Here is a 142968-nt window from a genome sequence, read left to right as displayed (position 1 = left end):
TATACCTCATTCTTCACACAGCAGAAACCATAAAACTCTTAAACACTGTTTTAAAGATGAAATGCACTTTGCTTCTCTGGGACAACTTTATTGTTTCTTATTGTCCCTGCAAGATAAGATAAGCACAATGTGATGGCCGGAATTTCAAATGAGGTTTAATAGCAGAAACATTAGCTCAGATATGTAAAACTGTGGTTTTCAAATATACATATAAGATATATTTAACTGTAGACCTGAGCTTGAATGAATAAACAGTCTTATTGACAGCAGGGCGGACTGAGGGGAAGCTTTTTTATTAAGACATGGTCTATAGTTGGCAACGCTAGTTTAATATTTTGTTTTCCCGCCGACCTCTTGGCGACCCATTAAAAATTTCCCATGACCCGAGGGTGGCTCTCAACGTAGACTTTGAAAACAGCGCTCTAAAACATCCGTGTGAGGCTAAATATAAGGTTTCAGTCTTTGAGAATGAAAGAGTAAAGGACGTCTTGTCTCGGTTAACTGTTTTACACTTTGATCACAACGAGTCAGGAATTCATCCTAGAGTCAGTTTTTTTTCAAAGACAGACCAATAGACCAGAATGCATTGTGGCTCCAGGCTTTGTTTTTTACTGAGTGGGAAAAACCCCTCACTCTCTTGCTATGTTAATGCTATTGTTGTCCCTCTCAGCAGCTCACAGCTTGAATGAATCTGTTTCACAAACTCTCACTAGAGACACAAACTGTCTCACAAGGGAAATGTGGGGAAATTCACTAAACTACTAACTGATAACAAGGAGATGATGCAGGTTGAGTAAAAGTTTCTGCACCAAAGAATGAAATCACCTCATTTTACAACACTTTCACACTTCCAGAGATAAATTCACAGATCCATTATATATAAACTGTTAAATGTTATATCCTCACATGGTTTTCCTTCTAAAGAAAAAGCTAGAATAGAAAAATATATTTGGGTGTGAATGGCTGCAGATGGAGCAGAAAAAATGGAAATGAATTTCTGTTTAGCTGAAGCTGTTTCACGTCCTCCACACAGCTCAGATTGCGCCTCCCTCCCCCTACTCCCTCCCAGCCTCACCCCTCCCTCTCGTCCTCTCTGCTGCAGCTCTTAGAGTTGCGGCGGGAAGTGCAGTCACAGGCCTCGTTGGCGCAGTAGGCAGCGCGTCAGTCTCATAATCTGAAGGTCGTGAGTTCGAGCCTCACACGGGGCAGATTGTTTTGTTCTGCCGCTTGCCGGCGACAGCAGCAGATGGTCTGGCAGATATGCTGTGTCACTGCTGCATGGCTGCATGCTTTGAACACACGTTTGTCTCAGGAGCAGCTCTACATTTATAGTTGTGTAAGATATCTTTACATTAAAAGAATTTGACGTCATTTGTGTTTTTAGACTAACTGTATTTCACATTTACCTTTTGTTACCTTTTATTTATATATCATTATTTTTACCTTGTGCAAAAATTACATGTCTGTAATGCAACTTATCCGGAGTTCTTAACCAAAGTTGCCTCCAAAAATAAGTTGCAGTGTTATTTGTGATGGATTATCATTTGGTTTGGATAAATTTGTAATATCATTATAAAATACAGAGTATCAGCCTGTGTCAGGGATAAAACTGAAATTCTGCACTTATTTTCACTGTCGTCTTTGGTGTTTTCACAGTTCAGCAACACCGAAAGTCCAAGGCTCGTTTTATTCATCCTTTAAACCCTGGAAATTTCAGTGCTCCCATCCTAATTAACCAATAGCAAATACATACCCAGAAGACAAAACCTTAAAAACATAGATAAAACCATCATCAACAACAAAACTATATTCCATAACAAAACCTCCTTTGTAAATGGGGGTAGGAGTAAAAGAATCATTCAAATAATCTAGTAAAAACTAGATAAACGATATAATAATCACCTTGATGGTAAAAAGGTTTGACACCTTAATAAAAGTTAAGAGTAGATCAGTCAGTAATATCTTTAAAGAAAAAGCTTTAACAGAGCAGTTAAAAAGGAAAATTGAGCTTCATCTGAATATGAAGTTGGGACAGATTCTGTCTGCTGTGACTAATTCTCTTGTTCTCCTCAGATGTTATTCCTCTTTGCTCTTATTGTTCCTCACAGACTGAGAAGAGGCAGCGTGGAGAGAATAGAGGACAATGGGAGATGGTTGATAAAAGTGAAAGAGGGACCGTTTATTTTATGAAAGGGTAGAAAGTTGATTACTCTCTGACGTTAAGTGAGGCGCTACATTTTACCTTATTCCTGTTATGTCTCTCTCTCTCTCCGTGTCTCTACTGCTTTTATCTATTTTTCTAAGCTCTCACTTCTTCTCTCTGTTCCCCTGCTCTCTATTTGTGAAAAGAAAGCAGGTCAGGTGAATTATCTTTGTGTGTTTGAGTGAAAGAACATAAATTCTCAATTCTTTTCCAAAGCCTGCCAAAACAATTGGTGATTAATAAGTCCTAACACCAAGGTTTTCGTAATCTCTTTTATGATAGGTCTCTTTTGCTGTTATTATGCTTTAATTACACAGTAACAAAATGCAACATGTGTCGAATGTTAGCTGATGAGCACATATGATTAGCTTGCATTGAATCAAAATAGCTATTTGGCAATCTGTATCAGTTGTTGTTCTTGACTTTTTAACCAAATGCCATAATCCTTCTAAATTAGGTATATTATAGGTATTATAGGGAATATTCACCCCGGAATCTGTAAAAGGTAAATAAGCTTGTGGCATCTACTTATGTTATTAACAGGTTTGGTCCTACAGTGTAATGATAATGATTTAAAAGTCATCACACAGTGCAAATAGTTTCACATACAGAAATGCAGCCAATTCTCACATAAGCAAGAACCACCAAGTTTGCTGGATAAACGACTGAAATAATTACTAAATTATCAACATTTTTGCAGATGTATTTTCTGTCAGTCAGCTAATCAGTCAATAGACTGATAGACTGACTGTTTCAGTGGCTGAAAACATTCTGTTTTTGTCACGCAATAATTACCCTTGTTTTACTAACAGGGTTGTGGTTTAATAACTAACGTAAATGTCCTCTTCCTCTTCTTTTCTCCAGTTCTCTAAAGAGACTCTAGCTAATATGTATTCAGCGTACATTGACAACTTTCTCAACGCCAAAGATGCTGTGAGGATTGCCAAGGAGGCCAAGCCAGCGTTTCACAAGTTTCTGGAGGTGAGTGTTGGACTGAGTCACAGGATGTCCTCTTTTGTCTGAGCCTGGAACACATAGAAATGAAATGTCCTCAGAGGAGTTTTTATGTTAGTGTGTGTGTGTGTGTGTGTGTGTGTGTGTGCGCGCGCTTCCTGTCTTGTCCATACAAATATTCCCATGAGTTTTTGTCTCTGGAAGAGAGACACTTGATTTTTCTTGCCTTGTAGTTACAGGACTTCAGGATCAATCTAATGAATCGAGAACTGTGTGTTTAGTTATGACTCTTTAAGTGATTTTACACACTTGATTAAAATTAATATGCACCTATCTGTCACTGACTTCAGACAAAATGTTTTGACATTATGGCTGAAACCTTCCTCTGCTCAGGAGATCTTGAGGATCTAAAACGCCCCATATAACTGTAATTGATTTTCTGTTTCAATACATGTATTATTCATCTTGCAGGGTCACTTCTTTTTCTGGAACTGATAGTAAGGAAAAATTATTGTCCGTGAAATACTCTACACACAGTCTCATTAATGCAGTGCAACTGGATAACCTGGGAATATTTTAGCAATGTGTCCAGTTAGATTTGGTAGAGCACTGTTGTTCACTTTCACACTGTGGTTTGCCATCAGAAATAAATTTATGGGAAAAACGGCACAACTGGCTGCTCAGATGCAAAAATAATCAGGAACCACAAAAACCTGTCATGTCCTCATTCTGCTCTCAGTTTTCAACCACATAGAGCTTCTTACTGGACGGGGTTGTTACAATGGAACGCCTTCGCCATCTTGTGGTGGAGACGTGAAGTGCAACACTGACATGATTTTCGAGTCATGTTACTTGGAGTTTTCTTTTCCTGAATCCGTTCTTTTCTCCCCTCTCTTTTATCCGCTGTCTCTGTCCTCCTCCCTCCTTCCTCTGTCCTCCTCCAACAGCAAAACATGCGCGAGAACAAGGAGAAACAGGCTCTGGGTGATCTGATGATTAAACCAGTCCAGAGGATTCCTCGATATGAGCTGCTGGTTAAGGTGAATTATTTCAAAATATAGCAGCTCGCTTTCTGCATGCGGCACAGTGGCCTCATCCTGTGTTATAAGGAGCTCAAGTAAATGAACATATTTGTGTTATTTGTTGAAGGACCTGCTCAAACACACCTCAGAGGATCACCCGGACCACTCGTACTTACTGGACGCGCAGAGGGACATCAAGCGATTGGCTGAAAAGATCAATAAGGGCCGTCGGTCTGCTGAGGAGGCAGAGAGGGAGGCCAGGGTCATCCAGGAGATTGAGGCGCACATAGAAGGCATTGAACATGTGAGATATTCATCACTATAAGGATAAACCTGTGTTCACAGCTGACATTTAGCCTCGTTTAATCATCTATTTGATTCCATCTTGAAAGAGTGAGACGACAGTTTACAGTTATTTTTTATGGTATGAAGTGATGATCACCTCTCTCTGTATGTGTGCGTTAGATTCTGAATCCCCAAAGGAAGTTCTTGAGACAGGAAATGGTCATGGAGGCGGTAAGAAGGCACTTCTAAATTGTAAAATAAGTCAAAGTAATAATAAATACGCAAACTGTACTATAATATATGTAATTGTTATATGGATGACTCATAAGTTAAGCTTGTCCTGTCCCCCTCTTCTCTCTGTAGAAGACAGTCGGTGGGAAGAAAGACCGTTCGCTCTTCCTCTTCAGTGATCTGATCATCTGCACCACACTCAAGAGGAAGTCTGGCTCATTAAGACGCAGCTCCATGAGCCTGTACGCAGCCCCCACACACACACACATGAACACAAACTCACACAAAAACAATGATAGAGGAAAACACACACACACACACACACTACCATAATACTGTTTCCAAACCACACTGCCCCCTGGTGTTGAACAACAGACATACAGACGATTTCTACAAGGTTTCTCTTAATATCTTCCTCTTCCTCTCCATCTTCCTTCTTGCCTCTCTTTCTGTCCGTCCTCTGCTGCTGTCTCATTTTCAGATACTCCGCTGCGAGTGTGATCGACACTTCCAGTAAATACAAGTTCCTGTGGAAGCTTCCCCTGGAGGAGGTGGAGGTGGTGAAAAGTAAGGCTCCATCTTTACATCACGTGCTGCTGGTGGCGTGAAACACACAGGCAGCTGCCATCCTGTCATGTTTGTCAGTTCTTCATGTGACTCCACTGTTGTTGTCGATGTTTAGTGTTTAGCATGATGGCAGTTCTTTACCTGAAAATGTCTTCATCAGGCTCCACTCAGGCAACAAACAAGGAGAGCATCCAGAAGATGATTAGTCGATTAGACGAGGATCTCAGCACTCTGGGCCAGATCAGCAAACTGTCTGAGACCCTCAGCTTCCCACACCAGGTACTGGGGACCAACACACACACACACACACACAAAGAGCAGCCACATGTTTTACACCATTAAGCACTTTGAATTGTCTCATGTCTGTATGGTGTGATACAAATTAACTTGGCTTGGTTTCTGTCTCTCACAGTCCCTCGATGAGGTAATAAAGGATCTGATGGCATCGGTGCACAGGGAGCTGTCAGAGAAGCAGTCTCTGGCCTTCAGTATGACCTTCCTGCCCACAAAGCTGGAGTTTACCACAGCCTCCGCCGAGAGCAGCTTCGTCTTCGAGTTCACCTCGCCTGACGCTCGTTCCAACTTTGAACAGGCCTTTGAAGAAGCCAAGAAGAAGCTCGGTCAGTGTCAAAGCCAAACACTGTTGACTGCAGTGTAGCTTGTTAGATACAGTTAATATTGTAAAATGGGGTTTTATTGAATTTTAATACTGTGATTCTAATGTTGTCATTAATTTTTCTGATTAGGATTCATTAGGCCTAGAACTGCTTTATGTAAGTGGCCTAATTGTCAATGTGTCATTGTGTTTAGCCATGAATAAGGACCAGTGGGACCCAGAGTTTCTAAAGGCCATTCCTATTATGAAGACACGAAGTGGAATGCAGGTGTGTGTGTGTGCGCATTTATTTAAATCAGTTGAGTTCATGTACAAACTCAAAAAGTAACCTCCACTCATATATTGTTTTTTTTTCTCCAGTTTTCATGTGCGTCTCCCAGCCACAGCTGTCCTGACAGTGGCTGTGAGGTGTGGGTGTGTAACAGTGATGGATATGTTGGACAGGTGAGAAGATAAAGTTAAAGTGCACTTTTGGTGACAACAAACTAAATTACAGAGGCGATCATAACTGTAAGGCTCATTATTCCACATGCTTTCTGGTGGACTTTCTGGTTTTCTCTCTCCAGGTGTGTCTGCTGAACATCAAAGATGAGCCCACAGTGGAGGCCTGTATCGCAGTCTGCTCAGCGAGGATCATATGTATTGCTGCTGTACCAGGACTCAAGGGAAGGTCAGTGCACACACATGAAGTTGCATGAACACCCTGAAATATGAACTTCATGAAAGGATAAAAGACAGTTAAGGCACAAAAGGTAAATGACCTCTTTCAGTTGTTGTTCAAAAGGCCTTTTTCATGCAAGATATTTTGACTTACCATAGCAGGAAGACATGAAATACATATAGTCAACGATGACTCATTTCCATCAAGTGACCCAGTGAGCCGTTTTCATCTGAGATCACTAAAAGCAACTCTAATGAGAGAGGAATGTAATGTGCTGGATATGAGATTTCAGCACATTCCCAACTTATGTATATTCTGTATCATTAACCAATCACTCTCTACCTCTTAGGGAGCGTGGATCAGAGCCCACACATGTCCCGTCCTCCGGGCCGCCTGGTCACACCCAGCAGCAGCTCCACATATCCATCTCTCATTCATCTCTGGAGCTGACGGAACAACCTACAGGTCAGTCCATAAAGGTTTTACAACACCGAAAGCAACAAGAGCTCCTGCTTTTAGACAATCTGGGTTGTAGCTGACAAACAGTGAGCTAATGTATGGTATGGTTTAGTATAATCCTATCCTGTCTAATTATTAGCCTTTATGCATTGCATTGACCTGTATTCACCTGTATATACTGCAATTTATGGTAAATATATATATGATCAACTGACCCTCTGATTGTTAACAGGACCAGGGGCAGAGCTTGTTCCTTTTGACAGTGATGACACTGATGACGAGGATTCACCCAGCCCTTCGTCCACCCTACAGAGTCAGGCCAGTCACTCTACCATATCGTCCAGCTATGGCAGTGAGTAAAAACACTCATATGCACACCAGTGGCATACATATTTATGCACTCTATATGCTTAAATACTCTTTCATTTCCTCCTCTAAGATGATGAGGGTCCAGGCTCCAAGGACATGGCCACAGAGACCACCAGCAGTGAGGAGGAGCAGGAGTTCCCAGTGGCAAGCTCATACGGAGCTCCGGGGATGTTGGGGCTTGGCGGAGGAGGCCGCACGCACACAGAGAGCCCCATGGACGGCCGCGCCATGCGCCGCTCCTCCCGGGGCTCATTCACCAGGGCAAGTCTGGAGGATCTGCTCAGTATCGACCCAGAGGCCTACCAAAGCTCAGTGTGGCTGGGCACTGAGGATGGATGGTGTGTGATGCACACACGCACACGCAGAAACAGGCAAACACATCATAAACCGAGGTTTTGAGACATAAAATGATTTGACCAGTGGCTCATGTCAGTATGGATATGAATTAACTATTCATTTTCTGTTTTCACATAGAAATAGCTGCTTTGCTTCTTGGTGTACTGATACCATCACCTAATACCCTATAATGCTTCTGTTTCCGTTAGCATCCACGTGTACCAGTCCTCGGACAACATCCGGAACCGTAAAAACAGCATGAAGATGCAACACTCAGCTTCCATACTCTGTGTGCTGTGAGTTTCCCTCTTGGCCCCTACTTTGTCTTTAAAAACAAAAACAATACTGGAATTTATGCTGTATTTGGCAACTAAAAAATGTGGAGTGATGGGAAATTGGTAGGAAAAAGGGATGAAAGTCATTTGATGCAGCTTGTTTTGTCTGTCTCAATTTTTGCAAAAATATATATTTTTGTATTATTAGTATTGTTTTCTTTTTCCTTGTATGCTTTACTTGTAAATTCTAATCTTCTTATTTTTCGGTTTGACATCCTTCCTCTTTCTGTGCTCCCTACAGGTATTTGGACAACAAAGTATTTGTGTCTTTGGCCAATGGAGAGGTGATGGTTTATCAGAGAGAAGCAGGTGAGATGAGGGTTGAACCACAGTGTTTTTATTCTATGCAAGATGCTCAGTTAGTCTGCACCTATTCAGAGTGAAGGTTCCTCAAATACTGATGACTTAAATTTCTCTTGCCTTTGTATAATCCCTCCTTAATCTCAATCTGCAGGTAGTTTCTGGGACCCTCAGTCCTCCCAGATGTTAGTTCTGGGCACGCCCAGTAGCCCTGTCACCAAAATGGTTCCCGTGGGAGGAAAGCTGTGGTGTGGCTCACAGAACAGAGTCCTTATTATCAACACAACTACTCTGGTACAGGAGGTAGGTGTAAGGATGCACGGATGTGTGTACAGGTGAGAAAATGACGAGGCTGACGGACCAATCAGTTGTGTAACACTCCTTCCCGCCTTGTCTCTTCCTCCTTCAGCACTGTTTCCAGGTGGGCACAGACAGCAGTCGGTGTGTGACGTGCATGGTGGCATACGGTCAGGGTGTGTGGTTGGCGTTACAGGGCAGTGCACATGTCAAACTGTACCACGCTCAGACCTTGGAAAACCTGACAGAGGTGGACGTGGCGCCTGCTGTGCATAAGATGCTTGCAGGTAAACAAACCTACATACTCCTTATTCTGCAGCTCAGATGCAGGAGCTTTTTCCTTAATTTCTTTCTCTAGAATCCACATTTTTGTATAACTCAATACCCTGTCCTCTCTATGCTTCCTAAATTTTTATCCCCGCTTAACTCCATCTCTCTCTCCACCACTGTTTCTCCCCTGACCTCTGTCCCATTTGCTCTTTTCTTTCTCTCCATTCAGGTGCGGATGCAATCATCAGACAGCACAAGGCCGCCTGTCTGAGAATCACAGCTTTGCTGGCCTGTAAGGATCTGCTGTGGATTGGCACCAGTGCAGGTAAAAACACACTTTTTAGTCTAAGATATCTCAAATACATTAACCTGATATTTAAATCGAATCTTGTTAAGCTAAATACATCACATGCATTACAAATGTTGTATGGTATATGTGATACTTTATGTTTAGTTCTGCTCAGGACATTGACGTTTTTATTTTGAATATTAAAAATTGGTGAAAGTATAAAATTGCCTTAAATCGCTTACTTTTGAAAATATCAGAGATGTTTTTTGTTAAAATTGTTTAAAAAAACAAAAATGACAAGACTTTCATATATTGCCTTGTTGGCAGCAATTGTGTACATTGCCTGTAAGAAAGTAACTCAGTAAAACTTCATGAAGCACCTGTGGTTACAGGTAGTAAAAAAGAAAAGCATACAGCAAAAAACATTCAGAAATACATACAAACTCGATGCCTATGTGAACACTGAAGGCGTCCAGCAACCAGGCATCACCCAGAACGCATCCTTTAAATTATAGAAAAGCCATCCTATAAAAAACAGACTCAGCTGATCTAATCAGAGGGGGGAGGTTGGCCCAAAGTCTGGGTGCAAGAACAGCAAAGGAGCAGTAAACTCTGGCATGCAGATTAGCCAACAGGTTTTGGTAGGATGACCTATGGTAAGTGACCACTCAGTAGTGTAAGGACTTAGTAGCTCAGAAATGCAGGCAGGAGCTAATCCATGTAGTGACTTACAAGTGATTAAAAGAATCTTCAGCTTAAGCCTGAACCGTAGTTGCAGAGCAGCTAGAATAGGAGTGATGTGAGATCTATGGCCAGTCCCGGTTAAAAGCCCAACTGTTAATTTTATACAAGCTGAAGAAGCACCAAGGCAGCTTGACTAAGGCAAGTAAGAAAGGCATTGCAGATATCAAAATGGGAAAAAATGTGTGAATGATGTGTTCTGAGTCAAAAAGCACTAAGAATGGCCTGATTTTTGTGTCTCTGATTTGAAAAAAAGACATGACAGTTGAAACCTGTGCGTTGACCTGATATTTGAGAGTGAGCTACGAACCTGGGAGTTGTCCTTGTAACAATTGGTACAAGGGAAGCATATAAAGAGAGAAAAGAATTGGACCAAGAATTGACCCCTGGGGCACCCCATAGAACAGTGGTGTTCTCCAGCATTAGCCAGCACAAGGATGTCATTAACAAGGTTTTAGTACTGTGCTTTTGTTAAATATAGTATTCCCTTCAACAACCTGAAGGAGCTTTGTAGTTACACGTTTACTTTGGAAGTGAACAGTAATTTAGAACTAAGTCTAAAATTGTGGAGTCTGAACTGGAATGTAACATAGATCATTTTTCATTGGATTGAAAAAGAGCACATTTTAAGCTAGTGTTCCTCTACAGGGGTGGTCCTTACACTGGTGATCCCAGCCGTGAGCTCAGGAACTGTGGCAGGGACGCTGAAACCCCCCATGGCACCGATGGGCTCAGCTCACGGACACACGGGCCACGTTCGTTTCCTGACATCAATCGAGCTACCAGAAGGCTTTGACATGAACTTCCCTCCCACAGCGACTGACTCCACAGGTAGTTATTGTTTTTCATGCGCACTCTTGTCTACTTCTGAAGAAGCAGAGAAAGTTAAATGTTACACCTGAATTGAATCAACTACGTTTCATCTCGTAAGTTTTAGCTTCACTTGTGCTTTCCTTCAAGCTCTGATAGTTTCCTTCTGTCTTCTAGGCAACCAATCGCAGAGCGGCAGCACAGTTGACGGAAACCTCCAAAGGCGTGACTCCGTACGCCGCAGAGCTTCTGCCCACATCCCTCCAAAAACCAACCATCTAGTAATTTCAGGTGGCGATGGCTATGAGGACTTTAGGCTGACCAATAGCAGTGAAACAGTTGGACGAGATGACAGTACCAACCATCTTTTGCTTTGGAGGGTCTGAGACAATTGACCCCGGTTTGAACAACTCAGCCCAAAACCCCTCTAGCTGAGAACGACACTCGTGTCCTTTTCCACTTTTTGGTGTTGTTGTTTCGGTCTTCTGCTCAGTCCACTAGTCTCTATGTGCATAAAATGGCTGTCAGCTCCCTCCTGGACTTACTAATGAATATGATCACTTCAAGCCCAGTTTTCTTGTGTTAATGTTTCTGATGGTGTGCGTTGGTCCACATTGATTGGTGTCTGTGCGTGTGCATTTCGTTTTTTTGGCACCTGCGAGTATTACCCTCACACATGGATGTGTGTTTAAACTGAGAACAAGTGAAGAAGTAAGACGTAAGAGGACCTGGACTCTGCAGGATGTCATCACACGGGAGGTTGATATTTAAGTGAAATAAGACATAAGTCAAGCATGTCCTTTGACATTTTGTCTGTTTTGTGAACTTGGACATCAACCCCCTTTACTCCATCATCACTTCATCTTAGCCTGAACTGTCAGACAAAATGCCTCCTGCTGATCAGAGGTAAATGTCATGTAAAAAAATATGGATATCAATGAGTGGAAACTAAGTAAAGCATACTCTCACAGGCTGTAGTTTGATGGATATTCTGAATTCGGCGTTTGCGTCGATTCCCACAGTGAGAGTTCAAGCTTAGCAGAATGGTTCATTTCACGTCTGTGAGCTTTTAAAGGAGAGAAAAAGTATTTAGCTCCTTATAAACGTGATTTGCCAGATCTGGACAACAACACCTAATTGCAGAGCTGAAATCGGTTATTTCTGGTCATAGTAGAGTTATAGGTGTGAGACTGCTAAAATCATCTTTTCTCCTGTACAGGGAGAGTGAAAAAGAGTATCATTTAAGTGCAATATGAGGCAAGAGTATCTAACAAGACACATTCACACGGTAACACACACATTAATGCACAGCCTTCACTCACTGAATCTGAAGATTTTGTGAAAAACATGAATGTGTGTTTTCCACAGATAATCACCTTGTATCTGATTTTCATATTTCATTTTTGCTGCCAGTTTAAGATGAGATGAACGTAGATGATGCCCACTACTGGAGTTGAACAGTAAAATAGTGCATTGGAGACATTCCTCTGACTATGCTAAAGCCTTGTATGTGTTAAGTTTTGACATTAAGGGATCTGAAAAGATTTCTTTTGCCATGAAATTTCGGTTTGTTGAGCGGAAATCAGGGGCGGATGTTGCTGATTTCTATAGCGGACTCTTTGAAGATGTCGCTAAGCTGTGGTAGCAGATAACAATAGTTATGTACAGTATTTATGGTTTTGATTTTAGCGCCTTCTTTTAAAGCACTTAATTTATAGAAGATGTAGCTTTCACTTTTTCTTTTTTAAGTTGAAGAACAAGGAGTTCCTGGCTTGATTACCGGAGTAGATTAACACAGTTGGGTTGAGGCAGACGGACGCACACAGTGGTGGTGTAACAATACAGTCCACTCATGGTTTCTTAGTTCATGTTTGGGAGTTGTATGACTCGGACCCAGAGAGGAGAGATTTTGGAAATCTTTTTTTTGTCTCTGCTCATCTATTAACCGTTAGTGGCCAAAACACCCAGACTGCAAGTCAGTCCCAAAATTCAAATCACATTCTATCCGAACACAGTCACTCTTGTTATGTCACCTGTTTGGGTGCCAAATGCGAATATCTGCATAATATTTTAATTTTTCATCTCCACAGCACACACTGTGGCATTTTTGTTACAGGAAGTGTAGTGCTAAGATGTATCATTGCACCCCTAATGCACAAGCCCACACAAACAATGATTCCAGTATTGATTATTGGACAACAACATGCATGTGGTTTGTTAGTGAGTCAAGAGAGCGCACAGACTCTGAGTGGGTCAGAGGGACAAATGCTGAGCACCTGCACGTGCCTTCAGAAGGCTAAAAGTTAAGCCATTAAACACACTCGCAGATATACACACACACACACACTCTCACATATATACACACACACACACACAGTGAAAGGTCGGCTCTCCCTCGTCCTGCAGCAGATATCTGGGGAAGTGAAGGTTAACAATGACGTGTCCTTACACACACACACACACACACACACACGTTAGCCTCAGGCTTTGGGGTTAAGAAGTGATTGTCCTTAAACCCTCCAAGCTTAGAAAACCTCATTGCACTTTGCCGGCCATCTGGGCACTTCACCTCAGATTTCCCACTTCACGCATTCACATTAGGTGAACTCTCTCACTGTGAGAGCGGCTAACAGTTAAGAGGATTGGTTGGTGATTGTGATAGCTGCTAAGTAGTTAGTGAGCTCTTTGCCTCTGTAACTGTAAAAACTGTGTGTATGTGCGTCCCCCACAAGTGCTGTTATTCAGTTAAACGTAAAAAAGGAGCTTGTTTGTCACTTTGAGGCAAAGTACCTGTCGGCATCAGAGTGGGACAGATGGTTTGACATTTTGTGAAATAATCGTATTCGATGTCTTGTTGAGAGTCACGTAGTTTAGCTTAGCATAAAGACTGAAAACAGGGGGAAACAGCTAGCCTAGCTCTGTCCAAAGGTACAAAAATGAAAATCTGCATAACGAATAACCTCACCAATCAACACATTTCATCTCATTTGTTTATTTTTTACAAAAGCTGATGGTAAAGTGAGTTATAATGTCTCGTCTGCTGGTAGGTGAATATTTTGTTTTTACCATGCTAGCTGTTTCCAGTCTTTGTGCTAAGCTAACCTAACCAACTGCTGGTTGTAGCTTCACATTTAAAGAACAAAGGTGAGAGTGGTATTAATCTGCTATCTAACCAAAAGCAAAAAAAAGTGACTATTTGCCCAAAATGTTCAATTATTCCTTTAATGTCCTCTTAATGTTATGGTAGCAGATGTGTTTTCTATGGTCTGTATGATTCACAACAAAATTAATATTTGTGCTCTCAGTGCCAAGTTACCAATGAAAATGCTGTATATCTATAATGGCTGTAGAGCAGCGGAGAGCTCCCTGCAGGATGGAGTCAGTAGATATTTCCCATGAACAGTGACAAGTTGTGGGTTTTTAGAGGAACATCTATGTGTAATATCTCTGCTGGTACCAGCGCTTTTGGCGTTCCTAAAACTGTGAGTTAGGCACCAAAAAAAGGGGTCACTTGATGGTAGGTCCCCAGCTCATTGAGTTTTTATTAGTGTGTTTCCCACCTCTGGGGATTCTGGGTAAAACATAATTACTTAACGTCCTGTGCTGAAAACAGTTCTACAATTTCATTTGATGGCTCTTCTTCATGGTTGGAGAACTTTCACTGAAAAATATTTGCCTTAAGAATATACTTTTTTTTAAAATGGTAGTCACATATATATTAATGACTGAACAATCATACTTTCAGCAGTTGCATTTTAGGTTTTGAACCCAGTGTGTTGACTTAGACTCTCCTTATTTTACAGACATACAAGCACACAAGCACAAACACGGCTTAGACATGAAGTAAAAGTCAATGATCAGGATTGCGAGAGTGAAGTATGTTGTGTGCCAGTTAAAGAAACAAAAGATTTACACTTAATCTTTCACCATCACATCAGACTCATCCTGTCATCACTGTAACTCTCAACAACTTGTAAGTAACCTCCTCATGCCCGTATGTGAAAGACGTCTTTATTGTTGTAAATATTGGTATATAATGCCTTTTTTTCTGTAAATAGTGCACCCACGGTCCTCAATTGTTGATATGAATCTAATGGCATATTTTTATATATTTGTGTAAGGTTTGTTTTTGTTTGTATTTTTTTCCCTTCCTCTCTGGCATGCGCTGTCAGTGACGTTTAAATTATGACTGTCGTAGATCTTTCCAAAAGAAGACAAGATGGCCTCTGTTGTTGCCAGGGTGACTGAAAGATAAAGTTTTGGCATTGATGTTTTCATGTTGGCTCCGAGGCGTGTGTCGGCGGACGTCGACAGGAAGGAGAACAACCTGCTCATGACTCTGTTGATCTCTGGCTCTGGTTGACATCTTGCAGTTGTCACGGTTACCGTCTATCGGAGTTACCTCTTGTATGTAGCTGTTCTTGTTTTGTCACTGTGGGTTCTTCTTTGTAATTAAATCAGTTCACTGGTGCCAGTTTGTGCTTGTTCTTCCTTCAGGTGTGGCTGTCCTAACATTCACAACATGTAAAGACAGTTTACACGCACATCAGTGGCACGGGGGTCAGTCTTATCCTGTTCTGATCACATTTTCAGTCAACATAACCTGAAGACAAGATCAGTAACATAGATAAGGCGTTTACATGCCACTACATTCAGGAGGCATATTCAGGTTTCTCTAAACTGGGACACCACGGCCTATCTGGCTTTCCCCAGAGTACGATGTTTATATTTATGTGCACCTCAAATGCTCACTTTCACTTAGAGCTGAAAATATTAGTCAAATCATCAACAGAAAATGAATCTGGAATTCATCGGAAGCTTGTTTCACTATTTTCTAAATAGCCAATTGACTCCTGATGAGCTGTTGCAGGCAGTGACACCAGTTCTGTGAACATTTTCATTAAACTGGTAGCAGGAAATCAAAGTAAGACACAAGGTTTTGTAATCAGTAATTTACACAATCTTGGAGGAAAAAAATTCCTCAGACTGACTAACACACAAGTCAGCACTGTAGTTTAAACCAGCACGCTTCAGTGTCACTCCACTATTCATTTTGCTTTAACCCACTGACCCACAATGAAGTGTATTGTGATATGATAGCCCTGCAGTATATAGAGGGAAAACTGTATGAATGCAGGCCATTCAGGACACACGCACAAGTACAAATGTTCGTCCTGTCTCCCCCCATGAACACACACACACACACACACGAGTTGTAGCCCACTTCCATCGACACACAGTATTCAAATGATGCAGTAAACAGTGAGGATCTGTGGGATGAATGAAAGGGGCAGTAAAGACAGCAGCACAGAGATTCATCTATGACTGACATGAATGACTGATTGATATTGTGAGCCATTGACTCACACTGACTCACTGGTAGAACCCGGTGAAAGAATGAGGGAATGGAAATCTTCGACATTCACTGGCATCAGATTTACAATACTGTGCTTGGAAATGCTCTTTTTTTAAAATTAAAATCTTGCATAGTACTGTAAGTGTCAAACACATGACCCCAGGCTGCTCTTGAAGGTCCCCGAGTATAAGAATATAAATATTCCTCTAAAAACAATGAAGTTCACACATCTTATCTGCATTAAAGGAACCACTTTTGCCTTCAGCACTATGACAGAGGTCCTCACTCAATTTAACTACTAAAATAAAAGTTTTTTACTAATAGAACCTCACAAAAACAACATTTAAAAACCATATTATTAGAAATAATGGATAAATGCAACCAAATAATCACCTGACAGCTTGGAATACACAACTTAGAGACACAAAGCGAAAGGGTTTAGCCCAAAACCTGGTATATGGGAGCACGGGGACAGATTATTCCGGTCATATTGTACAGCTAAATGTTAACAATTAAATGTACATTAGAGATGACAAGTGTACATCAATAAACAAAATTAACTAACCACAGGACAGAACCGTTTTCAGGTTGGAAAAGCAATGAATGAATGATGGCTGCATTTAGCTGCCTCAGTTTCAGCATCCTGGTAGTGTACATGCAGCCTCACTGTCACACCGTCACGACTTACTGAGACACCTGAATGGAGCAGAGTTAATGTACTTTTTACCACTATGACAAAATGCAGTGTACTGGTAGGCAACTTGTGCCATTAAATGACAATATTTATTACCATGATTGTTAAAAGAGCCATTGAAGATTTTAGAAATACCTTCAAAACAGTGGATAGATCTGCAAAAGATAGCAGGAGGAAATAAAACGTGTGTAAATTGGAGGAAATTGATCTGGAAAAGGGGACTTTTGGAATAAAAACTGCTGGAATTTTTCAAAATGATCAGCAATTAAAGAAGCTGGCTGAAATATTGAGCCGATAATGCCATTTATTTTGTGTTTATGTTGAAATATGTTCTCTTTTTTCACCTCTTTATAGTCATCAGCTTGTTTGTTAGTTTCATTTTGAACACCCTAAGTCTCCAAATATTGCGTCCTTACGGTGGCTCTCCAGAAAAGGAGACCTACTGTGGTCATTCCAACCTTCAGCCGCCAGGTTGTGAGGACGTGAAAATACACCGACAGACAGAGAGGGTTTTACGCACTACACACACACACACACACACACACACACACACACACACACACACACACACACACACACACACACACACACACACACACACACTGATGGGGGTTTCAGCTTGCAGCGGTGACGCACTGTGAGCTCACGGAGCCAGCTCAGTGTTTATGTCCGTTTTTTCACACACACAGACACACACACACACACACACACTGGAGCCAGAGAGAGGGGGAACCTCGCTTACCGGCTTTGCGGTTTTCATCTGTTCTCCAGCGTCTTTTTTTTTATCACACCAACCAACTCTGTCCACTACTGCTGATGATGCTCGTGTCTGAACATTGATTTCAACTCCATTTATTCACCAAACCGGTAGGTCCGACAACTTTTTTTTTTTTTACCCTGGAGTAACAGTGTGATTGGCTGCCGAAGCCGGTAGTTTAGTTTTGTCTGTGTGGAGCTTTTCTCGCCGCAAAGTCTGTCCGACCGTCATGACCACTTTTACGCACGACGGTAATATGACATATTCAGACTGTGTGATCACACCACTGCGTTTCACGGCACTTATTGATACACATTTAATATACTTCAGGGTGAATTAACTCCCGTCTGCTTGTTTCAGCAGGTTTAAGGCTGAAGACAGCGAATATTTTAAACGAACAAACTGAGTTAGTCGTCTACATCTGCGCTTTGTGGCTGTTTATTGTATCTGCTTGCAGGTTTCCAAGCATAAAGTTAACATTTTTGATTGAATGATTGAATCTATGGATAGTTTACCAGCTCCTGGTTTTGGTAATTCATCAGATTGTTGTGGATGTTCTCTTATAAGGCAGATGAATACCTGTACCTGGTAGTTAATTTAATATAATAACTAAAAGAGCTTCAGTGTGTGTTTCTAATGACAATGAGTGAGGCATGCTTGACGCACTGTCATGGGTACGTGATGACCTCACTGGTAGTACGATCCTCCTCCTCTCGTTTTAATGAAGTGAAAAGTCCCGGATCTGCTTTGTTTCCATATTACATATGTCTATATGGGGATTTTATCATATGGATGAGACATGTAAAGTCATCTGACAAAGTATTAGTAAACAGTAATGATATTGACATGACTCTCTCACACACTTTTCTCTGTTACACTGTGTGTTTGCTCATTTAAACTTGTGTCTTATCACCATGGTTGTGGTTGAATGTACTGCTGCGTAATGATCCCACCGCACTGTGCAATGAGGGCAGCCATCCTAGATACACACACTTACACAAGAGTCGATTTGGGTCTAGGGCTCCTTTTGTCTGAGACCAAATTCCTGCATGCTTGTATCAATAAGAGGCTTCGACTCACACACACTCACACACACACACTTCCACAAGAGGGCCTGTGCAGCTTCACTGGCTCGTCCCTAATATTACTATGACGCAGGCATGTTAAGGAAGGATCTTGCTGGATAGGTGCCACTTTTTAAATATTTGATATTGACTACGAGAGGCGAGAGACAAGCTTCCTGTTTCCTGTTTCCTGTCAAGGCTTTTCTCCCCTTTTTGTGGGAAAAAGAGCATGTGTGGAGATGTTAAAATGTATTGGAGCCCAGGGCTTCTCTTGGTTTGGCCAAAGCATGTTTTTATCACGATATATCATAAAAGTTGGAGTTGGAGTGGAGAAGAGAGGAGGTGGTTTGACCCGAAAGTCTTTCCAAGCTCACACACTCACTTTAAAAAATGCAGAGTGAACCCTTTAACATGGCTGCCATCTGTTGGACCAGGCTTCAGGCAGAAAATATGTTTTTTTTTCGAAGATTATAGTTTATTCTTTTTAAGCAACAGTAAAACAGTGCAGTGCTATCATTATAGTCACAAAAGTATATTGGTCTTACTTGAAAATAACTACATAGGTCAGATTACATGATTCCACAGATTTGTATGAGAACAACAATGTGTTAGAAGCCACTTTAAGAAGAAATATTTTGACTATTGTACACTTTCTCCAACATCAACTTGATTTTAACCAGCTACAAAATGCTTTTGAACACATCTTTTCCTTCTTTGATAGCAGCATAGACTGACTGAATGGAATAAGACATCATTGTATATTAATTTTAAATGCGTAGACACACAGATGATAATCCGTGTGTTGCACAAGTGTGCACTGTAGATGTGTGTCTTTCTGGCAGAAAGTCACATTTTGTCCTCATGTCATCATATTGTGTGCTCAACTGATGTTACAGTTAACTGCACAAGGGCTGACATCTGCAATTATACCACACACACACACGTATACACACACAGTTACACACAAATGCCTCAATCAGGAAGGGGTGTGTGTAACCGTGGGTTTATCCTGAGCAAAATTTAACCCATATTTTACGCTCTACCCCACCCAACATTTAATGCACACTGTACTCATCGTTCTGGGGAGAAACAGAGATGACAGGATGAGAAAAGGAAGAGAAAAGAGAAGAAGAGACAAAAGAGAGGAAGATATAGTGAGAAATAGGGACACCGGCAAGACAAGAGAGGCATGGGGAGACTGAAGTATGTGTCGCAGCTTGGAGCTGATAACAACCGTATGTATGCATGGATTATCAGTGTAACCGATGCCAGATGCAGCTCAGTTTGAGCCCATGTATGTGTGGAAGTCAAAGACACAGCTAGACTTTAAATAGGCCATCAATCCTGTCATCCGTCTGTCCGTCGGTCCAACCAGAGTGGTTGGGAATCCCTCCAGACGGCCTTCCGTCCCCGTGCCTGCTTTCCCAATGTCAGCCAGAAAACTCCGGGCCAAAGAAATTCCCGCGGCACTGGCCGCAGATCCCGATCCAAGCTGGATCAGCACTCCGCTCTCGCAGATTGATGGAGGATTGTATAATTACAGGGGGACCTGGACACAAAAACCTGGAAAGACGCTGGCACGAGCATGCCAACACGCTGGCCTACTGACACTCACTCACACTTGCATGCACACACACGAGAAAGCTTAATTATCGTTTAATGAAAAGGCAGAATTTGATGGACTTTAGTATCCAAAAATGTACACCACGCATTCCTTCTCTCAGGAGAAGATTTTTCTCTCTCAGGAGACCAGCATGTCTCTTTTTTTTTATATGTTTATCTGTTCATCTGCTGCACTCTCATGATCTTACAGGAAACTGAGAAAACTGCAAGTCATGCTGCAGAGGAGTTTCAGACTGTTGAGTTCATTCTTTGGAAAGTCAGGACATGGAAAGAAGTCACATCCCGGATGTTTCAGCTCCTTTGTCCGTGAAGTTTACAAAGGTCAATGTATGTCGTGGTGTCATATTTTATCGCTAGTAAATATTTTCCGGTGAATTGTGTTATACAAGAAAAAAGCTGCCTTGAAAACACAACACTGTTGCAACTGTGACAAATTACCCTTTGACTGGGACCAAACTACACTATAAAGTGAAGCTTTATATGATAATTATAATATATACACAGTGTTGGAAAGTAAGTAAGAGCTTGTTCTTTACTTGAGTGTACTAACAATTGTTTTCATTATTGATTAATCTGTCAATTATTTGCTGATTTATTCTATAAAATGTTAATAGTGAAATAGTCATTAACAGTCAGGACAAAAGCAGCAGTCTGACCCTGTTCATGACCTTTCCCCCCTCAGTCTCCTCCATCTGCCCCGTCGCTCCCTACTGTGTTTAATGACACAGTCTTAAAAATAAGCTTCAAAAAAAAGAGGAAAAAGAGACTGCGAACCTTTGCTCCCCCACATGTTGGCTCTGGGGGAGGAAAGATGAAGTTGTAAGGCAACCACAATCTGCTAGCTGAACTTGCCAGTAACCAGTCGCTGGCTTTTAGCTGCCAGAGTAAATCACACACCAGCATGTCCGAGTCGATCCCTTTGTGATGAGGCACAAGTGATTGACTGTGTATATGTGTGTGTGTGTGTGTGTGTGTGTGTGTGTGTGTGTGTGTGTGTAAGTGTATGTGTGTCTCATATTTTGGAGAGGGTCCACACAATCCCTCATGTGAGGAGTGCTACGGACATGGCCAGTTTCAAAACAACCACTGAGTAATGACGATGTAGCCAAGAAAGCAGGAAATTGAGCCTCTGGTCTGTAGCAGCACTTTTATGGAGTTATCGAATACAACTGGAAAGACAGCCTATTTAGATCCATAAATATATGTGGAAGTGAGTGTGCGTGTCTGTGGTAGGCTTTGCATGTTGGGGGCAAACTGCAGGGTTTCGAAATCCTCATGCACATCATAGTTTAAGGAACTGCTTCCACATATGCACAGTTTATTACAGTACACTCAGGACACATATGGAGCTGTTTATCGTGTTTGACATTCCCACAGGTCTGGTTAAGATCCTTATTGTTCACTCACTCTGGCCTACACTTCTCCAGTGAGGGAATGTCTCAGTTTTGGACTCACTGACCCGACCATCCTTTAAAGGAATAGCTTGGCATTTCGGTAAATACACTTATTTGCTTTCTTGACGGGAGCTGAATGAGTAGATTGATGGCACTCTCTTAGCTGTATCTCTTAGCTTCAATATAAAGCAAGAGCCAGGAAATGCTTAGCTTAGCAATAAGACTGAAAACAGGGGGGAAAAACTAGCCTGGCTTTGTCAGAGAGTCACAGATCTACCAAGCAGAACCTCTATAATGAACACATTATATGTCATTTATTTAATATTTACAAGAAGCAAAGCATAAATACTTTTGAGTATATTTGCAATCTATGAGGGGCAATGGTCTGCACACATGGTCAAGGGTTAGCTTTTTGTTGATTAAACTAATGAAATGTAACATGGTAATCAGTGAGCCTTATAGGTGCTGTTTTTTTCAGTTTAGTACAAAGTTAGGCTTCCTGTTTACCCTTTTTTTCTTTATGCCCCTGTCTTTATGCTAAGCTAAGCTAACCTGCTACTGTCTCCTCCTCTATTTTTCGACAAGAAAGCAAATAGCTTTCCTAAAATGTCTAACTTTTCATTTGAGACACAGTTCTTCAAGGTTTACATTTCTCTGCAAAGCTGAACTAGCCAACTCTCTCATCACTTCAGCTTTCCTGCAGAGCAGGATAAGATTAGTTTGCACCTACCTATCTGCAATTTTGAAATTTTGGATACTCACCAGTTCTTTAAAAAAATAAGAATAAGATGAACACATAAAATCTGTTGAGGGATGAAAACCATGTTTTCTCTACCTGAGCTCAGCTTCTGAACTATACTCTACTGCTAATGACTCTCTTGTGAGTAGTAGAGTAGACTTTTCCACTGACTAAAACAGTAATTAACTAAATCCTCCGTATTTGTTCGACAAATAGAGATTGCATGTTGGAAGTGTTGTTTTTACTCTGCATGCACATATTCGTGTCTGTGAAAATGGGAATTATTTTTTATAGTGGATGCATGCTGACTTTTATATAGAGCTTGTGTGTTTGTGTGTGTGTGTGTGTGTGTGTGTGTGTGTGTGTGTGTGTGGGGGGGGGGGGGGGGTTGTGAATTAAAATGTAAGGTGTTGGAACATAAGGAGCTGATTTATATCCAGTTATAATGACGCTGGTGATGTAAGAGAAAATACCAGGCTCTCAAAAACACCTTCTCTCATACACACTTTCACAACTCAGATTGCGCCATGCTCTGCTTTTGTCGCGTAAAGCCCAGAAAATTGAGCAGAACACGTTTATTTTATGGTTGTTTTGTAACCCCATTTGGTTTGTGGTTGGCTTCTGGTGGCTTCAAATAATAGCAAAGTGTCTCCTCGTTAAAAAAAAAGACAGGTTAGTGCAGTTTAAGCTTGTTGAGGCAGAGGCAGATATTGCAATCAAAATGCATGACACACAAAATGGTCTTCACCACTTTCAAAGTTTCAAGTTTTTTCAAGTTAGCTTAAGAAATCTGTGCAAACGCTACCAATTCATGCCTCCCATTTGTATATTTTCACTTCAGATGAAGACAGAAGGATGGACATGGTGACTGGAAAGCTATTTTTGTGGGAACTGTCACTCAAGCATTTGTGAATTTAGATTAGATTATGGCGTACCATAAGATGTGGCATCTGTTTCTAATGAACAAAAGGAAAAGGAAACATTTCTGTTGTATCACTAGAGTTTCCTTTGTATTCATCTGTATTCATGGAGGCTGCAGGAAACTAGGACAGCGCACAGCCACCCTGATGTATTGAGGGATCTCCGGTTGCTGCAGTGGCCTTACTCTGTATCACAGAGCTGTAAACAAGCCGAACACCTCCCCGCGTCTGTCTCTCCTGTCTGTTCTTCCTCTCTCCTCACTCTCTCTGGTCAATTGGACCTCCCTCGTTCCAACTCGGCGATGTCTGACAGACAGCGTGCAGCCGGAGACACGAGAGAGGCCCGTTAAGTTTCTGCTGGTGTACAGTTCCAGCTGGAAAACATGACGACTGACATCACGTCAACCCAAGGACACAGAGGAGGAATGACGGGCACGAAGAGACAGTGAGAGAAACGCATCTGCAGACGTGTGTGGAGAGTCGACACCCGTCCAGTTATCAGACACGCTCCCCATAATGAGACATTGTCTGAGCACTAACGTAGAAAGTGTTGGCGTAAATCAATCTTTCATGTGCCGATAATGGGCACTTCCATTATGTCAAACAGAGGGTATGGTTGTCCCGATCACGTCGTTGCCATACACGTGCACATTATCTTTCAGTCCACGAAATGTCTGATGGATAATGGAGTATAATTACCTTAAACCTTTCTTTGCCGGCTCAGTTCTTTTCTATTGTACTTCACCCCATGGGCCGTAAGATAATTCTCTTGTGCATCACAACGAGGTGTTCCCCAAGGCTGGACAGGATTAACAGGTAGCCATTATTGGCACGGGAATCTGGTGGTTGACTTCTTTTGTCTGGCTCGTCTACTTCATGACAGAGAGGGGAATCCACATCTTTTGTGCTTTTGAAAGGCCCGAGGGTTTCCTCAGCCAAGATCACATAAAATATATAGAGCATAATGTCACTGCCACAAAATGTGCTTTTTGTGAGGTTAGGACTCTTCAGGAATCAAGAGAAACAACCCTGTTTTGAGCTTGATGATAGTGCATTTTTGTTATAGTCTAATGGATTTTGAAAGGCCTTTGTGACTAAGACGAAGGAGGATTCGTCAACCTGTAGAGAAAATAAGCTCTGATGCATCGCTGAAGCCACACAGCAAATGACAGAAAGCTGAAGATATTTAAATCCAGTAGTTCAGTTGGTTAGAAATAGGTGATGCTTCTGTGGAATGTCATCATGATTCATTCCAGTCAAATATTTCCAGGACACAGTAAGTCAGTGGTGTTGATGTCTGTGAGGCTTTTTGACCAATAGGAGAGAAAAACACTGCACAGTAAACTTGACCTGGAGCAAAGCCTGAAGCAAAGCCCAACAGTGAAAACTACAACTTTCAATGAGCCCTACCCTAAACGTAGTACCTCCTCAGATGCATTTTGGTTAATGTTAGGCTAGTAGAACTACCTGATCAAGGGTCAGGGAAAGTTAAGATCATGTGCTTTGATGAGTTTGTCCAAGTATCCTCTTTACAGCAGACTCTCAGCAGTATAGCAGTATACTGAAGCTGCCCATGCACTGAAAATTGCCTGCTGCACTGTTAAGTTTGCAGACACTGCTGCTGCTAAACATAGAATTTTAAAAGCTTCTCTCCCACCCTGGCCTCTACCTATAGCCTCAGATGTCAGATGACTCCCCAGGGCACAGTTTATTATCGTCACTCAGACAGAGGCTGGACCCAAGCCAGCAAATATACACAATGTACATAGTCTTTATTCACATCATACATCTGGTTGTTCAGAAGACTTTGAAGCTTGAAATATGTTGTTCTCAGCTGGTTTAATCTCAGGATACACATATCTTTGTAGTCATTAAATCACAATGCACACATGGGCTAACTCAGCAGCCAACTGTGCCTGTACCAAAACACTGCTATTTTACAGCATGACATGCTATAAGGGCTAATAAGAACAAGAACATGGCAGTAAAACGTTTGCTGAAAAGAATAAAGTGAATGTAATCCACGTCATGGATGTCATGTAATCCATTTGGTCATGGTGTTTTGTGTTTGCTGCTAGCAAACATTCACCACAGTACATGTAGACAGACCTTCACACTGAAATGAAATGACAATGTTTTGATTGTGACCCACCAGGTGAGAACTGCTGCTTTTTAAGTTCCATCGGCTTAGTCTGACGTTGAGCTTCGTAGTGGCTGAGCAGTCTCATATGCGCTGGAATTTATTGTCATGTACATGATTTCAAGAAGATTTTTCTTGTCTGAAAATTTGCATTTTAATGCATGCAACAATACATTAATTGATTCCTTGAATGTAACAGCAAAGTCCCTTGCTGTCTATATAATGACCAAATAACATATTATTTTTATAATACTCTGGTACAAATAGGTCACATTTTGAAGAAAACCAGTTTTGTAGAACTGTGTTTGTTTTTCTGTCCAATCTACTTCAAGTCACAACCAATCAATGAAGCTGTTGATCCAGCAGATGGCTCATTGTTGTTATGATCAGACTTTGGTCTACTTAAATATGGAAGATCAGTGAGCGTGATAAATGTATTTTGCCTGTAGATTTGACACTAAATTACTTTTTGGTCATTAAAAACAAGATCACTATGGAGTCTCATGTCCGACCAGAATCATGCATACTTGACAAACATGGCTCACTGTTTGGAAGCCAATAACGTGGCAGCTTGACCCCAGTTCACCCTTGATCTCTCCTGCTGCTCAGTCACCTCAGACTGAAAGGCGATGAGTTCCACTCATTCTTGTGTTTCCTCTTTTGTGGTTCCTTCCTTCCTTCACAGCTTCATCCAGAAGGATTTCTCAGCTCAGCTGCTGCATGACATCAAGGAGCCAGAAAAAGATCTCAAACACATTAACTGTGACTTTGGTCCTCGCCCCCAAAACCACCACAGAATAGAATAATGTCCGTGTTTTTGTCATGACTTTGCTGTTACTTCTTTATTACTGCTATTTTTAGGTTTCCTGAACAAAACAGAAAATGTGACTGGTCATCTGATGTTGTCGCGCCTTGTTATTTGAATGTGCCAAACAACAGCACAGAGGGTTTTGGATAATTATTGTTTTACAGTCATTATGCTTTTCTCCCTTTCCTTTGAGGTGTTTTTGAATTTTTATCCTGTTTTGTAGTTTTTATCCTGTTTTGTTGTTTTCGTCCATTCACATAAAATGACGAAGGCGTGCTGGGTGTTGGTGTCTGTTGGCTTTTTGTTGTGTATGCTGGGATATTCTGAGAAGTGTTAATATCCTGTTATATCCTGCTCTTTCTCCGCTCTCTCTCTCTCTGATTCTTTCTTTCTCTCTACTCTGTCTGCCCACACTTCTATCTGCCTCCAAACCAAATCTCATGACCAGCACAGGCCTGAAGCAAAAGAAAAAGGAAACGTGCAAACAATAAAATCCAATTACAGGATCGACAGCTCAAGAGCTGAGGAGGAGAGTGAGAGTATGAGAGTTCAAGGATGTGAGACACAAAAGTTCCAGCAAACAGATAAAGACGTCCAATATCCTTGGCAGGGATCAAGTAAAGTCTCAGACTGAATAGTTTTTCATTGTTTAGTGCATCTGTGTTGAACATCCAAGCCACAAATGTGATAACTTAAAACATTACTCAACACCCTGTGTTAAGAGGAATGAGTCACACAACTGATTGAGGTTTACTTTGGGTTCATGACTTTTCAAGAAGTGGTGAATGGAGGTGTTAAAGGAGGATGAATAAGCAGTCAGAGGTTTCTAAATTCAGTAGTTTGACAATTTGGAAATAGGCTAATTCACTTTTTTGCTGAGAGTTAAATGAAAAGTTCGACACCAATCTCATGTCTGTCTGTTAAATATGAGGTTACAGCCAGCAGCCTGTTAGCTTAGCTTAGCATAAAGACTTGAACATGGGGGAACAGCTAGCTTGGCTCTGTCCAGCATCTGCCTACCAGCACCTCTACATCTCACTAATTAACATGTAGAATGTGTAGTTTTTATACTTTTATCAGGTAATAAAACAGTCATTTTCTAAAAGTTGAGGTTTTTGGTGAATATATGGAGGATTGTGTGCAGGACTATTTATCAAGGTTTAGAGGTGCTGGTAGATGGATTTTGTTACTTTTGAACATAACGACTCTATTTGTTTTCCCGTCTCCAGTCTTTATGCTAAGCTAAACATGAATAATTGTACCAAGATGTGGAACTATTCCTTTAAAAGGTGAATTCTGCACTGCTGTGGGTCTGAGTGGCACTTTGTCTTGGATACACTGAAGGAAGCGAGGGATGGGTGTTTGAGGGCGGACAATGCCACGCGTGGACACACGGGCAGCCATGTGCCTCTAAGTCCAGTGGAAGTTCCACGTGTGGCGGTCGCTTTTGTAGTGGGTTTGTGGGGGGAAACCTCAGACAAACTGGCTTTAAATGCAAATGCATCTCATGCAGACAGTGCTGGCTCGGATTGTCTGGCTGTGAATGGCTGACTTCTGAGGACAGTGGTCAGGGAGCTGGCACGTTTTGAACATCCTTTTTGGACGTGCTCTCGTCTCGCATTTTGTATTTCAAGCACATTTTCATGTGTTTCTGCCGCTACACTTCCTTGACCCGTGGAGAGCCAACAGGTGAAACAGTTGACAGTCTGAACTGACGAGACTTGGTTCAAACCCCTTCATATCTCTCCGCCATGACCTACTTTTTGTTAGATTCTCAACCCAACCTCTGAAAAATGTAATGCTGCTGTACAATGGTGATTTTCAGATTATGTGCATTCATCACATGATAAATCAGTTTCAAGTTGCTCTGCTGGAGTTTAAGTACAGTCGTTTCAGTGGCTGCACATCTAGAGGTCAAGCGAGGTTGTCTCTGGAAAACCCAGCATTCCTCAACCCCTCTAACCCGGTCCAATTTGTTAGTTGACACTTTCCAAAAAAAGAGGTACTTAATTGTAGGTCCCATTTTTGTTTTGCTCTCTCTATCATTGTCGTTTTATTGATCGTTTTTTTTCCCTTTTTTTTTCCAGCTGTGTGTCATGTGTTGTGTGTGTTTGTGAGCGCATGTTTGCATGTGTGTATGAGTGTATATGTATGTGCGCGAGTGTGACTTGTAATTAGCGTCTTGCTCTGGTCTGTATGGCATTTTAACAAATGCTTCTATATATATCATTCTATCAGGCTTTAGCAGATCTCACTCCCTGCCACTTTCTCCTCTTTCCATCCCTCCCTCTCTCTCTTTTCTCTTCCTCTACATCTCTATCGGCCCTTGTCCTTCAGCCCTGTGTTGTTTTTTCAAACTAGTGGTTTTTCTGTCCTTGCTTTATCTTTCTCTTCCTCCCTGAAATTATGCTCTAGCAGCCTGTCATTGGCATAAGGGCTTTGCCGGGCCAAAATCATAAACTCGTTACATTTTTTATTTTCTTGTTTGTACAAGGCACAGCTTGGTGTTGGCTGGATGTTATGGCATTCCAGATGTGTATTCACATATGTGTGTATGTGTCTTATGTGTGTGTCAACAATGTAAATGAATGCTCAGATAATGTATGCAAGTGCATGGTGTATCACCATATACTTACTGCACTTCTACACTATATGCTGTATAGGCATATGAGCTGTGTGTGTGTGCGTGTGTGTCCGTGCAAGTGTGTGTTTGTGTGCTGACCACACATAGAAAGAGAATGAATGGGTTTGAGTGGAGGAGTGTTGATTTGCTTGCTAACTAATGTTTAAAACACTATGTTTTGCTGTGTGGTCAAAGGTGAAGAGGTGCATTAAAGTGGCCTCACCCCTCACACACACACACACACACACACACACACACACACACACACACAGAAACACAGTTTTAGCTGTGATAGAAGGGGCATGTCCTAAGGACGTCAGGGGTGTGTCTGTGGTCACAATGACAGTATAAGACACAAGCAGGTACACTGAATTCTCCATTCAGCCACACTGAGAAATTTTGTGTCACTTCTCTGACTTTTCAAGTTGCATTTTATCGTTAACTTTGTCTCACAGATAGATCCTCATAGAATTTCAGATTTTTTTAATCTTAATTCTGTCCCTGTTAAGGCCACTAGTCATTTTTGAGTTACTTGTCCAAGTAGCAACAAATACGACTTTTATTAAATGCTCATGTCATTTTAGAAGAAAGTTAGAGCGTATTTGAGTTCGGTCCTGATTCAGCATTTGTAGCAGCACAAACAGCATCCTCGCTGAGTTGCCACGGCAACTGTGTCAGTCAGCTGCAAGTCTGGGGTAAGTATACTGCTATGTCTCTCCCCTCTCTCTCTCATTGTCTCGTCCTGGTGTGTAGTTACTCTTTCTTTAACTGTCTTAGCCATGATGTCTTTCTCCATCTTTTCTTTCTGCTCCTCTACCTTAGACTCTATTGCATTTCCTCAGTTTCTTATCTTTTCTTTCGTCCATCCTCTCTTTCCTTCTTCTGTCAATATTCATTCTCTTTCCTTTTTGTTTGACATATTTCAAATATCTCTTGTATCTTTGCTTTGGTCAGTGGCTGTTTTACAAGCCAACTTGGGGCCAACCAGCCAACCAGTCTGTCAGTCACTCGTCCTCTGGGAGAAAAGTACAGAGTAGAAATAAAAAACATTTTTAATATTGCACTGTCAATCTTTGGTTTTGCAATAAATGATTTTTATGTTATGTTGTTAATCTGTCATGTCTATAATTCTGAGCATAAAATCTCCACCACAAATAGCCTGTATGCTGTATGCTGACAGACCGAGGTCCCCCCTGATAATAATTATCCCGTATGAAGTCAAAGTCCTGTAATTGTGGTCATATATTTGGAATTACAGCTTTCGTGCAAAAAAAAAAACTTGCCGTCAGTTGTCAAATTATTTGTCACTTATCAGTTGGAAACCTGTAGATCTAGAAAATAAAACAGTTTAAAGGTTTAGATTCAGACCTGCTAGTCGATATTTTCCTTATTCAGTGACACTTTGGCATATTTGCTGTAACAGGAATTGAACCATAATCCTCTACATGTTGGGGGACCGTGCAACTGCACTGCCTGTATACTGTGACAAAATATCATGCTTATATAACATGATTTCAGCATGTTACATTAAGCAGTGAAAACTCTATCTGAGGACTTACACTGTGTCTTTCACTAGCAATGTTAGAGCCAGTGTATGTCTGAGGATGCAATAAATAGACCATGAGGTGACAGTATATAGCAGCATCAGTAAAGGACAGGAATAGATGCTTTTCCAACCACTTGTTCTGTTTAGATATGAACATGTATGTGTGTGTGCTGTGGGGAGTACTGCTACTTGAATTTCCATTTGCAAATAGCTAACTTTAGAGATGACAACATTGTCTTTCTGTAACACAATAATATAGCTTGTGACACACAGATCTAAACACATGAGCACATCAGTGTGGATGCAAGGATTGTCCTGATTGGTTGAGCTTCTCCATGTCTTTGTCCTCTCTACCATGATATCTCCTACCTTTGATTACATTAATCCATAGAAATATTTTGTCTCTCTAACTTACCATATGTCCCCCTGTGAATGCCAAATGTCAGAAAATGTTGAGAAAACATGAATTTGTTCACAAATGAATATGTTGCAGCGTGAATAAGTGCTTTAAGTGTGTATGTGAGTACCTGGGGCTCTAAAATAGCCTGAGAAAAGCCCTGATACATTCACTCCTGTCCATAATAAGAACCTGATTCACTTTAAATGTTATTTACGGCATTTGCAACTGCTCCTCGCCTCCCTCTCACTCGAGTCACTGCGCTCTGGATAAGTCACAAAAAATGACTCAGGTGTTTTTCGCCATGTGAGCGTGTGGGGTGCTGTGTGACGTGCATGCTTCTGTATGTTTGTGTTTGTTATGTTGTGATATATCATGCAGTTATGTGTCATCCATATCTGACAAGGAAAGGTTTCTTGGCACACAAAATGTCATTATATTGTGTTTCCACATTGTGTTGACTGAGGTGACGAGGATTATTTTTATTTCATGTACTTTAAAACATGTATGTGAACCTGACCATGTTCTAAAATATGATTAACCCCTTTCTCTTTCTCACCTGTAGATCATATGTACATAGAAGAATACATTGAAGAAGATGAGGAACCACCTTTGCTGCTCAGCTCTCGTCCTTCTCACGGTAAATGTGTTTGTGTGTGTATTCATGCAAAACTTGCTAACATTTAATAGACCTTGTAAACCGGGGGGCATGTGCAGCGTGATTTAGTAAATGTGGGCTCTCAATTTTACTGCAAACCTCCACTGACTCATGAGCTTGTGTGTGTCTTCCAGGTGTTTGGCTGTGGTGGGACTGCAGCAGTGCAGTGTCGGTGGGGGGAAGGGTGTGTGTGTCTGCAATGCCCAGCTGGCAAGGAGCCTTCCAAGGTGAGGCTATAAACTGAAACAAAACGATTAATAACACATTTTCAGCACATTATATCGCTGCCATGACGATATCTGTTGCTATCAGGTGCTTTTTGTGTTCTCTCTAAATACTTTCCCCCTTATTCTCTACATATTTTCACCTCATGGTCCTTATCCTCCCCTCCCAACCTGACACTTAAATGTTGAATGTCTGACAGGTTCCTCTCTGAATCTCATCCCATTACTGTACAAATCACAGTATTTACAGTAACCAAATTAATTGCTATGCATTCATATTTTCAGTAATTCTCTGTGGGTAAAAAAGTTGATTCCTACCACCTAACTACGTGCCAAGCCCCTGGCCTGTGATCTAGAGTTTTTTCTCAAATTGCATGTTGAAAGCAATTCCTGTCTAACCTTGTAATTTATGTTTTGAGTCACAGCAGTCAACATAAATCAAGTTATTTGCTTCCATAGATCGGTGTCAAATGATGATACGCATTTATGACTCTTGTGTTCATGAAGCTTGTGTTGTAGATCACATGCTGTTACTAATACAACAAAAATACCAGACATTATTTAGTGTAGCTTTGTTGAACAGTCTATGAAGCTATTTATGCGGAAGTATAAAGATTTTATTGTTTTAATCCCACATAACACTGAGATAAGGTGTGTAATTAAAAGCTGCCCACTGTGCCATTAAAGTTGCTACAAGTTTGACACTAACACTTTGAGAGCACCAGAGGGATGTTTCATTTAATGCTTTTTGCAGCCTCTTTAGCTACTTTTCTGAGTTGAGAAATGTTTTCCTTCTTGCCAGGCTTGTGGGCAGATCAGAAGTCCGACAGAGGAAGTGCAGTGCCGATTGTGCCCAACCGGAAGCTTTTCAGACACATTAGACTCTGAACTTTGCCATCCGCACACCTCCTGCAAGATCCTCGGCCGTAAGGTTGCAACCCCTGGCACTGCGACCTCTGATGCTGTCTGTGGGGACTGTCTGCCTGGGTAAGGGCTGCCAGTCTGTCTCTCAGTTTGTACATTTGTCTCTGTTTGTTGTCGGCCTGTTAATCCACTCACTTTTCAATGAAACTGTAGCCTTGACATTCAAGGGGCTTTGCTCGGACATGTAGCTTTAAATTAAGTCCTGTCATTTTCTTTGTGTCAAGAAAACAAAAAAAGAACACCAGCCCACACACACACGCATCATTCACCACAATGGCCAATCGACATCAAGCACCCGGTGAAAGAAGCCACTGGCTAAAACCAATGGTTCATTCTTTGTAAAATAGTCCCCTACTTTATTTTCTCTCTGTCCACCTTTCTTATTGTACTCTTTTGTCTTCTTTCTTTTTCCATTTGCAGGTTTCACTTCACTACCACAGCGGAAGTTTCCACCCAAAGTCCCTGTGTGAAAAGTAAGCATGATCCTGCAGCATGTATCTGACAATGATTTTAACTTGACGTGCTGCTTGTTCATCAGTCACAACTATCGTTTGTTCCAGACCATGTTTCTGCTCTTACATCCTGCTTTCTTTTTTCTCTGTTTCCTCTTCTCCTGCTCTCTCTCAGCATCCTTGCGTGTCAGAACGGTCCGTACAGTTGGTAAAGGCCCATCCAGCAGTGCAGGAGGGCCGGTCAATGGCACAGTGGTACGCAGCGCTGAGGAGAAGACGGCGGAGTACGCTGTGTTTGCATTGGTGCCCATCTTCTGCGTGATGGGTCTGTTGGGCATCCTCATCTGCAACATCCTGAAGAAGAAAGGGTACCGCTGCACTGCCGACAAGGAGGGAGGGGATGAAGAAACTGCCACGCCACAGAAAGACGGTGAGAGGGATGAAATGATAGAAACTGCGAAAAACACTTTTTAGAATGAGAGCAAAGAATGGGAGAAAATGGGAGGAGAGAAGAAAAAGAGCAAAAGATAGAGGGAGGCAGGAAGAGTGATTATTGAAACTAGCATTTATGTCCAGGTTGTTGTCGCGCTTGCCCATAAAAATGCCAAATTAGCACACACGCATGCACAAGATGTGGTTCAGCGTTGTTAGGAATCAGGGCAAAGCCGAGCCTGAAGGGCAGCATCTCTGTGTCCAACCACAGTCCTGTGATGTGACTGCACGCTAGCCTACATGGGAGGCTCTCTCTCTCTTTGAACTTTGACCCTGCAGGGGTCATTACATGTCATGCATGCTGTGTTTTTCTAAGCACGCACTGTTATTCTTGCAATTTTCCTATCTGGGGGGAAAAAAAGCATTCCCATCAACTCACTCGCCCTGCTGACGTCAGAGAGAAACTGACTTGGATAAACACAGAAAGGAGTGTAAAGACAGATGGGGGAGGAAGAAGGGGAGGGATGTGTCAGTATTAACTGAAAGAGAGATATGCATCAATAAATGGAAAACTAAAAAGAGTTTAGAGAGAGACAAATACAGACACAGAGGAGTGCAGCAATAAAACAAGTGTTGAGTTACCACACCCGTTCCCTGTGGTTTGCACAGTCTCACAGTAACATGAGCCCTCTTTATTCCTGCCCTTTGTAACAGTGTAGAGTCCTAGAGGACTCTTCATAGGCCTCTCATAGTACTGCAGCCATTGACCCAAATGGAAACCATTTCTGATCTCTTTGAACTTAGAAATCTGTTCTTGTCAGGTAACAACTCACCTGCGGCCACAATAACACCTGGCTTCATCATGATGGTGAAGCAAACACCATCCATACTCTCTATATTGGTTTACATTGCCGTGCACACAATGCGAGAAGTACACCCACATTCCCTTTATGCATCGGTTGTACTTGGTGTACTGTTCCTGTCTTGTTCTCAGGCTTGTATAGCAGGTAAAACCCTCAGGTCACATGGGATATGTTATCTACTGTTGCGCTGCTCGGAGCACCTTCTTTAAACTGTGGGACCGAACCCACAATGAAGTTTGGATTTGCTGGTACATTTCCACAAAGTACATATGACACTGATGTTGCACAGACTCAAAATGTGAGTCAGAGAGAGGTCATTCGATTAAGCAAATATTGAAAAGTTGCCATTGTGTTAACTTGGTTGCCTCATGCAAAAACTCACACATGGCTTAAAGCAATAGTTTGTCTGGGGACTGTTGGGACATGCACTTATTCTAGCGCTTTCAGGCTGAGAGTTGGATGAGAAGACTCATACCACCTTTGTATGTGATCATTTGATATGCAGCTACTGCCAGCAGGTGGTTAGCTTAGCTTAGCACAAAGACTGGGTGCAATTGGTATTAATCATCTCATCTAACTCTATGCAAGAAAGCAAATGAGTGTATTGGACTGCTACTTCAAACAGCCATTGACTTGCAGAGGCTACACAAAGGGCTCATCGAGTTAAAAATCTAATAAAATACCCTTTCAGGTATTTTTTCCTTACTCTTTTGCAACTCCTTTTCATGCCTTCTCACCATCCGTGTATATGTACAGTTACTGTCATTCAGCATGGAGCATTAACAGGTTTAATGGCTTAGCTGACTTTTCCCTCACTCACCTGATGGTGCGGGGCTCAGAGTAAACCTGTGTGACAGCCACACAGCCATACGTGGTGTCAGGCATCAGGAGCGTCAGAGCACAGCTGCTGCCTCAACAGATCAGACTTTCTGTCTGCACGTCACAAAACTGCTTACGTTTGCACAACACCTGCCGCTTTAGCTTGCTGCATCTGTCAGTGGGATTAAAATGTTTGTATTAAGTAGCAATGTTTTTCACAGATACAAATACCAAATTATTTTTTATTTCAGTCACTAATAGCTACTTAAAAAACTACTACTCATGGCATCAAAAAGCATAAATTCCCTTTGCGTAGAATTACTCAGACATGCCCCACTTGGAGATTCTCAGATGATGTTTTCATATGAGGTCATAGCAACAGTGTTTCTGTCACTGATCTCTGCCTTTTGTTTTCAGCGTTGCCTCAGTCTCCTTCCTCTCCAATCACTTTGTTGTGAAATTTAAGAGCTCCCTGCACCCAAAGGGAAACTCCCTCAACTCCCACCCCTACACAGCTCTTTTTATCCATCTTTATACTCTCCATTCATTCCGATTTCTTGGTTTCCTCACACCCTCCTCCCCTTCCCGTCAGAACACGACACTATCCATCCATCTCTCCTTTCCCAGCCAGATCAATAATTCAGTTGGGTCCTCACCTCACGGTTTATGTCTCCTCTTTCTTTCTCCCCTCTCCTCTCCTTCTCTATCATCTCTCCTTCTTCCTCTCTGGATTCTTCTCTGTCCTCTTTTCCCCTGCTTTCTTCTTCTACCCCATTTTTTTGATCTACTTTACTTTAGCTTGCTCATAGTAGAAAAGCTTTGTTATTTAATTCGACTGTATGTGTTCCACATACGAAACCCCTTGACTTGACATGAAAAGTTATATATAAAAGAGTCTGACACCTATAAACTTGGCGACGTCTCAAATTTATGATTAAGAAAATATCATCAGTAATTTGTACAATGCACAATAGGCCGCAGAGCAGAAAGATTACAAGCTGAAGGCACAATTTCAACCTTCATGTAAAGATAAAAGAAAGATATTATCTTCGTTAATGTGTCACAAATGTAGTGTTGTCCACTGAAAGCAAAAGACAGGCCCCCTTCGCTCACGGTTCCTGCTCTCTTTCTCTTTCTCTCCTCCTGCACAGCATTGAGGACAGATGATGCAGTGATGCAGTGATAAGCTATGAGTCTGCATGTGTGAGTGAGGCAGATGAAGGGCAAACAAGAGGAGGGAATATAAGCAGGGTGCCGGGCAAAGTTAGTAAAAACTACAGAGAGTTGGTAATATAACAAAGTAAAAGACTGCAAGCAGAAAATTAAGATTAAAGGAATGGCCAGAGGGCAGTAGGAGGCCTTGGATGCCACATAGGAAAATTTCTATCTCTCTCTGTCTTTCCCTCTCTTCTTATTATGTAACTATCCGCTATCTGTCTGTCTTTCTGCCTGCCTGTCTGTCTGTCTGTCTATCTGTCAGCTGCAGTCCTGACTGGGCTGAGGTTAGAGGTAAACGTCTTACTCCAGCACTTTTCTCATCATCTCCATTCAGGGGGAACTCCCATGGGGGAGAATTAAAGCGAGGCTAAGCTTAGCTTGGCAGGGCTAAAATCAGACTCTGCAGAGGTAACTCCGGCAATGCAGCTGCAGAGAGAGAAAAGTTTGAGTTATCGGAGAGCGCAGTGACAGGAAAGCTGAAAGAGAGAAACAGAAAGTGCGAACGTGGGGTTGATGGCGGAAGACATGTCGTGAGCTGGAGTCAAAACCTGCAACTTTGTGTTTATGCAGCCTGTTCAGCCACAAGGGCAGAGTGAAAGGGTTTAGTGTCTGCAGTTTTCAGTTTCAGCCATGTTAGCTCCCCATGACTGCAGCATTTGAATGTGGAGGTCAACATCCACTGAGTTTTTACACTCTGCAGCTCAAACTGAAAACAGAGCGATGGACTGTTGACTTGATGTGGCTGACGCTGAAACACCGAGCACATGGGTCTGACTTTGTTGAAGGAATAAATAGAGGAGAATGAGTGCCACACTGTGAAGTGGATGCCGTTATCCTCGCATAGCAACAGCCCCTGTGGAGACAGAGCTATTGTTATGGCCTAACAACAGCCTGACACTGCTTATGCAAGAAAGACAGAAATGCACACACACACACATAGACACAAATGCACTGTATAGATATACAGTCACATTTTGCTCTGTAACACACAGATACACACCTGGCATTAGGGGTCTGGTAGATCTCACACACACACACACACAACACAACACACACACACATAGAGCCCTGTGTGCCTCAACAGTGCTGAATGGAGCGTGATTGCTGAGTGAGCTATTCTGGACCCCCTGTGCCCTCATTGCCGTCCTCTCTGCGCTGTGCTATTATGGGATGGTGGGGGGTCGCCATGGAGACATATCTATTCTTTGCTATTCAGTCATCCGGATCCATCCTTATCAGTCCCATCGTGCTCTGGGGCACAATATCCCAGCAATGACATGCACTGTGTGAACCGCGCTCACTCTGTCTCTGTCTGACAGCTGTGGGTGAAGTTGTTATAATCGAGGTTTAAAGTAAATCCTTGTGTTGATAGTGCGGGTTTTGTCTTTGTAATACATAGCCCTAACAGGGGGAAACATACTGTACATTGAAATACACAAACCAAATATTTTTTAATACATATTAAGATGAGGCTGCTTGTTAATATGTGCATATGGCATTATTTTTGTACTTGTGTTGTATTTACGCATGAGGCAGTTACATGGAGCAGAAGGAGACATGGAATAATTCTAATATAATAGATATAAAACCTAAAATGCAATATGCAATATTTGAAAGTATGTATCTGTTCGTAAAGGGTCATTTTCTCCTGTTTTTTTGTGCTTGCTTTAGGTAACAATTGTCCCTACATATCTGATGACCTGAATGAAGACACCATCAGTGTTCTGGTTCGCCTCATTACTGAGAAAAAAGGTAGGTGTTGAACAACAGTGATGTCACTTAAGAGCTATCATCTCTTGTGGCTTTAGAGGGGACCACAGCGTTATTACAGTACGTCACGTCTCTCTGCTCTCCATCTTAGATGGTTAATGTTAGAGACGGGAAAAGTCTTTCCTCTTAGAATAAAAAAGTTACCACGAGACAAGCACATTTCTGTACATTCACCATTCGACACTGGAGGCACTAGTGCTGTTTTATCATGCCAACCATCAACTTGTGACATGCACATACAAGAAAGTTCTTGAAGTGGAGATAGAAAAATCAGCATGTGAGAGTCTGCCAACAGCACATTTAGGCTGTCCACAGCAGTGATAAATGTTTCTAATCTGTGTTCACATATCACAAGGTTAGCCATGAGCATTTTCTGGGTATTACTGGGACACACTGGGAATCCTATAGTGGTGCCACGTTACCTGAAATGTTTCCCAGGGATGTTAACTTTTCCAATCAATCACATCAATAAACATAAAGATGGATGTTATTTATAAACTTCTAATAGGGAATTTGGTTATTCTGATTTACAGTATTGACTGGAACAAAAAAGATCATTGACTGTCACTGTAGTCTACATAATCGATTGAGTCTGAATGTTTGTGTGTGTGTGTGTGATTCAGAAAATGCTGCTGCACTGGAGGAACTGCTGCTGGAGTACGAGAGCAAACAGATGGCCATGAGCAAAGGCTCGTCAATCAAGTATGAGATCACAGACACACACACACACACACCAATCATCATATACTTTTGCTCTGTCACGCTGCTCAAAGTAAAGCTGAACACTGAGGCAAGGGAAGTTTTGGAGAGAGCAAGGTAGTGAAAAATGAAGAGGCTTTAATAAATCTATGTGCTTGACTGTTTGTGTGTGTGTGTGTGTGTGTGTGTGTGTGTGTGTGTGTGTGTGTGTGTGTGTGTGTGTGTGTGTGTTTATGGCACAATTTTCATGCAGAGAGAGTGAAAGAAAACTTTGTTGCTCTTCAGAGATGAAAGCAGAGAACTCTTTTGGCAGATAGGGTCTACTAACATTAGGCATGTTACCCCGCTCCCTGTAGATTTTAATAATAATGACATAAACCTAGATTCAGAACCTCTTTTAAAATTGTACATAGTTTTAATGTGAATCTGATATAAATTAGTATGACTTTTTAAAAATGTTGTGACCTAGAGTTGCACCTAAAATGATTCAAGCCCCATTGCAAATTAGGTGTACTGGCAACATTTTCAAACTTTCAGCTGTGTTCAATGAACAAGTCGAACAAGAACAATTGAAATAGCTCAACATAACTAATATCACAGGTGGTTTTTCCAAATTCAACACAAATGCCACTTTTAATGACTACTACATTCTTCACCCCCTGAATAGAATCCCTCATAAGAGTATTCGTTTGCAAATCAGGTGTTGTCTCAAACACACATGACACATCACAAGGATTCAATCAGTTATCATGAGATCTGTGGATAAAACATCATGCCATCTGTGGGGAAGCTGAAGCTTGGACGTCACTGGACCTTTTAACAGGACAATGATCCCAAGCAAACCTCAAAGTCCACCAAGGCTTGGCTTCAGAAAAAGTCCTGGAAGATACCAGAGTGGCTTTCACAGTCGCCTGACTTGAATCCCATAGAAAATCTCTGGTGGGATTTGAAGAAGGCGGCTGCAGCACGCAAACCTAAGAGTATTAGACAGCTGGAGGTTATTGCCCATGAGGAATGGGCCCAGATTCCTCACGAACACTGTCAGAACCTGGTATCTGACAACTTTGTAGTATTATTATTAGTAGTATTATTGTTTTGTACTTTTTCAACAAAGTGAAAAGGAAAGTAAAATGTAAAAGTCATCATCAGTAGGCTACAGTTCCTCAGTGGAGCTCTGCAGTGGGCTGATACTTGGACACTGACTCACTCCTGCATGTCCGAAGTGAATGTGTCACACACTTGTAACCACTGTCTCTTGAGTCATGAGGCTTCAGCGCCCTGTCTGTTACTAAGCTCATTGGTTGTCACATAGCTTGAAGTCACACAATTTACATGACCAAGTGCAGTTATGGTTTGAGCTTTGGTTGTAAGCTGTGGACAATAAAATCACTCCAGCAGTCAGAAGCTAATCTAACAAGTCCAGTAACATGCTGCTTTATACCACAGTCCACACCACTGTGCTTCGACTTTTCCTCAGCTCTCCGTGCTGCGTTTATCACCACTGGCAGGAGAAGACGTTAAAGAATTATTTGTCATCTTTATACACCAAATTGCCCCTCTATTCTTTGCTGCTGCACCGACCCAGCCTCTCCAACAGAATCACTGAAGTTCAGCTCTTGTCACAACATTATATGATGGTAGTTGGATCCAACGCTCTCCAGTATGTACACCACGTCTACAATGGTGAGAAGTGTCAGGGGCCTCTGGCTGTGTGATGCTGCTCAATGGACGGCTGTAACATGTGAGCTTTAGATTCGAGAACAGTCTAAAACACACACACGATAAACACACCGAATTCTGGAAAGCTTTCAGATCCTGTGTGCGTGTATGTGTGTGTATGGCGGGAGGCTCTGGGGTTACTACAGGTTACCCACTAGCTAGTATAACACAGGGACACACAGCTGCATTCATCTCTTTTGCTCTGCCTTTCTCTGCACAAAAGAACAATGGAAGAACAAAAACTAAAGAGCCCCCGGGGTGAACGTGCACAGGGCGCAAATCCAACAGATAAAACATTAGATTTCAATTCAAATTGATTTTCTATCAATTGTGTGAAAGGACTCATGTGGCACTATACTTTGTTAGTTAGCAACACTGACTGCTTTTAAACGCTCTGTTAGAAAAGCAGTGGGGAGCATTAGAGATACAATTAATGGTCTGGACTAATAAAACTAGCATTTTAGTGATGCTAGTAACAAATATGTTATAGATATTTGACCCTATAGGACCAAGATGAGAGAAAGACTGTGCTGATAAGTGTATGTTCAGAAATTCTGAATTTTCTTTCAAATTTGAATTTACAGGAAAGCTAAAGTGAATATTAAACAGAAAACTGAAAATTTTAAAAATGTAACTGATCAGTTGTTCATCGTCTCCTCCTGCTCTTCCTCCCAGGTTCCCGATGCTGTCTCCCCTGTCCCCGTTCCGCTCCCTCCCCAGGCTGTGCCCCCATCAGTCCCACCTCCACACCATCTCTGGCCTCTCTGGCTTGGCCCCAAAACATGGCTACCGCTGCACCCGCTGTGCCCAAAGAAAATGGCCCCCTGTCCTCATACCTCCCTTGGATTCCCTCAAAGACCCCCTGAAGCCCCCTGAGACCCTCATCCTGCCCTCCTTGGACACATCCCCCAACCAGCAGAAGAACCCCCTGCTGGGGGGAATGTTTGTCGACACCCACCGGACCCAAGCTGCTGTGCCAAATACTGTACAAGAAAAAGTGGAGGGGAGTGAAGTGAAGGAGAAGAAGGAGGGAGAGCTGACAGTGTTGTCTGTGGGGAGGTGAGACATCCCTTTCTTTTCATACCCAGCACGCAAGTCACATGACACATGGGGACATGCAATGCAAACATATTGTTAGTTTTTTTTTTACAATTTAGTTCAAGACAAAGTGAAATACTGTTATTGGTGAGTTTGCTGAGTAAGATTTTAAATTTGCTCTCTTTACTGAGGGATCTGATTACGTAACCCTACAAAACCCTAACCCACAGTGCAGCGAAGTTACAGAAAGGCCAGAACCATCTGTAAACCAGATCTACAGTGGAATTACTTGATTTCAAATAACCCACAAAAGTAGCAGAAAATACAATTAAAGCCTCACAACAGTCTCAAACAGCTTCACACTCCCTCACACGCATAATGCCATGACTGCCATGTCAGTTGAATGTAACAGTGGTCATATCCATCGTTCGTATGACAGATTTCAAGTCGCCCAGATCCCCGAGCACAAGCCTGTCACCACGGAAACCAAGGTGTCATCCCAGGAGCAACAAAACTCCCTGTTTGGAGGGAAACCCTTCTGCTCCTCATTTGGCATCAGGAGGTACGCCCTGCAACGCCCAGTCGCACACTTGCTCTCTTCTCACATCCACTTGCTGTAATCCCCACTAGTCGCCTCTATCTTTCCCCATTATTTTCTAGTTCTTCCACACGAGGCAATCCTAATTTTTATTAAGTTAAAGTGCTGTGAAGTGGTTCAATATCATCAGCAGGTCAGATCACATTTGTCTGGCAAAGTCTTAATTATGTCAAAATAATGTCTGTTTTACTGGGACAGGAAACTCTATGCTGTATGTTCAGTTTATCAGAGGAGAGGACCTCTGAAATGAGCTTCCTTTTGTCTTCTAATACACAAGTGCACACAATACTCCCTGAATCATGTGACTCTGCCTATTGTCAAAACCATTTGTTGGGTTCATCATGCCCCTCGCTTGAAAATCCATTATGTTGGTAATCACTTATAAATTAAAATCAGCCTGAATCAGGAATAAGGAGGGGAGTGTGCTTTGATAATGCTTTATATAGTTTAATAGTGGATTTTATAATTGGAAATCCATTTCACTCCTTCTTTCATTCTCTTTCATGGCCTCATCCCGCCACCTCCTTGACATTTGGACTCTCTCTTTCAGGTGAAGACACAGAGACACGTGTACGATAACGCTACCTCGCTGAAGATAACCTCATCATTCGCTTACGACTTGACAGCTGGCAGAGACGGTGTTTCTAGACGACTGAAACCAAGAAACCACAAGAGCCACCTCCTGCTGGAAGAAGCTGTTTCTATACACGCGATAAGAGGAACATAACCGTATTTATTATTACTTAAAAATATATATATATCTTACTTTACAAATCACAGCTGCTTCGCTGTCCCAAATCAAAGAGGAAGTTTTCTGAGGGGCACAGTGAAGAGTCGAGCTTTGTGATAACCAATTCAAAGCACCGGACACCAGAAGGAAGGATGAGAAGGAGAAAACTTTCTGTATTTGTGCTTCCATGTAAACAAAATAGAAAAAAGGGGCAAAACACACATAGGCTGACACATACAGTACATGCAGACAGATGCATCTACATGTACTAACTACAGCGTCTCGCTCACTTCTGCAAAACACTGCGGGAGAACTGATAAAAAGAGAAAACAGCAGTGAGCGTGCACATGAAAACATCGAGCCAAGTTGTCTGCAGTCAAGTGCCACATGAACTAAAAGTATAAAAGGCTTTCATTACCTAAAATTAAAAAAAATGGATTTTGGGTCATATGACACTTGATGAAAGACTACAGTGGCACTACAGTAAGTATTAAATGGAAAAAAATGTTACGAAATTCAATATAATTTTGATGTTTTTAATATTTGTATAAGTTTAGTGAGCCTTTCTTCTTCTGCTCACTTAGGAAGTGCCGGTGAGTTGAGGTTTTAGATCTTCAAGATGTTGAATGTAGTCTTAACAGAAGAAACTCATTGCATTCACTGAGTGAACTTAGTGAACCTTTGAGATTAACATTCATTCAGCAATGTTCATCGGCCCGCAGTGGGCATTAATGACATTTGTAAATTTAAAGCTCTTAGAGGAGGTCCAAGTAGATGATCAGGGGCCAAAGTGTGTTCCTAGAGTGGGTCCCAATACTGTATCACAGCATTTTTTTTTTTTTTTTACAACACTACATCCCCAAAGGCACTTCAATTCTGCACCTGTCATTTGGGCCCTGGCGTGAAAGTATAGATTGATAGACATCACTTTTGTAGAATAGAGCATGTAAATCAATGTACATATGTAAATATGGGCGGGTACAGACAAACAGACCTGGCTTTTATAATGTTAGCATACAGTACGAATGAGGTGAAAGACGACTGCACCAAAGAGTGACATTTGTAATCCATCAATCACAAACCAGTAAACTCTGTCACACCATGCATATAAGCTGAATTGCTGGTTAAAATGAACACAATATTATTTAGTTTTTTTCCCCACTTGAGTGAAGCAGTTCACTGTTTTTATTTTCTTTTTCAAAACGGACTTACAGTTTCACTTTCTAATCGGGAACCTTTAAAACCTAAAGTCCTGCACATGCATACAGTACATATAGCCAGACTCTAGTTATTCAACCTCCATTACTGTAAGAAAGCACTCCCATATAAATACACAGACGCATATTTATTTTTTTTTATAGTTTAATTGAATAAACCAACCTGTGGCTGCAGAGGATTAGTGGTTGAGATGCCTCAAAGTCATGCAGCTCAGCTGGCTTCAGTTTACATCCTCATGGGTTTTAAAGAGTGTACTATAATCATAGAGGTTTTTTAGCTACTCATTGTCATATTTTCTCATTATGTTGTTAGGAGGAATATGACAACATGTCTGGAGGAATGGATATTTATTGGTTGCGGCAGTTACATGTTTTCATTTGATCTGTTTTTATTACTATTACTAGGATTATTATTACATGTTTTCACGCTGAAGTGTTGCTGGTAGGAAGGAAGGACAGACAAAAGAACATTCATCTCATCAAGTTTGTAGATTGCATTTATAATATTACATTTTTTTCTGTATGATGTTTTTACTCTTGAAATAAAGAAGAGGTGTATTTTAAATGCTTGTTGGTGACTGGTGTGTGTGACAGAACTTCTTTTGAACTGTAAAGACCTAAAAATGTTGTTAAAACCCCTAAAGAATCATCAGCAGTAGCCTTTCTTCTTTGTTAGACAACATCGCTCCCTAGTGGTTTACATTGTGATGCCACCAAGTGGCTCAGCAGCACTGACTCTTCCCACAAATACCAGTCTTGAGTACTTTCTAAACTCATAACCAATAGGCTGACGTGACGGCAGACGTCTCTGGTATCAATTAACCTGCACAGCTGCTCAGAGGCTGTGTGGCTCTAATAGTCAGAGACTAACAAGGAGAGAGTGAATGAAATAACATTAAAGGAAACCTAAACTCTACCACAGCTGCTCTCCTAAGAAAATTCCATGCAGAATGACACTGAGACTCAATCTACAGCCATTATGCAAATATTGTATCTTCCTTGACACAAATGATAGCATCTAGATTAAACAAAGGCAGTATTTCAGATATGACAAATAATAAAAATGTATCACCACAGCTCTTTTGTAAAAATGTAGATTATCACAATAATTCTTTTCACCTTTTGTGACACATTGTGGCACACACACACACACACACACACACTACTGGACATTTAAAACAAGCCTTAAAAGCCACCAGAGTGGCTGAACACACAGGTCTGTCCTTGTCTGATATGTGGCTCAGCTTAAGGAGAGCTGAGCAAAACCCAGACATCAGCTGCTGCAGTTGTCCAATGGAATCATTAACAGAAACCCCTGTTGTGAAGCACCGTGTCGTTTCATTTCGTTCTGTCCATGCATTATAGCCTTTCAAACATAACAAAAAAACCTGATCTCTAGAAATCCTTTAAAGACCTTGAATGCCTTATGTACAAGATGCACTACATCAATTAGATGTTCATTTATAACCTTCAGTCATGAAAACTGTGGTTGCACTTCTTCAGAAAATGCACTTCTACTGGTTACTAATGGAAATCTGAATGCATGAATCAGTTATGCTAAGACTTTTGGCTGTCAGATAAGATTTAAACATGTTTTTCTGGTTTTAATTTCACATGTGCTTCTTCATAGGGACATTTCAACCCTCAGAAGAACTGTGCTCGCGAAAACAGACAATTGGCAAATATTTAAGATTGAAAAGTGCACTCTTGAAGCAGGCATCACATTTACTGGAGGAAACTGGCACTGAGTACAGTACTTGTCCCCACAATCCAAGATAGTTTCAGGTGATTGATCAGAGTTGTGTTGTGGAGATTGGTTTCGATGAAGATGGTTTGCTCTTCTTGGTGAGGTTACTGCGGGCATCCCGCCCAGCCAGGAAGTAAAGGATAGGGTCCAGACAGCTGTTAGCACTAGCAAAAGGTCGGGTCACCTTGTAGGCCACACTGGAGGCCTCCAGCAAATTACAGCTGATCTGATGAACACATGAAAATGAGACACACATGAGGTTTTATTGTCATTATAACAGACATATTATTAGTAAAATTAAAAAGTTGTCCTCACCTGTGCTGGATTAACCTGTCTTAGGTATCTAAAAGAGTAGTAAAGACTCCGGGTGAGGTGAAAAGGGAGGAAGCAGAGCATGAATGCTGCTAGCACAATGATGATCATCTTCACTGACTTCTGCTTGGATTGGTGTGCTGCCAGGCGTCCCCGCTCACCCTCAGCTCCCGCTTCGGATCCCCAGCCAAGCTCTAGAAGCTTCCGCACCATGAGGCCATAGCACACCATCACCACCATGAAGGGCAGGGCAAACATAAGAACTGACACGACTGAGCTGTACACCAGGAAGTCATCAAAAAGCTCTGGGCTGGTGGTGTCATAGCAGGTCTGCTTAGTGTCCGTGGTACCGCTGCCTCCTTTGGCACTGAACCACAGAAAAGGAGATAGGAGTGATGAATGAAAGGAGATAAAATGTATATTTGTTTGGTAGCAAGTTGGTTGCTCATTAAGTGTGCCCCATTGAGGCACCCTGAAATAAGGTATTTGGCTGAATTGATGTAGCAGAATAATCAATAGTCCCCAGTTTAACAGGCTTCCAAGCACAATTAATTAACAGTGATATAAGCAAGGGAGGAATGACAGGAAAAGGGAAGACAACTACTCAAATTCAAATCACCTAGTTCTTGAGAAGTAGAGAATAGGTGCCTGGCAGAGTAGAACACAGGCCCACACTGCCACAGACACCAGCCTGGCCCGACGAGCGCTGACCCAGTTGAGGGAGCGGACGGGATAGCAGATGCCAACAAACCGATGCAGACTGATACAGCACAGGAACAGAATGGAACCTGCCAGAGTGATAGATATTCAATGTGTTTTTTTCACATTATTTCATTATATTATGCCATATTACTTCAGCATTTTTGGATATCAGTACGTATTTTTTGGTATTTTCTTCTCATGATATGATACAGTATGATATACATTCCATAGTGTACCATAGCATAATGTGTTCTGTCATGTCAGCTTGTAACTCACTGTGTTGTCTCAGGTCAGATCATATTACATCATACTGTACTGTATTACATTTTGTACTGTATTACATATCAAATTATGTATCGATGTTGGATTTGAATAAATCTATATTGTATGTCTGGGAATAATGCACTCAAATCTTTGATCACATTATGAGTCAGTTTGGATAAAAGTGTAGTTTTGCTTCTTATCGTATTATAAATTATTGTATGCTATCCTGCCATTCTATTGTACTATGTAATGTTTGTATTGTAATATATAGTATTTTAGTATGGTTTTGCACTATATTGTACCACATTGTATCATATCAGCGTATTGTATTGTAGAGTTGAGTATAAGGTGTCATGTCAAGTCATGTCGTAGCATGTTGTATTGTGTCGTGTCATATCTTACTGCATCATAGTGCATCATAGCCTAATGTAACGTATTGTATCGTAGGGTAGAAGGTATGACGTCATGTTATATCTTGCCGTATTGTATTTTGTCATACCCCAGTGCAGCACATCCTAGTGTAACATTATATTGTATCGTATAGTATCATATGTCCTGTTGTATTGTATCTTACCAGGGCGTGTCTATAGTATGGTAGCCTCATGTAGCATAGCCTAGTGTAGCTTTCTGTAACATATAGTACTGCATTGTAGCCAAATGCAGCATATATTGTGTTGTGTTGTACTGTATCATATCGTGATACTGTCTCCTTACGTTACTTCAAATCATATATTATATCATATCATGTTATGTCATATTGCATCGTAAAACCTTCTTGAATTGGATCACTTTGGTTGATATCATTGCATACTACTACCACTACTTCTACATTATAGCATTATATTCAGTACATTGCTGTGTTGTATAGGACTGTACCATATAAGTTGGCATAAAACAGGAAGCGTATGAGCTTGCAGAAAGGTTCACTGAAGGGCCAGTCGTTCTCGTCTGCGTAGTAATAGATGAGGAAGGGCAGAGTGAGGATGTAGAGTGAGTCGCACATCGTCAAGTTGAACATGTAAATAGTGGAGGGCTTCCAGCGCTTTGTGCGGAACACGATCACATATAATGCTGTGGCGTTCAGTGCCAGGCCAATAACAAAGACCAGGGCATAGCTAACAGGAAGGAGAATGTACTTAAAATCTTCTTGAAATTTACAGTAGAAAGCACTGACATTATTTAGATTGGTCATGTTGTTGTCAAAGGTGGCCATCTTGGTCATGAGAAGACCTAAGGAAAAGAGAAGCACAAAGGAGGGAATCATGAATAAGCTGCATTTCAATTTAGAAGTGTTTTACTCAGCCGTGATGAAGTTATCATACACAAACAAATAGACAGCATGGAGACACAGGAAATGGGTATGACCACGAGAAAGTGACACCAACCTAGATTACATTTTAGGATAACCCAAGTCATCCACTCTGGCATGCCTCAGCAGCATGGATCAATATAAATCATGCCTTGCTGAAGCGTAATCGACCGGACCATTTCACAATCAAATTTACACAATGCAGTTTATAGCTTGAGTCATCCCATTTTAAATTCATTGTTCATTTCACAGAAAGCAAATCATTTAAAGGCTCACTTCCTTTAATCGCGTTTTTATTTCTGAGTGGGTGGTTGAGTAAATTAAAGGGGAATTGTGAGAGATAGAGAAAATAAAAAAGGCATACTTGGCCTAAATTGCACCTATGTTAAATCATAAACGATTATCATATGCTATCCTTTTTCCTGTGGAATAAATTAAGTCTATAAGTAAGTAAGTAAGTAAAATATAGAAAGAAGTGAGATGTATGGCTGCAGTATAGTAGTACTGTATACTTACTTACTTAGAAATACATATCTGTCCAACCTTATTGCCTCTCCTTTCACCTCCCTCAAAAGAAAAAAAAATTAACATATACTTGCTGCACAAGACTCAGACAAAGATTCACTTATAGCTACTTGCGTGACAACAACTTTTTACAAAACCTTTTACTGCACTACTTTGCCTGTCACAGTTTTCCAAAACCTCATGGCTGAGAGAGGGAGAGGAAGAGACAGAGGAATAACTCAAACCAGACTTTGTTTTGAGACCAGGTTCAAACGTTTCGTTCTGTTTTACTCACTGGCACGCACAGTGCAATGTTGTCTCACTTAACCATAGTCCATCTTTTGCTTCCTCTAGAAATATATTTGTTTATCTGATTTTCTGTTTATCTAAAATTCAAACTGGCAATGCAAATGTCTGTGATACCATACGACACCTTAAACATCTAAATAAGACAGAAGTTGCCAGACTTACTTGTTTCTCAGTTGACTGATAAGTTTATCCTACAGCGCTCTTTTTCTTTTCTCTGACATCATTTTCTCTTCATAATAAACATTGATCTCTCTTTATCCAGCCTCTTCCTTGCTATGAACCCTTTGCACACTCCTCTTTTCTCTCCAAAACAGCTGCAGGTTAAATTTAACAGTTAACAGACCTGAGACAATGCAGCCCCCTTTGTGGTCCCCCAAATTCTTACCATGCCATACCGAACGGAACGCAACATACTATTCAGCAATGAAGTAGTTTGTGTTCATTTTAAATAACCACAATGTGCTCCTACATATACCAAAAAGCCTCCTCCCCAGAGACAAAACCCCTACGACGCATCAAAGTACTCACACTGTATGATTGATATCGCCTTTCAAAGACTGTCCTGCATTGACCATCCTGTGTCATATGTCCTCATTCTCATGAACAGATACAGTACATATTCAAGTGTGTTGTTTGTGGCTGAAGGCGTACCGAAGATACTGAGTGGGTGGAGGACCTGTGGAGGTGTTTGCCTGACTGACAAGTTGGAGCCTGTACTCAGTGCATCAGCAGTTGGGCCTGAGGCTGAGATATTAACTACATGTTAGTCAAACGTACAGTGACCAGGACAAGACTGCCCCCACCTTAAGCTGTTCAAATATTTATTTTTTCAGTTTGGTAAACATTATTTTAGAATTTGAAAGTAGAAAAGGACAAAGGTAGTTCTTAAATCCTATTGAGACGAATATATGTGATCACTCCTATGATAAGTATAGAATGAATTAGAACAAATTGTTATTACACTAAGCTTATTTCAATTTTCACCACCAATTCCAAAACAAGCCTTTTGCGGACAGGCAAAGCTTAATACAAACACAACACTATTAGCGTGAATAATTTGCAAGCAAAAACTATGAAAAATCTCCTGCTATGCAATCAAAGATAGAAATAGTTAAATACAGGTGAATAAGAAGCTTCTCAGCCCAAAGACAGAAAACTTCCATGAGACAAAAGGAACTGGAGCACACCGATTAATTCATAGCATTTAATTGTGCAAACTGACTACACTACTGTGTACTTTGACTCTCTATCAGAGTCAAAATGGAAAAACACATCAGGCAAATAACAAATCGACATACACGCATACCTAGAGCAGGTGAATGATTGCCATTGGATAATTGGTTGAGCAGAATTTCAAATCTACTGAATGAATCCAAGGTCGGGAATTACCTCATGTCTTTATCCATTTTGACTGCGATGTCTGTCTGCACAATCTAATGAATAGTGAATTAAAGCCTGTCCTCCAGTCCCTCTGTCCCTGGGAAATAAACATGTGGTCCTTTGTGTCCCCACAGAATACAGTGGGCTTGACAACCATACTGACAAACAGCATGAAACACCAATATACAAAGAAGGATTTCTCACATTTTATATATTCAAAATATTCCATGTGTGATTCAAAACTGACCACCTTGGCCCCTTTTACTAGTTCTAGTTGAATCACGTGACTGTTTTACTGTAAAAATGTCTTACCTTAGTATAGCCAAAGAAATATAGATGCTCCTAAGCCAAATCACGAGAGGAATCATAAGCCAAAAGCATCCTGGCAGAATCCTAACAAATACAATATGATCCAACAATGGCTGTCAGCCATTTTCCTCTGTGCCACTGACAGAAAGTTGTATGTGTTTTCTTTCTCTGAATGCGAGTGTGTGCATGTATTTGAAAATGTGTGTGTTCGTTTGAGCATTATATTGAGCTGAAAGGTGAGAACGAGTACTTAATGTCTTACCTACCCCAGAAGCTCTGTATTAATGATTACACAGCCCTTAATCTTAACCTTGGCCATGGCACGTAGGAGGCATGAAATAACATCTTTTCTTTTGTCTGATCAAAATTACTGCTTCCAGGGACTCGTATTATTTCCACACACTAATTTTTTTTGTAAGACATTGTTACTCTAAAAACTTAACAACCATATAACAATCTGCTATAGTTTGGCATTGGTGGCATCAGCAGTGTGAGCAGAAGTATTTCTGGGCAACAAAAACTGCATTCCTTCCCATCAGTAACAAGCATGTCTTAACCTTGAGAAGTTTGAGATTTCAACTTCACATAAGGCACTCTTGAAAGAGGAACTAACACAGTGTAAAGACAGAATCACATTTTACACAGGAAGACGTAGACCTGATGCAATTCCTTAAGTTAGAAAAGATCAAATATCGCTTTAGAGGGTTAACACAAACAATTCATGCAACATGGGACCCTTTAGTATTTTGTTTTGAAAGGCTTGAGACCCTTTCCAAAAATTAAGCAGATACTGTAATTTTATTCTTCATGATTAGCCATCCACAGGAACTGCTTATACACACTAGAGTGGTGTGATAAGAACTGCCTAAGTATATATAGTTTTCTAGGTCTTTGAAATGTTAATTTGTACATATGTATATGTTTTATTTTATTTTTTGTAGCTATGAGTGCTTGTGTGTAGATATTTTCTCTACATTATTTCATATGGGCACTAAGGGGAATGTTTGTGAACAATGCTCCTTTTCTTGAGTAGAAACATAAAAATATGCATTAAGAAGGTTTAGGCAGAGACCCAATTATGTTGGCTGTGCATGTATCTATTTACATTTTTAGTCTCCCCTCTACACTGCCACATCATTTTCCTCATCTCACAACCTAAATTTCAGTAGCTGGCTAATTTTAAACCATGTGAAAACACACCTAACACACAAACATACACATGAATGCTGCACTAATGCATGCAGCCACCTTATCAAACCAGCTGCTGCTGGTGCCAACTCATTACAAGGGTTTCAGACACCCTCTATTGTAATGTATTCCTTTAATTGTTCTCTCATCACTCACATCCAATGAACCCAGTGACCCTATTTTATCCTGTCTACTCCCAGATACAGATTTTTTGTTGTTGTCGAAAGGTACACGATAATAACAGCACAAAATACCCTACAATAAATCAATTATTTATTTGAAATGCATTATCATTTCATGTATCAATGTTTATTTTGACGTGTATCTGATACCTTATGCCTATCTAAGAATTTCGGCTGGATTCGGCTGAAAATAATATCCCAAGCATCCATGACTTGGCGAGACTTTCTTTGTCTATAGGCCTATTCATTTTTAAAATACTGCTTTCCGTCATGGTTCAATGATCGATTTCTCCTTGATCGACTGCGGTTTCTTGTTGCTATGCAGGTCTGCAGGACGCAGCCTCCTGTCAGTGTCAGGCTTTTCTCCTTCAGCAGACCGGAGCAACACCCTCGTGCTCAGAGGATAAATAGTCCCATTTTGTAGTTATCATCCTTAATGTGATCTGGTTTGGTTTGAAACACCTTTGCACACGCGTTAATGAGGTTACTGTCGACGCCAGGCGAGACGGGGGCAGAACAAAAAAGGATGCGTCTCTGCCGCCAGTGTTTTTCATCACTCGCCGGCTGCTGTGCCGCTCTTCACCACTTAGGGGCGGCCTTGAGCTTAGTTTCTGGAGGGGTTCCCCGTTAATACCCCCCTCCCCATCCCTTCCCTGTGCCTTTTCCTCTCCGCCTGTCTGCCGTCCTGCTCCACAACACAGTACAGTACACACCAGTCCTCTAGTAGTGGCAGAAACCAACACAAGTGTGTCCAGTCCCCCCTCGCAGCTTCAGTCTCTGCTCTGTACAAACCAGCCATCTACCATCAATCATGGCCGCCGGAGTACAAATTTAACTCCCGTCTTTCCTCCCTGTCGTCTGGAGGGGAGGACTTTGGTTTGAGGAAACAAAATATTAATCCCACACTGATTTGGATTTCCTCTCGGAATTACAATACATCTCACAAGGGAAATACCATTCATGTCAATACTCCAAAATGCAGCCGCCGCCGAGGAAGGTGAGTGATATCCAGAGTCCGTTATGTTTTTAGCTGGGTCGCTGTGCGGACAATGACAGATAACAGAGGGGTAACACCAAGATGTGGATGTTGGCTTTTACTAAACACACACAGAAAAAGAGCGTGTGGTGCTGCAAGGCGTAAGGAAATTAAAGGGGAGAAAGCAGCTTCGCTAGCCAACATTAGCAGCGTTTGCTAGCTAGGTTAGTCGGTAACCTAGTGACATTAATGTGCATCTGTCCAGACGTTACAGCCGTCAAACGTCAAAATTACGCTCACAGCTAGCTAGAGGAGGCTAGTTGGGCTAACATGAGACATTTTATACAAAGCAGCATGCTAGTAAGAGCAAATGATACTGTGGTTGTCCTTTTAATACGTCCTGTAGTGGAAATAACTTTAAATGAAAGGAACATGTACAATAGCGTTTGCACGCTAGCCTCAACTTATGGCAGTAACCTTATAGCTAGTGATGTTACAGTAATTAAAACACAGTCAGAGTGATGTTAACACACCGGTGGTGTTTTTGCTAATGTGTATAACTTATTTAGTGAACAGACTGCACAGCAAAAGCTGTCGTTTCTCCACTTTGTGATGCTTCTCGTCTCAAGACCTTCATTCCGTCCAGGGTCACATTATTTCATCACAGGCTGGGCTGACAAAAGCTTAACACACACACACACACACACACACACACACACACACACACACACACACACACACACACACACACACACATTGAGGAGACATGCTGGCAGAGCCACGTCTGATGCTGGCTTATTGATTCTGTTTGGGCTGTGAAAAGACCACAATCCCCTTTAGCCTGGTACCCAGTGTGTGCACAGAGTGTGTGTGTTGTCAGGAGGGAGTGTTGAAGTTGCTTGTCCATGGCTTTCTGTGAGTGTGTGTGTGTGTGTGTGTGTGTTGTCCTAAAATAGATGCATGAGAGCCAATTATCCTGCTGTGAAGCTCTGCACAGTTTTCTCTTAATTACCACATATTCCCCCAGTGCCATTTATGCTCTGGGTTTGTACACACAGACTGGCCCTGAACATGTCACATCATGTCTGCAGAGCACTTACACACATGTGAACAGGTCCTTTCATCATCCGACCACTGTGGTCGTGTGTGATCAAGCACACCATTACCATCATATTAATTTTGTAACATCCCATTTGTCAGCTGTCAGTTTCTTTCCCCGTTTGATTTTCTGTAAAAAAAATACTTCCAAGAATAAAACAGAATCTGCAAGATAGTGATGTGTTACTCCCTGCCAATGAGCTTGGCACACTCAGTACAGTCAGCCTACAGCACCACAGCCAGTGTGTATCAGTATTTGGCTGTTGGATACTAATAATTTCTCTCCCAGTGTGGCACATACAGCCCCTTAAGTGTTTTGTCTGCGTCTCAGCACATCTGCTTACAGGCTGAGCTCATTTGACACTCATATATTTGTTTTATGTGGTTTAAATTAAAGATGGCTACTAATGAGGCTGATAAAAGGCAATGCTTTTATCTAATATAAATAATGACACATTCAAGGGTTGGAGGCTATATTTTGTGGAGCTACATTTTAAGGTATTCCTTTATGGATCGGACAATAAATCTAATGCATCACGTTATTGAGATTGTGAAAATCTTCATCTTTCTCAATTTTCTCAAACGGAATTTCCCCTCTGGGATTAATAAAGTATTTGATTGATTTGATTGATTGATTGATTGAGCCACCGTGGTGAAAAGGAAATATGTGCACTGTTTGAGGAAAATTTGATGTTTGGGTTACATTACAATACTTTTCCTAGCGATACAGACCTACCTGCAGCCTCAACTACCACCACACCAGCTGAGCTCATCTCCTCTAACATGGCCTTTTAACATACTGAGTATCTCCTCTTCTCCTCACCGACCATCTCACTTTCTCAGTCTCGTCTCTCCCTTCTTCCTTTCTCACCCTTCGATTCTTCCAACACCCTCCTCTCATTTTGTCTCTTCCATCTCTCTCTTTCTCTCCCCTTTTGCCCTTCCCCTTTGCGCCCTCTCTCCCTGTGGTTTTAGATGAGTGATAGAAGGTGAAATCAAGTGAAGTCATTTTGCCCTGATAATGTAATGAACCACTCCTTCCTTATCTTCAAAGACACAGCACATGAAAGAAAGGAGCTCTGCAGTATGTGTGTGTGTGTGTGTGTGTGTGTTATGTTGTTGATTGTTTTGTCTAGAACAGTCATGAATTTGCCCACTGTTACTCTGGTGAATAGCTGATGGAATTCACCCGACAATACACAATGACCATCACAGTGGCTCTGTATTTGTTGGCAGGGGTGTGTGTGTGCGTGTGCTTGTTTGTGCGCATATTAAGGGAGAGCTCTCTGGCTTTGTTAGCTTTTTGCAAGACTGTGTGAATGAATGCAGGTTACAGCCCCTGGTCTGACCCCCTCAAATGAATAAATGTATGAAGCGCTGCAATTAGCATCTTCTCCTAATGCACATAAATGCTGTTGTTGGCTCTTAGAGTGTCTTCAGTCACCTCAAAGTGCAAAAAGCCTCCTCCAAAAATCTGACAAAACCTGACACCTGATTGTTATGTTGATGGATTAGTGATGGGAGTGTGTATATGTGTGTGTTCCTTTCAGGTGACTGTAGAGCTAAGCACACTTTAGATAGATGACAGGTGATTGGCAGATAGATTGATTGATGGGGTTAAATTGTGTGTGTGTGTGTGTAGGGCACAGTGACTCAGGAACCAAATACTACACAAAAAAAACATCCAGAGCTTAAGTTCCCCTTCTGCACAGGCTACATCTTGGAGCTAGATAATCCTTTGTGACAGATATGGATTCAGTGACAGAAATCACAGCAGAACAATGATTCACCTTATTAGTGCTTTCGATGAAAAGAGTGACTGAGTGAGTGAAACAATATTTTTGCTCTGCATTTTCAGTGATCTTTGGAGGATGAAATTACATTTTGACGACACTGACTAAAACCAGTGATTTCGAATCAACACCCCAATATTGATGTTAATAGAGCTGATTATAGGATCAACAGAAAATTAATCAGCAACAGTTTTCATAATTGATTGTCAGTTAATCTGGCAAAAATGTCAAATATTTCCTTTATCTAGCTGCTTAAATGTGATGATTTAATGCCTGTCTGTGTGGCATATCATTTCAGACTGCCTATATTTGACTTTTTGAAATGTTTTTTGGATAAAACAGGGCTCTTGGAGCTGTCACCTTGGACTCTCAAAACTTGCTAGTGTTCAAGGTCACTAGTATTTTGACATTTCATTGAGAGATTTCCTAAGAAAATATGAGTTTGTTTACGGCCTGTCGGCTAATGTTACTCTGTTTGTCATACCAGTGTGTGACTTTTGGTGATTTCACACAACATTTACTCTAACCAGGAGTGGACGATATGGCCACTGAGAAAAAAATATTAATTATTCATGGGTATGTGGCTTTCAGGGAGGTAGAGGCATTCAAAGTTCAATGGACTCTTTTACAGCCGAGAAAAGACTATATTTTAGCTCAGCTATGACATCCAAAGTCTCAGATTATATCTAGTTTTATATCTCATCAATTTGAATAATAAATAAATGACAAATCCTTTGCCTGACGTGTCTTTTTGTTTCCTCCAGGTCAAAGTGACACAGGAGCTGAAAAACACGCACACAGAGCAGACGACAAGACTGCACTTTAAACACCAGACCGAATGTGACCTGCTGGAAGACATGAGGTATGAACACATCTGCGTCACATGCGTGTACCAACGCAATCCTGCTCTCATCCGCTGCAAAAGAACCGGGGAACGCGTTCACCAACTGCCAGATGATTTTAAATCTAGTCATCAGTGCTGACTGTGATGTGCACGGCATGCACACATGGACACAGCAATGCACAAAGAGAGAGAGAAAGAGAGAAGGAAACAGCTTATGATTGAGGGTGGAGTGGCATGAGGCAGAAAAAGAGGAGGAGGAGTGTTGTCATATTCAAGTTTTTTTGAGGAGGACAAAGGGTCGGGAAAATGACGAAGGAATTTCCTGCGGCCCTCTTCCTGCTCTCCAACTCTGTTTCTTTCCTCCTCTTTTTCTTCGTTTCCAAATTTCATCCTGTATCTCTCTCTGTCGTCTTTCCCTTCTCCCTGGGTTCCGTTTTTTCTGTCTCTTTTGCTCTGACAATCTTTTTGTCTGCCTCCATATCTCTCTTTTTCATTTTGGCTTAGCTCTGTTTACTCATGACGTGTGTGAGTCTGGCAAATTTCCCTTTTGGATTTGGCAATGAGAGGAGACCCTGGTTCCTTCACACGCTCTCATTTTCTGTGTTGACTAAGCATTGATTATTTATGACAGCAAACTCTCAAATACCCACGGCTTGCCTGCATCCATCCCTGTCTTTTTCTCTCTGTTTCTCATTTTCACGATTTCTCTACCTCTTCTCTCTGTGAGACCTCCCTCTCGTTCCTCTCTCTTTCTCCCCCTTTCACTCTTGGGGGCAGCTCCAGCTGTTTGAGAACAGATTGCCTCGTTGCTGCTGGGTTTTGGAGAGTGAACAAGGCCCCGGTCTCACTTGTGGGAGAGAGGGAGAGCCAGTTTAGCATATGCAACAACAATGCGTTAGTTCTTTCAGTCAGCGAGGGATGGAGCTACATGCCACTGGGTAAAGATCTTCAAATTGGCTTTGTCATCCTTGTGGTTGAAAGATGCTTCCTGCAGTGTTTTCTCAGTGTGTTCCTCTAGTTGTTATCGTTTTGTAGTTATTTCTGATGACACATTCTCATGGTGGTCAAATCAGGAGCAGCAGGGTGGTGCAGTGATTAGGGAAACCGCCTTTAGATTGGGAGACCAGGACTGAAGCGCCTACGGCAACAAGCATCTGCTTTGTCGATGTGTCCTTGAGCAAGACACTGTGGCCCCTCTAGTTTCTCCCTCAGTGATGAGCCACTCATGTGACTTCATAGTAGAGATCGATGTTTTTGTTAGATCGTCATTAAAGATCAGAAGGGTGAGGGTTATCTGAAATTCACATCAGAAGCAAGACGCCCGTTCAATACACGCTGACTTTGACCGTCGTTTCTGCTGTCAGAACCAGCTGTTTTTTTCAGCAGCGCAGTACCTAAGGTGCTAAAAGACAGCAGCCGGCCAAACTGTCAGCTGTCTTCGCCAATACCACAGAAATGACTGATCTGTTCAATGGACAAAAATAGTTTTAGTTTGAGCTGTGTAGAGGCACAGTAAAACTGGAAAGCTCGTTGTAAAACTGTGGTCCTTTATCGATGCTATAGACATGTGTGACTCTCTTGAGTTGGTGTAGACTTGAGGGAAAAAAAAGTGTATCTGTTCCTTTAGAAGAAGGAGTGATGGCTGCCTAGGACAATACCCCAGGGGTGGATGGTCCTTTAGAAGAGTTCTTCTGCTATTTCTGTCGTTTAGTCGATCAACAGATAAATGATATTCAACAATTTTGCTGAGCATTCACTGGTTCCAGCTTCTGCAGTGTGGGCGCCAAATATGTTTGGGTATTGGACAGAATAAAACAACTGGAGTCGTCACACTCAACTCTGGGAAAGTGACAGTAAATGTTCAACTATTTTTAGAAATGTTGTAAAATAAGCAATCGATAATTCAATAGTAAAAGTTATCAACACATTTCTGGTATTTTATTGAGACATCTAGCTCTGGCTCATGCAGCAAAGAATGTGTCCCTAACTGGACAGACTGTACTGTTAATGCAGCAGGGATTTCCACAGGAAGAGGCAATTATTGACCTGTCCTCATCCATGGTCACAGTGCAGAGATGATAACTACATAGATGTCTGCAAACAGTCAGTGAATGGACTGCAATAGGACGCAGGCCAATTGGTACATTTACACTTAATTAAATTATATTGTATATTGTCCCCTGTAAAACCACACTTTTGATGGCTCAGGACTGAAACGTTGACTCTGAAATTGTTTATATAGACTCATTTGGCTAGACTTTTGCAGCGGTGCTAGTGTCATGCCAACTAAAACGCCTCCAAAAATAGCCCGATCATTAAAATAGATGGACTCAACAGGACAAGCAAAGTGTGGCCATGTAATACAGCTGACAAACACACATTTGCCTGCGTAAAGCCTATAGTAGATTTTAACCCTTAAAGCCCCAAATCTTCTCTGAGGTTATTTACCCTAATTAATCCACAGGGCTGGCTTTAATCAGCACACACATGCAAACACACATGCACGCATACAAGTTGCTTGCTATAGCCTCATGCATTCGGCTAATGTGTGCAATAATTGGTAAAAGGGGGAAGTTAAGAAACAATGATGAAAGAAAGAAAAAAAAAGGAAAAGTGCAATGTATTTAATCCTTTGGGACTGCATTTTAGCTGGACTAGTCTTATGAGAGAGGATGAGAGAGAGAGGGAGAGAGAGAGGGGAGGAAACGAAGATGCGTTGGTGGACTCGGAGTCAACTTGGTGTCCTCAATCCAGCTAAATCACCTATACCCTTATGTCTGCCTCAACAGCTACACACACATGCACACACACATCACTCGGTGCAAACTGTAAAAATAGGCAACTCTCGTATACTTGTATTCACCTCATACACATTTGGTTTCATATGCCCATGCACCCTTCGTTTTGCTGAATAACATACTTTGCCAACTGAAATACATCAACACATTTTCTGTATTGCAAGTGTGTTGTACTGGTGTTATGTGTAGATTTGGGTCAGCGAATGAAACCAAATTGCAAGAAGGCCATCATCATGACACTATACATAGTGTAATCATGATGGCCGTCCTGCAAAGGGCAAAGCATGCTTTGCAAGATACAGTGTGACTTACAACCTTATGGCCCCTGTGAGGACGCCAGTTGTTTTGTTGTAAGAGAGCCAGTTGTGAAGTGAAATGCATGATTTTCACAGTTACCGTAGTCTAGACAGAGTGCTTTACAGAGACTCCACAAAGAGCATCATCAATTGTGGAGATGACAGTAGTGAGAAAACAAAGGATGAAAGTGCCAGTTTTTGTAGCTGATGCCTGGACCAGACTCGACTGGACTGGACCAGAACTGAGGCCCTGATGGGATTCAGGGTTTTACCCCCCACGTCTGTGGTTTATGCAGCACATTTGCATGGGATAAATGGAATTTGTGTTTCACTCAAATTTATTGACCAAATCCTTGGAATTATCTGCAGATATCATTACAACTTAATGGGTCTCCATGCTGAGTAGCCAGATTAGCCTCCGCAGATTGAACCAAAAATGCTATCAGAGTCCTCATTAATGCTTTTCACTGCAGCTTCCATAATTTAGGAAGAGGAGGAACGGAGAATCAAGAACTCATTGGGAGAAAAGACCCAAATTAATGCAGTGCTGATCCCTACCCTCCTAATATAATTAGGCAGCCTCTGTATGCGGCAAAATGACACCTCATGCTCAACCTCTGCTGTTATTCAAAGTCACAAGAGGACACCAGATAATACAAGAAACATAATAAACATTACAAATAATGAATCAAAGCAAACCACCTCATCTGCCACATACAAACCACTTTTTTTGGTATAATACCAGAATAATATTGTATAAACATCTTTTGTATGCAATGTATGTAATATAACATTCTATCTAACAGTCCCTCACTGAATCCTACATTTATGATGGTTATGTTCAGTGTTTCTCGGGACCGTGAGTTGATTCAACTGTGTGGCCATTTTGGAGATTGTAGTTTGTGGTGCTGTTGTATCTGAACTGTTTGGTTGTGTATTTTACAGTGTTTCTGTTTTTCAGTGGTTACCTGTGTGCCACAGCAGCATTTTCAAGATTTGTATAATAGAAAACAATATGCTTAATTAACTTAAGTCCCTGTCAGAGCGATGGCGACAGATACCGTTTCGGCTAATTAATTAGCCATGGCAGCGCACTAACAAGTCTGTCAGTGTAGAAGCTTTATTCTGTGACAGATTCAAGTGTCGTATTTCAAGTTATTAATAAGTTAGTTAAGTCAGTAAGAGTGACGTCCACCAACTGTCACTTTCAAACATTGCGTGTTTGTTTGAGGAATGTCTTCATGTGTCCACAGAGATCCCTCTGACGTCTCATTTCAGAAACCACAACAGACTGGAACAATAGAGAAAACAGTTTATCGTATATCTTGGTCAACTCTTTCTGCTCTTGTTTCCATTTCTGATTTTGTCACAACACAATACTGTTTTGATACCGAGATTCTCTTTTCCCTTGACCTCTACCACATGAAAGTCAAAACTCAGGGCTTGTTATAGCACAGGGTCTTTGAGACAGACAGGAATTTGATGGTTTACCCAACAAACGACAGGATTCAAACTCAAATTATAAGCCTGATTTAGCCCCAACAATTGATTTTTCAAGGCTACCAGAACAGGGTTTGTGCAAAATTGAACAGGTCAGAGAGAGCTTGCACTGTTGGAAAAAACAAAATTTTATTATGTCCTGACTGTGCTTCTGTCTAGTAGGAGCTGTCACAATTATATTCAGTATGTTTTCTTTTTTACAACAGGATTTAGAAGAAATCTAGTGATTTTTTTTTCTGGAGAGATTTTAGCGACAAAACAGAAGAGAAGTGATGGTGGAAAAACTGCAGTGAATGTGCTCGGTTACATGTTGTGGTGGTCACACAGTGTGAAAACATGACCACGCTCCTCCTCCTCTGTCTCTGTCTGCGACTCATGTTGCTCATCCTGTTGTCACTGATCCCAGTCTGTGTCCTGTAAACCATTGATCTCGGATGCTTTCCCACGTTTGATCATGCGTCTGCCCTTACACCCACATACACAGTACGTACACCTAGTCCACTCTCATACAGTTAAGTATTTCCTGTCAGACACACACTCATCTGGGCATTTTCTTTTCTCCCTTTCTTCTTCACACACAGCTGATACTGACACTGCTTTCTGACACCCTCACCTTACACTTACAAACATACACACATGATGGGCAGACGGAGGGGTGGAGCGGAGTGGATGTGGGGGGAGGGAAGGGGTAGAGGAGAAACAGAATGCAGAAAACCAAAGAGAAAGGGAGACACGTGCAGGTGCAGGGAAGGTATGGAGAGGTTTTAGGGATAAATAGAAATAGACTGTGGGCAGAACAAATGACGGGGGTGAGCAGAGCAAGTGTCAAGAGTACAGACATACTGACAAGCATCTTAAGAAAAGTTAAAGTACATCCGTAACACAAGCCAAATAATCATCATCGGTCTGCTGTTTATTTTCGTTCTGTCTTAAGAAACACACACTACCATACAAACATGCATAGTGGGTGTGAGATACTTCTAGCTGGTAATTGGGTGTACGTCTTTACGTGTGAGGCCTCTGCCGCGCTGTAACCATGGTAGCATGAAAAGCCTAGACATGTCCAAAGATCCCAGTGAGGATGTGTGTTTGTCTATGTGTGTCTATGTATGTGTACAAGTGTTGACTTGTATGTTCCTGAAGGGCCTTACTAGTACACAAGTATACTGCTGTACTAAAATACCAAAGCAGATACCAAGGCTTATTTTGGTGCTGTGCATGAAGATGTTGGAGAGCCAGGGGGTGGCTGAAAGAAACCGATCTCATTTGATATATTTTTTATTTTAAATACTTTGAAATTGATTTGTTCCCTAGCATCATGTCATCTCCGCAGCCTTTTGTAGCTACTGAAATTGAATCACCTCTCCTTAGAATTGGGACTGAGTCATACCCCACTTTTTCCAAGTTACAAGTTCTAGAGAGAATGAGTCAGTAATTGGAAATGTCAGCAGGGGCTCTGGCTTATTATTATTATTATTTTTGCTATTATCTTGTATCTCAATTGGACCTTCTTGGCTAAATAAAGGATTAAAAAACATACTTGTATAATATACAGTACCAATCAAAAGTTTGGACACACTTTCTCATTTAGTTGTTTTTCTTTATTATTATTATTTTCTACATTGTAGATAAATATTGAAGACATCAAAACTATGAAGGAACAGATACAAAATAAATATCAGTCTTATAACTCTCCTAAAGCTTGACCCAAAGGTTTAGAAGTTGAGCATTACTGTAAGCACCAGTAAAGCATTGCTGTGCAGCACATGATTCACAGTCAAAACCTCTATGTTTACTACTTTTTGTTATTGACTTTATAGGCTATTAGTTTATAGTCAAAAAAATCCAACTATGATGTCTTATACATCTTCTCGCGGATTTGCCAATTTGAAGATTGTGCCATGGCGCTGTGGCTTAGTTGGTCAAAGCGCCTGTCTAGTAAACAGGAGATCCTGGGTTCGAATCCCAGCAGTGCCTTCTTTCTGTTCTCAGCATGAAGGATAGACTTTCAGTGGTGGATCAGTTACAGGAACGTGTGATTTCAATCAGAACCTGCCGTTGTGAAAGTCTTCTTAATCAAACAAAGCTGGTTCCACCTTCTTAAATTTGAGAGGATTTATATCAAAATACATCAAATTCATATTCTTGGTATGTGTTGTCCTACCAAGTAACCAATTCACACATTGCCCTTCGTGTTGCCTTCGTGGGGCGCTGTGGCTTAGTTGGTTAAAGCGCCTGTCTAGTAAACAGGAGATCCTGGGTTCGAATCCCAGCAGTGCCTTTTCTCCAGTCCTTCCCACTTACACTTGTCAAAGTTGTGCCTATGTAACTTCTCAAAGGTATTCTTTAGGAGTTGAGCAAAAGTCAACTGGACTACTTGAAGATATTTCGCCCCTCTTCAGAACTGAAGAAGCCTCTTGGATGGGAGGCGAAACGTCTTCAAGTACCTTCAACAAGTCCAGTTGACTCTTGCTCAACTCCTAAGGAATAACTATGACCTGGATGACTGAGAATCTTCATAGACATATTCTCAAAGGTATTGTGGTTGACACACAACCGTGTGACCTCAGGTATATAACACAAAGGTGCTTGGTTGAGGTCAGTAAGATCATGGTCATAGCAAATAAGCAACAGAAGTAGCATCTTAACAGACCTGTGGGTTTTTGACCAGGTTTAATGTACTGAGAGATCACCATAACCAGTTGGAGTTGGATAATATTCTTTCTTTGTTTTTCAATGCATCAGGTGTGTAAAGTGGACATAATAATGAGTCAGCAGTCCAACAAAGGGCCATAATCCTGAAACGTGGGAATGAGATCAACTTCTTCTGTCTGTGGGCGCTGTGGCTTAGTTGGTCAAAGTGCCTGTCTCGTAAACAGGAGATCCTGGGTTCAAATCCCAGCAGTGCCTATCCAGCCATACTCAGGTGGAACACAACAGGAGTTTATATATATGTAACTCAGAATTGGGGTAAATGCTATTATACCTACTGTACAAGTTTCATATAACAGGCAACCTGGAGAAGGTGTGTCAAAACTTTTGACTGGTATCATATATTTGAACGAAAATCCACTTTCTACACAATTTTCTCAGACATTAATTCATAAAAGTTGCCAAGCTAATCATTGCTCTCTGATTGGCTGAAACATGGTCTGGTCTAAGTTGAAGAAAGGTACAGTGGCTGATTTTATGAAGTGCTTCTGTACACAGTTCCCACCAATTCATGACAATTAACCAGTAAAATACTGTTTGTCAGGGCTTTGTATTGCAGCACATTGATACTGACATGAAGAATAAAAACAGCTGTCACTCTAGTTTAGTTTGGAGCCAATCACACCTATCTGTTCAGCAGGAAGAGGAAAGAGAGCTTTAATGCCTCGAGTGAAGAGACAGTTTCCACTCAGTTAACACACACATACTGACGTCTGTGATCATCTAGCGTCATTCTGCAAACTACTGTGACTTTGTTCAGCTCATTTTGATGTGACAGATCACATAAATGTTCATAAGTGTGATTATATAGAATTATAAACAAAGTATCTTTCACGATAATGTAAGTATTATGAGTTTAATTGCCAAAAAGTCTTTGGGTTTGCTAATAAACAGCAACAGAAGTGGGCACAATACCATTGAACTACACAGGCAAAGCATGGTGATTTGTTTTTAGTTGTTTTATTGAGTGTCTGTCACTGTTGTGTGGAGTTAAAGTCCATTTTCTAATGATTTTTCAAAAGGTCTGCCCCGTGTGAGGCTCGAACTCACGACCTTCAGATTATGAGACTGACGCGCTGCCTACTGCGCCAACGAGGCCTGCTGAGGTAGTCAAGCATGTGTTTGTTAGACGGTGGACTCCACACTGAAGGGCGGGGGAGGGAAAGTCTGAGTGCTTGGGGGAGGGAGCATGTAGTATTTCAGCTGACATGCTCGGGGGTGGAGTTAAACACTAGACACGTGCTCCAGCCTCTTGCAGTAGATCAGTGACGGTTGGACATATTTGTATGCGCCTCTCTGTGCAGGATTTAAAAGACTGGTTCGGTCCTTAAGAATTTCTCATGTCCCACTTTTGCTATTAAACCCAGATTTTTAAAGCAGCTTCTGTTTAGAAAACAGACAGAACACAGCAGGTTCAGCACAATATGATGCCTTGGGAAACATTTGACAAGAAGCACTGCCCTATTTGTTTGGGCTGTAATTAGCGTAGAGAGATTTGGCAGTAATTACGCTGTCTACGCTTACAGTAAGTGTTCTTCCTCTCAGTGTCTTCCCCCACTGTTACGCTTCCCTGTTGTTGCTCGATTGTTGTTGTTAAGATCCCTCTCGCTGTCGCAGAGTTTGTTTTAAACAGCTTTGGTTTGGGGAGTTGAGGTTACAACAAAATTTAGTACTACAATAACTGTGCTGTTTTAATAGATGATGATAAGCAAAGGCTCTGGGCCTTTGCAAAACAGCCAGAGGGAAATTGCAATAAATTGTTAAAGCCATGTTAATTTAATCCCCAGCTCAATAAATACCGGTCAGTGCTTACATGTAGTGCTAGATGTTTTGATTGTGAGTTTCTTTTAGGTACATTTAAATTTTTGTTCAGCTTTGTTGCTATTGTTTTTAGTTGTATGTGTGTTTCTGTCTTCCTGGAAATGTTACCTACCATTAAAACCTACCACTACCACTCTTCCACTTCCACACTGTGCCTACATTTACGCGTGAAATCGAATCCCATCCACAACAGTCAACGGTTTTCGTAAAAGATCCCCATCCCCAGTGAAAAACCAGATCAATGAGAAAATGGCTTGGTCTCTTCTACTCTGTCCTGTATAAAGCCAAGCGCACCAGTTGGACCTATTGATACATGTTTTAACAAGTTTTAAAAAGTGATTTTAATATGGCTCATAAATGCTACCTTTCAAAATAAGCAGTAAATCCTGCACAGCTACACTGAGATGTCAGTAGATGTCTCTACTTTAAGCTGCCAAGTCATCTGATAACATGAAAGAAAACTTACAGCAACATGCAATTCAATTACTTGGTGCTGTTCAATTTTCTTCAATGTCTTAAATTCTCTCCAACATAACAGCAATTTGTTCATGGTGCTAAACTGCAGTGTGGAAGCTGCTTGTATGGAAAGTTGTTCTTCGAGGTTGCCAAGCTAAAGATTGTCCTCTCCAAAGACAGTGACAGCATGCTTAGTTAAAGTGCCTGTCTCATAAACAGCAGACCTTGGGTGTCAATCCCAATAGTTCCTTTATAACAAACAGTTTTATTTGTATCACAAAAAGCAATGCTGTGTTTCTTTTATCTCTGTAATCTCATTGAGATTAATATCTGAGACTGAGGGGAGACACAGAACAAGTATAGGTGGTCACACAAAAGGACATACTTACAGCAACATTAGAAACAATCACTGACTTCTCTAAAAAAAAAAAATGTAAGAAAAACACCAGTGACGAGAGACATTGAGGTTTTAAAATGCTTCTTAATTGGTTCAAGTCCCCAAAGGCAGGCTTTTCAAGTTCAGTATTTACCCATGGCACGTCAAGAGTTTGCTAAAACTGGGATCTGGTCTGGTGAACAATCATTTTAATTTTAGACGAGATTTAGTAGAGTCATTTACAAACATTTTTTCTGTTGCTAGCGAAGAGAATAAGTATTGAGCTTAGTATGATATTTGAATATAAATAGTCTGATTTATGTCCAAATATGCAGACAACATGTTGTGCCTGGTGAAGTCATCTTAGGTATACATGCTGCTTTGTTCACACACATTTATCTGTCTGTGTAATCGTATACCTAATGTTATGTTTTTCATTCTGCGCATTCCTGGACTGAGATAAGAGCGTCCACTGTCTCTGCTGCCAGGATGCTGTATGATGTAGGACAGCAACGTTTGTAGGTGTTTGTGCATTTTGTCAATCACAATTGGAGAGCTTTTTTTAAGGAGACAGAAAATAACTGGGTTCTCTTTTGAATAATTTTGAGGCCAATGAGTCCAATCTGAGATGTCTGAGAGAACGATCAGAATTGTTACACCTTTTTCATTACAGCACCGCAAACTATTAATGGAAAATCAGATTTATATATTCCTCCTACTGTCTTCAATATGTTTTTGTCTCTACAGTAAACTTTGCTTTATTTTGCAAATGACAGCGACTTGGCAGCTGTATTGGGCTCTTGTTTGAAGTCATGACACATCAATTTAATATTACATATGGTATTCATTCCCCTCACACACTGAAACAAATCTGTGTTTCCTTCTCTCTCTATAGGAGCTACAGTCTGAAGAAGGGGCAGCTGGAGAGGGACTATGCACAGGTAAGACTGGCTAGACGCTTTGATGGTGGAGGCTAAAATGATGTACTATACTGGTTTATGTGCTTGGTTGAAGTTTGCCACCTTTTCATGGCCTGTGTTTTAAGGCCCAAAAATTGTTGTAAGCACAGCAGCAGATCATATTTTCATGAGCACTGGGGGTAAGCCCCAGGAGCATTATAGAAATGTGGACCTACTGTATTTCAAAGTTTGAATTTTTCCCTTGGAATATACAAAATAGATATCAGTCTTATAACTCTCCTAAAGCTTGACCCAAAGGTTTACAAGTTGAGCATTACTATAAGCACTATTATTTCCAGCAAAGCATCGCTGCTCAGCACATGATTCACTGATGAAACCCAAACACTCTCAGTTTACTACTTTTTGTTATTGACTTTACAGGCTATTAGTTTGTGGTAAATAAATCCAACTATGGTTTATATAACTCTTTTGCGGCTTTGCCAACTTGAAGATTGTGCCATAACTATGGCGCTGTGGCTTAGTTGGTCAAAGCGCCTGTCTAGTAAACAGGAGATCCTGGGTTCAAATCCCAGCAGTGCCTTCTTTCTGTTCTCAGCATGAAGGATAGACTTTCAGTGGTGAATCAGGAACGTTTGTATGATTTCAATCAGAACCTGCCGTTCTGAAAGTCTTCTTAGTCAAACAAAGCTGGTTCCACCTTAGCCCCTTTTCCACCAACATTTCCAGGAACTTTTATTACCAGGAACTTTTACCTGGGTAAAATAATTCCTGGTAATCTGTGTGGTTGCGTGTGTTTCCACTGCACCTCAAAGTTCCTGAACATTTATTCAAATCAGGCTGGTGATGTATGGGGGAGTGCCAGAATATGTCGGTCTGTGGTCCAGTATGGCGTCGAGCTTTTCATACCACTTGTTAGTACGGCGGTCGGACCCACTGCGACTGTTGTGGTCGGAACGCTGCAAGTGTGTTCCACCAATCAGCGTTCTTCAGCACACAGCCCCGCCCCTCAAGAATTCTGGGTACTCTGAAAAGTCCTACCCCCCTACTAGGTACTTTTTTCGGGGAAAGTTTGGGTTTGAGGGAAAGTTTTTTTCCATGAGTAAATTTGTTGGAAACCCGCTGAGGTTTTTCAAAATCCCAGGTAAATGAGAAAAGTTCCTGTGGTGGAAAAGGGGCTCTTGTTAAATTTGAGAGGAGGCTTCTGTTATATCAAAATACATACATTTTATATTCTTGGTATGTGTTGTCCTACCAAGTAACCAATTCACACATTGCCCTTCATGACACCTTTGTGGGGCGCTGTGGCTTAGTTGGTTAAAGCGCCTGTCTAGTAAACAGGAGATCCTGGGTTCGAATCCCAGCAGTGCCTTTTCTCCAGCCCTTCCCACTTACACATGTCTAAGTTGTGCCAATGTAACTTCTCAAAGGTATTGTTGTTGACATACAATTGTGTGACTTCAGGTAACACAAATAAAGGTGCTTGGTTGAGGTCAGTGAGATCATGGTCATAGCAAATAAACAGTAGTTTATTAAGTAGCATCTTGACAGATTTTGACGGGTTTTTGACCAGGTTTAATGTACTGAGAGATCATCATAACCATGCAAATGTAAGTCATTCATTGATATTTTTTATCAAGTTGGGTGATGTTCCTTCTTTGTTTTTCAATACATCAGGTGTGTAAAGTGGACATAATAAGCAGTCCAACAAAGGGCCATAATATTAAAATGTGGGAATGAGATCAAATTCTTCTGCCTGTGGGTGCTGTGGCTTAGTTGGTCAAAGTGCCTGTCTCGTAAACAGGAGATCCTGGGTTCAAATCCCAGCAGCACCTTTTATCCAGCCGTACTCAGGTGGAACATCTGTCTCATTTAAGGAAGGAGTTTATCTATATATGTAACTCAAAATTGGGGTAAATGCTATTACACCTACTACACAAGTTCCATCTCACATGCAAATAGGAAATATCCAATACTGGATTAAGGACAGGTTAATTTGTGTGATAATGTTGTTATATTATGTCTTCTTAATCAAACAAAGCTGGTCCCACCTTCTTAAATTTGAGAGGAGTGTTATATCAAAACACATGAATTTCATGTTCTTGGTATGTGTTGTCCCATCAAGTAACCAATTCCAACATTGCTCTTTTTGACTTCTTCGTGGGGCGCTGTGGCTTAGTTGGTTAAAGCGCCTGTCTAGTAAACAGGAGATCCTGGGTTCGAATCCCAGCAGTGCCTTTTCTACAGAGTAAGGTGAACTTGGAAGTGCCATTGTTTTCCCTGATAACTACATACTACCCTCATTCCATCCCCACTTCTTCCACAAACTGAACTGCTGTTTAAATATCAATGCCTTGGTGCTGCATGTAAAGAATGTGAACAGAAAAACAAAAAGAGGTTTAAGTCCAGCGGCAATTGTAAGAAGACAGTTATCATGCTTTGGATCATACTTTAGTGTTCTGTTTTCAGGAGCACTGTGGTGAGTGTCAGGAGGATTACATTTGATTTTTAAAAACCTTCAATTTATCTTCAACTGTCTTAGAACTCTCCCAATGCCTGTTTTGGGTTAAATTTGGGCGTTCAACATTTGTTTCAGATTAAACCTAAATTGCTTAAACTGTTAAATTAATCCTTAATGGGTTTTTTTCAGGCAGCTTGCCACAGTCATAGTATGTGAGCAGCAAAGCACATCAGAGGAGTTTTAAAAAGATTTTGTTGTTTGTCGTTGCATTCGAAGGAAAATGTTGAGTAGTAGTTCAGTCGAACCTAAAGCGCCCCGTTGCTTTGTGGAGCTAAGTCTTACACTCGCAAGGCCTCGAGCAAAATGTGGCAAAACAGAACTGATAACACGCAAACTCCTTGAATGCAGTTAGAGCACTTTCAGCATGCTCAAATACCTCTTTAAGATAGAAGATGGATCCATCCTTATTGCAAAATTTTACATAATGAAATATTTATTTTCCTCCAGTTTATGTTGTGCCGCTGTAAATGGTAATTGATTTTAGTCACACAAACCGAGCTGCATCAGATCACATTTTACAGTGGTCCTTTAATTTTCAGTCACTCTTTTTATACTAGTGCTTTGTACAAATTGCAAAATGTAACACATTTGTGATATGTTTTAATAGTTGCAATAAAACCTTGAATCTAATAAATAGTCTTCTGTATAACTGTACATCATCATATCTTGCAGTTGTGGAAACATTACAGTAAATGTTTATACAGCTGTATGCAGCATGTTCCTCATGCATGCTTGAGCACTTTACTTAGTTAAAATAGGATTAAAATAAGATATTGAGGGGAAGTATTTACTATATGTGCAGCCAACTTAAATCAGGTGTTTGCAAAGATGAAACTGACACATTTATTTTTGATTCATTCTTCAAACAAAGACTCAACTCTGCTGCAGGGTACATTTGGTTTCACTTCCCTTATTTCTGTTTGGCTTTGTGCATACTCTCTCCCTGTTTTCAGATTTATGAAATGCGTAGTAATCACAAATTTTATAAGTTAGAGACAGCAAATGGTTTTTGCATGCAAATAAGCCCAATATCCAGTCAGCAATAGACGATGTAGCCATTTTACTGCTTATTATTTTTTGCCACAAGCAACTGTACACAGCCAACCACCCTAAATGATCTGAGGAGAATTGTTTAAGAGGCAGGATTTCAATCTGTACTCCTACTCCCAAACCAACAGAAGGTCTGATCTATTTGCCGGTTCATACAGCTTATGCTCAAAATCTCTTTTTCTTACTGGAGGCTTAAATCCAGATGGAACCAAGTAACAGAGTTTAAGTTTAAAATCCTAGAGTACTCATTCAATAGCTGTTAGGGAGATTACAATTGGCATTTTGTACAGTTCTTTGACATTTTATATATAAAACCATCAATGAGATGATGAAGGAAATAAGCAGATTCATTGATTATTGTTAGTTGCAGCCCCATTTGCATCTGCCACTGGTCTTACATCAGGCTTGTCTGTACTGCTGTAAAATGCCATCAAAGTATATTTTAAGAATTTACTTTGTGAAGAAATGAAAATGAGTTGCTTTTAAGTGAAGATAATGTTTGTTGAAACACAGCTTTCAATCCATTGCAGCAGAAAATTATTTTGAGCTAAAGGGCTATACGTTCAGTTTCATCATCAGTATTCAGACTTGAGGGAAGAAATTTCCAAGTGTTTGTATTTCTAAACACGATGGGCAAGAATGACTGCTTTCCCTACCATGAATTTATTTATTTTATTTCCTTTATTAGACAGCCACATTGTAGTGTGCAGCAGCATTTGTCAGGACACCCAAAACCAAAATACATTTCCCAGTAGAGGGCTGTGTCAGCACACTCCTCTTACTGAGCGTTAGTTGAGCGGTGTCTAAGTAGGATCCAAGCAGGGCCTGCCGCCAACAATGTGAAAGACGGTCTGATTTCGATTGTATTCTGACGCTGCTCAGCTTAAGCTCCCATCACATGCACAGCACACACACACACACACACACACACACACACACACACACACACACACACACACACACACACACACACGCACACACACACATCTGCACAGGCACTCTGAGAAAGCAGGCAAAATCCTCCTGTAGCTTAATGGAAAACACTCTAATGCATCCCCCACCCAGTTCTTAACTACATATTACCATACCAACATTCACTTCATGCAGCTGTCCACAAAATAACCCTGATTGTGTGGCCCTAATATCCTTAATATACATATATACATGACAGGGTGAGATGGAGAGGGTGGAGGAGATGGGAAGAGAGAGGGTAAACATGCTTGTTTGTGTGTGTGTGTGTGTTTGAGCTTGTGTGTCTTCATTTGCATGTGGTTTGAATGATTAAGTGTGAGTTTCCTGTGGTCAACCCCTCTGGTTTCAGACACTCATTATCTCCCTCTCTGCCTCACTCTGTCTTGCTATCTCTCACTACTCTCCCTCAGCACTGTCTTGTTCACCTTAGAAATAGAGGTTGCCTAGCAACAACCCCCTTACACAGTAGGACAATGGGTTCCCTCCTAATTGTAGGTGTGTGCACGTATGCGTGTTTATTAATGTGTGGGAATGTCTTGCATACCGTGGTTTCTTTTACAGATGCATGATGAATGGGAAATAAATTTTGTTTCAACATCCGATGAGCAAACTCATCCTTTGCTCCCCTCGCTCTCATCACAATAGCATTTTATTACAGCACGTCTGCTCTTGCCTCTTGCCTCTCTCTTTTCACGAGACTCAGGTAGTCGACTGCTGGCACTTTCTCAGTGAAACCCTGCTCACTCATTGGCCCCCTCCTGGCGATACAGACAGAAATCCAGCCAATTAGCTTGTTCAAAAGAAAGAACGAGAGAAAGTGAGGGGGGGCAAAGGGAGGGCGCAAGCTGTGTGGGACAGACAGTAAGGCAGCGAAAGAAATAGATGTGAGCAACAAAATAGAGAAAGAGCCAGAGAAAAGCGCAGAGGGAAGGTGTGGAGAGGACGACAGAGTGAGAGAGAAAGTGAAGATGCTGTCATTTAACCTTTCTCCTTTCGCAGTGTCAGACCAGACATCCCTTCTGTGAAGGAGTCAGCCGCAATTACCATCCATCAATCAAAAGCTGCACGGTGTCTGTGTGTTAACATGTGAGCATTTCTGGAATAGTTTTAGGCTGGGGTTACACTTCACTGTACTGGCCAAAAAGGCCAGCGTCGCTGTGTGTCCTTCAGTGCACAGTTACATGAAAATCAGCTTGAACATCATGGGTGTTTTTCATGGTCTGTTCTCTAAATAAAATTGTGAATTTTCAAGGTTCTGTTTACGCTTCAGATCCGATGTGATTTTTCATTTCTAATCACATTTTTGCCTTTCCTCTCCTCTTCATCGTTTCTTTTGTACCTTCTTCACTCTCTCTATTTCTCTCACCCTTTCCTCTTTCCACACATTGCCATATACCTTACACCACAATAGCTCATCCACACACCCATGATTGCAAACTAATTAATTATGTATCTGTCTCTAATGTATCCAATATGGCACCAATGCTTAATCTGCATTGATTCAGACAAAGTTAATAGAAGGGGAAAGACGTTTGAGAGCAGGACCAACATAGTGATGAGGAAAGTGACGATTTCTCCTCTACCTCTCTGTTCTCTCTGACTGATAAACACGCACACATTGCACGTAATACCTTTTTGCAACACATCATTGCTTTCTGTTGCAAAACAGGCAAAAAAGCATCATAGTTCTGCATTCTTGCTCTTCCTCCTCTTCAGTGCATCCCCCTTCATCTACTTATCGTCTAACTCTACCAAAGCTTACTCTGCAGATGTGGATGTCAAAGACATTCGAACACAACACACACATAGAGCCTCTGGGCAGAGAAGTGCAGACAGGAAGAGACGGGAGGGAAAATCAAGTATATTGATTCGGGAAGAAGTTGAGAAAGTAAGGAGGTTGAAAAGGCACACACACATAGGCAGATGGAAATCAGAGAGAGTGGCAGACATAGAAAGTGAGTGAAAGTGACTGAGCCAGAGACAGGAGAAAATAAGTGAGTGGAGTTGCGAGAGTAAACAGAAGGCTGAAGTATCAAGGTGACTGTCTGCAGAGTTATTTGTTCGGATGTGTGCTGCTGAGAGAACAGTGACAAATGGGTGAATAGACAAGAGTTGTGAAGGGATGAATGAAGACTCGACTCTGACTGTCAGTAACTTATAAATTTGTCCTCTACTCTCATTCTTGCACTCTGCATTTCTTCATTTCCTCTTTCGACTCACTACAGTACCTCTCAATGAAATTTTCTCTAAAGCAGTGATTCTCAACTGGTGGGACCCGTTTTCAGTGGGTGGTGGGCCTTTGCCTGGGAAAGAAACAATGTTAAGAAAAAAATCCTGTGTTTTATGTTTTATTCTGAAGGGGATTTTTTTTTTTTTATGCAGCGGAGTGCCGTCTATTCACACTCCTTAACAGTAGGTGGCGATAATGCCCTGTTATGCTAACTGACTGCTGCGATTTCACAGTATAGATGAAGACCCGCAAAGTTTGTTTTCATGCTAATTGAGCGTGGCAAAACGCAAGTACGACAGCGACTACATGAGATATGGATTTTCTTACATTGAGGACAGGTGTTACACCTGAGGTTGAAGTGAGTGCTGCTTAAATTTCTTCAAAGCACAAAGTTTTTCAGTATCTACTGATAAGGTAATCAGAGGAAAAGTTCATTTTGTATACTTGAATCTTTTTGAATTGCACTTTTTGTTTAATTTATTTTGAGTTTGTGGATAAAAACTGCTACTGAAGAAACGAAAGAAATTTTTCATTAAATACATTTGAGAAGTTGAAAATTTTCCTCGATTTGGGTCGCACCTTGTCATAAAGGGGTAATGGTGGGTCCCGAAGCCAGACCAGTTGAGAACCACTGCTCTAAAGTCAGCAGGTTAAGAGCTGCCTGGACACAGTCGGGGTGTGGAAAATGAAAGCATGTCAACAATAAACATCTCATCCTGCAAAAAAAATACAGTCGCGTTTCAGGCCAATGAGATAACAATTATGTCACCTTATATTGACCTGTAATTGTAGCGTCTCCCATGGACTTATATGTAATTTAGGAAATAACAGCAGCTGTGATAATGAAAATAATGACAGGCAGGAAGCTTACTAACTGACATGCTCAAAATATTCACTATACACCAATATTCAGCCTGTTTTCCTCCTCCTTTTACTTTTTCTTTGTCTATCAATCATTCTCTCTCTCTCTCTCACACACTCACACTCACACACACACTCACTCACACACTCACACTCACACACACACACGCACGCACACACACACACACACACACACACACACACACACACACACACACACACACACACACACACACACACACACACATACACTGGTCTCAGGATATCCTGCTGTCTGGGTACCCTGTTTGCCACTCTGATCTCAAAAACAGGATGTATGTGTGTGAGTGTGCCGGTTTCACTGTGTGTGTGTGTGTGTGTGTGTGTGTGTGTGTGTGTGTGTGTGTGTGTGTGTGTGTGTGTGTGTGTGTGTGTGTGTGTGTGTGTGTGTGTGTGTTAAAAGGAGCAGTTCTACCTGAAACAGACCACACGGCAAGGGCAGAGAGGTTGCCATGGCAACACGCTGTTCAGGTGGTTGTCAGGTGATGACCGCATTGAAAAGAGGATGGAGAGATGAGGTATCCTGTAGAAAAAAAGAAGGGAGCTGGAGAGAGAGATTAGAGAGAGAAAGGTAGAAAGAAATTAGGCGTACATGATGAAAAATGTAGAGGAAAAATAAGAAAAAAGGGGGAGATATAGAAGACTTAAGTGGTCAGAGAGGGTGAGAGGGGAGCCTAGAGAGAGAGGCAGTGAGGGAAAACGAACGAGCATCAGAAATCCTTCCAAGTCAGCCGACAGCACCTCAGCGAAATGTCACAAATCAGTCGCCCACTGTGCCTCTCACCATTCAGTCATTGCCAAGTTTAGCTGTCATTGCTTGTCATCATAGACTCATCTGAGAGGCTTTATGTTGTGTGCTGGCCAACAAATGGAGGGGGCCAGTGTCTTGTCTGATGGGGTCACTATGAAATAATATGGAGACAGCTTCACCCCCACCACTGTATGTCTTCGCTTGTAATAAATAAATAGGGATAAATAAAAAATAGATTTACTTTCTCCAAGTGTGAAATACCCACATGCCTATAATGTGCATTGTAATACCAGTAGTCATTGGTCAATGTAATTGCTCCTTCTGTCCATACTGGCTGTGAAGAGATCCTTAGTAACAGAAAATGTACTGCACAGCTCCATAAGAAGTAGGAAGAAAATAGCATTGTTTTTATTGACTGATTCATCTTATTTACCCTCTAGCTTTATGTACTCGTGGTTGAAACTGTATTTGAGTGATATGCCTGGAGATTGTGCTTCACCATACACACTGGAGAAAAAAACATTATCTATATAACACTATATATCTTCCAAAGTTTTCAGTTGACTCTATTTTCAGTTGACATCTCCCTTTACCACAATTTCTTACAGTGGAGTCGTATAGTGTATAAGTGGGAACAGTCAACTGGTTGAAGACCAGACGTCCAGCTGGACCAAACACAGGATATCTCATTGTGTCACTAAGTATCACATGTTCAGGGTTGTGATGTTTTCCTTTTCCTTTGTGTTTTCTTTTTCTTTACTTTTATTAATGTAAAGGTACACTAGGTTCACTAGTTCAGTGGCAGGTTTCATGTTTTTGGGATTTGAGTAATTATCAGACAATATGAGTCCTTTCACAAGAGTCAAATTGATAGCGAGTAGTGTGGTGTGGAAGTCAAGCTGTCAAATCAGTCGTCCTGTCAGCCTGCCAGCTCACAGTCAGTGGCTGTCTCAGCTGTCAGTCACGGTCCTCACTTAACCTTCCCACAAACACACGCACACACACACACACACAAATATAGTTTACACACGAACACCCACACAAATGATCCCTGTTTATACTGCAGGAAGGCAATTAAATTCCAGGCACTTCTATTGCAATTTTAATGTTGCGTGTCTCTCCAGCCCTCCTTCACACACTCTCTCTCTTTCTCTTCACTTTGTCTAACAAACACACTCACACAGTCTCACAGTCTTTCATCAAAACCATCCACACCCACTCCACCCTGCCCTGGAGAGAATGTGTGAGAGAGAGAGAGGTTGACTATTCTTGAACAAAACATGTTTCCTCTTGCATTGGAAAGGGCAGTTTCTGTGCCATGGCTTTTCTTTGTGTGTGTGTGTGTGTGTGTGTGTGTGTGTGTGTGTGTGTGTGTGTGTGTGTGTGTGTGTGTGTGTGTGTGTGTGTGCGTGCTTGTACATGAATGTGTGTGTGTGTGTGTGTGTGTGTGTGTGTGTGTGAATTTACTTAATCTGGTAATTTTCTTGCTGTGGTTTACGTCAATGAGGCTGGCACTGGGGAACCACTTCCTGAGGTAACCAGTACAGTTAGTTAGAAACAGGTTACCTCAATTCTGCCAATTTATTAACTTCATTGCAGCTTGGACACAGTAAGACTCAAAGTAGTACTGACCTCTACACTCAGTTTAATCCATTGTAAAGTGTTTACTCTGCTGGCTGCCAATTTACTTTAACAGGAACACTGCAGTGGCAATGGGGGAGGTGGAGATCTCTGTCTCTTTTCTTGAAAAAAAAAAAAACCTGTCTTTTCCCTTTTTCTAGAGGATTTAGCTGGTGGGTGCCAAGGGTCGCTGGACAGTCTCCCCCAAGACACAATCTTATGTGTCAGCTGGAGGGGATCTGAATTTCAGGCCCAGGGAATAACAGAAAGTGCTAGTAGATGTTTGTGGTGGCCTCATTCACCATCTGTGAAAGGTAAAAAGGGCAAGAGGAGAGGGAGAGGGAGAGAGGGAGAGGAGTGGAATTTGAAATTTGAAAACAAAGCCAACCTAACTGCTTGGTATTAGAGAAATGGAGAGTGAAGGATGGAGAGAGACATAAGTGGAGAGTTGATAACTGGGAGACGGAGGAGGAGATTTGAAAACCGAACTGAGGGACCAGATTTACATGTAGATTTATATGGAGAAATCAGGAGGAATGGAGCGTCATTGTGTCCCTGAGCCCCGTGTGGCCCAGTTGGGTTGTTTCAATTTGTTGTTCTGGTTTGTTAACAACTGTTTTATTAATGAGGATTTGCACTCTCACCAACCCCTCCACACACTCATCCACAGGCACACAGGGGCAGAGTGTCTGTGAGTTGTAGCTACTGACACAGTGACCCAGTCCAGAAGATGTAGGTTACCCTTTTCTTGCAGCCCTCAGGTTTCCGCACATACTCATAGGAGCTGACTGGGCATTCGCTGTTGCTGACACAGAGTGGATCCATTCTTTGGTGCTATTGTTTACTGAGGGCAAAAGAATCTGGCTGTGCCTTTGAAATATAATGACTGTTCAAAAGAAAATGTCACCTGTGAGGTGATCAAGCAAGAATACAACAATCAGCCATAGCAGAACTGTTCACTCTCAGAGGAGTGATGTGGGATACTGTGGCTGGTTAATTATCGGGCTGGTTACAAAAGTGTTTCTTCCTAAAACCCAAAGAAAAATCTCAGATATATATATAGTTCGTAAAGTGCAACCTGCTAAATGATGAGTAAATCTTTCCTTAACCTCTGTCTTCTAAATAATCACTAATAGCTTCACATGTGCCAAGACAGGCTATTATGTTATGACAAATTTCTTGCAGAACTGTGGCCTTGTTCTTGTCTCCACCTTGTCCTTTATTTTCTTACATAATATTAGCAGTCTGTCATTTCATTTACTGGAATTTGACCACAGAACACACTTATCAAAACTAGCAGATACTTTGCGTTTAATTTTTCTCAGCGCCTCTTTACATTTATGCTTTCAGGCTCTGCAGAAGTTAGCAAGCCAGTACCTGAAGAGAGACTGGCCAGGAATCAACCCTGATGACCAGAGAACAGACTACAGGTAGGTGTGTGTGTGTGTGTGTGTGTGCATATGACATATGGAGTATACGGACATATTTTCCATACAGCACAACTAAAAACTAATTTGATCTTCAAGCCATTTCAAATTACTTACGCCTACAGTGAGTTGCAGCACTCATGATGAAAAGACAAATCTGGGTATTGCTGGATTGCTCCAAAATTCTAGAAAAAACATAAAATAGTCTACAGGGCACTTGTGAATCATTATTTACTGTAACTGTGGCACTGAAATATAAAACCTCAAGCTGGGTCCAACTTATTGTGGAAACAAGAAATTGAGGCATGGTTTTCTGACAAATTGCTCTTGGGAGTGCCAGTCATAGAACAGCAACCACTCAGCATATATGTGCATTTTCTCTCCAACTAGGAATGTGTATGCAGTGTGGAGGTCCTACTTAGAAGGTACAGTGCAGGTGAGCCAGTCCAGGCTTAACGTGTGTGAGAACTACAAAAGTCAAGTATCAGAGCCCGCGAAGACTGTTAGACTGTACAAGGAGCAGCAACTCAAAAAGGTGAGCGAATGTGTGGACTGGAGGAGTTAGTCACAGTTTCCCGAAGCAATCTTTTTTTCTCTACTCCTCTCTACAACATCTCTCGATGTACCCACACTAAGTAAAGTTGATTCACGTTGATTTGCTCTATTGCAACTTGCCAACTTCCATTTTTTCCTTCACAGACCATAGATCAGTTGAGTGGCATTCAAGCAGAGCTGCAGGAGTCTGTGAAGGAGTTGGCCAAAGCCAAGAAAAAATACTATGACTGTGAGCAGGTTGCCCACGCTGTACGAGAGAAGGCTGACATAGAGGCCAAGTGAGTTCACTACAGCACTGTGCATGTGTGTGTGTGTGTAGGTGGGGATGCATGTAAAAATAAAAATGGTATGAACAGATAGTCTCCATTGTTAGAAAGAATACCATCAAGGAAACAATGTTGGTTAACCTCACAGGGAGAGTATACGCAGGAGTGTAAGTCTGGTGTGTGTGTGTATGTGTGTGAGAGAGAGAGTTAGAGAGAGAGTGGGAGAAACATCACCTTCAAGGCTGGAAGAAGAGATCAATTACATATGTATCGTGGTGTTTATGAGAGAGAGTCAGACAGAGAAAATGCAGATAAGAAAGGACCAAAACACCACAATAGCATAAGCACAGAGCCTCAGTTCGGCAACATTGGCGGGTGCAGTTTTTCTGGGTGAATCCAAGCGATAAACAAAACCTGAATCTTGTCTGTAAACACTTTTGGGGATTTTCTTTCTGTGAAGAACAGATAAAAGCTCTATCAGATATTATTTGAAAATTTGCAGTACCACAATTAGCGCCAGGGTTTGGTCCACTGCTGATGAGTTTTGTTTTCCTCCCAGCCCTAGGTAGCGTAGCTATGGTGACATTTTCACTTCACTGAATTCTCGGCTCCGGTTAGCGCCCACATCGATTGGCCAGTCAACTCCTTTCTGTTTGCTATAGCTCAGTAAAAAGACACAGCCGCAGAAATGACTGCATTGCTCCTGTGCCTTTATGTGAGTGTGTGTTTAGTTTAGTAGAGAAAAATGTCGAGACATTAGTCATTGTAGGGCGCAAGGAACACACAGGAACAAATTGGTGTGAATGCAGAGACACAACACACATTTTATACTTTCAACACCATTTAACTTACAAAGCCACACATACTTACACATATATAGATACTGGACAGACATTATCACACATCCGTAATGCATTTTGCATCTGTATGTGTGAGAGCACATAAGCACAGTAGCACAAAAAGCAGACTACACACAAACCCTCAGGCTCACTCCATCATTTTATCAGGCAGGTCTTTTTGATGTCACCATCGATATAAATCTCGAAGGCTGGATCAGGCTGGGATTTATTGCTATGAAGCTCCAGCCTGTTCAGGGTCAATATATAATATATTGTATATGTGTCTGCTCTGAATCAGAGGTTAGAGATCAGAGTCATGATGTTGTAGAAATGCCTGGATCTTTCTCTCCTCTCTACCATACCTTATTGTAAATATATGTTCAACTGAATCAAAAGTGAACAAGAATGTGCTTTTTTTTGTGTGTGTTTTTAAGCATACAAGCATAGATTAATCTGTTAAATTAAAACTCAAATGAGATTTGATTCATTATTCATCAAGACCAACTTCTCTTTTTCAGGTCTAAGCTGGGTCTTTTTCAGTCAAGAATTAGTTTACAGAAAGCAAGTGTAAAGGTAAGAGGGCTCAGACACAAACACAACACTCCCTATTGAGGCAGAGCCTTCATGTGGACTCTTTTAGGCCCTGATACAAAAACAAAAATGGCTGTCTCACTAATGTGCCATGGACCTTAACAGAGACTAACAAACTTCACTTAAAGCTTAAAGCTCCAGTCTGTTACTGTAATGAAGAACTGTAATATTGTCTGTCTCTCTTCCGTTTCAGTTGAAAGCTAAGAGAAGTGACTGTAACTCCAAGGCAACACAGGCCAGGAATGACTACTTGCTAACGCTAGCTGCTGCCAACGCTCACCATGACCGGTACTACCATACAGATCTACTGCACTGCATACAGGTATTTGCATGAGGATGATATTTAATTAAAACTGCACACTTATTTAAGATAGAATCCAGGCAGCTGAAATTGTAGTTTGTAATGCTTGTAAAGACATTTTCTCTTACTACAAGTACTGACTTAAGAATCTCTCGCACTGATAATACCCTGAAGGATTTTGCAAGAACACGGAAAGTATTTTCTGGTTCCAAAATTCAAAGTGCTACTTTGCATTAAAGCTCAATTTGGGATAAAATGTTTCGCTTTTAGAAGCGCACAAAGTCAGACTCCCTTTCAGTATCAATGAAGTAGTTGGAGGGGGAAAAAACGTACATGAAAAAGTGATGATTTCACAGTTTTGAGTCTTCAAAGAGAGTCATAGAGTTCTCTGGGTTTATGATTTGAAAGGGGCATATGTGAAGGAAAACCCTGAAAAATGAGCCGCCCTGATGTCTGCTCTTACCAAATGACTGGTAGGCATGAAATTCTAATTTTTAATGTTGAATGAATTTGAATAAATACCAAGAGGAACTCTTGCAAACATTTGACATATTTTGTCAATGGAAACACTGTTTATGAAAAGTCATCAAAGGATAGATGCAAATGGGTTTGCTGCTAATCACATCTGGCACCGTAACATTAAACTGTGCACCACTATGAACTTGAATGTGTGTTTGTTTTTTGTTAATATGCTTGTGGGATGTAGGTGATTTTCATGATTTTATTACTGTACTCAGTTTATAGTCATCTGTGTCGTGATAAGCAATCATGTTGAAGCAAATTCTGCAAATTGAAGTGTTGTGACACAGCAGCCAATTTGCTGTCACCCCTTGTATTTCTTTCATTAGTAGTAACAAGTTGCTGTTTGTGTTTTTTCTATCTGGGACTACATGACTTTTCTGGCACCTGCACAGAATCAAAACACACGAAGAAATTAGACTAAAATCTCTGCATGCCTTTGTGGTTACAAATCCTGATCTGATCAATTATGCTCATTCTGACTTGAACACAAATAATCCACCAAAAACGACACTTTGGATTTTGCCTTAATCTGGTTATAATCCAATTATTAGTGTGCATGGAATCACACACACACACACACACACACACACACACACACACACATTCACACACACTAAATGACCCGCACACAGACACACACACCTGAGCTAATGATGATGAGTAACCTAAGCAGCTGAGTGACGTTGATGTCATCCTTTTAATGCTGTGCAAACAGTCTGACACACATGTACACATGCACACAGACATTACACATGGGATGTTTGCTCTACCCAACAGTCATCAGTCTCAGACATGACGGATTTGGCAGTTAACACACACGCAGACACACACGCGGGGAGACATGCACATTAGAGGAGCTGCTTCTCTCTCTTTCCTCTATTTTTTTGCTCTCTGTTTATTTCTGTCCTCTTTGCCCTTTGTGTAATTTCTCTCTCTGTATCTTCAGATGATCTTCGCTGCCTCCTTGTTTCAGTGTCTGCTTCTTCCTCACACTCGCATACTTTGCCACAGGCGTGTATGAGCATCTATACTATGAGGCCATTCTGAATAATAGATCCTTAGCTCCTTGTGACAGAAGGACAGGACTGCAGGGAAATATGCACATACACACAAACATGTACCCAAACACACAGAGAGAATGAGGGACATTGCTGGAGGGAAGCAATCTGCTCATCCGCTCTCCCTCCTCTGCAGTTTTGTTTGTGGTGTTTACAGGTCTTCACCTGAAAGTCACTGATAACAACACTCCTAACAGGCGGACCAAAATCTGCATCACAAAAAAGAGCTGCTCCTTTTCACAGTTGGAGACACAAACAAATGTTGAGAAGCACTGACATAAGAAAAGCAGCCATACAACATACGCATAACCAAAACATTAACAATACAACTTCTAGTATTCTTAAAAATGCTGTGTTTTTTCGAGTCTCTCCATTCATAATGATTTTTGTCTCCATCTCCAGCAGTACTTTGATTTCTCCTATGAAATCAATTGTGCTCTTATGTGAACACAATTCATTGGACATGGCTATATGATGACACTTGAGGCATATCCTTCGACATCATGATTCTACACCAGTGGAAGTGCATCAGGTCTCTGTAGCCAGATCAAGACCTTTTCCGTCTCATATGTTAAACCATGTAAAGAAAATACGGAGATGAAAAGACTTGTAATTGAAAGTCTTGTTTGGATGTGAACCTTATAAATACTGACTGTGGCGGCAGGAATAACATATATGTTACACTGAGTGCTACTGTCCTTGTCAATGCGACAGATGTAGTGAAAGGGCAGCGGAAGAACAGACGGCTCCATGTCTCCCTCTGCTGTTGGCAGTCGATGCTCTTATAACCGTCCGTCTTTGAAATCTGGACACACACACACACACACACAAAAACACACACACAGACTTACACTTCTGCTGCCCTGTCTCTGGTCCACTGTGCTGTAACTTATTGTTCAGGCCAATGCAGTCATTCAGCCCAAACACACACACAAAACAAACACCCACTGACCATGACTTGGGGACGGGCCTTTTTCTGGAAGCTGACTCACTCTGTTTCAACACTACCGTAAATGGATGAAAGAAGGAGGGGAGGAAGAGAAGAAATGGGGAGGAGGAAATGAGCAGAGTGATGAGGGAACATTTAGAGAGAAGTCAGCCAACAACCCACCCTTAATGACATAATTTCCTCATCAGATTCCCATTGTTTTAGTCTGTGTTGTGTGTGACTAAATGCTATGTTTGTGTGGTTTATGTGCACATTAGAAAACATATTCTGTCTGTGTGAGAAAAAGACAGTGTAGGTGTTGGTGGGCAGATATGGACTTGGCCTACAACATCCCCTGGCCAGCACAGAGCGAGTGCAGGTTTCTGAGAGTGTGAGCTTTTATAAAGTACTTTGGTTAGAGAAGAGTATGAGTGTCTGAATACTTCAGAGTTTGTGTGTGTGTGTGTGTCTGTCTGCGGTCTCTGTGTTTTGTTGAATTGGAATCTGAACCCCTTCACCTTCCCCTGCAGCTGTTAGAACGCTATCCAAAGAGCACTTCTCTCTCTCTCTCACACACACACACACACACACACACACACACACTCACACACACACACACACAGTCTCCCATACACTCATTTTTCTGTCTGTCTCTCTCTGTTCTACCTTTTCAAATGCTCACTCTTCCTCTCTCTACTTCTCTTCTCCTCCTCTCCATTAGCCCCCCCCCCCCCCTCTCTTTCCTCTGTCTGATCTGTCTGTTTGGCAACGTGGCCTACAGTTTGGCAGCTCTCACCCAGCTCCCCATAGAAAGGCTGCTCATTTGGACTGCATACTTCATTAAAATGTCTTTTTATCTGCACATCAGAACCTGTAATGACAAGAGCTGTCAAATGAAAACATCTGCTCAGTTTCTGTCCTTTCTTTGACTTTCTGTCACCCCGCTCTTGCCTCATTGTTTGTCTCACCCTCCTCTCTATTTCTTTCACACCTTACTTGTCTGCTGTTGTGACACTCACAGTTCAAGTGGTTTTTGATTGGGCAGCGTTCCAAATGATACATGAATGCAACAAAAATTTCTTGTTTTCACTCGCATCTATGCATTAGCAGATTATATGTTAGTTGAGGCTAGTATGTCTCTTTATGTCTATTTATTTATTTACGTAAACAGACTTACACAAATGTATGTATGTAAACATACATTTGAGCACATACATGTACATTTGAATAGCAAACGCCTGTTTACTTATCCTTTTCTCATGTTAGAAATTTGCCTAAAACTAAGTTAAACAAACTAGTTCAATGCTATAACATATACATGCCTCCAGGCTCAAAAGCAGCAGGGACATGAAGGACACAAGCATTGTTCCAGTCAGGATCCCAGTTACAAAGCAGGTTAAATAATCGCTGGAAGTTTGGAAGTATTGCTAAAACATTTATATTAACTGGCTTTATTCATCCACTCCTTGACCCTCTTTCTCTGCTGTCTGTCTCTTTCTTGGTGTCGCCTCCTTGTTCCCTTGACTATGCGCTTTATTATTAAGGATTATGGAATTACATTGAATTAATCCATTCTTCACTTTGACCCCTGGTCCCTCTCTCTCTCTGTCCTCTAGGCCTTAGATGGCCGGATCTACGAGCACGTGAAAGACTACCTGGTATCGCTGTGTCGTACCGAGCTAGAGGCCTCCCAAGCCTCACACAACACCTTCCAATTCCTGCTGGACAAATCCACCAGGGTGAGTCAGATGTGGTGAGAGACACAGACCTTCTGTGCTCATTTGTAAGTTACTATTTGTGGTCTCAGAACAAATACTGTGGGGAGCATCCATCAATCTTCTTGACATCGTAGTTTGATCAAAGCGCTTTTTTTGCAAAAAACAATATGTATTTCTTCAGTGGAATAACTTGAACACTTTGACATTTTGAGTTCACTTGTTATTACTCGGCACTATTTTTCTGACATTACACAGCAGGGGAATTGTTCCCAGGATTGGTGTTTGGAAGCACTGTTCGCATATAGCATTTTAATAAAAACAATTTCAAACTGAGGAATGTAGAAATGCTAACAAGGTATTTTTAAAGAAACCAAAAGACAAATTCTGAAACACAGTGGATAAGAAACAATAAGACACACAGTCAGTAGAAATAATAACTTTTGAGTTCATGTTTCTGCATAAAAGCCTGCAGTCTACTCCAAATGAAACTGAAACCATTTTCAAAGGGAGAATGATGGATTTATTACCAAAACACCACATTGGGATTGGTTTTCATCAACACAGTATGTGTAGACTAGCGAGCAGAACAGCTGAGCTCACATGTGACAATACACTTATCACCTGCAGCTGATCGGCAGTGTGTTTTTTTTTTACTGGATTTGGAGCTCAAACTTACCTGGGGTTATACTACATTTTGTACCTTTTCTTTTAAGGAACTTGGCTTTGCTCATAGCCCTGACACGGGTGCCATTAAAGTGATACTCATGACATAACATGACATATGAAATACTCAACATGAAATACTCACCAGCTGTAGGCTTGAAATGACAAGTTCTCAGCACAGGACACTCGCATACAAACGCCCTGGATTAACTATCTCCTTCTGTCTTTCTCTCAGATAATACAAGAGTTCAACCAGCAGTTGTTCATGCAGGAGAACCCCGTGTTTCACAAAGCACACGACTTCCAGTTCCAGCCAAGTGAATACGACACGGTGAGCCACACATAGCTGCACACACGTCCATTGGCTATTGCGTATGGGCTAGTTTGTTGTTGATTTTATATTGTTTGCATATGAACCTGTTCACACATAGGGACACTCACTCTATTTCTCCGCTCCTGTCTCACACACTCACACACACACACTCTGATACGCACTGAAAGTAGTCAGACTCCGGTGTTGCCACATGTGGGCTTTTCCCTATTCTATCTTTGACTGACCCTTCCAATATTGAATTTTGCATATGTGGTTAAAGTCTGTAGCTCATTTCAACCAGTTGAATCACTGAAGCAGAATTCATGTACCTTTATTCTCATGATTTTAGAGAATCCCATAAATACATCAGGGGCTGAGAGGCTTGCCAGTCTCTGATCATTCTTGTTCTCTAGAGAGATCTTTGGCTCTTTTGTTTCCAGCCTTTGGAGATGTCAGTATGTTGATAATTCAGACTGGAGTTCTCCAGTTAACTAGCGTCTGGTGACAGCACGATAGAAGCATGAATCTGCTCTGTGTTCTAATATTAATCATTTTTAACGCCAGATGTTATGTCTCCACTGGGAGCTTTTCTTTGTAGTCCAAGCTTCTTTTCATCATTAACTTAAGCTAAACTTTTTTTGGTTGCTGAATGTTAAAAAATGTTCAAACTGTCGTAAATCGATCAGTGTCTGTGTGATCGTAAATCAGCAGTGGAAACATGCTGTCTCACCCCTGTGGGGGCTTGTTAAATACTGCTGGCTAAAAAAGAGACGTCTCCCAGTGGACATTGGTCCTAATTCTTCTACAGCTATCCTTTTCTCTGGTGTCTGAGTCATTCTGTGCTCTCTTTCACTTTTTCTCTCACTGTGTTCTGCCTTTCCCTCTCTGATCTTTTCCTTTTTAACATAAACTGGTGCTCTAACACACTTCTCTAAACACTGTGCTATTCCTTCCCTGTGTCTTCCTGATCCTGTTCAACCTTTGCTAACACTTTTCCCTAAACTTTTTTTCCATTAACCCCTCCTTGTATTTGTGTGTCTGTGTGCTTGCACTGCTGCTCTTCTGTGTGTCTGTGTGGGTGCGCGGTGCCTGCCTGCGTGTGTGTGTGTGTGCCAGACTCTGAGCTCGGTGCAGCAGTTGGTGGACATTGAGCCGTCGCCCGTCAGTGCCATGAGAATGACCCTGGCACAGGTAGTCTTAACTGTTGTTAGCATTCCCATCTTCATTCCTGACACAAACCATGGATCATCTGCTCCATTCATTCCTATCTATTTATCCGTCTGTCCTGGTGATATTCACTTGAACATGTTTTGTAGGAAACCTTTAGTTCTTATGCTGCACCTAACAAAGGTCTGGTAAATATTTAATGCAGTTCAACTCTCACATCTATGGTTGTCACTGGGAATATATGAATCACTGTGTATTAAAGCAAACCACAGAGCAACTTAACTCTGTCCCTTGAAATTTCACTTTTGCTGTTTTACAAAAGTGACACACTCTCTAGAACACTTCATGAACATTTGTTCATATGCTAAGAATCAAAAACATTGTCAATGAATCACACTTAGATGAATATATTATAAATTATGATGAAAAATTATACCAACTTGTTAATCTGCTGTTAATGATCGTAACACTATGGTTACTATAAATAATAACAATTTCCCTCAAATAGGGCCTCACATGTTAAAGAGGAGAGAAACCTCATAACTGCACTCTTTTCCTGCTCACTGAAAAACAATTAATGGTACTCTCTGCCCAACTATACTGCTTAGACATTAAGTACTAAGATGGACAGTGCTTTCTTCCATGACTTAACCCTGACTGATGCAGACTGTCATGATACAGTAAGCCAACAACAAGAATAATCTTTATATCCCAGCTATCCTTCCTGGCAAGTAACGTGGTCCCACCCCTCCTCCCAAACCGAAAGTAGCCTTTACAGACAGCTTGGCCAGCTTTTACACAGGGCATGTGCATATGAAATGTTAGTGCACAGAAACACTCTGGGGGGGGCTTACGTGACACAGCTTTCTTTAACTTCACAAATAGTCCTTAAACCTATCTTGTACTATGGTGTCAATTAAGCATTTGCAATTGACGGGTTTCCGAGTGACATCATCAGTGAGATGTGTTTTGTGCAGGTGGGTAGAAAACAAATGAAACCACTGAGCTTATAAAGAGATCAATATGGGGTGTTGACTTGGACCCTAATATTACATGAAAAGTAGCTACCATTTTCAAAATTCAAGATGTTTATTGTGACTTTGGTTGTACAAGTACTGTTGTGTGAAAGTCTTTAGCTGGGAGCTCTGTTACAGAAAAAAATCTATAGAAGATAAGGAAAAATATAAAGATAAAACAAAAGATATATAGATATGTATTTGTAGGTCAGATAAATATAGAAACACAATATAAGGCAGTTAGGTATCACAGTAATATAAGGTATAAATGGAATTAAGATATATATGAAACATATTAATATAAAAACAGCCATACAATCTAGCAAAGATGGCATGTGGTAAAAAAGTTTTGGAAAAACAAGCAGAAGTTTTACCCCTAACCAGTAATTTTACAGGTTTCCAGCAAGTTGCTTATTTGTTAATACTGAAAATGTCCAGACATAAGTTACCATGACATTGTATCAGTGAGTTTTCTACCCCCCTGCTGCACACACATCCCGTCTATTAGAGTAGAATAAGGCTAATTATCTTTGCTGCCGTAGTGTTACTTAGAGCTGTTATACCCTGCATTGTCTAGCTGCTCTACAATAAAGAGACAAGAGAGCCATATTTGCTGGATACCACTGTTACGACACTGGCGTCACAGCAGTGTAATGCTGTCACACTATCATGTGTTGATGAGGAATGTAATCCCAGCAGCAAGAGACACAGCCTCGTTGCTGTTGCATCATCTTTTGTGATTTCAGTATGCTATCATCGCCCTCCTGATAAATAGATAAATGAGTCAAATGTTTTGTGTGTGTGATTTTTGTTTTCACATCTGTAGTGTGTTATGGGCTCAAAATATGGCCATTGCAGGCAGAATCGCCTCCTGTGTACTCGTTTGTTTTTCTTTTTGTTTTTTTGTGTTTGTACATTTTATTTGTTTTCTGTGTTAGCTCACTCACCAAACCACGCACATTTAGTGTCTGCATCCACAAACAGAAACCTATAAACCAGAAAATGTTGGCTGCACATTGCGTGTTAGATTATACTAAAATAAGACTAAAACTAAATTGTTGGGATTATGGTCTGATGTACAAACGGCTCTTCACCTGTGCATATAATTCCATCTGAGTTTATCATGATAACACCTTTATTTGTTTTTCTATTTGCCCTTAATGCACACAAAAAGTCTAATCATAGCACTGAATTTGTCACAGTCAGATGGCACCGCTGTCCGCTCTAGTACAGGTTGTGCAGACACCCTGGAGTTTTAGACTCCCACTGCTTTTAGAGATCCATTAAAACTGCTCACACAGAAATACTGCTGCCTTGACTTAAGTGTGATACAGGTGCTGTTCAACGTGATATATTATATTAGTCAAGACAGCAGTACGTCTCTGCAAGCTGTGCAGAGAGATCCTTTCGAGAACAATGTGAGCCAATGACTTGTGTGAAATGATGCAAACCTGCATTAGAAAAGACAGTAATAGCTTGCTACTGTAGCAAAAACAGGTTGTTTTTTTTTTTTGCATTTTTGCCTTACAGTAGTATGATAGGAAATGCTTACAAGTGTTTAGAGTTTAGTGTGGGGATGACATAAAACAAGAGGCCTCAGCTGGTATCTAACAAGATATGCTGTGATTACGCCATATGCGTCTTAAAATAATCACAATTTAAACTTGCACTTTCCTACCAGCATACACCATCATGATCCCCATTCACACAGACAATTAGACATAGACAGGGTTATTTTCACCCATCCATCCCTGTGGTACTAGTTGTTTTTCTACAGACTACTGTGAGTATCTATGAGTGTTATTATGACAGTGGAGGTTGTCCTTAAGGTAAAGTATAATCACAGTTCACTGTGCTGTGCTTCACATTTCCCTTTGTGGGCATGATGGCAAGCTATAATTTTGCCTGTTGTCACATCAACTGTAGTTGCTTTTGGTTTATCATTGTGATCTTGATTTTAATAAATTGATATCTGACACTGCTGATCACTACATTTATAATGTAATCTGATTAACATATTTGCTAAAGGTCCCCACAACATTGTGATAACATAAAAAAAACACATAACTAGCCTATCAGTCGTTTCACATTGGCCAACTGAGCGTTTCAAGGTGCTTCCTGGCTTGTTTATGGGATTACCAGCATGTTTTAGGGGTAAACAAAGAGCTGATATACAGAATGAGGAATGTAATCAAACATCATCACAGAAAGTCACCGAAAGGTCACATGCAAGGACAAAATTCCAACTATTTTGCATGCCAGTATTCACACTGTAGATGCTAGTAGCCACCTGAAAGAAACTCTGTTTACTTCTTTAAAGTCACCAATAATTTTAGCAAACTATCAAGGCACAAATTGGCTTAGTTCTCTCCATGACACATCAGTTTAGAGTACCTGTTCAAATCTAGTTTTCTGCCTCTGTGCCTTAACTCCATGCCATACTCCCCTGCCTGAATGTAATTAGGCTGCAAATCTCCCATGTAATACTCCTCGTTTCACACCTCTACGCAGCCAGATTTATGCCCTCTTATTACTGAAGCAGCACATAATTAATAGATTTGATGTGCATAGAAACTTGCAATTAAAATATCTTGTGCTTCATTTTGGGAACACAATTATTATCAGATTATGGGAACACCTGCCTTTTAGCTCTGTGAACGCGCATCAGTCACACTGAAAGTATGTGTGTCCTGAGGCTGCGACACTATAGGCTACTGATATGCTATGGAATTTATCAATACTATTTCAATGTTAGGAACACAGAAACAGAGATGGGAGTTTAGCTTCTGGAGTGATTTTAGTCTGGTGAATCAGAATGAGGATTCCTGAATAGGGAACACATGTCAAAGGATTGTTAAAAAATGAAGCAACTGGGTCAACAAACACGCGGTCTTAAAAAATATCCTTTTTATGTCCCTAACCTTGTATGGCCCATACTTATGAAAAGCTCAAATCTGGGTCACATTTGTATAAGAGCGAGTCATTAGCAGGTACCATAAAAATGATGTTTTGAGTAAACTGATTTAGGTGGTGAGGCAGAATGCAGCAGATGTGCAGATGATATTTTGTTCATGAATAATGAACAAATACCGTAGATAAATACCATATAACCATTGTAAAAGTGCAGGATAGAAAGGACATTTTTGCACTTTTATTAAGCGGTTTTTCAGTCCCCCTAAGACGGCTAATCATGTCATGTTTGATTAGTGGCACTGAAGTGAGCGTTGAAGTGAGTGTTGCGTGCTTATTCCTGTAGAAAATTAGAAGAGTGAACTAAATTGCTACTTTTCTGACTTTTTAAATATTGCATATTTATTGTTCCTTTAAAGCCATGAAAACTTCAAAGCCTAAGTATTTTTCTGTAACATCAAATATTCATGACTAGATAAGTAGCAATCAAAATAAAGCAAGCTGTTGAGGTATTATTTATTAAGAATTTAACACTGTAAAATGTAGTTAATCTGCAGCACAAGGGACCGTGTGGGTGTGGTTTCATCAGAATTTCGTTTGCAGTGACCAAACAACCTACTAACATACATCAGATTTTGACACAAATGTTACTCAACTTGAAACCCCGCCCACTTCAGACTTCTGGGAAAAGCAGAGAAAAAAGGATGCAGAAATGTCCCATCTGAGTTAAGCAAAAGTCAGCTTCTTGCTCATAGTAAGAAGTCAGCTTTCAGTCTGAAAGGGACCTTTGAGAAATAATGTTGTGTTATACAGTGGGGCAAAAAAGTATTTAGTCATCCACCAATTGTGCAAGTTCTCTCACTTACAAAGATGAGAGAGGCCTGTAATTTTCATCATAGGTACACTTCAACTATGAGAGACAGAATGGGGGGAAAGAATCCAGGAAATCACATTGTAGGATTTTTAATGAATTAATTGGTAAATTCCTCGGTAAAATAAGTATTTGGTCACCTACAAACAAGCAAGATTTCTGGCTCTCACAGACCTGTAACTTCTTCTTTAAGAGGCTCCTCTGTCCTCCACTCGTTACCTGTATTAATGGCACCTGTTTGAACTCGTTATCAGTATAAAAGACACCTGTCCACAACCTCTAACAGTCACACTCCAAACTCCACTATGGCCAAGACCAAAGAGCTGTCAAAGGACACCAGAAACAAAATTGTAGACCTGCACCAGGCTGGGAAGACTGAATCTGCAATAGGTAAGCAGCTTGGTGTGAAGAAATCAACTGTGGGAGCAATTATTAGAAAATGGAAGACATACAAGACCACTGATAATCTCCCTCGATCTGGGGCTCCACACAAGATCTCACCCCGTGGGGTCAAAATGATCACAAGAACAGTGAGCAAAAATCGCAGAACCACATGGGGGGACCTAGTGAATGACCTGCAGAGAGCTGGGACCAAAGTAACAAAGGCTACCAGCAGTAACACACTACGCCGCCAGGGACTCAAATCCTGCAGTGCCAGACGTGTCCCCCTGCTTAAGCCAGTACATGTCCAGGCCCGTCTGAAGTTTGCTAGAGAGCATTTGGATGATCCAGAAGAGGATTGGGAGAATGTCATATGGTCAGATGAAACCAAAATAGAACTTTTTGGTAAAAACTCAACTTGTCGTGTTTGGAGGAGAAAGAATGCTGAGTTGCATCCAAAGAACACCATACCTACTGTGAAGCATGGGGGTGGAAACATCATGCTTTGGGGCTGTTTTTCTGCAAAGGGACCAGGACGACCGTGTAAAGGAAAGAATGAATGTGGCCCTCTATCGTGAGATTTTGAGTGAAAACCTCCTTCCATCAGCAAGGGCATTGAAGATGAAACGTGGCTGGGTCTTTCAGCATGACAATGATCCCAAACACACCGCCCGGGCAACGAAGGAGTGGCTTCGTAAGAAGCATTTCAAGGTCCTGCAGTGGCCTAGCCAGTCTCCAGATCTCAACCCCATAGAAAATCTTTGGAGGGAGTTGAAAGTCCGTGTTGCCCAGCGACAGCCCCAAAACATCACTGCTCTAGAAGAGATCTGCATGGAGGAATGGGCCAAAATACCTGCAACAGTGTGTGAAAACCTTGTGAAGACTTACAGAAAACGTTTCTGGATTTTTTTTTTCTCATTTTGTCTCTCATAGTTGAAGTGTACCTATGATGAAAATTACAGGCCTCTCTCATCTTTTTAAGTGGGAGAACTTGCGCAATTGGTGGCTGACTAAATACTTTTTTGCCCCACTGTATAATGTTATATGAAATGTATGATGGTTCTGTCAGTGATAAGTGGTCGATTAGTGAATAGGCGTGTAAATTTGGAACTTATTGCGAAAGAGAGCCCCATTTAATATATTAGTCTAGATGAATGTTTTACGGCTCACATATGTGCTTTTGTATGCTGAAAGAAAAGACACATTCAAAAAGGCTTGTTGCTATGCACCTCCTGCTCTCTCACTTGGTATCATACGCAGAAAACACACTCACACAGACATTCTCACACACTCGCGCTCTTTCACATGTGGTTTCAATAGCAGCTATTTTCTTCCAAGAGGATAATAATAGAGCTTTGCAAACACACAGTGTATTAATCACGTGAGAAGGAAACAATCTCTCTCTCACACTTTCTTTAGCTTAATTAACAGCTTCTGCATATCAAACACCTTGTGCTGTTATCGCCGACAGTGTACTTATGTGTGCAATTGTGTGTATGTGTGTTTGCCTGCCATGCTGGCGTGTGCGTGTGTCTGGGGCTGGGTGCATTTACGTGTTTACCCATGCCTGTTTGGTTTGTATGTATGTGTGTGTCTCTCTATTAGAGTCGTCAGCTGGAGTCGGAGACGGGGACGACGGAGGAGCACAGTTTGAACAAGGAGGCCCGGAAATGGGCAACCAGAGTGGCCAGAGAACACAAAAACATCATACATTACAAGAGAGTAAGATGGGTACACACACACACAAACTCATATTTGTCACGTGTGCTCATTTCTAATCAAGTTATGTGTTTGTTGTTTTCAGTGTCTGGAGGAGTGTGAGAGCCACGGCTTGCCTCCCTCCGAGCAGGGCAGAATAGATCTGGAGATGAAGATAGAAGACACCAAAGAAAACATACGCAAAGCTGAGGTCTGTGGCTCAGATTGTCGAATGTTACGTTCATACACTAAGTTATTAAACAGAGGATAAATAATAGAATATAATCCCTTAGCACTGTTGACTTTAAACACTTTGTCCTCCAGCCTTTAACACCATGCACAGGATGTGTGGGTATGGAGCATGGGTATATGAACAGATAGATGTTTTGTCTCTTCTATAATTAAAAAGATGGTGTTAGTATAGAGTGGCCTGTCACTACAAATTGAATTAAGCGTGTTCAAGGGAAAATTGCTTTGTAGTGAATGGAATATTTTACATAAAATATACACTGGAAAGTAGTACATGTCATATCGTTGTAGACTCTCTTCCTGCTGTAACACCAATGCAGCTTTTAGCTTAGGAAATAAGCCCTCTATTGCAATGACAACATAAAAGTCAGCCCCAGCCCATATTTCCTCTACCCGTTGTTTGGTCTGAGTGACTAATTAGTTGGTAAATATTCTAAATGCAAACAGTGGCTGTTGGCATTCAGTCTGCTCATCTGCTCGGCTGACGTAGCGGTGTGCAATTACCAAACATAGCTCAGGATTCATCAATACGCCTTTGTCAATGCAGGAGATGTCAAATCATTCATTTTATCTGACCGTTCCTATCTACAAAGCCCAATATTCCCCTGCTGGTTTTGCTGCAATCTGTTGAGAGGTAAATCACTGTGACGGTACAGTACAGTTATAGACATCTGAGCTATAATATCTAAAGTATTTATTACTGTGATTAACTCCTCTTAGCTCTTTTTTTCAACTCCTCTGTCTCTCCCTCCTCATCTGCCACTTTCTCTTTCGCATTTTGCGCTCACACATCCTCTCTTTTCCTTCTGCACCCTTCAGCCCTTCCACTTGCAGAGACATCTATCTTTTATGTATCGATTCTGAGATATTCAACCTGTCACACGCTGAATGAGATCACTGCATCGTCTGTCATCCTTCCCAACTCGATTCTGTCTCTTCGTTGTCTTTCAAAAGTCTCTTTTTCATCTCTGTTCTTCAATTTCATTCTCTTCCATCACTTTTGCCGAGCTCACTCTCTGTCTAACTCTGCCTCTTTGCGTCCATACTGCCTCTCTTGTCCGGCTTTCACATATCTGGCACCCTCTGCTGTCAAGTTTGGTCAAAAAAGCATTTCTCTTCTGGTGTTACCCTTTGTGTGGTCATTGTTTCACTATATTTAGTTTCTTCATCCCCTAAGGTATTTTTGCAAATGTTTGGTTAAGCATGTCTTGTTAAGTTTCAAACGCTTTTATTGATAGATATGCTGTTATTTCAGTCTGCCTTACACTGCAAATATATTTTAGCAACATCATCAATAGCTTATGATCTCACTTTATTCAAAATAATTAGGAAGTCTTTTCATTGCAAAGTGCATACATGTGACCACAGCACACCACACCTTTTTCTCACCCCACCCTCTCTCTGTTCCTCTCTGTTTCAGTCTCTTGCTCACACTGTCTCTCTGCTATTCTTTGCTCCTCCAGGCCACCATTACCTTGAGTAAGATGATGAATATTTTATGAGCTCATTTGGTACAAATGGCTTCATCACAGAGCTCTTATCGCAGAATCATAAAGGGATTGAAAGCGGTACAAAAGACATTATCCAGGTTTGATTACAGCGTTATCTGGATAGCCATTCCTTCCCTTTACATGACGTCCCATCTTCATCCCATCAAGCATCTTGCAGTAGCCTTTTCAGCACCTCGATTGCAAGAGAATGAAGCAAGGCCTATATTTAGGATGGTGAATTAATAGTTAAGAAGACAGCTTATATACAGTCAGTCAATTTGAGGAGTAAAAGATATTTTTAAGGCATCTGTACACAGTTGAGGACTGCATGGTTGTTATATTTTCTAAGGTTATCATCCAATCATCAAAACTCACTGGTGCCTCAGAAGCAACACGTCTGAAATGCAAGTGTACACACAGAAAGGTGCTATCAGCCTTTAAGGAAGATTTATAGCTTAGTTGGCCTTGCTACTTGTCCTCATTTGCTACTTGTCCTCATTTACTGATTTTTCATAAATTGCCTAATTTGCTTGTGACAACATCTTAAACGCATTGACGACCAACTGAGTTTCAGAATCAATCTTTAGAGTCGATGCGCTGTCTGTGACTGCATGTCAGACTGCAGGCTAATCTGTGAGGAAGATACAAGTTTTAGGTTTATGTGACATAGGTTTAGTGTACATAGGTTTTCTGCCTGTATGCCAAAACTTTTAGCTGGATGTTTTCTAGAAAACATAAAGCAGGAAGAACAGCCATCAGTGTCTTGAATGATATTCAACTTTCCAGAGCTTGCAGGCGTATTCATTCCCCATACAAACTGTTTATCCGGGGTTTATGGGCATTTAAAGATTCTGTTGAGATATTTTGTATTTGCAGACATAACTAGACATAATCGTTGGTTGGATTGTGTAGTGTAGTGTAGTTGAACAGTGTTCAACTGTATGTACCACAATCTTTAGATAAAATCAATCCTCTTTTTCTCACCTCTGTTTGAATTAGATCAATAAACACTAAAAGTAAGAGCAGAGTTATATATACTGCGCTCGCTACAAACACTGTTCTGATTTTATGACCTCTGCCTGAGTGCTTGATTAAAGACTCTGGATGTTTGTCTCTGAACTTTATCAACATGATTCAGTGATACATGCTATGATAAAAGTCGAATGAAAATGCCCGTAATATAAAACTAAATGTATTCTACATTCTCATATAAATTATATATTATGACAGCCTGCCCTAGGCTCATCCTGCGTAAGCTACTGGAGCTTTCTTTATTAATAGAGCCAAATGCTTAAGAGATGAAGGGGAGAAAAAAAGATATTAAGATGGCGTTACACACGATACATAGTCGTATGTGCATTCATGAGTAGATGGAAATTGAAATTCCTCACATTTATGTCACAGAATTATTGGCCTCTTCTCTGCTTGTTTGCCCCTTTCTAAGGAGTTCTTAGAAGATGAGAGAGTGAGAACAGTTGACGCAAGAGGCTGTCTCCATACTAATGAGACAATGAAGGCTGCTCTCAAAGTGGCCCCACCAGACAAGCTGGGCTCATTAACACGTGGCCTCAAAATCCTTCAGACAGAAGATCCATCAAGATAGAGACAAGATTGTGCTCCCAGACACTTTCCAGCACAAACAAAACTAATAAGGATTGGATAATTGATTGCAAGTATCTAATCAAAATCCAGGCACAATTTCATCTGCATTGGCATATTAGTACCTTTGAGAAATAGAACATGGGCACAATCATAAGCGCATATTGTGTCTATAAAATCAGACCCGCCAGTTCCCTGAGCTGGCAGTACTTTGTTTAGCTGGATCATTTTGAAGAAAACAGTAGGTAGTTTACTTTGAAACAAACAGCTACTTTTGAAAAAAAGGTGATTTCATAATTCAGAATAATTTAAGTTTTCTTCCCGCAGTATCTCTCTGCCTGTCTGTCTCTCTATCTGATTTTCTATCTACCTTTCTTTCTGTTGTATTGATTAGAGCTGCCCAGACAGACTGTGTGAGTCTATCCACCAGTGATCTGCACTCACACCACAGGCTGCTTATTCTGTTGGCTTTAACTAAAGCGTACTGCTTTACGGTTGGCTGAATACATACTGGCTATTGTATTAACTTTTCTCTTCTTTTGTCTGGTACGTTTATGGTCGAAGAGAAGCAGCAGCAGCCACGGCTGGGGCTTAGCATTTGTCGGATGCTGCTGACAGGGAAAAAATGGATGCACTTAAGGGGCTCAGGTCTTTATTGATCAAAGCTGGAAAGTCTGTCTTGACAGCCTGCGTCTGTCCGTCTTGTCTGTGATAGGGAGCTATCAGCTATCAATCTGCTCTGTCAGCATTGGTGAGCAAGGAAAGAAGAGAGTAATGAAAGAGGAAATTGATGAAAGCGGTGAGAGACGGTAGGGAAAAAGAGAAAGGATCCGAGATGAAAGAGAGTAGAGGAGGCGAGACAGATTGGAGGTAAATCTCAGGGGTTTCCCTACTGGTGGTTGTAGCCTGATCATATTGTCTCATTAGGAAATGTTTAGAACACGTCCAGTGTTCACAGCTCATTAAAAGAAAGTACGGCAAGTTTTGAGAATTTCCCTCTTAAGAGACTGCATGACACAAATTCAACCTTTTTTGTGGGATTAATCTGGTTCACATCTTCACTCTGTAACTGAACTATGCTGCATGTGATCTAATACAGCTGAACAGACACCTTGAGTAGTCTAATTAAATAGTACTATATGCACTGACAGAGGTTTATGACAGTTTCTTTTTGATTTGTTTGCCCTGGTACACAGATTCACTGGGTGGCTTTCTCCCTGCATCAGTTCAAAACTCACTCAGAAATGGCTCCCATGTATACAGTGATGTTTGCTAACAGCTAATTATGCTGTTATTGCTTTGCATTTGTTTTGTTTGAGCATCATGGCTAAAATATATTGTCTTATTCTAGTTTATTTCGGCTAGTTTCTATCACTACAGACTAAAGCAGGAAATCTGCAACATTGAGACAAAATTGACTGCAACCATTGTCGTCCTAGTAATAATGCTGGTTAACACCTGTTTTATATCTGGTATATGGGGCCTACCTGTACTATTTACCCACGATGAGACCTTTGATTTAAATTTGAATTAAGTTCTCCTCAAATTTTCATAGATGTGTCCATCATTTCTATTAGTCATCATAACACTTACTCAGCAGGGGAACTCTAGTGATATGGGCACTTTTACTTCATAATTAGGGCAGTGAGACTGTTTTAAATGAAATGGGACCCAATTTATGAAAAATAAAGACTACATTGCTCTTTTTAAGACTGCTGCTTGAAAAATTGCATAGTCCAGTAATGTAATTGATGATTTTAACATTCCCAACCTCGTCTCTCTCCAAAGACAATAAAGTTAAAAGCTGAGGCTCGGTTGGATCTTCTGCGGCAAGTGGGGGTTGCTGTGGATACCTGGCTGAAGAGCGCCATGAACCAGGTGAGTTTTGTCTGTGAGTGTTGGAGAAGATGTGTAGCTTTACTCTGTGTGTGTGTGTGTGTGTGTGTATGTGTGAACGTCTGTGTGTAAGAAAGCTTCTACTTCTCTTTGCCTGACTTATTTCATTCAAGCCAGTGTGAAACGGTGTGTGATACATGTTTGTGGGTGCATTCCTTGGAGTGTGTGTGTATTTAAATCCTTTCATGCATGAACTCCAGTTTGTGTGGTGCCGTATGTGTGTATGAGCGTGTGCCTGTTTGCAATATGTGTATAAACCCCCCCCCCCACTCTCTCTGTGCATGCTGTAGGTGATGGAGGAGCTGGAGAATGAACGTTGGGCCAGCTACACTTCCCACGATCCCTCACTGTCGGTGAGACACCTCCCCTCACTGTGCATGCGTTGCTGCTTTCTAGCCAAGCCAACAGAACTCGTCCTGTTTTCAAAAACACACCCTTTAACAGTGAAATTTGAAAACATTTGAGGAATTAATAAACAACTAATACATAAATACAAGAAGTACATGCATTATTGATGTGCAGTAGTTTCTGACTTGGCTGGAAAGTGCAAATCTCACACCTACAAATCAGAAATAGAAGAGTCCCTTCTGACCACACAGAATAAGTCGAAGCTGGTTTGTGTTGCATGCATGGTGGCCTCTTTCACTCCCTTCAAATGAAAATCACCAGACCACTGAATTGTGTCACTGTATGTTAGTGATATTTCTTCTTTTGGCTCATCTGTCTGTCTATTTTTCTTTTTGCGCTGCACAAGCACATTCAGAAAAGTAATCTAAAAACTCTAAAGCACCCTTCGCATGATCATCTACTTTTCATTCTTTATTATTTCATTATAAGTAAAAACCACCCAGCTAGAACAGTTCTCCTGACAAATCACTTCCTGAATGGTGTAAATTGTAAGATAATTGACCTCAGGCCTGCTGCCTAATCATCTGTCATGCTAGTTACAGCCTCTTAAAACGCCCCACTTCCACACTAGAATGCTGATGTAGTCCTCGTCAACTTGTAGCTTTCATATTATGACTCCTTGCTTTAATGGCAAGGTAAACTGAGTACAGATCTAAAGACTGACCTTTTCATGGCTTCATTGTGTTTATGAGTGAGTACAGACTGTACGCATGTCAGGGGAGAGGAGGGAGACTCCAGGCAGTTCCATATACCCCTTCCCTCAACACTGGCAGCAGCTGATTGCCATTTTTCCTACTCTGAACGGTGATCCACCAAAAACAAAAAGTTTGACATTTTGACCCTTCTTGGTGAAAGTCAGATGAGGAAAAACTGATTCCTCTCTCATGTTTGTACACTAAATATGCAGCTAGAGCCAGGAACTTAGCTTTGAACAAAGACTGGAAACAGGGGAAACAGCTCGCCTGCATCTGTACAAAAAACACAAAACAGCTACCAGCACGTCTAAAGCTGTTGATGTTTTTATATAAATTAAACAAACAAGAACATGTTAAGACGGGTTGGCAAGGGGTGGGATGCTATATTATTTCACCAAAATTCAAATAAATGATTGGTTGATTGATAAATGTTTAGTCGATATTTTTCCTTAAAATTAGACTTGATAACACTCACATACCAAACTTAATCTAGCCTTTAATTATGTACACTCAATAATGCAGTCATATATTGCGTGTCCTTGGCTTAAACTGGATGTGTGTGAGTTATGGATATTTATGTGCATTTGTGTTTGTGCATCTGATTGTACGTTTCTTTCTCACCATCAGGTATATGGGGAGGAGATTGTACATCTAAGTGTGTGTGTGTGCGCGCGCGCGTGCGTGCGTGTCAGCGGGACTAAACATAGTCTGTCTGCTCCATTGGAAGCACTTGACACTCTGCTCACATGATACTGCAGCTCGCAGCTAACACCCGAGAGAAAGAGAGACAGACACCGAGTGTGAGAACGTGAGAGAAAGTCTGGAGAGTGAGGGAGCCACCTAAGGAGGAGATAAATGGAAAGAGGGAGGGATGATAGACGGAGTTGTGCAGTGAAAGAGGGACTGTTGGAGGGACAATAACAGAAGAGCAAGAGAAGAAGGCGAGGGAGCCAGCTGAGAAAAAGAAGAGGCGGTGTGATGTTGGGGAGAGGAGAGGAGGGAGTAGCGGCAGAGTGATAATTCTGAAGTAAAATTGGATGCAGAGGTGAGAGAGACAGGGGGGCTGGGAAAAACTGCAGTGAATATAGAAGAATACAGAACACTGTAAAATGTATAAGAATTGGCGACCAAAACAAACAACTGTGTTTAGATTTGATGATTTGTCCCAGGCCAAGAGACAAGATTTGCTCCCTTTCACCCTGTCCATGAAACATGACAGTACATTGTCCAGGTGCCATAGCTCAGTAGCAGTGGTTAGGTCTAACAGTAACGAGTGAACGTGTGTATATTTCTGTAGTTCTTTACATTGATGGTTATTGTTTAGAATTTGGTGTACTGGTCAGTCTGCCACCAATAGCGTTGCTTTTATATAGCAGTTATGAGGCACTTTCAAATGTGCAGCACTGTCCAATCATTCGCTGACTTTACTAAATGGGCCTTTATGTTGTGCGTTTTCCCTGTTCACCAAAGTGGCGGATGGCGTGACTATTTTACCAACAACAAGCTGCCCACATTTAGCTGGTAGTGGGCACTAATTTCAGATCCTGCCTGCCAGCAGCTGGAAATGTTATGTGAATCTTTGGATTTTATTTATGTGTCCATTGGGCACGTGTTTATTAATGGTTTTCCTTCAACTCTCTCTTGTCTCATTTACAAGATCAGTTTGAGGCTAGACTTGCTGAAAACTCCTCCATCTGGCGTGGGCATCATTGAAAGAACAGACCAGGAGGCACATTGAGTATTCAGGCATTTGACAGCCGTTCAACAGTCTTTGATTTTATTGTGTACTGGAGCCTTAAGAGACTGCCGCGGCAAAGAAACAGGGATTACAATAACAAGGTGCAACAAAGGAAATGTTGATGGGGAGAAAAACAGTAGGAGGGATTGTTAACAGCGGTTTACTGATTAGGGAGAGATCAAGAAGTGACCAGTGCGTCAGAGAGAAGAATGGATGGATGGATGGTGAATAATAATCTGCAAAGTAAAGCACAGGAAAACACACTCAGGAGCACACACTTCCCTCTGCCCTTCTTTCATTCCACTCAACTTTATTAATATGACTATGAAGTACTGTACCCCATGAACCCTCAAGTCCCTCAGGCAGCCCATGCCTTCATTACAATATCACTTTCACAGTTATTACCTCCAGGACCAATAAAATCAGCCACTGGTCTGTATCTCAGCTGTACAGTTGGTGCACACACTGAGGTGTATTTTTGGTGAAATTGTATTGGGTTATTGCTGAAATACATGCTGGGCATTTTATTTAAGGGATGCAATGTAACTGGTCCTGAGGTAGCGCATTGTACTTTTAAATCAATGCAGTAAAATGGATAAGAGATAACAAACATGGAGCCAACATGGAGCTAAATCGCAAAATATGGAACTGGAAAAAAAAAAAACTGAACACTTTAAGTGGACTACTATGAGCAAATTATTGTATTAAAAATTATACAGCATTTGTATGGAATTATTTTGTCCAAAGCTTTTTGATCTGTATATTACTGTAACTGTGATCACTATTAGCGGTTTCCACTGCACTCAGATTGAGCATATGTATTCTGAGTGTGTAACTTGCACATTATGTATTACCATATGAAAATCCCACAATGGAACAAAAAACAGTAGTGTATGCAGCATGTACAGTACTTTCTGTTAACAGAAACACCTCAGCAATTATTGGGTGTACCGCAAAATTTTGTGCAAACATTCACGGTCTCCAGAGGATGAATCCAAGTGGAAATCTCCTGACTTTTCCTGTGGCGACATTAGCAAGTTGACTTTGGTTCTAGGAAGATTTCTGCACATCTACAGAATGGATTACCATGAAATTTGATGCATGTCATGTCATTCATGTCAGGTTACATTTTTTAGTTGTCTACGACTTTGGTTTATGACCAAATTCCTGTCTGTCTCGTCTTTAATTTGTGTTTAGTGCTAAGTGTTAAGTGAAAATTATATTTCCACTGTTAAGGGTTGTTAAGGCTCTACACTCCCAGTGGAGAGCTTTGATAACAGTGCGTTCATTTTTGTTTGGGAATACCTTAGGAACACAGCAGGAGGTTATTATTTCCCCAGGGAATACAGTCTTGGGAAATCAACTCTTACAGAAAAACACACATCTGTTTTGTTCTGCACTGGTGCAGAGTTTACTGTGTCAACAGAAATCTGATGACTAAACACAATGACTTAGGAATGGATAAACACACACACACAAACACACACCACACACATACACTCACTATTGTGCATGGCCAGCTCAGCTTGCTCTGTGTGATGGAGCTTTCTACCAGCTAGATCACATGACCTTCATATAAGCCAGTGAAATTGTCATGGAACAAAGGAGGGAGGGGCTGGATCACATGAAACATTAGTCCCTCTACACCTGTCTCTAAAAGCTGTAGTACCCACACTGAGCAGGACAGAGAAACTCAGGCAGGAAGAGCAGGTAAGCATTGCTGTAGATTGAATTGTGACACTAGCACGGGGTGCAAACACACAGGGAGAGGGGAAAAGGTAACAAGAGAAAGTTTGTCTCAGTTAAATTGAGATACTTTGCAACTGGCGGACAAGTACGCAGGAGGTGATGGAAGGAGAAGTTCGGATAACAACATAGCAGGTGTGCAACAGGCAGAGGTGGTGAACAGGTGGTGAATGTTAATGGGAGAGAACAAAAAGGATGGGAGCTGTAGATGCCAGCCAACAGAGGCAGAGGTAGAAAAACATAACAAGTCACTTAACCGGGCATCATGTTGGAATACCAGGAGTTGGAGCCAGAAGGTTGTGTAAAAATTAGTTTTTTATAGTGTGTTGAACTGCATCTTTCTAGGCAAACTATTTTTGAGTATTATGACTATCATGTGAAGTTAGTGAAAGGTTAACTCAACAACATTTTGTGTATTTGATCTTGATTGCAGCAAGTGTTTTTTTTTCCACTCTGGAGCTTTCGAGGTGAATGGAGCTTTTCTTATTTGTCCTTGTGTTGTAGTTATCAGAGGTTTTCACTTTATCTGGCTGTGTTTGTGTGTTAAAGGGCACAGTGGACTTGGAGCGTGAGGAGGGAGAGGAGTGCGAAGAGAATATGGAGGTTTTTGACGACAGCAGCTCCAGTCCCTCGGGAACACTCCGAAACTACCCGCTAACCTGCAAAGTCCTGTACTCGTACAAGGTATAAACCAACACACACGCACAGTTACCCTCCGCAGTTACGTGGTCACACACCTACACATATCAGATGTCTGCAGCTACGTGTTCAGCCGCAACACACAATATCACACACAGTCACATGCATCTATGTATGCACTGAGACTAGGAAAGGTTACATATATCGTCAAGAGTCGATTTTTAACCCCATTTCTCTACTAATCTCTCGCTTATTCCCACTACCTCTTTCTCCCGCAGGCTTCTCAGCCGGATGAGTTAACGATTGATGAACAGGAGATGTTGGAGGTCATTGAGGATGGAGACATGGAGGACTGGGTCAAGGTGCACAACACACACACAAACACATGTGAATTACACCGACAACAGCAGAAGCATTATCTGATGAGCTCTGTGTTATGTTCTCTGTTTGGTTCCACAGCCTTGCCTGATTGTGATCAATTTTCTCCTCTCGTGTGTGTTTTCACATCATCTTTGTGAATGTGCTTCATTGTGTGTGCATGTGTGTATGGGTGTGTGTTTTCCAGGCTCGCAATAAGACAGGTCAAGTCGGCTACGTCCCAGAGAAATACCTGCAGTTTCCGACCTCCAACAGTCTGCTGAGCATGCTCCAGTCTCTGGCTACACTCGATGCACGATCACACACCTCTTCCAATTCCACCGAGCCAGAGCTGCACTCCGGCTGCATCAATGGAGACACAAACAGTGAGTATGCTGCAGACCAAGTAATGGTAAATTAGTCTTGAAATAATTTAACTGCATGTGCAGAGTTTCGGTAAAACAAGCTATTTCCAGTTGTACCAGTGTAAATTAGCTTTTTTCCCTCCCATAATGAGGTTATTATGTGCAACGGATTAAGTTATTTTTCTCTTTACTGCTCCTCTGGATTTGCTCAGAATACAGCTGTAAACAACTCTCACTTTGCAAAGCAGAGTGTTATTAGAATAAGCATGTGTGTCGTCTACAAGTGCTGAGTAGAACAAGGTAAAAGAAATGGAAACATGAGCAAGGCAAGAACCAAACACCAGCAGCTAAAATTACAGACCAGTTAAATAAAAATGGTGAGAACTGAGCTTTATCACAAACAGCTCTTTTTGTGCCCCCACCTTATTTTCTGCAACCCTAGTAGTTGTAAACACATACACACTATGGATACTGAACGTCCACACGCAATCAGAAAGTTAATCAGTTCCAGAAGTAAAATTATTTGTCAAGATGCACACTGGAGTGTGTATATTTTTTGGCTTGAACAAATGTTTACCAGGCTTGTTGGGCTGCACCGATCTGACTGACATAACTTCATAAGAAAACATCTCACATTGGTGCCTAATTGGTTAAACATTTTCACTGCACCCCGACCAGGATGCTGAAACAGCCTCAGGAAAGCAACACTAAATTGTCATTATTGCTTTGAGTCTTGAACAGTCATTTTCATTCTTAATTCTTCCTTTCTTCTTCTAACTTTCTTTGCATCTATTCTGCCTTTCTCCAAGTCTCTGTCTAATTCTATGTGTCTGCTGTACCTGGATTCTTGGAGCAGCCACATAAGGAAATTCTGACACCTAATTATTATTACAGTTACGTCTCTCTGTCTTCTCTGTATCTCCCTCTCTCCAGCGGTGTGTGCACTATTCTCATTACGACAATGAGGACCAGTCAGAGGAGGAACTACATTTCCCCAAGAATAATTATTGCCACTGTGTATCTCTTATTGCTTTCTCTCTCTCTTTGTCTTCCCTTCTCTCCGCAGTGATATATGTCCGCGCACTTTATGATTACGAGGGCCAGGCAGATGAGGAATTGTCCTTTTCTGAGGGAGCGGTGATCCGCCTATTGAGCCGCGACACACAGACAGATGACGGCTTCTGGGAGGGGGAGCTCAACGGACGGGTGGGCGTCTTCCCCTCCGTGCTGGTAGAAGATTTCACTGAGAACGGGGAGTCCAGCGGCGGAGGGGCGGGTGACATACAGGTAATGTGGATGCGTGATGATAATGCGGTATCACAAGTAACACAAATATTACGTTTTGGTGGCATGAGTGATGTTAGACACATATAACTTAAAATGGAGACACTTTTGAAGAGCTTAACATGTGGTCTAATCAGTCTTTCCTCAGGGCAGAAATACCAGGGTAGATAGTAGTCGACTGTTCCCCCCTCTCCCCTCCCTTCCTGGCTGTTGTCCAGTTGATCTATCAGCAGGGCAGAGTTCACAAACAGTGGATCAGAACTGCTGTGTTTCTGCAGCGCTCTGATAAAAACGCAGTGCTGCAATCTCAGAAAGAGGTCTTATCTGTGGCACAGAGTGGTGGTCTATTAGAGGTTCAGCAACAGGAAGGATACAGCCTCTCCCTTCCTACAAGCCTGTAGGCATAACACACACCACAACAACTCTTACAGTCCCATAAGTGGTATGTGTGCAAGATAAGGTAATAAAAACATGAATCCTGCTGGTTGCGGCCACAGAAACAGTTAAGTTAAGTAGCAACATGTCTGTCATACTGTAAGATATTCCTTACAGTATTCCTAAAGACTAAATCCTAATGCTGCCCTATCAGTATATATCATTATATAAATACTTTCACATTAACAGTGGATGAAATGACTATAATATGAAAGGGTTTGCTTCTAGTGACAAACCCAAACAAAATTGTCACTAGACTGCAGCTGCCCTCAGCTCCCGGAGCAATTTAGCATCATTAAATTGAATGTTACTTGGCTTAACAGCCTGCAACAGTTTGGTTCACTGTCACAGCTCCACTGTACACCACCAGACCAGCACCAAACCGTAGACACGCAAAGTTAAGTAAGATGGTGAACACAGCAGAGCAGAGTATTTAGCAGCTAAAGCGACAGATGTTTCCTTGAGGAGTTGGAAGGGACAGTAACATAAAAAGGAGAGTGAATATTGGACCTTACATTAAAGGTTAGGTTAGTCCTATTGCCTTTATGAAGTGACCATATTGTTTTTATAGCTTGTGCTTTTCCTCCAGTGGGGCCTTAAGGATGGATAAATGAGCGATTTCTCAGATATTTATGAGGCTTTGATTTGTGCCTTATTAATCTGCGACTGCATTGATAGTGTCATCCAGTTAGCCTTGTACTGAAGCTGTGGCTTCGTAGTAAGTTCTCCTTAATGCTGTCTTGCAAATGGCTCAGTATCAAATACAGTATCATGTGTTGATACAATTTTATCATGGCTGTAAGGAATGCCACAGGAAATTCTTTCTTCCATGAAGGGTGCCAAGGTGTCTCCAGCCTCTATTTCAGCTCTGCTTTTCAGGGATATGTTTCTGTCCCTTTCTCTAGATTTCGCCATCTCTGAAGCTGCCATCATCTCTGCCACCTCTTCCACTCTATGACCAACCTCCCATCAGCCCTTTCACCAGCCCCGAGACCTCCACTCCGCCTCCCCTCCCACGCTCACCCTCCACCGCACTCAATGGGGAGCACAAGCCTCCGCAGCCTGCCTCGTCTCACAAGGGACCGCTATCCACCCACAGTAAGACACAGGCACACAGAAAAGGTTTGCACGTAACTGCACGTAACTGAATTAATTGAGAGGAGGTCATTGTGGCTTTTTGCTTTGAGTATGTAGAAATCTCTCCCTCCCTCCCTCTCTCTCCGCAGATCAAAGCTCTGGCAGGAGTCCAGTGTCTCCAGGATTTCCTCAGACTCAGCCACTGCGATTCACCCCCGAAGGAGGACCAGGCAAACTACGACCTGTTAGTATAAACATCATTCAAGATGTGTGTTTTGTGTGTCAGATGTTTATGTTTTTTGACATGTTATGATGATAAACTATAATGACTAGTTTGATGGGTCCGAACAAAGATCCTTTCTATATATGTTTTCAGATTCACAAAGAAAAATCATCTTCTGTTATGAAATTTTAGTTGAGGAGTTGATTTGTGATGTTTACACCTGTTGCAGTTTGCTAATACAATATATTTCATGAAATATATGACAGACTTGTGCCCTGCAAGGTTATCTGTGCCATTGTTCTGTGTTTTTAGTCTCTGATCTCTAGATCAGGAGATCAAGATTTGTTTTTTAGGGAAAATGTTTTTTAGTAGAAAGAGCATTGTGGTTATTTTGTGTTTTATTTCATTTCATTTCACAAACTGAGTTGCTCTCAGTCCAGCGTTTTGTCAAGTTTATTAAGTGGATTACAGAAAAACTGTGTATGTAACACTAGTATGTAACACAACTGATTAGTCCATGAATCAATAAGTCAGTTGACAGAAACTTGGTTGGCAACTATTTTTAGTAATTAATTAAGGCAGTTTTCAAGTAAAAACGTGTGTTTTTCTTATGCGATAATAAACTGGATATCTTTGGGTTTTGGACTAATAGTCGGACAGAAATAGCAGATGCCACCTTGGGCTTTAGGAAACTATAACTGGCATTAGTTTCTGTTGTTTTATACACCAAACAGATTAATCGATAAGGAAAATAACTGTTAGTTGCATATGCATATATATGAAACCTTAACTTTAACTTTAACACAAACTGTTATGGTACAGCAAATGGTTCTCTTTTTGTTTCCTTTTTCATAAATATTACAAGTAGAGAATAAATATTCTTTACTTTTCTGAGATAAAGCTTTGTGTCCCACAGCAGGAAATGAATATGATGCTGTTTGTCAAATAGAAAAAAGTAGGCCATCTCTGTTATTGCCTTGACAATAGTTTTCCTCACTTTGCCTTTTTTTATGCTAAGTATTATGCTTTCATTCACCGCTGCAGGTGCGAGCTGCTCCTCCTCCACCCAAACAGCACCCCCGCCGACAGCAGGAGAAAAGCGACAAGACGGAGGAGGTGGAGATCACACTGGTGTGACAGGCAGACAAACTGGCGGGCGGTTATAGAGACATAAAAAATAAATCCAGATGACAGACATACATATCCTACAGGCTGGGGAACCGAACTGCAACTGCTCTGAACTGAAGTCATCTTAATACAGTGATGAAGACTAACTGAAGTGAACCATGTCCGACGCCCCCGGCCTCTCCGCGTCTTCTCTCACTCTCGAGCGGAGGAGGAGAGCAGAGAGAGAGGATAATGGCAGAGTATCAAATTAAATAATCTCCGTATTAGCTTCTTAATGAGGTGCAGCAGTAGCCGCCCCCACGTCCCTCTTCGCCCTTCCCCGTCCTTCCATTCTTGCCTTAAAACTTCACCTCATCGGGCAGCAAACACACTGAAGAAGAGGAAGAAGAGGAAAAATGTGTTGAGAGGGGGAGCGTGAGGGAAAGTTAATGATGGGTTTTTGCAAGTTTTCTTTTATCTTGTTAAGCTTACTTAAAGATACTGTGGTTTATCTCTCTACACAAGGAGACCACTCTGTGTGAGAAATGTCACTTTTTCCACTTACTAACAAATAATAACTGACAAATTGTAGTAAAGAGTTATGAGACAAGTCAAAAATATAACTGAGCTTCATATTTTATCCCTTTAATCATTTCCTTTTACTCACCACATTTTCAGTTTCCCTTATTCCCATATTACATATTAGAATTAGGAAGCTGCATATATTTGGAGCAATGCAGAAGTCAATGTAGCCAGCTAGCGTGAACTGAACAGACTGGTGGTTAAACACACTGAGCACCAGCCTTTTCAGCTAGCTACCCAGCTGAAGCTAACTGTCTATAAAGCTACAATAGGCAGCGCATGTAATGTTAATCACACACATACTGTACTGCATTTACTCTGTATAAACTCTGCTGATAGATGCATTTGAGTCTGCTAACAAAGCTAGCTAGCTACATTTGTGAATTAATTTGTCATTTGACATTAAATTACATCTACAAAATGTCTAAATGCCAAGCGAAATCGTGAGTGAAGATGCAGTTAAAGTTATAAAGATAGAAGCACGTCTCTGAAGTCTGGGAACTTTAAAGTAGCGCAGCTTGCTGGCTAAAAAAGCTAGCATTACAAGAGTTTGCACACAGGTGTTACGGCAGTACAATATATTGCTGATGAACATTAGTTGGTGTAGTTTTATGCCACAAGTCAGCTTCAGTTTGGTAGCAAAAACACAAATAGATGAATGCTCAAATGCATGCCAAAATAGATATGTTGAAAAATGAAATAAGAGAGTGAAAGATAAATAGAAGAGTAAGATAAATTAAGTTTTAATTTAATACATTCATAAGTAATATTTTTGACTTATCTGATAGCTTTTACTATAGTTTGAGGGTCTGCGGTCTAAAAAGTAAGCTTGACGAGAGTGATTCATTATAAAACTTGCTAAACATGGTTTGGATTGCATTTGGGGGTTACGGACAGACAAACTGGGTGGTGTGTGTGGACACAGTGTCCCCCTCCCCTCGCCAGCCCTTCCCTCGCCATATATAGTCCTAATCATCATACGTACTCAATGTGTATTAGTACAGTACATTACTGTTGTCATAGGAATGTTATGCACAGCGTTTCATATAGACTAACTCAGCTGAATGGAATACCATGTCTGATATGTAGTGGAAGTTTTATCCTCATCTTATCCTGAAAGGGCATTGTAAATACAGTAATGAAGGAGAGATGAAAGAGGAGAGGGAAGGAGAGGATGACAGAACAAGAGAGAAAAAGGAGGCTGGATCCTCCCCTCTGCTCTTATCTCCACCTCTCTTCCCGTCCGTCCTTTCTTTCTCTACCTCTTTTCTCTCATGTCTGTTCTGTCCATTGGCAGTCGGTGTGAATCATATACACACATACAGCTGCATTATATTACGCACACATTGCTATATCATCTCTCATTCTGTGACCCTGCTTGTGTCACTGATTGGCTCAGGAGGAGGCCGGTGGTGCTTTCAGCGGCACTGAAATTGTCGGTATTCACCGTGTGGTGACAAAGAGAAGATTTAATTGAGATGTTACGGACACATACTTGCGGTCAGGAGTTTTTATTCATTACAGGATGAACTGTATAGCTTTTATCCCCACAGATCATATCTGCTCTCACACTGATTTTGTTCACCTATAACATTATATCCTTGTTTATTGACATGTGTCACATTCGCACAGATTATTTTTCTCTGTTGTCTTGCCAAGCAACTCCATGACATCACTATGTGAGTCTGGTTTTTAAATACAGCAGAGAAAACATTCATAAAAAATGAATTAACCTTTTACATCTCCAATTTGGCATCATCCTCATGTTTCATGTAGCAGAAATGAAAAATAAACATCATATATAAAACAAACACATCCTGCTAAATGGACAGAATTAGCAAATGACATTCAAAACGAGCTAAGTACAATTCTTTTGTGTTTTTTTTACTCAAAGTGAATAAATCATCCCCCTTAAATACCCTTCAAGCCTTTAAAACTCCTTGCCTAACGGGCAGCGTAGCACTTTTATTTATTTGTACCTTCCCTGGACAGTAGCAGTACCTTAACGTAGCATCAGAACCGACAGAAAAGACTCTGATGAATCTTTTCTTTTCATTCTGATTCTGCGGTGGATCCTCTTTATTTCAGTGTGACTGATGATTTTTTTTAATAACTTCCCCACTCTTTAAAAGAGATGAAAAGACAATGTAATTTGGTGTTTTCCTTAACTTATATAATGAAAAACAACAACAAAAAAAACATGATTACAATAAGGGATGTTTTGAATGAAGACTTGGAGAGAATGTGGGTTTTTTTTGGTCTTGAGAGGCTGTTTGGGTGTGTGACTGTTTAAAGGGGAGAGGAGGACTTTTGATCAGATCTGTGTTTGAGATGTGAAGATGTGTCACAGTTCCTTCCTACATTTTAACCAGAGTTTGATTTCGGAGAGCGTTCACACTGAGTACACTTCAGAATAAAACTCAAAGATGTTAATATTGATACTAAATTGACCTGATTTTAAAATTTTTAAATCCAACACATAAGAAAAAAGAGAGATGAAAATAAATTATTCAATCTGTGTTTCTCTCTCTCTGTTGTATTATAAGTCATGCTCCTAAGTTGCAGTATCATAGCACATTTGCTGTTAGTATGAGAATGTGAAGTATTTTAGTTTCTAGCATACTTTCAGCAAGAACAGTGTGACGTATGAAGGTCAGTATAAAGTACATACTGTACAGTATTAGTATGTAGTATGGAGTTGGGGCACAGCTTTAGACTTCTCCTAAGAAGAGAAAGAAAGTCCTCTCAAGTCAAGTCAAGTGATCTGAGCTCAAATTGATTGTTTTCCTCGCTGCAAGATGAATTACGTCAGATTAAGAAAAGCAATGCAATGTGTGAAATGAAGAAGATGCTTAATAAATCTTTCTTTTTTTTTGCAAAAACTTTTAGGAACATGTTGTGTAGCATCCACACTTAACAAAGTGAAGCATGCTGGAATAAGTTACAGTTTCAGGTCCAGACCTCTGCTCCTTTACGGCTGTATGACTTTGTAACAGCGCGGTCAGGGCGACTTGAACAGCAAACGCTCTTATTTTAAAGGGTTTTCAAACTACTTTTGAAGCTTCTGGTTTACAGCAGCGTCCCACAGAACTTCCCACCATAAACGCTCTATCTACCAAATGAAAAATGTATGACTTTTTGTTGCCAGTTGCCACTTTGAACACGATCATTTTCCCTTTTAATCAGTCCCTTTGGTCCGCTACAGTGTTGAATTATTTGGTATGGGCCTGTTTTGGGTTTTTATGTGTTATATAATTCTTTTATTTTTCATCCTTTGATTTGGAGCAGCTGCTCGGCTGCTGCTATCGGTGGAACAACGAGCTTTCTCTCCCTTCACAGACTGTTGCCATAGTGACAATAATGAGAACAGGTGCAAAAGTCTCTCTGCATATTATTATTGGCTGTACAAAAAAAAACAAAGTTTGTATTTATTGTGTACAAATGTTAATTAATAAAAAAATATTGAAAAGTTGTTTGTGTTCTTCTTCTTTTTGTGCTGTTAGTGAGTGTGTTGATGCACCTGAGCTGTCCTACATATTTTATTATGTCCTAATTGTGTGTGTGCGTGTGTGTGTGTGTGTGCGCGCATGCATGTGTGTGTGTTGTATGGACGTTTCAGCCACTGGAAGTGGGTGTGATCATGAGAGCACACTGTATAAACACCGAAGGCCAGAATTTCCTGAGTGGAGCAGAAGGGGAAAGAGAAAACAGCAGTACAGAGGAGAAGCAGCAACTTTTTATTTGGGTCATTGAATGTGTTCATGCCAAATGTTTTCTTCCCTTATTTTTCCTTATTTTAAAAATAGCTGTTGATTTGGGCTGCGCTCCAGGGGACAACAAATGGACCGGCCTCCATCAAAGTCCACCTGCAGCTCGTCCTGTGTGAAACTCTATCTGTGCTCCAACCCAGAGGGTATGTAGGAGACTCAAAACACTAAAATATTTGTGACATTTTAAAAAAGCAAATGATTTCTGAAGGTTTCTGTGTTCTTTTTTTAATTATTTTATCAATGCATGTGTATCTTGTTTGTGTTTATTCTCTGTCCAGACAGCGTGGTGGAGCGCAGAGCTCTGAGAGAGAGTGTGTTCCCCAAACTCAGAGAGCACTGTAGACACACACTGGGACTGGATGTAAGGGTGAGTACATGCTTTTCTAAATCCTGCTCACTGCATAGAAAATACTTCAATATCAGCAATTATGCCTGTTTGTGATGCTACCACTTTTTTCTCTTAAGGTGCTACTAAAGGTTTTACATCCTGTCTGTCCCTGGCAGGACGCAGGCACCACTGATGCTACGTTAAAACACTCACTGTAATGTTATTGCCATTAATGGCTTTTAGAGCCAGGGGGAGCATTCAGCCATGGTCCACTGGAGAAAACATTGTAATTTACTTTACATTAACTTTGTGACAAAAGATTGGTCTGGAATTAAGTTGCAAACATAAAATGAATCTAATGATCTCAAATGTGGATGTTTTTCTCATAGGAACAGAATGCCTGAATCAAAAGTAGATGTTTGCATCATCTCGACTTTATTTAAATGATTCTCTGATTAATGTTCACACTTATTTGTTGAATGTTTTGTGTTCTGCCTCTTCTGACGCTGTCAGAGGTGAAGTGAATTTAAGTTACTGTTTTATCTGACCAGCAGGCAAAAAAAGCCCAAAATTCATTTACAAATATGGAATCAAACTAGTCTGAAAAGCTGCAGCCAGCAGTTGACTAGAACAATAATTGACAGTTTCAGCACTAATGCAGATCAATTCAAGCATCACCGATACGACTTCTCACTGACAACAGCGGAATACAAAAGCAATATTATTTGGGAGCTTCCAGGTGTGTGTGTCCTTTATTTTTTCACACTATCCCCCTGAGGCAATTTCTCTTAATGTGCAGTCAATTCTTCTCAGCTTTGCCTAATTAAATTTGATTTAAAAAAGGATGAGCAGCTGTAATGCGACTCTGTGAGGTGTGTTAGTTTGTGTGGCTGCTCATCCAGCGCCTCCTGCCTTCTCTTTTCAGCAGCATCTGTAATTAGAAAGATGGAAGCATATCGTATGTCACTGAGCCACCACTGGGCTGATTGTTAGTCATCTCTCCTCTGGGCTGTTTTAACCATTATGCTGTGTGTGTGTGTGTGTGTGTGTACAGGTGATAGACCCATTTGAGTCCAGTGATCCCAGGCAATGGCCTGATGAAAACACCAGACGGCAGCTGATTAAAGAATGCAGAGAGAGCTCCACAGGGCCGTTTTTACTGGTAAATAAATGACCAGGATTAATTCAGCCATGAGTTTACAGTAGTACAGGATGCCTCAGGCTCTCAGTGTTTAAAGATATTCAATTAAATTTAAGTTTGAGTAGTACACAGTGACCAGTACAGCAGCAACACCCTCAGTCCCTGTTCAGTCTTGAGGCTTTGAGTCTTTTACATGCAGCTCTTTGGGGTATCTGAGGGCTTGGACACCAAATACTGTTACTGTTCAGTCAGTCAATCGTTCACTCATCACATCACCAGCTTCCCCGTTTGAGCCGTTTGTGTTAGCAAGCAACACGCTGGCGTTTCAGAAATTCACTCATCATTGCTGCCATTCAGATACTTCTTTGTCAGATCATAAATAATTCAGATAAGATACAAAATTTTGACCCACCAACATAATCAAACTCTATCAGCATCAAAAATGTTCTGAAAAAGTCAATCAACAGCTGTCTGATACAGTGTCAGCACAAATTAATGAGTGTATAAATCATAGAATTTACTGCAGGAATCAGCTGATTAATCGAGCAAAGCATCTCAGTCCTGCTGCACATAATGTAAAATTTAAAAAGCTTTATGAATCTACAGCACCAGTTCAAGTGTGCACTGCATCCCATGCTGCTGTTTCCTCTGTGTCCACACGGCGGTGCTGCAGGCCCTCGTAGGACATGAATATGGTACAGCCTGCCTGCCTGCCCAGGTGGAGGTGTCCGAGTACCAGCTGCTGCTGCAGCAGAGCCAGCAGGCGGGTGTCAGCACCCAGGAGCTGGAGAGAGTCTACCAGAGGGATGAGAACACCATTCCTCCCTCCTACTGCCTGAAAGCCAGACACAGACGCGCCTGCTGCCCTCTGGTGATCACACTGAACCTCAGAAATACATGACACATACTCACTGTCCTCAGATTAAACCATTTGATCATCTGATCAAGATTCTTGTGTTCAGCAAACGGAAGTTGGTTTGGTTGGTTTCAAGTGCAGCTGGTTTGAATGAATTAGAGCAATTCTTGACCACAAAGTGCTGATGGATTAGTATTTATGAATGTAACAGGAGAAATCTGTCTGATAATGAGCTATGAAATAGAAATCTCCTCCATAAGTAAAGATGTCTAATTTTTCCTTATAAAACCACAATGAGCATTTAGTAATATAGTTAATACTCATAATAATCAATAATCCTGTGTGCCATCATGTATCCACAGTCCATGTATCAGTTAACCTTGTATTTCTATTGTGATGTGATCATATTTTAGGTACAGTTAGTTTGGATAAAATAATATACATATGTTTTAAACCTTTCTCACCACAATTAGAATATGGTGTCGTTTTCTAAAAAGTGTGCAACTATTTTGATGAACAGGCAGAGGTTAAGGAGGAAGAGGAGCTCAAGGCTAAAGAGGAAGAACTGAGGAAGATGTTTCAGACCACTGTGAGTCTGTGTGTCCACAACGGCCTCATGACCCCAGAGAGAGCCCACAGCTTCCACAGATCAGGTCAGGTACATGTCGGTCTGTGTGTGTGTGTGGGGGGTCCTGTGCTTGAAACGGACGTATAATTTTATGTGTTCCTCACTGCTTCGTTCCAGCCCTCGACGCAGACCTGCGATCTGCTCTGGACAGCTGCCCTGGTAGTGACATCATCGGCCGCTGCCTTGTTTACATCCACAAAGTCATTAACGCAAAAGGAGAGAAAGGGAAGAGGCAGAACTCACAACTTCAGTCCCAGTCTGAGGTAATCCATCACTTCCTCAGGAACATGTATTTATGCAGCACATACATTAAGGGGCGAGTCACTGACTTAAGTATAGTTTTCATGCCCAGAGCAGAATAACAAGTCTTTTTTTTCCTTCTTTTCTTAGTTTTGGAAGGAAAATTTGTTTCTAATAGCTGACCGTGTGCATGTTTGCCTGTCTTCAGTTTTGTTTTCACAGAAGGAGCAAGTAGGTTTTTCAGAAAAAATGCTTTGATTAATAAAAGAGTTTTGAATTCAAGTGAATGTGACATCATATCATGTCAAATTTACGAAATGTTAAAAAAAGTTAATTTCATGTTTTATAACTTTGGTAGTAGAACAGAATGATGCCGACTGTATAAAAAGTGCCACAGGAAGTGAGTAAAAATCTCTTTTTTCTCCATATCTGGTACTTTCAGGATGTTTCAACACCCACTGATGGTCAGCTATTCTCAGAGCTCTGTGACAGCTTCCTCCCTGCTCTTATCAGTTCCTCCCAGATTCTAGTCTATACCACCACCACAGAGTGTGACCGTCGCCATGGTTACACGTCAGCCCGCAGACGGGTCTATGCTGAGTCTCTGTGCCAGCAGGTGTACTCTGACCTTGTGGGGTTGACTAACAGCGTGAACGTCTTAAACGCCAGTGGAGACGCTTGGCTCGGTGATGCTTTGGCCAGAGAGGAGGCCGAGCAGGAGGAGCTGTGTGACATCCTGTCTCAGTTCTATGACATCATTCGACCAGAGGAGGAAAAGGTTTGGAGCAGGATGTCTTTCTGGAGGGTTTACTTTCAGCTGTAACATTGTATCATCAGACTTTACTTTTCTTTTGTTGTAGGTCAGAGCTTATGTGGAGCAGAGTGAACAGCAGTGCCCACTAGTGGTGACAGGAGGACCGTGCACAGGGAAGACCGTTCTGCTGGCACACTGTGCTCAACAGGTTCAGTGGACTGAAGTGAAGTCAAAATAACCCTCCACCCCAACCCATCCAACTCCCCATATTCAGGAAATGGAAACAGAAAAATACAGGACACAAATGAATAAGCATTCACATTTAACAGGAATGAACACTGGTCTTTTAATGAAAGAAAAAGCAGCAGTCCCCTTAAAAAAGAGGAAAATCTGTAATTATATTTTAATTACAATTATATTATGATTGTTAGTTGCAGCTATACTTGAAATTGAGATTAAAGATAAGAGTTTCTGGTGCCTAATTGTTTTATCAAGGGAAATCACCTACACGACTACATCAAAAATAAGACTAATCAACTGATAAATAAAAAAAACAGGTGAAGTCAAACTGAAGGACAAAGCAAACCCTACAACACATTTGCGTTGCCACTGCTTCAGGATTCAGTACCACATGGTCCTGATAACATGTAAATTAGTCTTTTGTCTCTCCGTCTCCCTCCACAGATAAAGTCTTGGCTGCCAGACTGTGATCCTGTGGTGATCCCTTATTTTTGCAACCTGTCGATGAAGCCCTCTCCAAAGCACCTGTTATCAAGCTTGTGTCATCAGATTGCCCGTAGATATCACAGCGGATCTTCCTCTGAGCAGGATCCCAGTGTCATGGATGATCCTAGCTATACCACTAACCTCAGAAGCAACGAGTCCAATTGTAGCCCGACATCTAATCTGGATCCTCTCCATGAATCCGCAGCCAGAGAGCGCGCCTCTTCCTATAACCAAAATTCTAGTGCCATAAAACCAGACATTTCTCTGTCTGAGCTCAGAGAACGTCTCTCGTCCCTCCTCTCCCTCATGCCTTCTACCAAACGGCCTCTTGTTCTAATTCTCGACAGTCTGGATCACATCAAGCACAACTCTGAACCTCAGATCATTGAAAGCCTCCCCTCCCCTCTTCCTCCCAGCGTCAAACTCATCCTCACAGTCTCCCCCAACCGAATACAAGTCCTGCAAGCCATCAGCCCAGAAAGAAGTGTGCCTCCCTGTGTGCCAGAGGGCAGCAAGAAGGAGTCAGGATATGTGAGTGTACAGCTGGGATCGGTGGACAGGAAGCAGTGTGTAAAGATGTTGGCATCTCTGCTGAGGAGCTCAGGGAGGAGGGTGACGTCAGGACAACAGGTGCTGGTGAACCAGGCGCTGACATCCTGTTGCCTGACTCTCTACGCTCGACTGCTGCACCTACACATTTCGCTCTGGCGCTCTGGTACGGCTAATGTTGAAACCAAACAGACAGCGGAATAAGCTATATATAATTTAAGCAATGCTTGTTAAATTTAGCGTCTGATTTTATCTTTTTTTCCTGGGGTTTGTTGAAAATGATAATAATTGCACTACATCTCTGTCCCCTTTTTCTTCTCTCGTCGTCAGATTCAGATGTGACAGAGTCATGTCTCCCTGATGGCATCCATTCATCCATTTCTGCGCTGCTGGATCACCTCGAGCAGGAACACGGCTCCTCTACCGTGGCCCGTGCCGTCTCCTACCTTACCCTCTCCAGGACTGGGCTCACTGAGGCGGAGCTCGCTGATCTGCTGTCCAATGATGATGAGGTGCTGTCTGAGTATGTTCAGCAGGGCGAGAGCCCATCCTCCAGTGTGAGGCTCCCGCAAATCAACGTGGAGAGACTTGTGCTGGATTTGAGGAGGTTTCTCATGAAGAGGACAGTTGCAGGGTCACGTGTTTTATTCTGGGTGAACAGGCATTTCAAGCTGGTAGTGGCTAGGAGGTATTTAGGCACTCATGAGGTGAGGAGGGAGGTTCATTTGGCGATGGCGGACTATTTCAGTGGCCGATGGGCTTGTGGAAGGGCTAAACCACTTCTTGTAAACCAGAAATCTAGACCAAACAAGGACACTACCCAAATGGAAGTATACATGGACAGACAGCCATCCAGTCACCTGTTTATCTTCACCTCTTCACCCGAAGAGGTTGGCAGAGTGAACTTGAGGAAGGTCTTAGAGTTGCCGCATCACTTGCAAGAAAGTGGCAAATGGGAGGAGTTGGAGCACGGGCTGTTAATGTCTTTGGAGTTTCACCAGGCTATGGTTCGAGCAGCACTCCTTGGAGATCTGGTAGCCATGTTAGAGGGTAAAGAAAGGTCATCCCACCTCCAGTTTTCAAGAGAAAGAGCACTCCTAGCAAGCATATTGAAGTCTTATGCTTGCTTACTCCAGAGCTCACCCCTGCAGCTGCCCACGGTGATGGAGACGAGCCTCCTCCCGTATCTGGACGTCTTTCCTGTGCTCAAAGCTTATGTGGGAGAGATCCGACAGGAGAGGAGGAAAAGAGGAAGCGGATTAGGAGTAGTGCTTTGCCCTGCTCCCTCCTCCATTCCCTCCATTCAGTGTTTAAAGTGTGAGGCCAAAACCAAGGACGCTTCTGTTACAGAGGCAGCTGCAACAGAATGTGGGATTGTCGCAGAGATCATGGATGATGGAGCGGCTTGGATTTGGAAAGGCTTTGGGTGTGATGTAGTCAGACTATCGTTAAGCCATGAGCAGAAGGAGTTGCAGTTTGCAGGAGTGAAGAGTAGCGGTCAGTACATGCTGCTTTTCACACAATGCAACAAGCTATTCTTGTGGGATGTCACAGGCCCGGAAATATTTCTACAGCTTAGGGACCCTTTGAAAACAGAGTTTGAACCAGAGACGAGCCAACAAACACCAAACAAAATTGAGGGGTTTGTTGCACATCAAAAAAAACTATTTATGTGGTGGAAAGATGAGAGTTTTGTGAGTGTGTTTGATGTCTCCAGTGAAACCTTGACCCACTTCCAGTGTCAGAGCTATGTGACCTATTTGGTTTGCTCCTCTGATGGCGTTTACTTGTTCTGTGGGCAGGATGAAGGCACAGTGTCCATATTTGACACCAATACCAGCAGTCTCATCGGCTCCTGCTCAAACTTAAACCACAACACGATTACATCGATGATCCTGAGTGAAGACAAGTGGGAAATAGCATGTGTTGACAGGACGGGGAATGTGACCCTGTGGGATGTGGCAGCAAAAACCCAACCACCCAGACTTGTCAAAGAAAGCTTCACGGGGGCTAAATCTGATGACATCCTCAATACAGATTACTCAGAGGAAATCAACACTTTATTGGTTTGTCAGTCTCACCAGGTGACACTGTGGGATACATGTAACTGGGAGCTCTGGGACCAGTTCTTGGCTGCTCAGGGAAGGGCCTTCACTCACGCTGTGCTCTCCCAGGATGGCCACCTTTTCCTGGCTTTGTTAAACGCCCCTCCCTTCGTTTTGATGTGGAGGGTCAGCACAGGGGAGTGTGTCCTCTCCTTAGAAACAAACAAACAGCCTCATACTCTCCTCAGAACTGCCTCAGATGTAATTTGTGTAACTCATGACGGCTGCCTCAGCATGTGGGACTCTGAGACAATAGACGCTGCAGGTACAGCTCCAAAAATGGGGCGTGGAGTGAAAGAAGTGGTGGTTGAAGAAGCCGGGGAGTGGTTCTACACCGCTGATGGGTCCGAGACGGTGTGGGAATGGAGATTAGAAACAAGACTTCCACATGCTAACTTCCTACATGATGGCCCTGTGGAAAAACTGCGTCTTTCTCCGGATAACATCCACCTTGTGACACTGTCGGCGGGAGAAATCTACGTTTGGCAGACAGAAACAGGTCAGAACATCTTGCGTATGAGCGGCAGCAGAGCGACGGATGTCCTGATCACCCCTAACAGTAACTTTGGTGTGAGCATTTCTGAGCGACAGCTGTCTCGGGTTTGGAAGCTGACACATGGAAGTATTGTGTGCAGCATACACCTGTACCTATCTGACGCCCAGGTGTCGCCTGAAAGCACCTTCCTCATTGGCCGTCGCCATGGAGACCTGATAGCAGCCAGTCTGTGGTCAGGCTCGATCAGCAAGCGCTTCTCCTGCGTGACAAGCTCAGAGCATGTCGTTGCTTTCCACACACTTTCAGAGCACCCAGACTTTGTGGTGGTGATGGCGGCCTCGGGTTCCGTGTACACCTGGAAAATAGCAGAGGAGACCGTTTGCAGACACTTCCAGCTGCCTTATACGCTTCGCTGTCAGCCCCAAGACTTCCAAATGTCCTCTGATGGGAGCTATGGCCTACTGTCCACTGATAACGAAGCCATCAGCCTCTTGGACCTATCTCAGATCAGACTGTGCTCATTCAAGTCCGAGGGTCCCGTCATCAAAGCTTGTCTAGATAACAGCGGATGCTATGCTGCCTACATATCCCGCCCCACCACCCAGGAGGAAAGCTGTGTATGTTCCCCACACGTGAGGCCCGTCCTCACAGTTGTACGACTCGCAAACGGGGAAAGAATAGGTAGCGTGCGTCTGTCGAGACATCCAATGACTCTGGTTGTGGGTGAGCAGCAGTGTGTGTTTGTGGGCTTTGAGGATGGGTCTGTAGGTGTTTACTCCATTACAGACGTCACAATGAGCGGGGAGGAGTCGGTCAGGTGCAGAGATAATGTGAATGGTCAGATCAAGCAATGCCACTATGACAGAGCCCCATTCAGCTGGTTACCCCTAGCAACCCCTAATATCACATGGCCATAAGATTATCATACATCATTATTGGGCTTTGCTTGGTAAAATGCATGTATATAGATGATAAATGTGAGAGCGCACAAAGCGAAGGATGTGCATATATGTATACATTTATATGTGAATAAGAATAAAAATAGTGCATGTGTCTTTGTGCTCTACACATTATGGATTGTTTCTTAGCAGACAACACCTGTGTCTAAAAACTGCAACACCATTCGTTTCACTTTCAGCTGGTCCATGATGCCTCAGCATTTAGTTAGTGAGTTTCATTTCTGAGTTTCAAAAGCAGTTAGTGATCAGTTTGAGCCATGTCTACTGCATGCATTATTAACACAAACATCATCTGGAAATGTGTATTTAAAATAACACAATTCAGTGTAAATGCCTTAAGTTGTATTTTAATTAAAAGTGAATATCATCTGGTTCCAAAGTGTCTTTTAAAAGGGAGGAAACATTGTCTCATTTCATTTCATTTCCTCATTTCCTTTGTTTTCCATTGTACAGAGTCAAGCTTCACCAAGTCAAATTCCTTGTTTGCCTATTCAAACTTGGCCAATAAAGTTGATTTGATTTGATAATTATAACTTCGGCTGCTGTCGTGTTGCATTCCACAGCTCCTGGTAAGCTCGTAAATTAGACCACATCTGTCCTTCTGTCCTTCTGTTAGTTGTGCATTTGGAAAATGAAATGACCAATTGACCAAACGTAGTTATCGTGTTTAGAAGGAGAGATCCTAGCAACTACACTCGCAGAATGAGTGGTTCAAGTAGGTTATTTCTGACGGTGATGATGATACTTCCGACAGTCCCTGAAGGCATCACCAGCTGATATATACAGTGGCTCCTGCCCGGTTGGTCTCAGACCGGCCCAAGTGGAGACATGGTGCAGCTACACTGCTGGGGAGACAGCTCTAGCGGACAGTTCGGTCCCCGGGCGGCCCTCAGCCCGGCGGCCTGGACCCTCCCCGGAGTCATCACCGACATCTGCTGCGGGGACCAGCACACTCTGTTCCTCACCAGGGATGGAGGCGTTTTATCCTGCGGACACAACGCCTATGGACAACTTGGACGAAAGAAAAGTAAAGATGGAAAGACACCAGGTGAGACATAACCAGAAAATATAGGCGTGATAATTGTAGTAGGATTATTTTTAACCTCATGACTGTTGAATGATGCATGACTGTAGTAGCCAGTATCTGAGTTTCTTTTATGATCCTGGTAAAAAAATTAAATTAATCTAAGCAAGACCTTTTTCTTGACTTTTCTTTGGCTGGCCACCTGCTGGGTTTATTGTATACACAGAAAAGCTATGAATCATCATCACAGATGTCACACTGGCCAATTAGCTGAGCAAAGTTTCAGTTTCGTTTCTTCCTCCACGATTCAGACAACGAAAGTTAACTAAGCTGCTCTTTATTATGGACGATGCGTTCATGGCATTCACGGTTTGGAAATGTTTAGTATGAATACCTGCAACATACAGGTGGACATAAAAAGAAGTCGCCAAGTAAATACAGTCGTATATAGATCATTTACTTCAATAAAACTTAAAATATTTCAATGTGAAATTCCCCTTGAATAAGCATACAAGATATAATATAATAAAACTATTAAAAAGAAAAGTACTTTTTGGTGCAGAATGAGGCCTTTTCAATGTTCTCCTATTGTATTTTATACTATATTATTATTGATGCATTAAATGTAACTTTTTTATTGTAAATCACTTGTACTATTTACTGGTGTGCTGCAACAGATGCTTCATATTTAAGGTGATATCATGATTCGCATAGAATACTCAAGTAAAACGTAATAAAGTAAAAACACCTCAGATTTGTATGTTGGTACCTTCCAACGCTGTAAATAAGCACTTAACATGGTTGCGGCTGCCTCTGTCAGACTAATATAATCGTTCTTCTTTACAGTTTGTCGCACGTTTTAGATGGTTCTGTATGATTAAAGTAATATTACACCGATGTTATTAAGTATTATTACACTTCCTAGGGGTGTTTCTGTTTGTGATTCTCTGCCTGTCGTCCTGTCTCAGGTCATGTGGACAGGCTGGATGATGTGGTGTCGATGGCCTGTGGTCAGGACCACTGTCTGGTTGCGTGTGCATCTGGACACGTGTTCTCCTGGGGGGCAGGAGAGGATGGACAGCTGGGCATGCCACCACATCAGAAGTCCAACAGGCACAGACCAAGGCGAGATATCAGTGTGTGAAGTATATCAGCGTGCATACTTGGTGTTTTAAAGTGCATTAATTTATTATTGTCCCACCAACTTGTAGCCGGGTGCCGATACCACTGCCGATATCAGTGATTCAAGTGGCTTGTGGAAACTCCCACTCTCTGGCACTGACGAAAGGTAACACACTAAACCCACTGAGGGCATCTTTGTGTGTTTGTATGGGCCAGCATTTTTCTTTTTTATTACTATGTCAGGGCACAAGCTTCCTAGTAACACTACCTATTTTATACATGACAATATGTTTTGTTGAGTAAGAAATGACTTTGACTGGAATAAACGGTTATCATGGTGTACATATTGGGAGTCCTCAAACAGCTTTTATTATTTAAATGTGACAAATTGAGCAAAAAAACATAACATGTTTTCCATCACTGATGAAGAGTACAGACATAATATTTTAATGAATAATTATTCTTTTATTTGAATTATTATCCACTTTTCAGGAGGAGACGTCTTCTCGTGGGGTTTGAACAGTCATGGTCAGCTGGGCCTGGGGAAGGAGGTGCCGCAGCAGTGTACACCTGTCCTGGTGTGCGCTCTGACCGGCGTGGCTGTGACCCAGATTTCCGCCGGAGCGAGCCACACTCTGTTCCTCACACTGGCGAGCCTGGTGTACTGCTGTGGGGCCAATAAATCTGGCCAGCTGGGGCTCAACCGGGTGGATGAGAAGGGTACAAACCATTTACTGTAACATGGTCACAAACTTACTTGTTCATGTTTAGCAAGCAGCAGATTGTCTAATGAAGTGGAATCCTCTAGTCAGGATTAGACCAATTCTATGCAGGTCAATATGCACCACAGACGGTCCAAGAAAATAACAGCTGCAGCAATTCACTTTTGCCACCTGCAGCTTTGCTTCAAAAATGTCTGTGTCATTGTGTTTTGGCATTTTTACTCAGTTTTCTATGTAGATTGAGTGAGGACATGTTTTATATGTATACAAATATATCTAAATGTGGTCAATGGTTCAATGCAAATAACATTTTTGTGTTTTACCAACAAAAGAGTGAAAAGGACAAAAGAAATAATTGACAGAAAACTAAGACACACGGATTCTTTTTTTTTTTAAAAGGCCGGTGTCCAGTTTTTATGGAAGCAAATCTAAAAACAGTCATTGATGCGATGTGTCCAAAAATAATGACAAAATCTGTAATACTCTGCAAGTGACATATGAGGAAATTTAAAAATTACATTCACTGTAGTCCAGAAAAGGATGTCACATTTTCTTAAATTTGTCATCTGAACCACGAAGAATAAACCTGAGTTTCTCTATCTTAAGTAAAATGTAAAATTTACCAACTTTCAGCTTTGTTCACTGAACAACTCAAACAAGAAATCTGGTGGCAGCTGTTGAAAGCTTCCTCTTTCAGCCACGTCCAGGAAGTGTAGCCAGTGTTCCTTTAGCTTTGAACTTGTAAACTATGTTTCCAACAGTGTCTCTAGGAACATTCAGTGCCTTTGCCATCTGATTGTATCCTTTTCCTTGTTTGTGCAAAGCAATGATCTCCTCTCTTAACTTATTGGACAGTTCTCTTGACTTCCTCATATTTCTAACATGCAAACAAACGTCACTGTGAACAAACGTCTTGCCAGTCTTAGTATTTGATGTGTTTTATCTCAAGCACACCTGATACAACTAATGAGGCCTTTGATTAGTTACACTTGGTGTGTTTGAGACAACACCTGATTTGCAAATGAGTTCCTATGAGGGATTCTATTCAGGGGGTTGAATAACTTTGAGATTGCAGTAGTCAATAAAAGTAGCATAATGTATTGAATTTGGAGAAATCACCACAATATTGGTTGTGTTGAGCTATTTCAATTGTTCTTGTTTGAGTTGTTCATTGAGCACAGCTGAAGGTTTATACATTTTGCCAGTACACCTAATTTGCATTGGGGGTTGAATTATTTTTAGGCGATGTTGTACCTTGAACTGTGTTAGCCCATATCTAATGTATGTTGATGCTGTATGTACAGTCGCCTTCCTGCTGGTCCTCTGTTCTGCAAACTAGATAAATAATCATTTACAAAGGAAATCACAGCTTTAGCTGAGAGGTCAGAGGAGCACAAAGATTCAATAGATGTATTATCAAACAAAAATATTGAAAGTTTTGCTGCAAACTAGATATTTTTAATCTAGATTGCTCGAAAATACGTTTAAAAGTATTAAGTGTGTCATTTTTCAGGAAAAAAGGATTCTGAACTCTGTGACTCCGATGTAATGATGACATCAGAGGCACACTACCTCCTGATTATATATTTCATCTAATTTTCAAAACCTCATCTCAAAATAAGCAGCTCTTTTTTTTTTTTTTTCATTTCTTCTCATCTTCAACAGGCAGATTCAACATCTGTATGGTACCAGCCCTCAGGCCTCTGGATGTCTCCTTCATAAGCTGTGGAGAGGCGCACTCTGCTGTGCTAACAAAGGTCCAAACTTCACAAACCAAATAGCAGAATTATCACAGTGTAAAGATAATTACAGTCTGAGGTGTTGCTTCTTATGATGGTTTGTGATGCTGTGATTTCTAGAATGGCGAGGTTTTCACTTTTGGAGAGGGACGCTACGGTCAGCTTGGTCACAACTCCGTGGCTGATGAAGTGAAACCAAGACTGGTCGATGGGCTGGACGGACCCGCCTCGCAGGTTTCATGTGGCAGGTAAAAACATGGAGGGCACGTATGTGAACAAACAGAAAAATCATGTTTACAGTATCTATCTGCAGATGCCAAGTTGTGAGATACATGATTACTTTATAACAGGGGTGTCCAAACTACGGCCCGCGGTCCAATTCTCATTGGCCTGCAGGAAATTCTAAAAATGTATTGTAATACGGCCCACACACGGAAGATGCGCTGGACGATATTGCACTTCTTAGTCTCACCGCTAGGTGGAGTAACTGTCTTGAACGAGGCAGCTTCTCTATAAAATGAGTAATGAAGAAGAAATTTGCTACAGGTGACCCAAAATGGCAGAATTAAGGAAACGTAAGAGAGGAAGAGAGTGTAGAAAGTTTAATAATAACTAATGACGATCACTTTTGCACTACGGAGGAGCTGCTTGATGTTAGCAGTCTAAAGAGCACCACGACTGGTGAGGATGTTTTTGAAGCTGTGCCAGATGCAGTTGGTATGATGGGACTTAAATGGGACGAGCTGTGTGGAGGTACGACGGATGGGGCTCCAGCTGGGACAGGTCTGGCCTGCTCTACCATTCTCATGTGCGCTGGCTAAGTTGTGGCTCTGCGCTGCAGCGGTTTTATTCTCTGAGATCAGAAATGGACCAGTTTTGAAGAGAGAAGGACCTCTTCATGAGCTCAGTGACCCTCTCTGGTTGGCATGTTTAGTGGATCTCACTGATCACCTGAACACACTGAACAACCACAACTAATAAATGAAAGCCCACTCATGGAAAGGATGTTTTTTTTTTTTTTAATCATATTCAGTTATCAAGCAGAATTTACCTACATTTGATTGATTTTGCCAACTTTAATCCACTAGAGGTGAGGCGATATAAATCACCTCTAGTGGATTAAAGTTAGCAATATAGCTCACTTCTAGTGAGTGGCCCAGCCCTTTGTATGTTTTTCTGTATGTGGCCCTCAGTGAAAAAAGTTTGGACACCCCTGCTTTATAACATACTCTGACATCATATCAAGTTTTTCACTTGATTCACAATTGTTACTCGTCTCCCAGACGTCACACTCTGGTTTTGGGCTCCTCTGGTCAGCTGTGGGCTTTTGGCAATGGGACCAAAGGTCAAATTGGGACTGGACAACCAGAGGACAGACTGAGTCCCACTCTGGTACAAATTCCATTGAGCGCTGATGGTGCAGCAGCCATACCCAGAGGTACGTGTGGATCTTGTCTATGAGTTATAGATGGCACTTATTCCTGGGGTACTTCTCAACGTTGTAAACATGTTTTTATTGGTTTTTATTTGTTTAAACAGACTTGAAAATATCCGCTGGGTGGAATACAAACTTCACTTACACCTCACCTACACAGGTAATGTGTTACCTAATTAGTAACTAATTAAAGATTTATTGTGGTTAGAATTTAAATAAGCACATAAAACGGGTTTGTTTTCCACCTGGATTTTAACCCATATCAAAAAATGTTCCAATGAATATGACGTTGGGCTATTTTGTCTTGTACATTAGACTAGCTGGCTTTACTGTTCTATTTAATGTCTGTCTTTTAAGAACTCGGACCGAGAACAGATAACTAGGCGGCTTGAGGAGACAAAACTGCAAAAATGGCTGTCGATGAGACACGTCAATGCAGACGCAAAGAGGTCCTTTTTTATTATTGTATCTTGGTTGTATCTATGCAACTGCACATATAAAATGTCTCTTATGCAGTAGTGTTTGTTTCTTTCTTTATTCGACAGAGAAATAGTTTCGATGTTTTTCACAAGTTCAAGTCTCGTTGCAAGTTTCACGAAGGCCAAGTGAGTCTATTCACTGCTGTTTCCTGTGATGTCCACCCCTTAAAATGAGATATAATGCTAAGATTATGAGAGTAAGAGTCAGAATTAAAAGGTAATGTGAATGTAATCTGCCCACATTGGCCCCGTCACTTTGTTGTAATGCTTCGCTCTTGGTATCAGTGGGCTTCCATCGGAGGCAGGCGCCTTAACTGTGGACCTGGAGGCAGCTGGCCGAGCTTTTGACCAGCTGCTGGCAATACCGTGGATCAAACAATCAGTTAAGAACATAGATTATTTTCATGCATCATTGAGATCATTTGTTCTTTTGCTTGAGACGTTAATTGACTGAATGAGGACACTAGTCCGCCCGTAATGTGCAACCTCTATATTTTACTGTAGCCATTCATTTATTCATTTACAAACAAATGCATGCTGTGTAAACATTGCCATGTTGTTTCACGCCCATGTAGGTAAACCTAAAACCCCTGATGGAGCTGCTTTTTGCTTCAAAAAATGACATAAAATCACCGGAGATCATCCTGATTCTGCTGACGTGTCCTCTTCTCCAAGAGGACTCTAATGTTATGAACATGGTGCTGCCGCTGGCTGTTCTTATAGCAGCTCTGAATGAGAAGAATCAGAAAGCGCTAAGTAAGCAACTACAGCAGGCTTTATTTAGTTTTGTCACAGGTTTGGAGAGATCTGTAATGATCCTTGAGCTTGATCAATTTAGTCAATTGAATGTTAAATACATGACAATAATTTGAATTGTTCACCCTAATTAAAAGTTTCTATTCAAACCCATTCCAACCAAATTTAACAAGTACAATACAGTAAAAGTACAATACAAATTCATACGCAATCATAAGTAGATTACTACTTAGAGAATAGTAAGTAGATAACTTACTATTACTTGATATATGCAATGAAAGTCCTGCAGTGTGAATATGATGAGTTTTCTGTTGTGCAGAGAGCTGGTGGTCTTCCCTGACGCCCTCCGTACTGACAAAGCACATCTTGGTGTTCAAAAACGCCCTGGCCTTCATGCTTAGAAATAACCTCTTGGCAACTCACAACCCAGGAGTCAGATACCTGCAGGAAGCCCTCAAGTTACTCAACAAAGTCAGTGCTGTGTGTTTTCAATTGAATCATCAGTGGGTTTACTGCCCGATCGCTTAAACTTTTAGAATTTGGAATAGATTTTAGGAAATCGTGGTCTGGCATTTCTGATACATTACAAAATGCAGTTATCTGTTTTATGTAGTATGTAACTGTTTATCAGTTTGTAATGTATATATTTTTTCACAGGCAAACAAAACTGGAACGTCCTACAAAGTCCCACTGAGCACCTTTTACGTAGAGGAAATCATTCATAATGTGAATCCAGCGATGGACATCACCCTTTGGTTGGAGTATTCTAAGGTGGAGGTAAAAACATATGTGTCCTGAATAGTTTTCAAATCCATATTGCTAAAATAATTTTTTGGTAAATCATCAATAATTTTGTTAAAGGATGACGACAACACGCCCGCTATTTTCTGCCGCTACCCTTTCCTGTTCCCTCTGGTTTGCAAGGCGACGGTCTTTAACGTCTTTGCACAGATAGTGAAGGTACAGTATGCATTAAAAATAAATAATTTATAAACATCTTACAGCAGATCTACATTAATGATAATAACATAATAGTAATAAAATGGCTGCAGTTTGCATTTGAGCATTCATTTTTAATCTTTCATCTACTGTATAATTATATTAAACATGCATTTTGTCTGTCAGGACATTTCTTTATAAACAGAGGTTTTGTGTTCACAGAATGCAGAGTATGTTGTTCATAGCCTGGCTCTGGCGTGGCCTGATAAATTGAGGGTAGATCTCCCAGACTCTCCACCCGCCCCGGTCTTCATGCTGACTCTGAGACGAACTCACCTGGTCGAGGACACCTTCAGGCAGCTCCGTGCAGCCGACCACTGCGCCTTCAAAAGGGAGCTTTTGGTAAACACACCATCAAAAGTTGGCAATCATTTAATTTCATTTAATATTTTATTTAAATTTCAAAAAGCAAAATGTCAGTTACACTAAAAGTTAAGGTAAAATTGGAGATAACTGAATACTAAATATATACAGACATAACAAAGTTTCATTAACATTTGGCCATCGACTATGCAAAGGTGAGCCATCAGAATTAGTAGTTATAAGTTCAAATGCGTCAGTTGCTACAAGGACCAAACGGATGTCAGTGATGTCGTGCATAATATTTACGACTAGAGCTTATGGTAATTAAGTTTGTCTTCAAGCAGACTCCAAAAGTATTATTGTCTCCTTCCCAGGTGCAATTTGTGGAAGACAGGAAGGTGATGATTGTCAACATGAGGGACTTCTTCCTGCATGTGTTTGATGAGCTGATAGCTCCCGAGTCTGAAATGTTCATGTACAACGAGAGCAACACTCTGGCCTGGTTCCCTCCCAGGGTAAGACCAGTTCATGAAAACCAAACACTAAACAAGTCCCTTAAAACAGGAAACCTTCAATGTGCAACTTTGCTTTTGCCTGATGTCTGAAGCCCCATTTTACAGTCTCGCTCTCATACTCAAACAAACTGGGAATCTAAAAGTTTTCATGCTGTACATCTGACCTCATCATCCTGTTAGTGAATTGAACTAAATTAACTGATTTTCATAATTGCCACCAATCAAACAGCCAAAAGTGGAGGAGCAGAATTACTTCCTGTTTGGCATTCTTTGTGGCCTGGCTCTCTACAACCACAACATCGTCCACATGCCCTTCCCTCTGGTTCTCTTCAAGAAGCTGCTTAGCATCAAACCCTCCCTGGATGACATGAAGGAGTTTGATCCTGTAATGGGAAAGTAAGATTTAAAAGTGCAACACAAACCGCTGCTCTTCTCCTGTCACCTCGATCAACAACAGTAATAAACTGTTTGGTCATTTTGATTTGAAACACGTGTGCGGGTCACAGTTGTGTTAAAATGATCTTTTCTTATATTCTCTGCGTCTTCAGGTCTTTGTGTTCCATCCTGGAGGATTGCAATCCTGATGACGTCGACAACCTGCAGATGACTTTCAACGTAGGTTTACTAAATTACAATTAGACTGCTAGTGTTATTTCGCACAATGACTTTCCTGCAAGTGTTTCCACAATGTTCCCACCTGACTGTGATACTCGTTCATCACAGGTGCCCTGGGGTGGCCAGGAAGTTGAGCTTGATCCAACAGAAAGTGGAAAACCTGTCACATGGTCGAACAGGTATGTCTGTAACTGTAACACAACTGTTTACACAATTTCAACACTGGAATATCCACTGCAGAGTTATAACTCTGCCCATAGAGGGCAGTGCAATAGTACTTTTCTGCTGTTTAAGATTTAGTGTGGGGTGACTCTTGCGCTACATAAGGAACACCTAAATAGACAGAGAGACTTTCTCTCTCAGCACTTGGTTGAAGTCAACTTTTGATCATTTTCCTTAACAGAAAAGAGTTCGTAGCCGCCTTTGTCAACTACTCCTTCAGCACATCTGTGGAAGGAGTGTTTATGGCGTTCAAGAGGGGGTTCTTCAAGGTGTGTGACATGGATGTGGTGGAGTTCTTCCAGCCGGAGGAGCTCCAGGCAGTGATGGTGGGCCAAGAGAACTATGACTGGGAGATGTTCAAGCAGGTCAGCAGAAAACCAGGAGAGGCTCTGACTTTTGAATCTCGAAAAAAGTCAGAAATGCAGATTAATCCTCGCACGTTCATTTTAAATTCAGATAGTCTAAAGATTAAACAACATTGTTTTTTCCTGTATTAGCTCACTTGTCTGTGTGCTACATTACTCCAGACAGGTTTCCAATACATGTCATAAGTTTTCAGATCGTGAAATTTGAGTTTTGTTGTTAGTTTTGTGTGTTCAAGTACACGAGGGGAAGACATCCAAGACTTGTGACTCACTTGCCAAAAAGCAGAAATAAGTTCAGATGATCAGTTTTAAGGTGTCAATGTTTTTTATGTGTGACGGTTTGGATGGTTGTTGGGTCGCTTAGTCCAGTGCTTCCCAACCAGTGGGACGGCCTCTGCCAGAAATGTCGCAACATGAGTCTGAGGAAAGAAGAGAAAAAGTTCAGCTAAACAAAAATATATCCATTAAAAAAAAATCCTGTAATGTTTGGTTTTAATCTTACCTCTTTAGGCCCTAAATAGTTACTGACAACAATGTGAGAAGTTCAGAAAGCAAATCTTTGTTTGGAAGTGGTGCTAACAACTCGGAAATGTGAAATATGTCCAGGAACTGCAACTAAACACTTTTTGTGTGGGGTCACAAGCCAAAACAACTTGGAATCACTGGTTTAATCTCAAACAATGTGTTGTATTGTATCAGCTTTTTTATGCAAAACCTGAATTTTAAAAGGAGCAAGTGAGAGCACCAGCATAGTCCTTTAATCGAATTAATTACAATTTAATTGATTTATTGTATATTTTTATTTTTCCAAACAGAACACTATGTATGAAGGAGACTACCACGCTGGGCACCCAAACATCATTACCTTCTGGGACGCGTTTGAGAAACTGACAGCAGAGGAAAAGAAGAAATTCCTTTGTAAGAATTGAACATGATTGTTCTTGTGATCATCAATCAAGTCTGGAGACATTTTCCTTGTTTTCAATTACACTACTCACAAAAAGTTAGGGATATTCGACTTTCAGGTGAAATTTATGGAAAATGTAAAAAGTTAATGCTACAGGGATACTATATCATTTAAGTAGAAGCATGCAATGGTAATTTCTTCATCTTAAACAATTTATTGAAAGAAAAGCTAACAACAGTGGTGGGTATACCACAACAAAAAATTTTCAGTGTCTCAATAAATTGGGATGTGGCCAAAGGACGTCCACTCCTCTCCTTTCTGTGACTCTTCAGTCTCTCTGTATCTCTGTTACAACCTCCTGATGACACTCTGTGACACTCGAAGCTCAGTGGACACTTCCGTCAGAGGACTTCCTGTTTGAAGCCTTGCAATGGCGAGGTGCTGCTGATCAATTGTTAGGTGTCGTCTTGGTCTCATGATGTCAGAATGTGAACAGCATGATGAGGAGGACTGTTTAAATACCAATTCTAACTGAAGCAGGAAATGTATTGGTCGATTCATGGATCAAACCTGTTGTGAAGTTTGCTGTTAAGCTTCTTGTTAGAGAACAGCAACTTGTGCAAAAAGTACTGAAACACTGAACAGTTGGACATGTGCATTCAAAAGTTTAGAGAAGGTCACATTAAGTTCACCTGGAAAGGTCAGAATGCATTTTAGGTTCATCCTGAAATTTCACCCGAAAGCCGAATATCCCCCCCTAACTTTTTGTGAGTAGTGTAATTTGAGATGACCAGATCGACATTATCTCTTCCTTGTTTTTGTTGCCAGTGTTCCTCACAGGCTGCGACCGTGTACCTTTCCTGGGCATGGAGAGCATCCAGATGAAAATTGCCATCCTGCCTGACGCCACTGATCTCCACTTGCCAGAATCCCTCACCTGTCACTGTCTGTTACTACTGCCCATCTACCAGAGGTACCCGGTCGAGAGGACAATGCACTCCAGGCTCCTACAGGCTATTCATCACAACAGAGGTTTCTGGAAAGAAAACACTACAGCCTGAACTTCCTCAAAAACTGCTTAGTTTGGTCTTTTTTAATCTGCCAAATGTACGTTTTGTTTTCCTTTCAAACGTCGTAATATACATTCTAACTTTCCATCAGTTTATCATCATGTTGAAAATGAAGTAATTTCAATACACACTGTTGCCCATAAAGTTGGAATAATTGTTCAATACCCCCAATTTTGCTAAAGCCTGAATACACAGTTTGCAATGGTTATTGTGGTTTAAGTTTCACTGTGATATGTTTGGAAGAGTTTGATCAATTAAGTTGAGAAGATTTACACCTTATCAAGAATAAATGACATTGTCACTGTGTGCTGTGGTTAGCACTGTTGCTTCACAGCAAGAGGGTTCCCGGATTTAATTTGGAATCTTTCTGTGTGTAGTTTCCATGTTCTCCCCATGCTAGTGTAGGTTTTCTCTGGGTACTCCGGCTTCCTCCCACAATCCAAAAGACATGCAAGCTAGGTTAATTGGTGACTCTAAATTGCCCATAGGTGTGAGTGTGAGAGTGAGTGTTTGTCTGTCTCTGTATGTGGCCCTGTGATTGGCTGGTGACCAGTTCAGGGTGTACCCCGCCTCTCGCCCGAAGTCAGCTGGGATTGGCACCAGCTCCCCCGCGGTCCTGACAGATAAGCGGACTAGAGGATGGATGGATGGAATCATTTCATGAGAAGAGGTAAAAAACATTATTATTCCAACTTTATGAGCAACAGTGTATATGTTTTTTTAATAACACAGGCCAACTATCTTAGTCCTCAGGCTCCTGTGGATCATATTATTAGTCATGTTATTATCATTCATATTCATTATTGTCTTGTTATTCACCGTTACCATGTTGCTCATTATTAATCATGTTCCTATTATCAGTGATATAGTTACTACTACTATTGTTGTTTCTTGAGTCATTGGGTCTCTTAATTGAAGAGTTTGGTCTAGACCTGCTCAATATGAAAAGTGTCTTGAGATAACATTTGTTGTGATTTGGCGCTAAATAGATGATTGGTTGAAGCAGATCAGCAGCATGTTGTTATTTAGTATTTTGATTAAGTTGACAATAATATATTATTTGTTTTTGAATTGTACCTGATTGTTGGTTTAGCTAACAAATGTTTCCACATATTCATGCAGCTTTGATGAGTCACAGACCAAAATATGCTCATGTAGGCAATGAAAAGGAAATAAACATATCATCACATTAAGTGTTTTTTATTCATTTTACTTTTTAAAACATTTTGTGGCACAGGCCGACTGTGAATGAGCACTTAGTCAAAACATTTGGAAACAGTTTTTAATGGCAACTTCTTTATCTGAAATGGACATTTCAACTTTTATCAATAATAAATCACAAAGTTTCTTCTGAGGTAAATGCAAAACTCCCGATTTCCTAAACTAACTGAAGTGAATGTAAAGCCTACCCTGGTTTGAATTATCATTGGCTACTTGAAATAGCAAAGACAGCACACTTCATAGTGACATTAAAGCATTTCTGAAATTAAAATGTTCCACACATCTCATGTAGACTAAAAGTTTTCACAGCACAGACCATCTCAGCTCTTCCCTTTCTTTATTCCATCTGACTTTCAATATGAAAAGCAGTAAATAATTTACTTGGTTTTTTTTCGTTATCAAACGATATGTAACGCCTGCAATAATACTTTTCCTTCACATTAACATACATACTTAACTATTCCTAAAAAACAGAATTACAAACAAATAATTACACAGTATAGAAAAACAACTCAAAGCCACTTTGCTCTTGCTACAAATGTTTGAAGACATGACATAAAAAAGACGGAAAAAAGGCAAGACTAACAACGCGGGGCTGTGCTGCATGCAGCAACAAGCCATCTAATATTATATGTTTAAGCAGTAGACGTGGCATAAAAAAAAAATACAGAAAGGGGACACAAATGTCCCATATACATTTACATCAAACGCTTATATATTGTTTTCCGGCACGCTTAAAAAAAATAAATAAATAAATAAAAAATTAAAAAGTGTAGGGTATAATGACCATCAGTTTATATTATAACCATGTGATTTTTAAACCTGGTTCACCAAACGTCCTCAATTACTTATTATTAAAGTATACCTCAGGCATTTTTAAACGTGGGTTGTATTTTTACATATTTTGGGTTAAGTAGAGGCACAAATGATGCACTAGACGCATACTGTGTTGAATTCAAACAAACCCTTTAAAAACACCAAAGTCTCACAATAATACAAACTAACTAATCTGGACAGCGGTAGACTCCACTAGTTTTTCTAGTTTGACTGGCACGGTTATTCCAAAGTTGGCAGCACAGCACCAAAGTAAAGAGAGGTAGTATGCTGGCCTCCCAAACAACAGGCCTGCTACCACACCTATGATCATCCTAATGAAGCACAGAGAAGAGAGACAAAGGTAAGACCAACATAACACTGTGTTTAACAGCACACACTAAAGAAATTCTAACAAAAAAATAAGAGATGTTTGGTCCTTAGCAGCTTTGTAAGGAAAATTAGCCATTAAAAAAGAACAAACAACTGAGCAGGCAGCAGAGGGTAAGTTGGTCATGTTAATGTACACAGAAACGTAAATAGATTCTGTACACACCCAACATATTTGTAGCCAGAAAAGGCCAGCAGGTCAATGGTCGTGAGGTCAGTGTTTACGGTCACAAGGTAGAGTGACAGCAGGACCGCCAGCACCTCCATGACGTTTGTGATTCTCCGCCTGTCATCATGTCTCAGGTCATGTGCACAGGCTGGATGATGTGGTGTCGATGGCCTGTGGTCGGGACCACTGTCTGGTTGCGTGTGCATCTGGACACGTGTTCTCCTGGGGGGCAGGAGAGGATGGACAGCTGGGCATGCCACCACATCAGAAGTCCAACAGGCACAGACCAAGGCGAGATATCAGTGTGTGAAGTATATCAGCGTGCATACTTGGTGTTAAAGTGCATTAATTTATTATTGTCCCACCAACTTGTAGCCGGGTGCCGATACCACTACCGCGACGGCATCTTTGTGTGTTTGTATGGGCCAGCATTTTTCTTTTTTATTACTATGTCAGGGCACAAGCTTCCTAGTAACACTACCTATTTTATACATGACAATATGTTTCGTTGATTAAGAAATGACTTGTTAATACATTGATGAGCTAAAGAAATAACCTTTGTAGCTTAACTGGAATAAACGGTTATCATGGTGTACATATTGGGAGTCCTCAAACAGGTGTTATTATTTAAATGTGACAAATTGAGCAAAAAATCATAACATGTTTTCCATCATCTACTAATGAAGAGTACAGACATAATATTTTAATGAATAATTAATTATTTGAATTATTATCCACTTTTCAGGAGGAGATGTCTTCTCGTGGGGTTTGAACAGTCATGGTCAGCTGGGCCTGGGGAAGGAGGTGCCGCAGCAGTGTACACCTGTCCTGGTGTACTGATGTGGGGCCAACAAATCTGGCCAGCTGGGGCTCAACTGGGTGGATGAGAAGTGTACAAACCATTTACTGTAACATGGTCACAAACTTACTTGTTCATGTTTAGCAAGCGGCAGATTGTCTAATGAAGTGGATTCCTCTAGTCAGGATTAGACCAATTCTACGCAGGTCAGTATGCACCACCGACGGTCCAAGAAAATTACAGCTGCCGCAATTCTAACACTTTTGCCACCTGCAGCTTTGCTTCAAAAATGTCTGTTTTCATTGTGTTTTGGCATTTTTACTCAGTTTTCTATGTAGATTGCCAAAACAACATACCTCCTTCCTACTTTTATAAAACACAAAAATGTACATATACATTAAAAGCTATTTTGTGTGAAAATATAAAACAGTATCATCACTACAGTTAAAACAATTATAGAAATTTTGGTCCATGTTGAACAAATTGAGTGAGGACATGTTTTATATATACACTACTCACAAAAGTTAGGGATATTCGACTTTCAGGTGAAATTTATGAAAAAATTTTAAAGTTAATGCTACAGGGATATTATGTCATTTAAGTAGAAGCATGCAATGGTCATTTCTTCATCTTAAACAATTTATTGAAAGAAAATCTAACAACAGTGGTGGGTATACCACAACAAACAATTTCAATGTCTCAATAAACTGGGACGTGGCCAAAGGACGTCCACTCCTCTCCTTTCTGTGACTCTTCCAGTCTCTCACTGTTGCAACCTGCTGATGACACTATGTGACACTCAAAGCTCAGTGGCCACTTCCATCTGAGGACTTCCTGTTTGAAGTCGTGTATATGTGTATATATAGTGTATATACAAATATATCTGAATACGGTCAATGGTTGTCAGTTTTACATGTTCAATGCAAATAGCATAGTGAGCCCCTGCTAAATGATGAACCCCTGCCAAATAATGAGCCCTGCCTAACGACTGTGAAGGCATGAAATATGGACAGTATGTAAGGTTTAACATTGCGTTTGTACCAACCCAAAAATCAGGACTGAGCAGGTACATTAAGGAAATGACTGTGACCACAGGGTCAAGGGTTCGAATCCAATTAATTGGTGGCAAATTAACCTCAGAAGTGATCAATAACTGTTTTCCAATGTGTTTGGAGCTGAATTAGATAAAAGAAAAAAATAGGAGTTCATTGTCAGCTTCCTTATAGCTCACCTGGTTAAGCAAATGGCATAAAAGAAATGACTGAGCATGGACTCAGGGATTCAAATCCCCCCACCCCCATCATTTTTTGATGACAATTAACTGCAAAAAGTGATCAGTAACTGTTTCCCAACAGGTCTGGAGGTGGATCAGGCAAAAAAGAGGCAGTTTTGCGTGGGCTCCCAAAACGGCCATTTCCTTGACCCCGGGGTCAGCATTTTTGGCCATTTTCCCCTCCTCCACTGTTTTGGCTGCCACTTGTTTTCTGGCCGACTTACCACATTAAAAGTGATCAGTAACTGTTTCCCAACAGGTCTGGAGGTGGATCAGGCAAAAAAGAGGCAGTTTTGCGTGGGCTCCCAAAACGGCCATTTCCTTGACCCCGGGGTCAGCGTTTTTGGCCATTTTCCCCTCCTCCACTGTTTTGGCTGCCACTTGTTTTCTGGCCGACTTACCACATTAAAAGTGATCAGTAACTGTTTCCCAACAGGTCTGGAGGTGGATCAGGCAAAAAAGAGGCAGTTTTGCGTCCGCTCCCAAAACGGCCATTTCCTTGACCCCGGGGTCAGCGTTTTTGGCCATTTTCCCCTCCTCCACTGTTTTGGCTGCCACTTGTTTTCTGGCCGACTTACCACATTAAAAGTGATCAGTAACTGTTTCCCAACAGGTCTGGAGGTGGATCAGGCAAAAAAGAGGCAGTTTTGCGTGGGCTCCCAAAACGGCCATTTCCTTGACCCCGGGGTCAGCGTTTTCCCCTCCTCCACTGTTTTGGCTGCCACTTGTTTTCTGGCCGACTTACCACATTAAAAGTGATCAGTAACTGTTTCCCAACAGGTCTGGAGGTGGATCAGGCAAAAAAGAGGCAGTTTTGCATCCGCTCCCAAAACGGCCATTTCCTTGACCCCGGGGTCAGCGTTTTTGGCCATTTTCCCCTCCTCCACTGTTTTGGCTGCCACTTGTTTTCTGGCCGACTTACCACATTAAAAGTGATCAGTAACTGTTTCCCAACAGGTCTGGAGGTGGATCAGGCAAAAAAGAGGCAGTTTTGCGTGGGCTCCCAAAACGGCCGTTTCCTTGACCCCGGGGTCAGCGTTTTTGGCCATTTTCCCCTCCTCCACTGTTTTGGCTGCCACTTGTTTTCTGGCCGACTTACCACATTAAAAGTGATCAGTAACTGTTTCCCAACAGGTCTGGAGGTGGATCAGGCAAAAAAGAGGCAGTTTTGCGTCCGCTCCCAAAACGGCCATTTCCTTGACCCCGGGGTCAGCGTTTTTGGCCATTTTCCCCTCCTCCACTGTTTTGGCTGCCACTTGTTTTCTGGCCGACTTACCACATTAAAAGTGATCAGTAACTGTTTCCCAACAGGTCTGGAGGTGGATCAGGCAAAAAAGAGGCAGTTTTGCGTGGGCTCCCAAAATGGCCATTTCCTTGACCCCGGGGTCAGCGTTTTCCCCTCCTCCACTGTTTTGGCTGCCACTTGTTTTCTGGCCGACTTACCACATTAAAAGTGATCAGTAACTGTTTCCCAACAGGTCTGGAGGTGGATCAGGCAAAAAAGAGGCAGTTTTGCGTGGGCTCCCAAAACGGCCATTTCCTTGACCCCGGGGTCAGCGTTTTTGGCCATTTTCCCCTCCTCCACTGTTTTGGCTGCCACTTGTTTTCTGGCCGACTTACCACATTAAAAGTGATCAGTAACTGTTTCCCAACAGGTCTGGAGGTGGATCAGGCAAAAAAGAGGCAGTTTTGCGTGGGCTCCCAAAACGGCCATTTCCTTGACCCCGGGGTCAGCGTTTTTGGCCATTTTCCCCTCCTCCACTGTTTTGGCTGCCACTTGTTTTCTGGCCGACTTACCACATTAAAAGTGATCAGTAACTGTTTCCCAACAGGTCTGGAGGTGGATCAGGCAAAAAAGAGGCAGTTTTGCGTGGGCTCCCAAAACGGCCATTTCCTTGACCCCGGGGTCAGCGTTTTTGGCCATTTTCCCCTCCTCCACTGTTTTGGCTGCCACTTGTTTTCTGGCCGACTTACCACATTAAAAGTGATCAGTAACTGTTTCCCAACAGGTCTGGAGGTGGATCAGGCAAAAAAGAGGCAGTTTTGCGTGGGCTCCCAAAATGGCCATTTCCTTGACCCCGGGGTCAGCGTTTTCCCCTCCTCCACTGTTTTGGCTGCCACTTGTTTTCTGGCCGACTTACCACATTAAAAGTGATCAGTAACTGTTTCCCAACAGGTCTGGAGGTGGATCAGGCAAAAAAGAGGCAGTTTTGCGTGGGCTCCCAAAACGGCCATTTCCTTGACCCCGGGGTCAGCGTTTTTGGCCATTTTCCCCTCCTCCACTGTTTTGGCTGCCACGTGTTTTCTGGCCGACTTACCACATTAAAAGTGATCAGTAACTGTTTCCCAACAGGTCTGGA

The 142968-nt window shown here is 41.4% G+C and overlaps 6 protein-coding genes and 9 non-coding genes across 15 annotated transcripts in view; 13 read left to right on the top strand and 2 right to left on the bottom strand.

Moving 5' to 3' along the window:
* Window positions 1-11311, top strand: part of LOC139200263 (rho guanine nucleotide exchange factor 17-like) — a 58896-nt gene extending 47585 nt beyond the window's left edge. The window contains exons 5-25 of the mRNA XM_070829520.1: window positions 3068-3184; window positions 4105-4197; window positions 4307-4483; window positions 4645-4695; window positions 4828-4937; window positions 5177-5262; window positions 5423-5541; window positions 5675-5882; window positions 6073-6146; window positions 6239-6322; window positions 6445-6548; window positions 6889-7004; window positions 7231-7350; window positions 7438-7705; window positions 7913-7999; window positions 8280-8347; window positions 8493-8641; window positions 8748-8922; window positions 9135-9230; window positions 10584-10766; window positions 10923-11311. Of these exons, the coding sequence (XP_070685621.1) occupies window positions 3068-3184; window positions 4105-4197; window positions 4307-4483; window positions 4645-4695; window positions 4828-4937; window positions 5177-5262; window positions 5423-5541; window positions 5675-5882; window positions 6073-6146; window positions 6239-6322; window positions 6445-6548; window positions 6889-7004; window positions 7231-7350; window positions 7438-7705; window positions 7913-7999; window positions 8280-8347; window positions 8493-8641; window positions 8748-8922; window positions 9135-9230; window positions 10584-10766; window positions 10923-11131 (2694 nt within the window). The 3' untranslated portion in view covers window positions 11132-11311. The remainder of the gene's footprint in view (window positions 1-3067; window positions 3185-4104; window positions 4198-4306; window positions 4484-4644; window positions 4696-4827; window positions 4938-5176; window positions 5263-5422; window positions 5542-5674; window positions 5883-6072; window positions 6147-6238; window positions 6323-6444; window positions 6549-6888; window positions 7005-7230; window positions 7351-7437; window positions 7706-7912; window positions 8000-8279; window positions 8348-8492; window positions 8642-8747; window positions 8923-9134; window positions 9231-10583; window positions 10767-10922) is intronic.
* Window positions 1136-1208, top strand: trnam-cau (transfer RNA methionine (anticodon CAU)). Its single transcript has one exon. It is a non-coding gene; the product is annotated as a tRNA-Met (tRNA).
* A 6291-nt stretch (window positions 11312-17602) lies between the features above and the next one.
* On the top strand, window positions 17603-42856 carry relt (RELT TNF receptor). Its single transcript, XM_070829784.1, has 11 exons — window positions 17603-17662; window positions 31372-31446; window positions 31599-31691; window positions 32491-32675; window positions 33033-33085; window positions 33240-33494; window positions 38068-38148; window positions 38790-38868; window positions 41260-41643; window positions 42062-42184; window positions 42771-42856. The coding sequence occupies exons 2-11, from the start codon at window positions 31405-31407 to the stop codon at window positions 42772-42774; spliced, it is 1299 nt and encodes a 432-aa protein (XP_070685885.1). The 5' UTR covers window positions 17603-17662; window positions 31372-31404; the 3' UTR covers window positions 42775-42856.
* A 2960-nt stretch (window positions 42857-45816) lies between these two features.
* LOC139200464 (P2Y purinoceptor 2-like) lies at window positions 45817-48405 on the bottom strand. Its single transcript, XM_070829766.1, has 4 exons — window positions 48069-48405; window positions 46846-47014; window positions 46245-46578; window positions 45817-46140 (listed from the first exon to the last, which is right to left on the bottom strand). The coding sequence occupies exons 1-4, from the start codon at window positions 48403-48405 to the stop codon at window positions 45961-45963; spliced, it is 1020 nt and encodes a 339-aa protein (XP_070685867.1). The 3' UTR covers window positions 45817-45960.
* A 4779-nt stretch (window positions 48406-53184) lies between these two features.
* Window positions 53185-110861, top strand: LOC139199989 (F-BAR and double SH3 domains protein 2-like). The gene is made up of 21 exons (XM_070829211.1): window positions 53185-53370; window positions 57005-57102; window positions 67939-67984; window positions 79355-79434; window positions 79822-79966; window positions 80131-80264; window positions 81610-81664; window positions 81876-82004; window positions 86108-86230; window positions 87108-87203; window positions 95136-95252; window positions 95335-95439; window positions 100355-100444; window positions 100753-100815; window positions 105599-105733; window positions 105967-106050; window positions 106254-106431; window positions 107477-107697; window positions 109035-109227; window positions 109356-109450; window positions 110474-110861. The coding sequence occupies exons 1-21, from the start codon at window positions 53350-53352 to the stop codon at window positions 110564-110566; spliced, it is 2301 nt and encodes a 766-aa protein (XP_070685312.1). The 5' UTR covers window positions 53185-53349; the 3' UTR covers window positions 110567-110861.
* trnat-agu (transfer RNA threonine (anticodon AGU)) lies at window positions 63582-63655 on the top strand. Its single transcript has one exon. It is a non-coding gene; the product is annotated as a tRNA-Thr (tRNA).
* Window positions 63886-63959, top strand: trnat-agu (transfer RNA threonine (anticodon AGU)). The gene has a single exon. It is a non-coding gene; the product is annotated as a tRNA-Thr (tRNA).
* Window positions 64515-64588, top strand: trnat-cgu (transfer RNA threonine (anticodon CGU)). Its single transcript has one exon. It is a non-coding gene; the product is annotated as a tRNA-Thr (tRNA).
* Window positions 65416-65488, bottom strand: trnam-cau (transfer RNA methionine (anticodon CAU)). The gene has a single exon. It is a non-coding gene; the product is annotated as a tRNA-Met (tRNA).
* trnat-agu (transfer RNA threonine (anticodon AGU)) lies at window positions 68470-68543 on the top strand. The gene has a single exon. It is a non-coding gene; the product is annotated as a tRNA-Thr (tRNA).
* trnat-agu (transfer RNA threonine (anticodon AGU)) lies at window positions 69259-69332 on the top strand. The gene has a single exon. It is a non-coding gene; the product is annotated as a tRNA-Thr (tRNA).
* On the top strand, window positions 69722-69795 carry trnat-cgu (transfer RNA threonine (anticodon CGU)). Its single transcript has one exon. It is a non-coding gene; the product is annotated as a tRNA-Thr (tRNA).
* On the top strand, window positions 70125-70198 carry trnat-agu (transfer RNA threonine (anticodon AGU)). The gene has a single exon. It is a non-coding gene; the product is annotated as a tRNA-Thr (tRNA).
* Window positions 110862-114958: 4097 nt separating the features above from the next.
* LOC139200579 (NACHT and WD repeat domain-containing protein 2-like) lies at window positions 114959-123642 on the top strand. The gene is made up of 10 exons (XM_070829907.1): window positions 114959-115031; window positions 115167-115255; window positions 116271-116378; window positions 117031-117228; window positions 117734-117866; window positions 117959-118104; window positions 118524-118859; window positions 118942-119043; window positions 119520-120276; window positions 120441-123642. Exons 1-10 carry the CDS (start codon window positions 114959-114961, stop codon window positions 123626-123628), a joined length of 5130 nt encoding a protein of 1709 aa, XP_070686008.1. The 3' UTR covers window positions 123629-123642.
* An 856-nt stretch (window positions 123643-124498) lies between these two features.
* On the top strand, window positions 124499-137104 carry LOC139200555 (probable E3 ubiquitin-protein ligase HERC6). The gene is made up of 23 exons (XM_070829875.1): window positions 124499-124718; window positions 125663-125819; window positions 125906-125982; window positions 126309-126536; window positions 128204-128295; window positions 128398-128525; window positions 129561-129715; window positions 129817-129872; window positions 130070-130161; window positions 130258-130317; window positions 130477-130573; window positions 130767-130947; window positions 131267-131418; window positions 131605-131724; window positions 131809-131907; window positions 132109-132288; window positions 132624-132764; window positions 132994-133160; window positions 133313-133379; window positions 133488-133558; window positions 133783-133966; window positions 134782-134884; window positions 135702-137104. Exons 1-23 carry the CDS (start codon window positions 124499-124501, stop codon window positions 135932-135934), a joined length of 3060 nt encoding a protein of 1019 aa, XP_070685976.1. The 3' UTR covers window positions 135935-137104.
* The last annotated feature ends 5864 nt before the right edge of the window (window positions 137105-142968 follow it).

The sequence above is a fragment of the Pempheris klunzingeri genome, chromosome 4, assembly GCF_042242105.1.
Source record: "Pempheris klunzingeri isolate RE-2024b chromosome 4, fPemKlu1.hap1, whole genome shotgun sequence".
Classification (NCBI taxonomy): domain Eukaryota; kingdom Metazoa; phylum Chordata; class Actinopteri; order Acropomatiformes; family Pempheridae; genus Pempheris; species Pempheris klunzingeri.
This window is presented reverse-complemented; position numbering and strand designations above follow the sequence as displayed.

Bases quoted from the DNA above. Each gene is read 5' to 3' on its own strand.
- relt (XM_070829784.1), top strand. From the start codon at position 31,405: ATGAGGAACCACCTTTGCTGCTCAGCTCTCGTCCTTCTCACG. The intron at 32,676-33,032 runs GTAAGGGCTGCC...TTCCATTTGCAG, and splicing joins TGTGGGGACTGTCTGCCTGG to GTTTCACTTCACTACCACAG. The intron at 33,086-33,239 runs GTAAGCATGATC...GCTCTCTCTCAG, and splicing joins CCAAAGTCCCTGTGTGAAAA to CATCCTTGCGTGTCAGAACG.
- LOC139200464 (XM_070829766.1), bottom strand. From the start codon at position 48,405: ATGGCCACCTTTGACAACAACATGACCAATCTAAATAATGTCAGTGCT. The intron at 47,015-48,068 runs GTACAGTCCTAT...TCACTCTGGCAG, and splicing joins GTTTTATGCCAACTTATATG to GTTCCATTCTGTTCCTGTGC. The intron at 46,141-46,244 runs GTTAATCCAGCA...TGTGTTCATCAG, and splicing joins CTTTTAGATACCTAAGACAG to ATCAGCTGTAATTTGCTGGA.
- LOC139199989 (XM_070829211.1), top strand. From the start codon at position 53,350: ATGCAGCCGCCGCCGAGGAAG. The intron at 79,967-80,130 runs GTGAGCGAATGT...TTTCCTTCACAG, and splicing joins AGGAGCAGCAACTCAAAAAG to ACCATAGATCAGTTGAGTGG. The intron at 95,440-100,354 runs GTCTGTGGCTCA...CTCTCTCCAAAG, and splicing joins AAAACATACGCAAAGCTGAG to ACAATAAAGTTAAAAGCTGA.
- LOC139200579 (XM_070829907.1), top strand. From the start codon at position 114,959: ATGGACCGGCCTCCATCAAAGTCCACCTGCAGCTCGTCCTGTGTGAAA. The intron at 118,860-118,941 runs GTTTGGAGCAGG...CTTTTGTTGTAG, and splicing joins TTCGACCAGAGGAGGAAAAG to GTCAGAGCTTATGTGGAGCA. The intron at 119,044-119,519 runs GTTCAGTGGACT...CTCCCTCCACAG, and splicing joins TGGCACACTGTGCTCAACAG to ATAAAGTCTTGGCTGCCAGA.
- LOC139200555 (XM_070829875.1), top strand. From the start codon at position 124,499: ATGGTGCAGCTACACTGCTGGGGAGACAGCTCTAGCGGACAGTTCGGT. The intron at 130,948-131,266 runs GTAAGCAACTAC...TCTGTTGTGCAG, and splicing joins GAAGAATCAGAAAGCGCTAA to AGAGCTGGTGGTCTTCCCTG. The intron at 133,967-134,781 runs GTCAGCAGAAAA...TTTTCCAAACAG, and splicing joins ACTGGGAGATGTTCAAGCAG to AACACTATGTATGAAGGAGA.